At 39.5% G+C, this 144179-nt stretch overlaps 1 protein-coding gene across 3 annotated transcripts; it reads right to left on the bottom strand.

The window, feature by feature from the left end:
* Positions 1–33232: 33232 nt before the first annotated feature.
* On the bottom strand, positions 33233–123220 carry LOC136882291 (calcium release-activated calcium channel protein 1). 3 transcript variants are annotated; one of them, XM_067154859.2, is made up of 5 exons: positions 123160–123220; positions 120828–120980; positions 73154–73282; positions 54606–55095; positions 33233–37864 (listed from the first exon to the last, which is right to left on the bottom strand). In XM_067154859.2, the coding sequence occupies exons 2-5, from the start codon at positions 120930–120932 to the stop codon at positions 37806–37808; spliced, it is 783 nt and encodes a 260-aa protein (XP_067010960.1). In that variant the 5' UTR covers positions 120933–120980; positions 123160–123220; the 3' UTR covers positions 33233–37805. The 3 variants fall into 3 exon arrangements, with proteins under 3 accessions (XP_067010960.1, XP_067010961.1, XP_067010962.1); XM_067154860.2 differs by lacking the exon at positions 123160–123220 and adding an exon at positions 122626–122762; XM_067154861.2 differs by lacking the exon at positions 123160–123220 and adding an exon at positions 93316–93370 and having other exon boundaries at positions 120828–120964.
* Between the last annotated feature and the right edge of the window lie 20959 nt (positions 123221–144179).

The following is a 144179-nucleotide window of genomic DNA, read 5'->3' as shown; positions in this document are numbered from 1 at the left end:
CGCGAAACTCAGCGAGATATCGAGGGACCAGTGGCGTATTCTGGTATCAAGACGTGGGCTACCACTAGACTTAGGCTACCCCTTTTTGATTATTGGTTTAGGGAACATCAATCCTTAAGCATTTTGAGCTGCAGCCAACAGCCAACGGAGCTACCCGCTGTGTTGTCAAGGCTGCTTCACAAGCTACCGGTACTGCCCTGATCTCTGCCACCGCCAATACTCAACAGCTGATCAATCGAGTTGGTAGCCTAAGGTTTAGCAAATTGAAGTCCAGCTTTGAGGCTAAATGGATAGAATGCTTGCCTTTGGTCCGACGGCCCCGGTTCAATTTTCAGAATCAACCCCTCATACTGTTAATTCCCCTTGCTTGGGAACTGGGAGTTTATGACTTCTTCGCCATTCATTTTATCCTTATTAGGTCACCACTGAGCCTATGTAGATGCCATGCACCATTATTATTATTATTATTATTATTATTATTATTATTATTATTATTATTATTATTATTATTATTATTATTATTATTATTATTATTATCGTTAAATAACAATTTTGAATTTTACAGCGGTCGTACCCATTGTTCAATGGTTAATTATCTTCCTCGGAAGATCAGTGGTGGTGTCCGACCCATGATCACGGGTTCGATCCCAACCAACAAAAGAGAACATTAAACCTGAAAGATTGCGTTTCATTTTAGCAGATCTACCAATAAACAGAAAACTACCGTATATTACTCCTATAACAGCAGCCCTGCAGTGTCTTCCTACAAGGATGTAGAAGTAAACGGGAGTGAAATACCAGCACTCCGTTAACTATATATTTAAGACAGAAGGATGAGGTGAGGAAGTATACACGATGAGTAACGCATGGTGATAGCAGTGGCGATCTGAAGGACCGAAGCCTAGCACAGCTATCCTCCGCCGGTCCCCGCGCCTATAGACAATGTGTCAGATGCTTACAATATAATGTGCTTTAGATTTCCATCGCTCGCATTCGAGGTTTGGGCTTCACTGATAGCCTTGGCAGCCCTCAGTAAACGCCACTGCGAGGGACAGCTATTAGAGCACTCTCTAGCGGGTAGACCTGAGAACTATTGATTCTGTCATAAGAGCACGTGTATTTGTGTGTGAAGTTTTTGGTGTTATTTATGCGTTTTCAGTGAGTTGACATAATTAAATAGTAGCGCGTGTCATTCCTTGATATCTCCTCTCAAGATGAGAGGAAAGGTATGTGCTGTGTTTGGCTGCAGTAACTATGAAGTAGAGAAGAATGCGCGGTCTTTCTTTCGCTACCCTCGTGACAAGAAAATGTAAGTAATATTGCGTTTGCATATATATTCTTCCAGTGACAAAGAGATTTTTATAGCACTTCATAATCTTCTGACCTGCTCGACCCATATTTCAATTGGCTTATTTGCTTAATTGGCATATCTTATTGTATACGGTAGTGCAGCAGTTAACCTTCAATACCGATGTGTTGTAGGTGTGATCTGTGGGTTTTGAAATGTCACAGAAGTGAGTTGGATAAGGTGTACAAGAAAGAAGGGACGTTACGCTTATATAAGAATTATAAGATCTGTTCAGATCATTTCAAGGCCAGCGACTTTAAAAATCCTCGACTATGCAGCCAATGGTATGTTACATTTTTACTCTAATTGTACGTAAATGTTCCTCAAAGCATCACTATCAACCAGTAGCGGCGATTGGGAAATAGAAGTAGGAGGGCAAAAAATGTAAAGACAACAAAGTACCCGAGTTTGTACGATATAGCGTGGGGGTGTGTGTGTGTGTGTGTGTGTGTGTGTATATACGTTATATATTAAAACTGGAAAAGAAAGCTACTAAATGGAATTTCGACAGAGAGGTATTCTCAGCCTAACAACTTAACTGTGTTGATAATATTTATTTGAGATTTTGATTCAATACTATACGATAAAACTTTCACGAGAGGAACAATACTACACATGTATTACAATTAAATAGACGTACGGCGTAATTATATAATTAAAAATCATTTAGTATTTGACTAAAAACTAAAATAACAGACACTAAAGAGATTGCAAGACTAACGAATGCGCGCATACCCTTCCTCACAGCACATAAAAAGTCTCCACTGGCGCTATACAAATCGGTTAACCGCGTGAACGACTTTGTTGCGTATTTCCGCTAATAATTTCGTTATTAATTAATTAAAGCAAATAATTAGCTGATAAAACAACAGGGCTTGTACAAATTGCTTGTTTTAATAATTCCTTGTTTCATCCAGCTAAAATGGAATACAAATGCAAAGTTTTCTCCACAAAGGATTTTTTTTTTTTTTTTTTTTTTTTGCTAGTTGCTTTACATCGCGCCGACACAGATAGGTCTTATGGCGACGATGGGGCAGGAAAGGCCTAGGAATGGGAAGGAAGCTGCCGTGGCCTTAATTAAGGTACTGCCCCATCATTTGCCTGGTGTGAAAATGGGAAACCACGGAAAACCATCTTCAGGGCTGCCGACAGTGGGGTTCGAACCTACTATCTCCCGAATACTGGATACTGGCCGCACTTAAGCGACTGCAGCTATCGAGCTCGATTCTCCACAAAGTAGGGGGGGTGACTGCCCCCCCCCCTCGCCCCCCTAATCGCCGCTACTGCTATCGACAACATTTTCATACTTTTCTTTCTTTTAACCCTCTTCTCAAATTAAAGCCGGGATTTTATATTCTTTCTGTTAGTAGGCTTCATGTTAAGAGGAAAATTGTCCAGCTTTTAAATGTTAATTCATTGCATCATATGTGTAAGGAATGTGCCGATATTTTTATTGACAAGTGTCTTAATGTGATGATACAATGTTTTTTAAATGAGAAAAAAAGACAAATATAACCGTAAAAGTTCAGGCAGGAATGATAAAGCAAAAAAAAGTAGGTAATGCATAAATGAAAGATCAGCCCATTTCACATCTTGTTTATATGTCTAATTTCAGTCTTTAAATAACAATCTTTTAATAATTCTTCATTCATTAATCCAGAATTGGTTTAGCAACTTCGAAGTTAACAACTCAATAATACTTTCTTTCTCGACGTAATTTATTTATCCATTTTCGTATATGCATTTCCATTGAATTTAGCGCGACTTTTCAGGTCAAGTCACTAGGAGCGCCACCGTCGAATTGCCTCCCATTTTAACAAGGCTAAATCCGTAAGTGTCGCATATTGTCTCTACTGTATTTCATAACACTAATCAGAGAGAAAAACTGAAGGGGTCCGACACTTCGAAAAATGAAGGTATCGGCCAAAGGAAGACAAGGGCCACGAAGGGCGTGAAAATGAAAGACTCCCTAGGCCTCAATACATAATACCGTCGGGGTCGGAAAAGAACAAGAGTTGGCCAAGGGAGGTCGGACAGGATAGATGAAAGTGAGGAGCCTGGCACAAGTAAGTGAAAGCAATGCCAGGACTCAGCTGAGGGCCCCATGGTCGCCAACCCATGCTCCAAAGTTCAGAGCTCCTGAGGCCCGTATTAGTCGCCTCTTACGACAGGCAGGGGATACTGTGGGTGTTATTCTACCGCCCTCACCCACAGGGGAATGACCGGATCAGGAATGGAATGAATGAAGCCCCATCTAGCGGCGAGGATAGGAATTGTGCTGGCTGCCGAAGCCTGTCGCACTCCTCTGGGACAATGATTAATGACTGAGAGATGAAATGAAATGATATTGGAGAGTGTTGCTGGAATGAAAGATGACAGTGAAAACTGGAGTACCCAGAGAAAATCCTGTCCTGCGTCTGCTTTGTCCAACACAAATCTCACTTGGAGTGACTGGGATTTGAACCACGAAACCCAGCGGTGAGAGGCTGGTGCACTGCCGCCTGAGCCACGCAGGCTCTAATTAAAGGAAATAAAGGAAAGAATTAGCTGATAAGACAGGGTTGCTGAACATGAAGAATGTCAACGATATTATCTGACAAAACAAATTTCAAGGCAGAATTGAAAATTTGCCACAGACAGGTCGCCCGAGGGTCCGTACTAGGAGAGATGAGAGGGCAGTAGTAAGAAAAGTGAAAAGAAATCCACGTCTTACTACAACCACTATTGCTGCTGTAGCTGAGAGCGAGTTTGGAAAGGAGATCAGTGCAAGAACAATCCGGAAGGTGTTGTGTAGAGGTTATTATCATGGGCAAACTGCAAGAAGGAAGCCCTATATCAACAAAATAAATAGGATCAAGTGACAACAATTTGTTAAGGAGCTCCTTAGCAAAGACATGAATCGGTGGAAGACTAATTTTCTGTGATGAATTGAAATTCAATGTTTCTGGCTCAGATGGGTACATTGTAGTTTAGGGATAGCCCAATAAAGAGTTTTGAAGAAAGAAATATGAAGGCAGCGTTAAAACATCAAGGAGGACATGTTATGGTTTGGAGCTCAAACAGTACCCTAGGTGAGCTGGTTTTTATAGACGGAAACATGGTCCACTGCCAGTATCTTCAGATTTTAAAAAACAACCTGAAGAAAACTGCATCTTAACTCAACGTTAAAAAAAAAATTATAGTATTTACTAGGAGGAATTAAATAGTTTTGTACAATTTTGCTCGTTATACATTTCATATTAGAGCCCATATTGTCAAAGTATCAAATACAACAACCATAGCCATTACAGACTATGAATCTCATTGTTCAATCCGTATTGACGTTTGAAGTTCTTACAAAATTGTACAACATACATACATACATACATACATTATCATTATAGACCGTTATGCCTTTCAGCGTTCAGTCTGCAAGCCTCTGAGAATTTACTAAACGTCGCCACAATCCTCGATTTGCAACTAGTGTTGTGGCCTCATTTAGTTCTATACCTCTTATCTTTAAATCGTTAGAAACCGAGTCTAACCATCATCGTCTTGGTCTCCCTCTACTTCTCTTACCCTCCATAACAGAGTCCATTATTCTCCTAGGTAACCTATCCTCCTCCATTCGCCTCACATGACCCCACCACCGAAGCCGGTTTATGCGTACAGCTTCATCCATCGAGTTCATTCCTAAATTAGCCTTTATCTCCTCATTCCGAGTACCCTCCTGCCATTGTTCCCACCTGTTTGTACCAACAATCATTCTTGCTACTTTCATGTCTGTTACTTCTAATTTATGAATAAGATATCCTGAGTCCACCCAGCTTTCGCTCCCATAAAGCAAAGTTGGTCTGAAAACAGGCCGATGTAAAGATAGTTTCGTCTGGGAGCTGACTTCCTTCTTACAGAATACTGTTGATCGCAACTGCGAGCTCACTGCATTAGCTTTACTACACCTTCATTCAATCTCACTTACTATATTACCATCCTGGGAGAACACACAACCTAAATACTTGAAATTATCGACCTGTTCTAGCTTTGTATCACCAATCTGACATTCAATTCTATTGAATTTCTTACCTACTGACATCAATTTATTCTTCGAGAGGCTAATTTTCATACCATACTCATTGCACCTATTTTCAAGTTCCAAGATATTAGACTGCAGGCTTTCGGCACAGTCTGCCATTAAGACCAAGTCGTCAGCATAGGCCGAACTGCTTACTACATTTCCACCCAACTGAATCCCTCCCTGCCATTTTATACCTTTCGGCAGCAAGATTAACAGCCAACAAGTGCCATTTGTGACTTTCTCAGTGTAACTAAACTGTCATTGACCTGAAGCATCATTCAGTATGTCCGCGAAAGAAGCTATTCGTCGTGTAGCGTCTATTGAAGATGTTATGAAGGACTTCCAAGGCCGCCTGGAACACGTCGCAAGCTGCACCTGCCGCGCGGATGAGCTGCAGCGGCTAAAGGCTGAGTTCTCCCAGTTCCAAGAAAAGGTGTCTAGTGAGTTGAAAGACATAACAAAAAAACTGGAATTTACTGAACAGCGCCTCGAACAACAGGCCGAGCTGCTTGATGAAGCTGAACAGTACAGCCGGCGGAACTGCTTAGTGCTGCATGGTATTCCAGAGGAGCCGGCAGAGAACGTTTATGATAAAGTTATCAACACGATGAAGGGCAAGTTAAATGTAGATATAACTATGTCTGATATAGATCGTTGCCATCGTTTAGGAGTGCTAAAACGAACCACAGCTCAGGTTGTTGCTACGGGTAAGCGCCCTATAATTATAAAGTTCGTGCGTTACCATGACCGGGACAGAGTTTGGAGGGCCAAGCGGCTGTTAAAAGGAACTGGCCTTCTACTGACTGAATCCCTGACAGGTATCAGAAAAACTATTCTAAACAGGGCACGTGATCACTTCGGACTCCGACGGGTGTGGACACAGGACGGCCGCATTGTTGTTTTGAAAGACAATGGACAGAAAATGTTTGTTAGCAGCATGGCACAATTAATAAGCCTTATGTGAGCGACGAGATTGACTAGGAAAAACAATGAGTGATATAATAGCGTATAATGTTTGTGTATGTGAATGTGATAGTGTGTGTGAGAGTGATTGTGTAAATATTTCTGGAGGTGCTTATGAAACAACTAGGGTGAGTAGTTTGAATTTTTCTGTTGACAATGGCTAACGTAAATGAGTCAATTATTTATACCGAACAGCATGTCCGTGATGTCATTGACACTATCCCTCTTCATTGTCGTCCGCCTTCACCCTTACCTTCCCCTTCACCAGCTGTGGCAGGAGACATTCTTAAGGAAATGTTAGCTCCCCACCAACAATATTTTCAGTGTTGTCATATCAATGCACAATCGCTTCTTTGTCACTTTGACGAAATACAGGCTCTATTTAGTAACAGTAACTTGCATTGTATTTGTGTAACAGAGACATGGTTACAGCAGTCACTCAAATCTGATCTCGTAAAGCTGAATAACATGACGTTACATCGCCTAGATCGTTTAAATCGTGTAGGGGGCGGTTGCGCTATATATTGCCGTAGCGACTTAAAAAGTAAAATAATTATGACCTCAGATCCTAAGACTCCATTTCGACCTGAATTCATGTTTGTTGAACTCTTGGTTAATAATCAAAAACTACTGATCGGAGTGGTATACAAGGCGCCGGACATACAACATATATCTGACCTAGAAGTGGCATTATCGAAGTTAACTCCGCTGTACGAAAACATAATCATTCTTGGTGACTTCAATACTAATCTCCTAGTTACAAGTAACGAATCAACATACTTACAAAACTTATTCCATGGCATGGATTACAATATACTGACACTAGACGCGACTAACCATGTTCACAGAATAAACCACACGTCTCACACACTGATTGACCTTATTATAACAAACAATCCGCAGAAAGTGGTAAAACATGGACAGCTTGCTGTACCAGGTATTTCGACCCACGATCTCATATACTTATGTTACTCTCTCAAGGCACCAAAGTACAAAACCAGGTACATAATGCGAAGAGACTTCAAGCATTTTAATACTGAGATAATACGAAATGAAGCATATCAATTGCCGTGGAATGACATTCTACTGACTAATGACATTGATGATAAGGTTGACAGACTGAACTCTTTAATATTAGGACTGTATGACAAACACGCTCCGAAGAAGCAAATTCGAGTTTCTCACCCTTCGTCTCCTTGGCTAACAAATGAAATTAAGTCGGTCATGGCAAATCGTGATGCTTGGTATAGGCGATTTAGGCGAACTGAAAGCACTAGTGATTTCGAAAATTACCGTATTCTCCGAAATCAAGTTAAGAAATTAATTCGTAACAGCAAGTATAAATATATTCAAGAGATAACAAACAGACGAAATTCAGCACTAATATGGAAACATTTGCATCAGATGGGTATAGGTCGCAGCCTGACCATGCAGACACCCAGTATACCACTTGATGATCTAAATTCTCATTTTACGAAAGCAGCATACACTAATAATGATATTACTGACAATAATGACTATGATGCTAACTATCCTAATAATGATAATAATAATAATAATAATAATAATAATCAACCAGTTGATGACCTAACTAATGATGATATTAACGCCATAAATGCTCATTCCCGAGTAAATCAAGTAAAATTCACTTTCAAAAAAGTTGGGGCGAACGATGTGAAGCGTGTAATTTACTCCCTCAAGTCTGATGCTCCCGGTAATGACGACATACCATTATCTTTCATAAAAAATATTATTGGTGCCATATTACCTATTCTGACGCATATATTTAATCATTGCCTTGTACAGGGAGTATTCCCAACTGTGTGGAAGCACGGTATCGTCATTCCTATTCCTAAGAAGAATTCTCCTAGTTTACCATCAGATTATCGCCCTATATCCATTCTCCCACCCCTTTCCAAAGTACTAGAACGCTTGGTACACGAACAAGTCCTCACTTACTTGACTAACTTCTCACTGCTTGACCCTTACCAATCTGGTTTCAAGAAAGGACACAGCACAACGACTGCCCTACTGAAAGTAACTGATGATATCCGACAGGCAATGGACACTCGACAAGTGACTGTACTGGTTCTACTTGATTTTTCTAGTGCTTTTGATACTGTTGTTCCTCAACTGCTACTTTCAAAATTGGATTCATTAAATTTCAGCAAGACGGCAATAAACTTTTTCAGTTCGTACCTCAAAAATCGCCGTCAGTGTGTCAAAGTAAATAATAGCAGATCTGAGTGGCTTAACAAACCCCTCGGTGTCCCCCAAGGGTCTGTACTTGGACCATTGCTGTTTGCAATTTACTTACACGATGTTGCCAAATCGATTACACATTGCAAGTATCATCTTTATGCTGATGATCTGCAGATCTACTACCACTCAAGAACTGATAAAATTCAGAGTGCTGTAGAAAAAGTTAATGCTGATTTAAGTCTCATAAGTAATTTTGCATTGAGTAACAATCTCAAAATTAATCCTCTTAAAACGCAAGCAATAATCATTGGTACTTCAAAAAACTTACACGTCTTAAAACAATACGAAATTCCTCCTGTAGCACTAAACAATACCATTATTCCATTTTGTGAAACAGTTATGAATCTTGGTGTGGCTATAAGCGAAACATTGAACTGGTCGCAACATGTGATGAAAGTGTGCCAAAAGGTATATCAAAGCCTGCATCCTCTGAAGCGGTTTAAAAATATATTTCCTCGGTCCTTGAAAATAAAGCTCATTCAATCACTCTTGTTTCCAATTCTCGAATACTGTGATACAGTTTTTATTGATATCAATAACGAGCAAAGCATGAGACTGCAACGTGCCCAAAATGCATGCATCAGGTATGCATTCGACATACAACCATATGCCCATGTATCCCCATTCTATACACAATTATCTTGGTTACGACTGAATGACAGACGTAGACTCCACGCAACTACTTTGGTGTATCAAGTGCTTTCTGAAAACACTCCTCCTTACCTATCCACCAGATTTCGCTACCTTAGTTCCCTGCACCTGTTCAATACCCGGTCAGGCTGTACGCTAGAAATTCCTGTGCATCGAACCGCAACCTACAATAGATCGTTCACTATCACCGCCACGAGCTGGTGGAATGAACTCCCCAATGACATCAGGGAAGCTAAATCTAAGACAAAATTTAAAATCCTTTGCCAGCGTCATCTTTTAAGCACTTCCAGTCTTTCTTGAGTGTGAATGGGATGCATGAATGAGAGTGAATATGGTTGTTTATTGCAATGTGTTCCTGTATATAATTTAGTTATACTTTACTCACCTTAGTTTAGTTAGTGATACTTAAGTTGCTTTAGTTATACTTTAGGTTGCAAAGATTTCATATGTTTAAATTTTATGTAAAATATACATTGTATATACATGAAGTGGTTAAGTGTAAGAAAGGGCCGGGAGCCCTAACTTCGCCACAATAAAGACGCTTTAATAATAATAATAATAATAATAATAATAATGATCCATGTAAATTACGAACAGCCTTGTCTAACTCCTGTAAGTACCCTGAACCAAGAACTCATTCTACCATCAATTCTCACTGAAGCCCAATTGTCATCATAAATGGCTTTGATTGATTTTAACAATCTACCTTTAATTCCATAGTCCCCCAGTATAGCGAACATCTTTTCCCTCGGTACCCTGTCATATGCTTTCTCTAGATCTACGAAACATAAACACAACTGCCTATTCCTCTCGTAGCATTTTTCAATTACCTGGCGCATACTGAAAATCTGATCCTGACAGCCCCTCTGTGGTCCAAAACCACACTGGTTTTCATCCAACTTCCTCTCAACGACTGATCGTACCCTCCCTTCCAAGATGCTAGCGAATACTTTGCCTGGTATACTAATCAATGAGATACCTCGATAGTTGTTGCAATCCTTCCTGTTCCCTTGCTTATAGATAGGTGCAATTACTGCTTTTGTCCAATCTGAAGGTACCTTACCAACACTCCATGCTAAATTTACTACTCTATGAAGCCATTTCATCCCTGCCTTCCCACTATACTTCACCATTTCAGGTCTAATTTCATCTATTCCTGCTGCCTTATGACAATGGAGTTTATTTACTAACCTTTCCACTTCCTCAAGCATAATTTCACCAACATCATTTTCCTCCTCCCCATGAGCTTGGCTGTTTGCAATACCACCCTGATGATTTCCTTTTACATTGAGAAGATATTCAAAATATTCCCTCCACCTCTCCAGTGATTCCCTGGGATCTATTATGAGTTCACCTGAATTACTCAAAACACTGTTCATTTCCTTTTTCCCTCCCTTCCTAAGATTCTTTATTACTGTCCAGAAAAGTTTCCCTGCTGCTTGACCTGGCCTTTCCAGTTTTTTTTTTTCAAAATGGCGCCCGGTAATGACGACGTAGTGTTTTATTCTCCGAGTAAATTAACCGTAAAATGTGACGAAAAGTGCGGAAAATGTCGAAAATTAGTGAAAAATGGTATGTTGTGTGATTCATGTGATCGATGGTGGCATTATAAGTGCGGAAATTGCCCTAGAGACGTAAAAACTAATGAAAATGTTGACTGGATTTGTGAGCAGTGTGTTCGGAATGTTGTTGTTGGGGACGGCGTTGACGAAGCACCGAAAACAGTCGATGAGGAATATAAAAGTGCATTAGAAATTATAAACATTCTAAAAAAGGACAATGAGACTCTTAAAGTTGAAAATCAAGAATTAAAAGAAAGACTGCGATCGCTAGAATTTGGGACTGACCATTCTTCGAGTGATATACCGGTACAAGTAACAAACTCGAGCACGTGGTATCAAGTAGTTCGTGGATGGCCGGCTAAGAAGAAATCTACAACTGAATTTCCGGAAATAAACATTAGAAATAGGTTTTCTGCCCTAAATAATTTAATCCTGGAAGAAAGTGATCGCGCGCGTGAAACCAAATCATCGCGATCCGTTGCCGTGCCGAGTTTAAAATTTAGGCCTAGAATTCAGATTCAAGACCCAGTTAGGCCTAAATCAGCGAAGGTAGCTGTGTTTGGTGATAGCCAAGGAAGGGGAATTGCGGGAGTGATTAACGACGAGAATATAGCAGCAACCGGAGAAATATATCCAGGAGCTTCTATCAGCAGTGTTGTGGAAAACGTAGAAGCAGCAACTAGGAACTTCGGGAGCGGCGATGCAGTGCTTATCATCGGTGGGACGAACGACGTAGCTCGCGACGACGCCAAGAATGTAAGATCACAACTTAAACATACACCAGGGAAGCTGACCCACACTAACGTTTTTGTAGTGAACGTGCCCCACAGGCATGATTTGAGTAGAGACTCGTGTGTGAATATTGAAGTGGACAAGGTCAATACAGATATTGTTAAAATTTGTAAACATTTTCGGAATACTCAGGTTATTGAATGCAGCAGTTTTGAGAGATACTGTTATACAAAACATGGCCTCCATCTAAACAATTCAGGTAAACGAAAGATAGCAAATATTGTTCTAGATTTTATTAATCTTAAGATATGTACTGTAAAACAGGCAACTCCCTTGAGTTATAATACTGACCAGGAAAACTAGTAGAAAGAGCCAGCTGTACTTCAAGCTGGCTCAGTCAACTAGAAAAAGAAACTCAGGATAGTAAGGAATTTCAAGTTACCCAATTGCAACAGTCAAGTTTTAGGGAGGAAGGGGGTCTGAGACTGCTCTTGGTAAACTGTCAAAGTGTAGTAAATAAACAATTAAAATTCGGTACATTGATGGAATCTTATGAGACTGATGTGGTGATAGGAGTGGAATCATGGTTGAAAGAAGGGGTGGGTAATAGAGAAGTATTTCCAGAAGGGTACACAGTCTATCGTAGAGACCGAGGAGATAAAAAGGGAGGGGGGGTGTTTATTCTGGTGAAGGAAACTTACTGTTCACATGAATGGTTTACCGATGAAAGGGATGAAATATTAGGAATAAAATTAGTTTGTGATAATATGAAGGAGGTGGGAATTATAGGAACATACAGACCTGGAAGAGAGGAAAGAGACATGGAAATCTTTGAAAAAATAATAGATTATACTCATAAAAACAATAATAATGATATGGTAATAATTCGGGGAGATCTAAATTTGCCTGAAGTTGAATGGAAAGGAGCTGCAAGTGAAGCCCATGAACAGAAACTGGCAAATAAGTTAATTTGGGAGGGAGGATTTACACAAGTAGTACAAGAACCGACTCGTCTCAATAACTTACTAGATGTATTCTTGGTTAAACCATGGGAAATTGTTGATAAAACTGAGGTAATTGAAGGAATAGGAGACCATAAGGCTGTAATAATGGATGTAGGACTCGTACCAAAAAGGCTTAATAAGAGGGTTACACAAGACAAGAAATTGTACAGAAAAACTAAAGTTGATGAATTTGGGACTTACCTTAAATCACAATTCAGTTGTTGGATAAGTGAAGGGAGTAACGTGGATACACTTTGGGCTAAATTTAAAGGAATTATTTGGGAAGGAGAGAAGAGATTTGTACCTGTTAAGAAGGGTAAAATGACCTCAGACCCTGTTTATTATACAAGGGAAATAAGAAAATTAAAAAGAAAATGTAGAATAGTAAACAGGAAAATCAAAGAGGGTAGGGAGAGTAGGGAAACTAGAAAACAGCTAATGAGGGAACTGAATAGAGTGAAAAAGGAAGCAAAAGAGAATTATATGAATGGCATACTTCAAGAGGGTAATGACCACAAAGGGAAATGGAAAAAGCTGTATTCATATATCAGGAATCAAAAAGGAAAAGGAGTCCAAATTCCTACGATGGTGGGAGAAGGGGGTGAACACTATTTAACAGATACTGAGAAAGCAAACCTATTTAGTAGGGAATTTAGAGATTCAGTAGATGATTGTCAAGAGTTGGAAACCGAAACAGAAGATAGAGAGGGAGAGAGACAGAGGGAAACAAGAAGCTTCTCGTTCACAAACGAAGATATTTTCAGAGAAATCCAACTGCTTCAGCAAGGAAAAGCTGCAGGAAGTGATCAAATTACTGGGGAGGTATTAAAGACAATGGGGTGGTACATAGTGCCTTATTTAAAATTTCTCTTTGACTATGTCATAAATAATAGTGTAATACCAAAGGAATGGAAGGAATCTATAATAATACCAATTTATAAAGGAAAGGGTGATAAAAGGAAACCAGAGAACTACAGACCAATCAGCCTGACCAGTATAGTTTGTAAAATTCTGGAGAGTTTAATATCGAAGTACATCAGAGGGATATGTGATGATAAAAATTGGTTCATGAGGAGCCAGTATGGATTTAGAAATAAATTTTCTTGTGAGGCACAACTGGTGGGATTTCAGCAGGACATATCAGATCAGTTAGATTCAGGAGGCCAGTTAGATTGCATAGCCATAGATCTTTCCAAAGCCTTTGATAGAGTGGAACATGGAATATTATTAAAGAAATTGGAGGGAATAGGATTGGACGTAAGGGTTACACGTTGGATAAAAGCATTTCTAAATTCAAGGGTTCAGAAAGTCAAAGTAGGAAATAATGTATCACAGGAAGAGAAAGTTTGGAAGGGAATTGCACAGGGTAGTATAATCGGTCCGTTACTTTTCTTAATATACGCAAATGATTTAGGGAACAATATAACATCAAAAATAAGATTGTATGCAGATGACATAATTGTTTATAGAGAAATAAACAACATTGAGGATTGTTCAGAATTACAAAGGGACCTTGAAAGTATCCAACAATGGGTTGAAGAAAATAATATGAAGGTTAATGGAGGCAAATCAACTGTTACAACTTTTACAAACAGGAGCTTTAAAACTGAATTTGAATATACTTTGGATGAGGTAGTTATCCCAAAAGAAGGCAAGTGCAAATACTTAGGTGTGAGATTTGAAAGTAATTTGCACTGGAAGGGTCATATTGATGACATTGTTGGGAAAGCATACAGATCATTACATGTCATAATGAGGCTACTTAAAGGATGCAACAAAGAATTAAAAGAAAAAAGTTACTTGAGTATGGTTCGTCCATTATTGGAATATGCAAACAGTGTTTGGGATCCTCATCAAGAATACCTAATAAAAGAAATAGATAGTGTGCAGAGGAAAGCAGCAAGATTTGTAACAGGGGATTTCAGGAGAAAGAGTAGTGTATCAGAAATGTTAAAGGAACTTGGGTGGGAAACTTTAAGTAAGAGAAGGGAGAAAACTAGACTTACAGGATTATATAGAGCCTATACAGGAGAAGAAGCATGGGGAGATATCCGTGAGAGGCTTCAGTTGGAAAATAATTATATCGGCAGGACTGACCACAAATATAAAATTAGAAGGAATTTTAGCAGAAGCGATTGGGGTAAATTTTCATTCATTGGGAAGGGTGTGAAGGAGTGGAACAGTTTACCAGCGGTAGTGTTTGATCCTTTTCCAAAATCTGTACAGATATTCAAGAAGAGAATAAACAGCAACAGAGAAAATAAATGAAGTGTTAGAGGGCATTCGACCGGTGCAGGTTATTGTAAATAAAAAAAAAATGTGTGTGAATAAATTAATTCCATTCCCTGATCTAAGGAGTTTGGACAGCCAAAGTAGGAGACTGCCTGTAGGGGTGAAGTACAGTGGGGACTTCGAGGGCCCTGGGACCGCTACGGTAGCTGTGAAGGCCCTTCAGGAACTCTGAAAAGTGGTGGCAAAAGGGGCTCTGGTTAAGACACAGCAGGTCGTTATGCTACTTAGGATCCAGAACGGGTAAAAAAAAAAAAAAAAATAGTAAATAAATAAATGCAATGTAAATATTAATGTTATACCAGTTTTATAGTATCATTTGAAGCAATTCCACATACTGTATATCAGTTGACTATATTTGTAAGTAGTACAGGAGATATTATAATTAGAATTTTGTAAACAATATAAATTTATTAAGGATGAGCTGTGTGTTAATAGAAAACATTGTTAGCGTAAATTGTATAATATTGTATTATAGGAAAAATTTTCTTCTCTTGTTAATTTAATATTTAGTGCTTGACAATAATGTATTTTAGTGTACCATTTGCCACCGAGGTAGACACCTCATTTGCAAATAAAGAGATTTTGATTTGATTTGATTTTGATATTACCAAAATCCTCCCATGACTTCTTTTTGGATTCAACAACTATTTGTTTCGCTCTGTTTCTTTCATCTACGTACCAATCCCTGTCTGCCTCGGGTCTTGTTTGGAGCCATTTCTGATAAGCCTTCTTTTTACGTTTACAGGCTGCTCTCACTTCATCATTCCACCAAGATGTTCGCCTTTTCCCATCTTTACACACAGTTGTTCCTAGGTATTCCCTTGCTGTTTCTACTACAGCATCCCTGTATGCCATCCATTCACTTTCTATATCCTGAACCTGCTTACTGTCTACTGTTCGAAACTTCTCACTAATCATATCCATGTACTTCTGTCTAATTTCCTTGTCCTGGAGATTTTCTGCCCTTATTCGTTTGCAGACAGATTTCACTTTCTCTACCCTAGGCCTAGAGATACTTAGTTCACTACAGATCAGATAGTGGTCTGTATCATCGAAAAATCCGCGAAAAACTCGTACATTCCTAACAGATTTCCTGAATTCAAAGTCTGTTAAGATATAGTCTATTATGGATCTGGTACCCCTAGCCTCCCATGTGTAGCGGTGAATAGCCTTATGCTTGAAGAATGTATTCGTAACAGCTAAACCCATACTAACACAGAAGTCCAGCAAACGCTTCCCATTCCCATTAGCTTCCATATCTTTCCCACATTTACCAATCACCCTTTCGTATCCTTCAGTTCTATTCCCAATCCTCACATTGAAATCGCCCATTAGCACTATTCTATCCTTGCTGTTAACCCTGACCACGATGTCACTCAATGCTTCATAAAACTTGTCAACTTCATCCTCATCTGCACCCTCACATGGTGAATACATGGACACAATTCTTGTCCTAATTCCTCCCACTGACGAATCTACCCACATCATTCGCTCATTTACGTGCCTAACAGAAACTATGTTGCGTGCAATGGTATTCCTGATAAAGAGCCCTACCCCAGACTCTGCCCTTCCCTTTCTAACACCCGTCAAGTACACTTTATAATCCCCTATCTCTTCCTCATTATCTCCCCTTACCCGAATATCACTTACTCCTAGCACATCCAGATGCATCCTCTTTGCTGACTCAGCCAGTTCTACCTTCTTTCTTCCATAAGCCCCATTAATATTGATAGCTCCCTATCGAATTCCATTTCGTTCGCCAAGTTGTTTCTAAGGAGTCTCTCGCCTGTCAAATGGGAGTGGGACTCCATTACTCCCATAGGTCTGAGGCTTGCTTAAAGTATTCTGAGCTCGGTAAATTCATGAAGCAGAATGCTGCCCTACTTGCTCATAGTCCAAGTGAGGATCTCTCCTCTAACGGGTTATGGACCACCGGTGAATTGTATAGTCCTAGCCGCCTGTGCACAAGGAGGGCCATGACTCAGAATATGTCCGAGATGCCCGCTCCCATTCCATAGCAACTGGTATCCTGACTCTCAGGACCACTTACTAGGCCACTCAGCCGTTGCCCATGGTTCACGAACTAGGACGTGACTACAGTAACCCACAAACATGATAATTCCACCTAGGAGTGGGAATGAAGCGGTTGTAGCCTTAATTAAGGTACAGCCCCAGCATGTGCCTGGTGTGAAAATGGGAAACCATGGGAAAAACATCTTCAGGACTGCCGACAGTGGGGTTCGAACCTATTATTTCCCAGATGTATAATCCATAAAGCCAGCATCCCCATTAGACCGATAGTGGTTTTCCGGTCTTGTAGGCCGTGGTCCAGGAGCATGTGATGGTCCTGACTTTAACCTTGAGATTGAGATATCTTCTCATTTTTATACTAGCCTGGTTGGCTGTCACTTACAAGTAAAAGTTAGTAAGATTTCAAAGACAAATAATTTATAAAGATTAAAGTCAGGATCCTGAACTAACCTTGAGACATTATTATGGCTGATGTAGCCTGGTAGACGGGCGAAACATGTACCAAATATAGAATTTATAAGGATGATATCCTAATTACAAATAAACACTTGTATTTTAACATTTATTATCAAGGGTTCCAACTGATTTGAATAGCAGCGTAGCTCATAGTAGAATGGAGTGGTGTTGTAATTCCACCTCATTATATAGTGCAGGCCACAGTGCACTGCTCACCTATTAGTCTGCAATGCTGGAGGGGCAGTCGCTGATTAGTTGTTCTTCGGACAATGATTGAAGCATTAAGGAGCCCGATGTACATCGACCTGCCTTGGCGGAGACAGGCAACTGATCACTAGGGCCCGGATATTTTAAAAATGCAAGTGCAAGTATTTTGAACGTTAGTGCATATTTTGGACGTGTGATCGATTATTTAAAATTTCTGAATGAAATTAAAAGTCTAATGAACTGTATATGTTTTACATCCCTTGGCAACATGAAAAGCTTTCCCCTGATTAAGGAAAGGACTTTCAATGTCTCAATACAAGCAGGTAGATGTATAATGACCCGTTTCATGACATCTATTTCCTTCTTTCTGACATTCCTTTCTCCTTACAGTAGTCCAAGGTTTGCTTAAACAAGTGCGTTCATCTGATAACTTGTTGGTCGTCTATTGCAGTGTTTTACCAGATTAAACTGTAAAAATGCCTAAAGATGAAAGCTCTAGCTCTTTTTTAATTAAATAGTGGATATCAGGCAATAGCGACGGTGATGTAGTATACTGTCAAGTGTGCAACAAGAGAGTACAGTGTGATTAAAAATTTCAAATTGAACAGCATTCGAAAACAGCTTCTCATCTCGGATCAAAGAGCTGAGTAAGAATACGCAACAGCTACTTTTAACCGACATGAAAACCTGGACGTGCAGATGTGAATGATAACGAATGTGTGAATTGGTCTTGATGACTCGTTTGAAGGGTCTGATGACACTGTCAGCACTTTTAACAATGAGTACGTGGAGCAAGAAAAAGAAATCTCCAGCGCAGAAGTGGAAAAAATGGTTGTGTTCTCATCCACTCAAATGCAGGTATCTGGGCTGATTAAAGCAGCATACAATTGAGTATTGCCAAATGACTGAAGGAGCACAACAGACGTAGCAGGCTGGGACAAGCAGAAAGATCATCAGTCACTGAACACTCGCTGCTAGCCGGCCACGACATACAGTATAGGTTACCAAGTACCGTCAACCACTGTATCTTATCACGCCCGGCTACAGAGGGAAACCATTGAAATCCTGAAGCACACCAACAGCTTCAACGTAATTCTTCTGTGACCTAGTGAACCTGAGAGTGACTGTTACAAAGTGTGCCGTTTAGTCACATATGCGGGTAGTCTGTAATGATGTGCTTCACAGTCAACACACTACTGCATGTTGTACACATGGGAGACAGTTTCTTCTCAACGAGGTAGCTGTGACTTACCTTGGAGTGGCCGATCCGTATTCTAAGATATTAGGACTTGATCTTGCCTGTGAAGGCTGTGAAGATAGTGTTATACTGTAGATTCTGCTGTTACTTCATGGAGTTTGCTGTTTGAAGCCATTTCATCTTCCACTGTTGGTATAATTTTGTTTTAGCATAGGCAATAATGTCATTGTGAAGGGTAGCTATTGTTGGAGTGCATTGCAGGACGTGTGTAGTGTCTTTAGCTACCTGATCGGCAGATTCATTGCCTTGAATACCTCTGTGAGAGGGTACCCACACAAGGATGACTTGTTTGCCTTTCTTCATGATGTTGTTAAACAAAAGTTATATTTCTTGTACAAGGATGTGTTTTGATGATGGACTTTCTATTGCGTTTAATGCACTTTTTGAATCAGAAAAAATCACAAAGGAGTTATTGCAGGTGCTGGTTTTCAAAATATGCAGCATAGCCTGCTTTATTGTGTACAGCTCATTAGAGAAGACTGTATAGTAGTCAGGTAATCGGTATATCATGGTACGTTCAGGATATATAATCCCACGTCTAATTCTTTCCTCATATTTTGATCCGTCAGTATGAATTGCAGTGTGCCTTGGGTATTTATTAGAAATGTCAAGAAATAATTGATGGTAGTGCGATCTGTCAATTTCATCTTTGACACTGTAATATATTTCAAAGTTAATTGTTGGAAGGGTAATAGTCCATGGTGGGACATTAAGAGAGTGCTCTGAGAGGAGTATTCAAGGGATATTTCAATTTAATTCTTCAAGGAACTTAGCTATTCTGACATTGAATGGCTGTGGTTGTGATCCTGATTTAGGTGCTTGTTAGGAAAAGCATATAACTTGATTCTTGATTCACTCATAGTTGCTATCTTGAGCGAGTAAGTCAAACTTAGTTGTCTACATCTCATTGCGAGTGGTGGTCCATTTGTTTCTATTTGAATACTGGCTACTGGACTAGTGCAAAAGGCTCCTACAGCAATTCGAAGAGCTGTGGACTGGATGGAATCAAGGATTTTTGGTGAATTGTATACAATGCTGCCATAGTCTAATTTAGCCCTAATAATGGCTTTGTACGAGCTCAATAGCACTTGGTAGTCTGCCCCCCAGTTCTTCATTGCCAGGATCTTCATTATGTTCAGCCTTCGCAAGCAGTCATCTTTAAGGTTTTTCAGCTGAGGTATCCAACTTAACATAGTGTCGAATAAAACTCCTAAGATTTTCATAGTTGTTACTGTTTCAATTTTGAGATTGTCCATGTACAGCTCAGGGTCTTGTACAGTATGTTTACATTTGGAGAAGAGCATGCATTTGATTTTAGTTCTGGAAAACTTGAACCTTGTAACTTTAGCCCATTTTTGGATATTATCAATTGATTCTTGAAGTAACTGTTGAGTAGTCAATTTATTTCTTCCTGCACTTCATATAGTCAAATCATCAGCAAAAAGGCAAGCCTTTACCCATAGGTGAATTCTGGAGACAATGCCATTTACTGCGATGAGGAATAATGTGACACTGATGACTGATCCTTGGGGAACTCCATTATCAATTGTTACTTCACGTGAAAGAATTCCATTTGTCCTGACTTGAATTCGGCGATCTTTAAGGAAATTATAAATGAAGTACAGCATGTTTCCTGAAATATTATGTTTCATCAATGTTTCAATTAGATAGTCTTTCCCCACCATGTCATATGCCTTCTCAATGTCTAAAATAACAACTATGAGGTGCTGGTTATTCAGGAAAGTCCTCGGATTTCTGATTCTAAACATATCAGAGTATCTGATATTGAATATGCTTTACGAAAACCATTTTGGGCATCACTAAAAAAGTGTATATGTTCCAAATACGAGCGTAATCTCTTTTTAATAATTTTCTCCATTAGCTTACATATTGTTATTTGTCAAGGCAATGGGACGATATCTCGGATCAAAATGTCCTTTCCTGGTTTGAGTATGGTCACTACAATAGCACAACACCATTGATCTGGAAATAGTTTGGAACTCCGAATATAGTTGAAAATAGCAAGTAGATAATTGAGTGCACTACGTGGAAGCTGTTTTAAAAATTCATATGGAATGGTGTCTGGGCTGAGACTAGATCTGCCGGATTTGTTGAGTTCTGTAACAATTTCTTGTAACTGTAAAGTATCATTATAAGCATAGTTCGGTGTAGGTACAGTTTCACTTAAGTCTATTGGATCTAGAGTTGTTTTCCTGTGAAGAAATTCAGGTTCATAATTGTTATCGCTAGAGATTTCTGAAAATGATTTAACCAGTTGATCAGCTATTTTTTGAGGTTCATTTATGATTGATACAGCAACTGGATCTCTTAGAGAAGTAACACAGAATTTATTGTATTTACCACTTATCGTTTGGATTTTATTCCACATAATTTTTTGTGAGGTTTGGGAGGTTAAGGAGGAGACAAATTTTAACCAGGAGGTTTTCTTACTTTATTTTATTTTATTTCGTGCTATTGCTCAATATTTCTGAAAATTGATTTTGTTTTCAGGCATCGGATTCCTTTTGTACAGGTAGTAAGCACGGTTTTTATTTTTGATAGCCTCTTTACAGGAGTCATTCCACCAGAGAACCGTTTTCTTGAAGGGCATAGGAGTTGTTTTTTGGATACTCTGGTCAGCAGATTTAATTATTACTTCAGTGAAGTCTTGAACAATATCATTGATGTGCTTAGAAAGAAATTTATTTGTTGGAGTTATATCATTTAATAGTTATTCACAGTCTTTCTAAATGATTCCCAATTTGCTTTAAATTCCATTTACAGTATTGGTGTTTTGATGTGTTGTCTGGAGAACTTTGATCATCGTTAATTCAATCAATCAATCAATCAATCAATCAATCAATCAATCAATCAATCAATCAATACTGATCTGCATTTAGGGCAGTCGCCCAGGTGGCTTTCCTAGCCTTTTCCTAAATGATTTCAAAGAAATTGGAAATTTATTGAACATCACCCTTGGTAAGTTATTCCAATCCCTAACTCCCCTTCCTATAAATGAATATTTGCCCCAGTTTGTCCTCTTGAATTCCAACTTTATCTTCATATTGTGATCTTTCCTACTCTTATAAACGCCATTCAAACTTATTCGTCTACTAACGTCATTCCACGCCATCTCTCCGCTGACAGCTCGGAACATAACACTTAGTCGAGCAGCTCTTCTTCTTTCTCTCAATTCTTCCCAACCCAAACACTGCAACATTTTTGTAACGCTACTCTTTTGTCGGAAATCACCCAGAACAAATCGAGCTGCTTTTCTTTGGATTTTTTCCAGTTCTTGAATCAGGTAATCCTGGTGAGGGTCCCATACACTGGAACCATACTCTAGTTGGGGTCTTACCAGAGACTTATATGCCCTCTCCTTTACATCCTTACTACAACCCCTAAACACCCTCATAACCATGTGCAGAGATCTGTACCCTTTATTTACAATCTCATTTATGTGATTACCCCAATGAAGATCTTTCCTTATATTAACACCTAGATACTTACAATGATCCCCAAAAGGAACTTTCACCCCATCAATGCAGTAATTAAAACTGAGAAGACTTTTCCTATTTGTGAAACTCACAACCTGACTTTTAAGCCCGTTTATCATCATACCATTGCCTGCTGTCCATCTCACAACATTTTCGAGGTCACGTTGCAGTTGCTCACAATCTTGTAACTTATTTATCACTCTATAGAGAATAACATCATCCGCAAAAAGCCTTACCTCCGATTCCACTCCTTTACTCATATCATTTATATATATAAGAAAACATAAAGGTCCAATAATACTGCCTTGAGGAATTCCCCTCTTAATTATTACAGGGTCAGATAAAGCTTTGCCTACTCTAATTCTCTGAGATCTATTTTCTAGAAATATAGCAACCCATTCAGTCACTCTTTTGTCTAGTCCAATTGCACTCATTTTTGCCAGTAGTCTCCCATGATCCACCCTATCAAATGCTTTAGACAGGTCAATCGCGATACAGTCCATTTGACCTCCAGAATCCAAGATATCTGCTATATCTTGCTGGAATCCTACAAGTTGAGCTTCAGTGGAATAACCCTTCCTAAAACCGAATTGCCTTCTATCGAACCAGTTATTAGTTTCACATACATGTCTAATATAATCAGAAAGAATGCCTTCCCAAAGCTTACATACAATGCATGTCAAACTTACTGGCCTGTAATTTTCAGCTTTATGTCTATCACCCTTTCCTTTATACACTGGGGCTACAATAGCAACTCTCCATTCATCTGGTATAGCTCCTCCGAGCAAACAATAATCAAATAAGTACTTCAGATATGGTACTATATCCCAACCCATTGTCTTTAGTATATCCCCAGAAATCTGATCAATTCCAGCCGCTTTTCTAGTTTTCAACTTTTGTATCTTATTGTAAATGTCATTGTTATCATACATAAATTTTATTACTTCTTTGGCCTTAGTCTCCTCCTCTATCTCGACATCATTCTTATAACCAACAATCTTTACATACTGCTGACTGAAGATCATCACATACATACTCCCCTTGTTCATTAATTATTCCTGGAATGTCCTTCTTGGAACCTGTTTTTGCCTTAAAATACCTATACATACCCTTCCATATTTCACTAAAATTCGTATGACTGCCAATTATGCTTGCCATCATGTTATCCTTAGCTGCCTTCTTTGCTAGATTCAATTTGCTAGTATGTTCCTTCAATTTCTCCTTACTTCCACAGCCATTTCTAACTCTATTTCTTTCCAGTCTGCACCTCCTTCTTAGTCTCTTTATTTCTCTATTATAATAAGGTGGGTCTTTAACATTCCTTGCTACCCTTAATGGTACAAACCTGTTTTCGCATTCCTCAACAATTTCTTTAAACCCATCCCAGAGTCTGTTTACATTTTTATTTACCGTTTTCCACCGATCATAGCTACTTTTTAGAAACTGCCTCATGCCTGCTTTATCAGCCATATGGTACTGCCTAACAGTCCTACTTTTAAGACCTTCCTTTCTATCACATTTAATTTGAACTACCACAAAAACAGCTTCATGATCACTAATACCATCTATTACTTCAGTTTTCCTATAGAGCTCATCTGGTTTTATCAGCACCACATCCAGGATATTTTTCCCTCTGCTTGGTTCCATCACTTTCTGAATCAGCTGTCCTTCCCATATTAACTTATTTGCCATTTGTTGGTCATGGTTCCTGTCGTTAGCATTTCCTTCCCAATTGACATCTGGCAAATTCAGATCTCCCGCTACAATCACATTTCTTTCCATGTCGTTTCCCACATAGCTGACTATCCTATCAAATAATTCCGAATCCGCGTCAATGCTACCCTTTCCCGATCTGTACACTCCAAATATATCAAGTTGCCTATTATCTTTAGAAATGAGCCTTACACCTAGAATTTCATGTGTCTCATCTTTAACTTTTTCGTAGCTTACAAATTCTTCTTTCACCAGAATGAACACTCCCCCTCCCACCCTTCCTATCCTATCTCTACGATACACACTCCAGTGCCGTGAGAAAATTTCTGCATCCATTATATCATTTCTCAGCCATGATTCAACTCCTATTACAATATCTGGTAAATATATATCTATTAAATTACTTAATTCTATTCCTTTCCTTACAATACTTCTACAGTTCAACACTAACAATTTTATGTCATCCCTACTTGATTTCCAGTTCCCTGTTCCCTTATCACCGCTCCCTAGGCCATCCCGTTTCCCTGAATGTACCTCCCTCTTACCCTTCCAAACAAATTTCCTAACTTATACGTACCACTGCGGTTTAAATGAAGGCCATCTGAGCGCAGATCCCTATCTCCTACCCACCCATTAGGATCTAGAAATTTCACTCCCAGTTTCCCACATACCCACTCCATAGTCTCATTTAAATCCCCAATCACCCTCCAGTCAGTATCCCTTCTACACAGTATTCCACTAATAACAATCTCCGCTTTCTTAAACTTCACCCGTGCTGCATTTACCAGATCCCACACATCTCCAACTATGTTGGTACTTATATCAGCTTGCCTTACATTGTTGGTACCAACGTGAAACACTACCACCTTCTCCTTCCCCTCCTCCCTCTCTTCTACTTTCCTCAACATCTGCCTCAACCTAATTTCTGGATAACACTCTACCCTGGTACCCTTTCCTCCACACACTTTCCCCACGTGTCTAATGATGGAATCCCCCATGACCAGAGCCTCAACCCTACCCACCTCATTTGATCCCCTCCCCTCCTGGTCAGCCCTATCTTTCCTGATAGCTGCAGAAGCTACTTCCTCCTCCCTTTTCTCCTTCCCATGACCCTGTTCCACCTGTCTTTTCCTATCCTACCGGGCGAGTTGGCCGTGCGCGTAGAGGCGTGCGGCTGTGAGCTTGCATCCGGGAGATAGTAGGTTCGAATCCCACTATCGGCAGCCCTGAAAATGGTTTTCCGTGGTTTCCCATTTTCACACCAGGCAAATGCTGGGGCTGTACCTTAATTAAGGCCACGGCCGATTCCTTCCAACTCCTAGGCCTTTCCTATCCCACCGTCGCCATAAGACCTATCTGTGTCGGTGCGACGTAAAGCCCCTAGCAAAAAAAAAAAATTTTCCTATCCTCTACTCTACATTTTCCTTTCCTACCTTTTCCCTTCCTCCTACTTCCACACATCTCAGCAACAGTTCCCTGTCCCTCATCTTCCCTCTGTTGTTCTACCTGGAGTGACTCGTACCGATTTTGCACAGACACCTGTCCTGAATTCTGATCCTGAATAGAGCCCTTAGCCTACAATCTCCTTCCCCTTAGAACATTAGACCACCTGTCTTCTACAACTCCTCCCTTTCCTTCCCCTCCCTCTTGTACACCTACTGTAACCTGTACATTGTTTGAGGGAGTCCTATCTTCCTTCCTGTCTTCTGTGAGAATCCTAATTATCTCCCTCAAACTTTCCAACTCCTCCCTCGTACCCCTCAATGCCTCGCCACATCCACAGTAAGTACACTCGCGCTCCTTAGCCATTCTTTACGGGGAAAAAAATGAAATTAAAAATAAAATAACTAATTTGCAAAAAATAAATGAACGGAGGGATATATTGTCTGGGATAGTACACAACAATAAGGTAATTAATATACGACTACACTACAATACTACTTAGTCGTGCTCTATTTTTTTTTTTATCCTACAACCCCTGACAGGATAAAAACTGCTGTTAATTACTGAATATCGAAAGTAATAGCCTACACAAGAACTACACAATTCCAAACTGTAATTAAGCCTATTCTAATTACAACAATAGTATTTTAGTAAGAGTTTCTACGGATACCTCTACTACACCAGTACTACACAAATATTTTACAATAATAAAATAATCACACTAAATTCTAATAGGATATTACTCGTATACTACTGTACAGTACACTACAGTAATTTTAAACTACTTTCAGACGTATCCTAATTACGATACCGGTACCGTACCGTATGTCACTAAACTAAGCACAACAGAAATGAAATTTGCAAGAACTACTGTACTCAAAGATTACCAATGAAGCTAAATGCTTAGACAAATTATTATTAGTATTACGGTCTAATAGATACACACGAATATAGCAGGCAAGATACGGCACTATCAAAATGTACTGTATCTATACTACAATGTATCTACACTACACTACGCTGCGTTTGGTTAAATGCTTAAGTATCGAAAGGATTGCCGTACACGAAGAAAAACACAAATATAACTGGCAAGATACTATCTAATATATTATAATATATTATACCTTATCTTCACTACAATTCTACTGAAATGTGGTTATGTGATTAGTACAGCTGGTGGATTACTATTATTTTCCCTACTCCACGGGACGGAGAATGAAAGTGTCCTTAATTAGGCCTACTGAAAAATACGAGGTTGTCTACAGTAATTTCTCAAATATTTCTATCAAAACTACTACTACTACTCCAGGGACTTGAACTGCAATTTCTGGGATATTTGTATTATTATTAGCTAACCGCTCATAAATACTGAAAGATCGAGGGAGCGAAATATAGATTACGGATACTTTAACTACCTACTCAGAAGTACAAATGAATGGAATACAAGGTCAGCTGATTTTTATTTACTTGACTACACTACACCCTTTGTTCACGACTGTTATGATGGGAAAGTGGTTACTTCGTTGTAGAGTTGAATAAATGGACCAGTTAAATAGTGCAGTTATGTCTGGCGTACATATAGTTAAATCTATGATACTGTACGTTCCGTGTGCTATATCAAAACGGGTTGGGCCAGTTGAGTTCAATAATACTTTAGTAAATTCATCTAGTAACTTCCCTATTTCTTTCCCCCTTGCATCAGTATTGCGACTACCCCATAAACTGTTGTGGCTATTAAAATCACCCATCAAAATGAAGGGTTTGGGGAGTTGGTGTATTAGTTTCTTAAATCATCAGCATAAGATGTACTATTCGTAGGAAAATAAACATTACATACGCATATAGCTCGTGGTGCCGGCCCCGTGGTGTAGGGGTAGCGTGCCTGCCTCTTAGGGTTTGATTCCCGGCCAGGTCAGGGATTTTTACCTGGACCTGAGGGCTGGTTCGAGGTCCACTCAGCCTACGTGATTACAATTGAGGTGCCTTTCAAGGGCTGTAGTGCCATGGATTTTTTAATAGCTTACGGCAGGTATAATAAAACTGTGACTGCTTCTAAATCAGTAGTTAAAGGAACCTCTTGATTGTGTAAATTACTTTTAACATAGGTAGCTACGCCTCCAGTTGCATGATTTGGGTTAATTCGGATTTTATAATGTACGTTGAATTGTCTTAAATGGGAAACAAAGTTGTCCTGAAAGTTAGTTTCTTGTAGACTGACAACTGAAGGCTGATGTTTATTTAGTAGAAGTTGTAAATACTCTCGCTGTGATCAAAAACTGTTGAGGTTCCATTGAAGTAATGTTACAGTCATAAGAATGACAAACAGGTGTAGAGGGAATGTCATCATCATTATGTGAGGGAAGTAGAGTCATCGCTGGAGTAATCTGGACCTAAACTGTTAATTGCTTCATCTCGGTTTTCACTGCTAGCCTTAAGCAGTTTCTTGACTATTCGAGTACTCCTGTTCTTAATGGATTCTTCAGTGTAGTATGGATATACTGTAGTTTTTGAAGGGCTTGGGCTAAACCCTATTAGATCTTGGGCATAATTGGAAGCTATTGTTGTTATGTCATTAACTCCAATACTGTTTTCAAAAAAGGATTGGAGTTGTAACTGAGGGGAAAGGACTGAGGGTTGGCTTCTAGAACTTGATTAATTGGCTTAAGCATATCACTAATAGTTGTGCTTTCTTTTTCTGTCTTTGATTTCTTATAAATTTGATTTGTCTTGTGTTTCCCCTCCTGTTCACTTGTTGTAGGTTCAGTTGTTAGGGGAGGTTTCTTAAAATCAAGGTCTTTTCTGTCTGTAGTTTCACTGCGAGATAGTGATATTAGCCTCTCTTATCCAGCAAGATGAACACATGAGGAGTTTTGAGGACATTCCAAATGAGAGGTTAGAGTCACTTTGACTGAAGGTAAAGGACCACAGTTTTGGTTTTGGGAACACTGAAGAGTTGTAGATGTAGCAGTTGTCTGAAGAGTACTTTACGAGGGAGTACATGTAATATTTTCTTGAGAGTTTGTTTTCATTTTTTGTGTATCTTCTACTAGTTGGGGAAATTACATTAGATTGATCTTACCACGAGAATTACTGTTTTGATTTAATCAGGAATCTTCATTTATTATTTCATCATTATCAGGACAGTTTCTAGCTAAGTGCCCCTCAGTTTTACAAAGGAAGCAGGTGGGTGTGTCGGAGGATAAATAAATCCAGTAATTGGTACCCTCATATTCGACTTGGAGTGAGTCTGGAAGTTTGTTAAAGTCTTAATTTTGAACATAAATCTGTCTCCGAAAACTGAGAATGTGAGAAAATCCAGGGATTGTTAGACCTGGTTTAATGCCGAGTTTGAGAAATTCTTCTTCAGTAACAATATTAGGAATCACAGGGCAAACATTAGACAGAATAACTTGTTTGTCTATAGTCAAGAGAGGTCTTATTTCCAAGGAAACATTATTTATGAGAATCTTGGGGTGTTTTGAAATTTATTCTTCAACACACTACTTACTTGCATGGAAGATTCATATTCTTCCATTAGATATCCATGAGACAAATCGGATGTTACTAGGGCTAGTCACTTTTCCAATTGCTAGTATATAAACTCAGATACTAATACCATCACAAGATTCAATAACAATAGCTTGATCTTTGGTAGGATAGGATTGCATTGCTGCAGAGTAACTTAACCTTGGGTTGTTAGGAGATTGGTTAAGTGTTTTAGGAACAGAGGTTGTCATCAGGTTACCTGGTTCATCGGTACGGGTGAGAATTGTGCTTTCTTTATCCTGTTGATTCATGAGGTTACTTGAGACTTGCTGATTTTCATTATTTAGATTCAGTGAGTTAGAAAAATCTTGTCGACCTCCATCAACAGAGGCAGCCATTATCGGTGAGCTAACAGGATGAGGTTAGTTATGAAAATGATACTTTAATAAACACTAATCTCCACAGTACAGATTTAAAACCACTTACAAAAGTACTTAGCAGCTTCACTCTGGTGTTTCAGATGGTAAAATATACCTTAGAATTACCGATTATTTAATAGTTCTAAGCGACAATATTACACGTGAACATCATGTAAGTCGCTGCCATAATGATCTCCATGGCCTTGTACAATTTGTTAATTGTACTGTACAGTGAATGTAAATATCATCATTGGCAATCATTTGCGAGCAAGTGATGCATCTTCAGATGACTGATCAGTGATGACAGACATGTTGCGGAGCCTGCTGGTAGGTTGACATCCCCACGTTTTCTTCAACTGCACTGTTCCGTTGCAATACCACGCCTCTGTTCTTAAAAAACCGCTACACCTTGATGGACAGTGTCTCTCCAGACCGAACTTCCAGAGCGTGACTTCCCAATTGTCAGTACTGATGTTATACACTCAATGGCCAAAAGTCACGGGAAGGGGTGTCCGAAATTTCTATAAAACACTTTCCCGCCTTGTTTTATAGAAATCTGAATATAAGTCAATATGGACAGGAATAACCAACATGGTGAAAATAATCAAAGGGTGTCCCATTCGAAAATGTGCCGTGGATGACCACTGTGCGTTGCAGCTAGCTGCGCAATCTGACACAGAAACCAGTGTCGTGAAAATGGCAGCAGGTCGCAAGTTAACTGACTCTGAACGAGGGAAGTGAAGCCCTTCGGGAGAGGCACAGCAGACAAATTTAATCATAGTGAAAAGTGAGGTTCTAAGTTTCAAACAAGTTGCTAAGTTAATGTCCTCTCATCTTTGATTACTGAGTTGGAGTGAAAGTACCTGATGGGGATCACTGCAAGAACCTAGGGTCCGATTGTAAAAATAGTATTTAGACTATGTTTACGGTTAAACAATGTCTAAGTATGGCTGCCGCATTGCAAATATGTTATTTATCGCTTAGACACTGTCTAAAACCCATGTTCAACCGGCCATGTTTAAACACTCCTGAGAACTCCATTTAACCTCAAATTTTAGAAGTAAATCACAATCAGAGGATATGTACTGTACCATGAAAGATATGACAACGGACAGCCCGGTAACTGTTAACTTGACTACAATTCTTGGCAGCCGATATATTTTATTATATCTGGGATAATATGCCCGGCATTATAGGTTACTTTCACTACATCCACATCAGAATAACTTGTCCCAATCGTCAGAGGGCTATCACATACATCAACTGGCAGGGATCAAGTTATTACATTTACTGCCACGTAAGCACACATAATAATGGCGCTAAAGAGGAGGTTGTGTGTGTATGATTTTTTTTTTTTTGCAATTTATCCTCACGCTAATTCAGGTAAGTCAACGATGAGAAAGGAAAAGGCAAGGACTGGAAAAGAAGACCTGTGGCCATAATAACAGCCCCAGTATTAGCCTGATGTAACAACTTGGAAACTATGGAAAACAGTCTTCAGGGCTGCTGATGTGCATTTTGAACATACACTATGATCTCTAGAATGCAAGCTGCATCTATGTGGCTTGTACAACTCATTCGGTTATGCAATACTATTGTAGCATCTTCCCTTCACCGAAGCTATTTAGATTACACTCACTGTAACACTATAATCAAAGCTACACTTCCTCGTACAGTGACGTGACGCTTTAATGTCTTGAGGAGGACTTTTAAAAGCTGGAAAGATTAGAGTATGAAGATGAAGTTGGAATTCAAGAGGACAAATTACAGCAAATATTCATTTATAGGAAGAGGAGTTAGGGATTTACTGAAGGAGGTGTTAGATACATTTCCAACTTCTTTGAAATCTAAGATAAGACTGTAGATATGACAAATAAGCTTTTCGGCTTCGCTGTGTCAAGGAAAAAAAAATGAAATTCTGTACATTTTGCAGAGAAATTTGCTTTGCATCTTCAGGAGGAAAATCTCATCTGTTCACGAGGAAGACTCCTCTAATAATGAAAGTTTGAATTTAAGAATGCTCTTCTATCCTTTGTTGTTTTATTTCTTCTACCACATTCATACCTGTTTTGTTCTTTACTTTGCAACGCACATACGATGGAACAACAAACATCTTAATTTGAGCTAGGATTTGAGTTCCTACTCAGAACGCTAGCGCGCTGCGAACCATCTGGTGATGAACAAGAGTACCACACAATAGACGACGATAAAGCATCCTTAACCCAATGAGTGCTATGTCCGCTTATAGACGGTGCACAAGAACTTTAATTTTCTTTTAGTTTCTCGATTCACTCTCGAGTTACAAGTAACTATTCTCATTTTGGTTCCATATTGAAGTTGACGTATGTCTCAAATATTATTACACTATTTATAAGTCCACCTGTTCAATACAATACATTGGTGGACTTATAAATATTGTAATAATATTTGAGACATCACTGTCGAGTGCCGATTCAAACTCTGGCATGTTCTGCCATCTGTTGGGCATTATGTAGAATTAATTGAAGACTTGAAATAAAAACGGCTCTAAGAGCCAAAATCACAGTTGAGGAAAATGAGTTTAAAGTATAGAAAGCACTGGTGTGGAGCATAGAGCATGCTGTCTGTTGATAGATATTGTTATTACACCATCATTCGTGGCAGCTCAAGCTTTTTATACATGGTTAGGCTTGGCGTGTAGATTCTATTTCACACAATATCTGCAAATTTTTAACTTTGGCTCCTAGAGTCTTATTTATTTCAGGTCTTCAATTGATCATGGCTTATGGCTTTGGGAAGTAACTTACAGAGCTTTTTGTAGACGTCTGTGGAGCTCATCTGTGATGTAAACAAACATGGTGGAACAACAGGCTAGTTGCTCTCGCAGCCATGTTATTTCGGATATCAAAGAATCTTTCAGTTATTAAGCACAGTGCAAAGTGTTGAAGATGATGATTTTAATAAATTGTTAAGCGATTTTCAAAGTGAGAGTGATACAGAGAGTGCTGAAAATATTGTGAGAGAGAAACAGAGTCTCCTAAATGAAGGAAAAAAACCACGGTGAGTTCAAAAGCTATTTCACCACTATTTTCATGGCGGACAGATGACTTTCCTCTGCCAGACTTTCAAGTAACTGTGACAGACTCTGGGAGCCAAGTAGTGTTTGATGACAACCCCAAAATCATTGATTCTTTTTAAAACTATCCTGCCAGTGAAGTTGGTGCAGTTGGTTGTTGATGAAACAAATCAGTATCACAAACAACTGGTGGAAAACATTGAGCTGTCACCACATTCCAGGTTTAGAAAGTATTTTAAAATATCAACTTACGTACTTGTAACGAGTTACAAGTATTAGCTGCCAAAAGATTTGCTCTTTACTTTCTATAAAGATGATGTACGCATGGGCGCAACAAATGTAATTTTGTTTTATCTCAAAATAATATTGAACCTAAGTGTAGGATTTTCCATTTGCATTTAGATTTATAAAGAACCAACATTTCTAAACATTTTAAGCTAATCACCCCACTCATAAGTTAACAATTGAGGCTTCTACAAAAAAAAATTACATAGGAATGATAAAACTCAGCATTGAGGTACCAAACAGTCCACTGGAAACTCAGCAATTAAAAGGTTGAATTCAAAGTTTTATTGCTGGAGAAGTCTTCCTTGTGAACAGACAAGATTTTCTTCTGAAGTCGAGGAGCAAAGTTCTTTGTGAAACGTAAAGAATTTCACCTTTATTTTTCTTGGCATGGCAAAAGTTCATTATCAAGTGTACAATTACAGGCTGTGAAGGCATCAATCTACATATTAGGTAAACAAGTGATGGGGAATGTGCCACCTGGGCGACACTGATATTACAATAAGTTACAGACTATAGATTTATTTACTATTTTTATTGCAAGTAAATCATGTATTTCAAAAAAAGGTATTTCATGGCAAGACATCTTCACAAACAGATCTTCTGTTTATAAAAATAAGTTTTTGACAAAATTCACCTGTTTCTTTACAGTTAAGTATTTTTTAATACTATATTTTACTAAAAGCACCTTGGTGTCCTTAGACTTATTCAAAGTCCATTACAAACACTATCCAAAATAATCTTTTAGCTCACCGGGACAACATGATTTAATACACTCAAAGAATCACTTCCTTTAAACAGTAGAAAGTGTCAGGTGTTTAGTAATAGACCATGTTCCAGCAGAGTTGGTATTGCAATGCTCATAACAGCACATATGGCCATTTGCGGAGTTCAGTACAGACAGTGGGTACCAATCATATACACACGTACGAATAAAGGCTAACCAAGACCGAACAGATATGTTTCGATTGAAAACAGTTCATGGGAGACATACAATCACGAATCTAAAGACACTGATCATTCTTATAAACAAGGCAATGTATGCTTGAATCACTCTGAAGGATGTGGGTTCCATTCCCTGCAAGGCAGATTCTTCACCTGCTTTCAAACAGATTAAGCCCAGTTTTACAGTCAGATGCCCTCCACATGTGAAGGAAAGTATTGTACGTAAATGACGGGAACATCCAGTCCTTGAGCCAGACAGAGCTGTCACCATTCCCATTCCGGCAGACTTTGACCTGAAAGATTGCTTCACTCGACAAACTGGGTCGAAACTAAAGAGATGGTTTCAGATATCACGAAATACACTGAGTGGCCAAAGGTCACAGGAAGAGGTGTCCCAGTAGAAAACGTGCCATTTATGACCCCTGAGTGTTTCGGCGTAGCTTAACAGACTGTGTCACACACACACACACACCAGTGTTGTGAAGATAGCAACAAGTCGCGAGGTAACCAGCTTTGAACGTCGGATGATCCATGGTGCATGGGTCATAGCATTGCAGAGATTACACACGAATTCAGATTTCCGAGGTCAATAGTGTCGAGGGTGGATCTTTAATATCGCAGAGAGAATGTTAGTACCCACGTAAACCGCCGCACGGAAAGACCACGTGTGCTTAATGAACGGACACCATGTCACCTCTGCAGAACCGTACTGGGCTACTGAGAGTCATTTAAGGAGACAACCAGCTGACGACCAACTCGAGTCCCTTTGCTGACACTTCAGCGCAGAGCTCAATGACATGCATGGGCCTGTGAACATCGGCAATGGACCATGGATCAGTGGCGGCGTGGTACGGTCCGATGAATCGCGGTTCCAGTTGTATCGAGGTGATGGGCGTGTGAGAGTGTGGTGTATGCCCCATAAAGCTATGGATCCTGCGTGTCAACAAGGTTGTATCCAGGCAAGAGGTGGCTTAGTTCTGGTCTGGGCGGCGTTCTCATAGCCCCATTGTCCAGCTGCAGAGAGCGCCGACAGGTGCACGTTATGTGGACATTCTTTCAGACCATCTGCATCCCTTTCTGGGCCTGGAGTACGCTGATCGAGATGTCCTGTTTCAACAGAACAATGCGCCATGTCACCACTCTGTGGTGGCATGCAGGTGGTTGGAGAACTCCAGTGAAGTTACGACCCTGGACTGGCCCTCCAGATCCCTGATCTTCATCCAATCAAGAACTTATAGGATGCTGCTGATGCTGGTGTACGCTCCATGAACTACCAATACACAAGATAAATTGTGGATAGCTGTGCAAGATGCGTCGGTCCAGATTCCGCCACGACGTACCTTATAGAGTTGATGCCTCGCCATATTGGTGCCGTTTTCAGGGCTCGTGGAGGAGCAAATTGTTATTAACATCACATTCAGTGTCTTCCCAAGACTCTTGGCCACTCAGTGTATTGCGAATATACTGAAAGCAGGTCAATAATCAGAGATCCCGTAGAAATTCACTGCCATAGTATTGTCTTATGCTCGGGGTACATAGACTGCAACATAGCAACAGAAGAGGCCTATTTTTTGCTATTTGTTTTACGTCGCACCGACATGGATAGGTCTTCTGGCGACGATGGGATAGGGAAGGCCTAGGAAAGGGAAGGAAGCAGCTGTGGCCTTTAGTAAGGTACAGCCCCAGCATTTGCCTGGTGTGAAAATGGGAAACCACGGAAAACCATCTTCAGGGCTGCTAACAGTTGGGTTCGAACCCACTATCTCCCAGATGCAAGCTCACAGCTGTGCGGCCCTAACCACGTGGCCAACTCGCCTGGTCAACAGAAGAGCAAGATCCAGGCTGTGGTAATGAAGTCCCCAATGACTAGGTTGATTAAAACCAGGAGAGATAAAGTACAAAGTGAAGAAGTCAGGAAAGTATAGTAGAAAGAATTGAAAACAAATAGATGGTTTGGTTATTGATGAGGATGGTCCCCAAAAAAAAGATGTTGAATGAGAGGTTGATGGGTAGAAACCTAAGAGGCAGGCTGAAAAAACATCAGTAATAGAGATTCTTGCAGAGAGAAATAATCATGCGGACAGTAATATATCAGCCAACCCAGCATAGAACTCAAAATGTAGTAGTAATCACCTTGATGATATGGCACCCACTGTCTGAGAGGTTCCAACAACCTGAAAACTATTCTGAAATTAAAATACAATTCCAAGTATTGTACATGCAAACATTTAGAAAAGCAAACGTGATGCTTTTAACAAGAAGTATGACATTCAACAAATACATCAATACATTACTCGATGAATATTGAATTTCCAAGACTGCATTATAATCAAAATCGACTTTCATCCTATTAGGTGTGTCCATTTTGTTCTGTACTTAAAATCTTTTTAACACGTACTAAAATGTACGTAACATAACCTAAGAGGTTGAAAGTCAATTTTTATTATAAATTACTCACTTAACAGTTTCTACATGTTAAATTACTTGTTTACACAACTGAAGAAAGACAAATACAACATTTACTAATTAACATGTACGAATGTTTATCATCAACAAAAGTGTGAACATTTTATTCATTTTTGACGGTTTGTGAAATGTTTGCAAATCTGTTCTGTCATTTCATACTGCTGACAATGGTCTTTGATAAATCACGTAACTCACATGCATCCTGCATGCTTGTCACTGGACCGCTCAGCAAAGCAACCAATGTCCAATCACCTTTCATTTTCTACTGCCTTTCTTTGAGAGTTTGTGCAAAATGTTCATGTCATTTTTTTTGTTGTTGTTGAGGTTTTGTACTTTTAAAAACTACAATTTCTATGGCTAACTAAATATTTCTGTACCCAGGAGGTAGCTAATGCTCTGCAGGAGGAAACGTCCAGACTCTGAAAGGAGATTGCATTGAACAGTCCAGGTGAATAAATTCATTCAGATGTGACTTGTTTTGAGCTGTAGTTTCCCTCCCTGGCAGACAAACTCTGTCAGATACTCAGACCTTACCAATCAGTTTTATTTACATATACTTTTTTTTTTTGCTATTGGCTTTACGTCGCACCGACACAGATATGTCTTATGGCGACGATGGAACAGGAAAGGGCTAGGACTGGGAAGGAAGCGGCCGTGGCCTTAAGGTACAGCCCCAGCATTTGCCTGGTGTGAAAATGGGAAACCACGGAAAACCATCTTCAGGGCTGCCGACAGTGGGGTTCGAACCTACTATCTCCGCAATACTGGATACTGGCCGCACTTAAGCGACTGCAGCTATCGAGCTCGGTACACATACCCCTTATACTGTTTTTCTTAAAAACATTTTTTTCTTATATGTCCTGAAGTAGGACAATTTTGATACAGCAACTCTGCGTTTAGGTGCCTGTCATCTGAATGGCAAAACTAGTCATCAATAAATCAAGCAGACAAATTGTTCCACCTAATGGGCACTTTTTATTTTGCCTTTGGCAAATTTAATTTACAAGTAGTATGTTTCATTTAGATTCACTAAACGCTTTTCGGTTTAGGTAGAAATTCATAAAAGTACAGAGACATATTATTCCATATGAATCTTAAAACAATCTCTAACATATAGAAACTTTTTTTAGGTTAGATCTTTTTTCTTTGCTAACGGCTTTATGTCGCACCGACACAGATCAGTCTTATGGCGACGATGGGATAGGAAATGACTAGGAGTTGGAAGGAAGCGACTGTGGCCTTAATTAAGGTACATTTGCCTGGTGTGAAAATGGGAAACCACGGAAAACCATCTTCAGGGCTGCCGACAGTGGGATTCGAACCCACTATCTGCCGGATGCAAGCTCATAGCTGCGCGCCCCTAACTGCATGGCCAACTCGCCTGGTGGTTAGGTCTTTAAAACATGCAAACAGGCGAGGGTGTGTGGGGGGTGGGGGAAGGTTAAGAACTTGGCTAAGTTTATTTTGGTCAAAACTTATGGCTAGTAAATATTTCTAAAAACATGTTATAACTAATGACTAGAAAATGTCTGTTCTTTTTTGTGTTCCCATAACTTGGAACGTATAATGTGAACCGTCTTCTTATAGCACCGTGCTTGAACTGGAAATTCCTAGTTGCGTCTTGTATGTTGAGGCTGAAGATATTTGTGATGGAATTTTAATGTTACTCCAAGAATTCATAAGTTTGTGCAACAGCTGTTTGTGCACTGAATGGTTAGTTGGTTTGCGATACGACCTGGAACAAAGAGAGAGAAGATGGGATTGAGGGTATTATGTTTAAACTTCTTTGTTTGGTTAACTTGTATTAGAATTTGCAGATCATGTCGCAAACCAACTAACCATTCAATGCACATACAGCTGTTGCACAAACTTAAAGAATTCTAGGAGTAACATTAAATTCTACCACAAACATCATCGGCCTCAACATACAAGATGGAACTAAGAATTTTTAGTTCAAACCCAGTGCTTTAAGAAAACAGTTTACATTTCTATGTTCCATGTTATAGGAACATAAAAATAACAAAGACATTTCTAGTCATCAATTACAACAGGTTTTTAGAAATATTTACTAGCCATAAGTTTTGACCCCCAACCCCTCGCCCCTTCCCAAGTTTTAAAGATCTAACCTAAAAAAAAGTTTTTAATATGTTAGAGATTATTTTAAGATTCATATGGAATAATGCATTTGTGTACTAAACCGAAAAGTATAGTTGATGATATTCAGTCAATCTAAACAAAACGTACTATTTGTGAATTTAAATTATCCCAATGCATAAACAGTCAAACCTCCCTTCTGCGGACATTGTCGGTTCCGAGGAAAAATGTCCGTTACGAGAGGTGTCCGCTAAAACAAGTTTGTAAAAATCAGACATTTTAACGGCAAAGAACATCCACCTTAAATATAAGCATACATATCTTTTTTTTTTATTATTCTAAGCCATTTCTGTGTTGGTATTTTATAGAGTGTTATTGTAAGTGATTTTACATCATTTACAAACATTAGCTTCGTGAAGTAATCCATTGTTACTCATGTTTAACAGACAACTGAAATGCTACGGTATATCTGTCTCACTAATTAGCGCCTGTACTGTCTTTTCCTTCTCAAATTGACTACCTGAGCCCGACCTTATCAGCAACAATTCGAGTTATGAATAGAATGATGCAAGAAGGGAAGAAAATCCCCAGGTAATTTGTGAGTCAACAGTCTCTGGCAGCATTTCTGGGCAATTAGAATTCTCGGAATAGGTCTGTACACCACTAGGTAGAACTGCATTCCGATATACCTCCTCTCCTCTTGCTCGCGAAATAGTACAAACATTCAAAAGGTATTTCCTTATGTCTGAAGAATGGTTTTAAAAGAAAGGATGACATGTGGTTCGGCGTAATAAAATGTCCGGCAACGTGTGAAGTGTCCGCTTAAGTCAAGTAGACGGGACAAATTGTGATGTCTGCTGTCCGGAGTTCGAGGTGCCTGCTAAAATGAGGCCAATTTAACACTTATCTTATGTAAAATAAAATCGGTTCCAAGGAAAATTGTCTGTATAGGGAGGTGTGCGCTGAATAAGGGTGTCTGTTAGGGCAGGTTTGACTGTACAAAGCATCGATTAGAAGGAACAATTTCTCTCCTGATTTATTGATTAATTTATCAATATGGACCATAAAGTGGATGGTTTGCAAAACTAGACATGATGAAAAAATATTTAAAAATGTAAAGTACAAAAGTAATATCTTATAGTGGCGGCCTTCTCTTTCACGTTTCGACTCAGTTAATTTATAACTGTTAGGTTCCTTAGTCTGCCAAAACTAAAAAAAGGATAAATAAAATTTAGAAACTACTTCAAAAAACATATAACAACAGAATATACCTGAAACATAGACAACTTAATTAAAATAGTTTAGTTCTTGAAGAACATCATCAGATTCTGTCATATCACATATTTTTAATTTATATAACTTATGAACTGATTTTGATTATCGCAACCAAATGATAAACAGTTTTCCCATTTCAGCATCTTAATTTCTCTATCCAACACCTGAAATATACGTTTCCCATACATTCTGCCAAAGCAAGCAATAGAGTAATAACCTGTTCTTTTTTCTCACAGAAATAAGTAAATACTCTAAGGTCGTCAGCATTGGGACTGGTATACTCTACAGCCAAGTTTTGTTCTTCTATTTGGCTGAATAGCCCTTGTGTTAAAAATATTGACGTTGTTCTGAATCAGACGATGTGCACTGTCAGCGGCGCAGTCAGATCTACTCCTCTTTTTTGGTTGCCAGTCTTGAGCCATATAACATCACCAAGAATATGCAGACAAAACAACTTAATACACAAGTTCAGGAAGATAACAATGAACCCAAGTCTTCCCATTCATGAAGACATGCTTGTTAGGTACGGACGTCTGAAATCAAGATCTCCGGCCATTCAGACTGCAAGGGAACTCATCAACAGGAACTTTAACGGTTCTGATGAATGGCAATTGGAGTGGACCAACACAGCTCCAGATGAATGGTAGACCCTCTTTAGTCTTCAACATCCACCACCTGGTTTTAATCTCCGCAGAAGAACTTGGATTCTTCTCAACAGAGTCCGTACCAATCATGGACGATGTGGGTCATTGTTGCAGAAGTGGGGTATGCGCTCCTCCCCTGATGCGACTGTGGTGAGAAGAAACAGACCATCCGTCATATTTTCATTGAATGTCCAAGGAGGTCATACTTCGGTCAGCTGAAGAAGTTTGTGTGTGCTTCTGACAGGGTTGTACAATGGTTGGACAGTTTAGATTTGAGTTTACCAACTGATTTTGAGATTGTTTGAAGTGTTATATTATTTGTTATATTTTGGAATGTTTGTATGTAGAGTTATGTACTAGCCATAAGCTAAATAAATAAATACCGATGGATAGAATTTGTAGTCATTACTGCCATCGGTAAACAATGAGTAAGACTTGAGTATTTCAGATCCTGTTGGACTAGGGCAGCGTTTCCCAAAGTTTTTGTCTTTGAGACCCCCTGAGCCTATCGCATGCATGTCCCTTAGCCACAGAACATAATACTGCATTCAGTAGACAAAAACAGAATTTTGTAATGATACCATGTTTGATTTTATTGGTAAAATATTGAGGACTAATATTTACTTTATACATCCACAGAAATTATAAAACAATGTGACACTTGGCTAATTATCACAACAGTCTGGATCTGGAAACTTGAAAAAATTCACTTGTTGTGGTTGTTGGATTAATGGGACGGATGGTGCTCTTTTCCAAAGACAAACCATTTTACAAGTGTAGTCACTCGGACCGAAGATCAGCCTCTACAGTTGCTCTGGTTCTGTGCTTCATTTTCATTTGTATGAGACCAGAAAAGGTACACTCACACAGGTATGTTGTCATCAAAGACATTAAACTCAGTATTTCCTATCTGGAAAATGTAGGGTGTAGAGGATGTCATGGACCGAAGCGTCAATCAAAGACGTGGAGTTGTGATACATCTGTAAGTGAATCTCCACACATATCATACTTCAATTTATTTTTCATTTTCTCTCTGCCAAGATACTTCGGCTAGCTGATGTTCCTCAGTGGAGGGCAATTCATGTTCACTTTTAAAGAAGGGATTTCTGATCCACGAGATTTTCTCAACCAGAGGCGGAAAATATAATCTGACAGTGGATACTAGCAATTCCAACTGTCTCACAATTACATCACTTGTAGTATTTCTTCTTTTTCCACTAATAACTTGTACCATTTATTGGCCAAGTTAACAGTTACATAAACTGTGTGTAATTTATACAACAGTGAAGTAATTTTACTGAATTTAGTATAATGGTCTGAGAGTTGTGTGTGTACAATATAAATACAAATTGCATTATTATTGCGGACCCTTTGGATTATTGTCGCAGCCCTTCAGGGGTCCACAGACCACAGTTTGGAAATGGCTGGACTAGGACATGCTTCTCATTATTGCAGTTGTCTTGGTTCTACCACTTCCATACTTTTCAGCAATTTCTGACTCTGGAAAAAGTGTTGAATAATAGCACGGTCTGCTGCAGGTAAGGGAACGTTATGTTCAACAACAAAACAAATCAGTAACATTTAGCCCGTTTAATACTATTATCACCACTTTCTGTAGGAAAGAAGACGAGACCATCTTGCATTGCTCGTATTCTTCATGTCTGTTTCTTTTCATGGTGTCGGCAGTTATCGCATCCTCCATGTTTAACTGAAAAAAACATACATGTAAACTACTCCATATACTGCTTTTGGTAATGTTGATTTGCCACTCGGCTCTTCGTTGTTTTTAACGTTAAACACGCTGTCTGACCAGTCCAAACCGCTGTGGTAATAGAGTAGACTGAACAACCAGCCACTATGCATCAAGTGTCAGGTGGCAAGAAATAACCCGATCCCCTTAAAAACTACGGAAAATGCATCTCTGCTGCCCCATCCACTAAAAGGTCGCGTGTTTCACGCTAGAATTGGCTTGTTCAATCATCCAAAATAGAAGCACAAACAGCACTGGATTGTAAACGAGTAGCCACCGCTGAACATTTCGACAAACATAAATAATATTGTCTGTCTGTTAGGTCATCAGCCCAGAGGCTGGTTGGATCCTCAAATAGCATCACCAAAGGCTATGCAGTTATAGGGAAACCACAAAAACCAATGGCAGTACCCAAATGAGGCGTACTAGGCAAGATGAGGAGTGAAGTAGTTTGCCATTGCTTTCCTCACTGGGTCAGACAGTGCTATTGTAGCACAACTAACCCTATGAGCAACACCTTTCATGACATTCACACACCGGTTGTGCTCTGAATGTCATTAATCAGCACCAACCATACCGTAGCAGCTTCCATATTGTCACAGCCATGGATGAGACTGGGACTTCAGTGGAAGCTACACTTTGCTCTGGCCTGTGCCAAGAGATGGATACAAAAGTACAAATAATATTAATCAATTCATAAGTCTGTCCATTTTTACGTGTTTTCTTTAACCCAACCCAGCTCCTAGACGCATTGACACAAAAAAATGCCAGGTTACAAGAAATTTTCCTCCAAATGTTACAAACTATTTGTCAACATTAAACCAAAACTTCAAATTTTGAAATATTCATCTTTTTAAATTTCCAGCAACTTGAAAATTTGACAGAATTGTCAAAGTGGCCAACTGAACATATCATATTTTACCTCCTAGATACAGATAAACTTCACGGTTTGAATATACAAAGTTGATACGAATTATGATATTTATGTGACAACTGTACACAATTTTAGAGCAATGGTACAAACACAACTGGTAAAAGATTACAAAATACAGAAGTACATGGATTAGTCACAAGCTGTTATATAGCACCAAATTGTCAACATCTACATTGTTCAAATAAGGGAGAAATTGATGTTCAGCCCAGCTGATTAGTATTAATGATCCAAATGGAGATTCATGACATTATATTTGCACTTGTGTATGAAGTACTAGGGCTGATGACGGGACCCAGATATCCTGGTACCTCTTACGGCAAAAGAGTCTGGGTAAGTGTTAAATATAACCCACCAGCGCTTGCATGCATTTTCGGTGATGCATGCAATTCCCTTTCTGACTGTGAGATTGCTTCTCTGCTTCACCAGCTTTCTCTTGCTAAGCGTAGTTCTCTGTACCCACAGAGCGTAAAATCACTTTTTCTTAAAACACAGAAACTAAACTTCATTAAAAACCTGAACTCTGGGTGGCATTTTAAAAATTTGTTGTTACTAAAATGTATACAGTCGTATCCGTGATGATGTTACAACTTTCAGGGATGATGGATCAATTTGAGATAAGAAACCATAGTCTGGAAACGTTTGAGTCATAAGTTATTAATAATCATAGTTGCTGAACGTCCGCCCTTTCTTAACAGATGCCGGAGTATTGGAATTTCGTCCCACACTAGTACTTTGACGTGCCGGAAGCCAACGGCATGCGGTTGTCACCTTCAAACACCCTTAAAAGCCACCGATCTCAGTCGGGTTTGAACCAGTTAACTTGGAATTGGTAGACCAACACCATATCCACTACAGCACTGCGGCCGGCAGTCAAAGGTTAAAGCAAAAATTGCCATTTCAAAGATTTCTTGTAAATGGAGCAGCTTGTGAAACTTATGCAGGTAAACGGACTTAAATGAGTAGAATTTTGCTCAACTTTCGACTTGATCGTTTCCGGAATATGGTTCCTCATCTCAAATTGATCGATTTGCCGTCCTCCATCATCCGTGAAAGTTTGTAACATCATCATGGATACACCCTGTATACATACCATATATTTTCTGAAAAAGTAATTAGCATTTTCAAGACTAAAGTGATGTCAGATGGGATAAGGAGATCACAGACATATTTATGAGCATGGTAGTATAGCGAGTTAGATTGAACGAAGGTGCAGCAAAGCTCATGCAGTGAGCTTGCAGTATTATGTAAGAAAGAAGTCAGCTCCTGGATGAAACTATCTTTACATTGGTCTGTTTCCAGACCAATTTTGCTGTACGGGAGTGAAAGTTGGGTGGATTCAGGATATCTTATTCATACATTAGAAGTAAGAGCTAAACCTCATTTTTTTCAACAAGAATGCTCTTTAAAAAATACTGGGATAAGAATAAAACGGTTATAGTTGTATTCTTGTATATTGAGAAGGCGTGTGATCACGTAAGCACATAAGGGAATGTGAGATTGTAGCTTGAGTAAAACAACTATATCGAGAGACAAAGAGCTGTGTGAAAATTCAAGGAGGCAGGTCAAACTGTTTTGAAACCAAGAGCACAGTCCAACAAGGAAGTTGTCTATCACCACTTCTCTTCATTACTTAATGGATGAGGTTATGAAAATCAGTGAAAACGAAGGATCAGACAACGAATGCACTTGTATTTGCTGATGATGTTATGCTATGGGGTGAGACAGAAGCAGAAGTTCAAGCTAAACTAGATCTTTAACAAGAAGAATTTGAAAGAATGAGAATGACCATCAGCCAAACTAAAACCGTCGGTTCAGTGATGATTCGAAATCCTGAAGCAGTCCACCTGCGAGTGCAAAATGAAGAAGTAGACATTATCAGTAACTTCAAATACTTAGGGAGCTTTGTTTCTTCTGACAATACCATAAACCAAGGAATAGGCAATAGAACACGAGCTGCAAAATTCTATTTTGTTGCAGAAAGCGAGCTAAGGAATTTTTTTTCTAAACTGAAAACTCTTGGTATCAATGAACAATTTGTGTTTAGGACAATAGCATGGTTTGAAGAAACAGGTGCAACTGTTATTCATATCAGATTGGGCTATCCTAGGTGTGTTCGCAGAAAAGAAGTTGTGAATACTGTTCATGCAAGGATTCGATGCAATTCTTTGCGTAAACAGATAATTTTGTCAAGTGAAATGAATATATCTCTACGACCTATGTCACATATTTTAAAGGATGATTTACACGCTGGTGCATATAAAAGATAGACACGGCATTTAGTAACTGAAAAATTAAAGAAAATACGCCGGGTTCAATCCCTGGCAGTAGCAAAAACAATACAGCAGCAGTTGGCGGTTCATTGCTGCTGCTAACTGGCCTAGTGGAAGTCACCTCAAGCTCGAGGTGGTAGCATGTCCACTGGACACGATTCGTGCAGCTATTAATGAGTGCCGCTGTGTTGCCGCGTATGGTGATCATTTCGAATAAGAGAATATTCATTCTGTAGCATTTTTTGTGGGTTTTTCAGAATACATGTATATAGTTTTATTTAGTAGTTATATGCATTGGAAGTATTGACAGAACTGTGTAATATGTTATGATAAAAGAACATATCCTGAAGACTAAAGTATTCAACTCATTTAGGGATGGGCACATACCTATTCCCCATACAGAAACTCCTCCCTTTCAAATTAGTGGTTATGTGCTAGAAAAATGCAACCAAACTCATATACGTTTTATATCGCAGCCATTACATAAGATGCAATTTATTCAGTTAGTTTTTGTGTTAGTCTGATCTCTGCTCATTAACATAAGATTACAAAATCGTAATGAATGGGCACCTGGGTATCACCAGCCCTGAAAGAGCACCTCTCAACACTCCACTACTTGAATAACGTAGATATAAGAACTTCTAGGACCTACAGATTATTAAGAAATGCAAATAAACAGTAAACTCAAGAGTACAGAATGGAATAAGAGAATCCATACAATTTATTTTGATGAGAAATTCACCTGTGCTTTCTAAGTACTTAAAAAAAAAAAAAAGAGAGAGAACAGTCTTGTGTGGGAAGCAGGAACAGTCACTAGGAGGTAAGGTTGGCAAGAAAAACAAAGCACAACTTGGCAGAACTTCGGTCATTTTTGTGCTACTCCACAAGACCACAGAAAGACCAGAAGTGCATTATAAATGCTCAAAAACAAACAAACAAAAAACCAAACCCCATGGCTCTGATCCAAGACCCAGACCTCAGCACACATTACAAGGTGACGGATAGTCAGCACAACAATCCTCTTGGCTTTCTAGATCAGGGCTGCTACGCACGAAATGAGTCACCATTTGTTTCTTGCATAATTTACCAGTCACACTAGATATTCCCTTGAGCATCTCTACAGCAGCAGCAGTAGAGCATAGAGAAACAAATGAGTTACGAATTCACGATACTGTCGCTAGGAAGCTAGTATTTACAACAAGGGAAGACTAATGATGCAGCAGCGATCAGCAGTTGTGTTACTCTTTCGTTAACTGAAAACTTTTTTTTTTTTTGTTTCCGACAACAGTTTAACACAGAGATAACCATTTACAGGCTGTATGAGAAATTTGTACAGAGAGGAACAATATTGCAACCAACCTTATTGGGCCATTTTTCTTTAAAGGAACTGTGAACAGTGAGAGTTATTTCAGCATGCTCCACAATTTTGTTCGACAGCTTCTTGCTACTGCATTGCCTTTCAACACCCAATAGTTCATGCGAGATGGAGCAAGGCACGGATTTCTTACACAAGTGTTTCGACATGCAGCTCATTTCACTCAGGTTCCCAGGTCGTTTCAATGACGGACAGTTTTGGCCCCTCAATAGCCCAGATCTCAACCCATGTGACTTTTTTCTTTGTGGGTACCTAAAGAAAAGATTTTTCGGAAACATCCACATAACTTATTCTTCAAGCTTGCAGTGAAATCACGTAGGGTAATCGCTAACATCAGTGTGTGTTTGAAGGAAGTTACAAATCAAAATGGAGCCTATACTGAGCATGTGGTTAATTACAACAGTTCTCCATAGTGTGTTTTTCATTATAGTATATCTTTCTTTGAGTCTGTACTGAAAATTAAATTTTTATTCAACAACAAAATGGTGATTCATTTCGCACACATCCTGTAAATGCAGGCAGAGGATGTCAAAGTGGCCCTAAACTCGTGACTTGGTTGGAATTGAATTCGGGGCCTCCAGGTAAGAGGCGCACTCACTACGCCACACTGCAGGGCTGACCAACCATTAAACAGGAAGTAACAGCAGTGAATTGGAGCTCTTTGGGACCGACGACACAAATCCAGCTCTTCTCTTCTTCTGGGGCAAGTTGAAATAAAATATACACATGATAGAAAATAAAGAATAAGGGATTTGATCCCACCTTACACTTCCGTTACTAAAATAAACAACACTGAAGAATATGTACATCTTAAATTCGTGACTTGGACGGACAACAAATAAAGCTATGTTCAACCTTTGAGCACTAAATCTATCAGCTGGCAACAGGACAAAGTTTTGCAATAAAATATAGTAGAAGAAACATGTTAAAGAAACATGGCAAAAGAATACTCTATCCCACTTTCAGTAAGGCATACACTACTCTTACCACAAATACTTTCACAAACTTTTGACAGAGACCGTACGACCCCCAGTCCCCAGCAGGCCTTGAGTGGTCACAGGCTGCTAAGAATCTGCAGCCATTCTTACATATTGTGCCTGTTCCTTTAACTTCTTCACTCGTCTTTGGTCAGGAATGGTACAGAGCGCCCCATATAAACCTGAACTCCTTTGATAGGTCATAATTTCCCTCTGAAAGCCCGTAGAAACTGAAAATTCGTTTTAATGATCTCAGAGGCTGTGGGAGAATCGGTACTGCTTCCCGTTGTTGACAATTTTGCTGACTGTCGTGACAATAATGGGCACTGTTGGCAAATTAATAATCCATTTGCAGTCTTCAGCTGGCAGTTGTAATGGGAACACACAGTACACACTTCGAGAGCAAGTTTTTATTGTGAAAACAGAATTGTTGGTTACAACACAACGGGCATTTCAAAGAGAATTCAACGTGCGCGATGTTCCAACAAAGACAACAATTTTATCAATTGTGAGGAAGCTGGAGACAACTGATGTACTGAACATAGACCATCACTTAGTGCGGAGACTATTCATAATGTTGGAAGGCGCTTCGAGAACTCTCACAAGAAATCGTTGTGTCAACTGAGCCAGAAGACAGGCATTTCATATGGCACACGTCGGAGAGCTGCGAAGAAATTGGGGTTGCGACCATACAGAGTGCATTGAAAGAAAGAAGCAGATCATGAGAAACGAATGCACTATTGTGAATGGTTTCAGGGGATTATTATTTAATGTCTAGACATTCTGTCCTTAACTATGTAGCAGTATAATTGGAAGGGAATATGTGGAATTACCGCTACACCTGAATTTAGTACATGTGGAATTTAAAAGAAAAGAAAAAAAAAACTATCATTTAACTTGGCACCATGTCATACAAGACAGCAATAGTTAATTGTTATCCATTTAAAGACCTGATTGGAGTAAATTGTGAAATAACAGAGGGCTATCTCCTCACCATTGGATCTTTGGTGGGACTTAGTTGTTTATGAACTTGGTATTAGTTGGCTCGCCAACTGATTTTCAACTTTTCCCAGCATGCTCTGGTGTCAGCCGCTGGAACCGTGGTGGTTGTGTGGCAGTTTTCCTACCGGCAAGATGTCCGTGGTGTGGGCTTCTGGTGCTATGGCCTGCAAGGAGGCTATGAGTATTTTCAAACCACCCTAGCGTGTGCTTTCTGTGAGGTGTTAACTTTTAGTGGCAGGTGGTAAATATTTAACATTGGGTCAAAACTTTTTTTTAAAAGTTATGTACAATGTGACCCCTTCTCTTCTTTCTCGGAGCAAGCCTGTTACCAAGGGATTATTGCTGTCACAATTGTAGGTTTGTGAAGATGAAACAGCCTCATCACTTTGGTAAGTCCAACTATATAGTCTCTCGGCAAGATATTGGTCCTTAAGTGTGAAGGTGAGTTGTTATTGTAGTTGAATTGCTCTATCCTTTGACCTTCTTCCACCCTCTCTTATGGTCCTTGACCTACTGGTATTGCTCAGATTCCACCGCTTCCCAGTCCTATATCTTTAATAAACGATTGAGGCCTGCCCTAAGTGGTTGGCGTGTTTTCGCGCTGGTTTGCCCTCTGATCTCTTAGTGGTTGGGCTAGCAATCGAAGATGTGGGCTGTGGAGTTGTGCCGCCAGTTGTTTGATTGTCCATTTCTCCGGTTGTTAGTACGCCACAACTTGATTCACAGATGAGGCATGGTTTCATCTGTCAGATTACATCAACACACAAAACAGCAGACGTTGGGCTGCTATAAACCCCCATATCATCCACACAAAAAAACACTGCATGATGGAAAGTTTGGAGTGTGGTGCACATTGTCAGCTTCCAGGACTGCCAAATAATCAAAAAAAACCACCTGTGTCTTATATATGCATGTATTTATTCTCCCAAAGTTGCATGTGTCCTATTATTAATTCAAATGTTATGACTCATTAAAGTAGTTCAAGTTTATAAGGATTGCTCTGTATAAGTGAAAGTAATGATTAACAAACATAAGCAGCGATAAAGCTAGTGGATCCTTCATGTACAGATGTGTAGTTTCAATCGCTTTCTCCCTTCCATACACATTCATTGAGACCTCATACTCTCCATTTGTTTTAGTGCTCAAAGTCTAAAACTCAAATGTGCAGCGCAAAATATATTACGGCTACAGCTTTGGTCATAAATCAACAAACAAATAACAAAAACAAGAAAGAGAACTTTTTAAAACAGAAACAACAAACATGATACAAAAATAAAGCTAAAACAACATTTAATAGAGACTAAAAGACAGGTTATTTCATGAGAAGCAAGACCAACATCGCGAGGACTTCCTCAGAAATAATCTTATTGATTTTATGCGCCATCAACTACTTTACAGTTTCCAGATATGCTGAGGTGTTGGAGTTCTTTTATGTGCCAGAAAATCTGCCAATAAAAGGCTTCAGGCTAAGTCACGACTTCCGTTTGAGCTACTCAGTGCAGTCCTCAGAAAAGAACCATACATACATTATCATTATAGACTGTTATGCCTTTCAGCGTTCTGTTGATCTGACTGTTCTATAAATGCTGAAATGTTTTGGTGAATAAGAATGATGTTAACAAGTTAGGCATCTCGATGAAATTAGTGCCCAGGCCAGGCAGTGAAACATTGCGAGCCTCTAAGCTAATTCTTTGCGACCTACAGACCTGAAAAATAATTTTGTCTATATTCAATAACGATGATGCTGGTTTTATGTCACAACAACTGCTGTATTTTGCAGTTTTTAGAAATTCTGACATGACCCTGTTTACACGATTGTAAATCATCGTACTCATTGTGGACTTTTTTTTTTTACAATTTGCTTTACGTCGCATCGACACACGTGGGTCTTATGGCAACAATGGAATGGGAAAGGGCTGTGTACACTCCAGCATTTGCCTGGCGTGAAAATGGGAAACCACAGAAAACCATCTTCAGGGCTGCCGACAGTGGGGTTCGAACCCAAACCACGCGGCCACTTGCTCAGTCGTTGAGGACCCTCTCCTGTCACCTGGGCGTAGTTCGTGAGTCTCCTCCATCTCTCATCATCTCATCTTCAGCCTATCATATTCCGGTTTTACTTAGTCTTGTGCTCTTACTACGCTCTCACGTGCCTTTAGTCTTGATTCTACATTACGTTTTAAGAGAGCTTCTTTCATCTTTGTATCCTAACAAATTTTATCACGCCTAATCTTGTTCTCTCTTGTCTTTCAAATGGTTGTCCTCAGAAATTTAATTTCTGTCCTTCATAAACTACTTCTGTCTCTCCCTGAAATGGAACAAATCCTTAGTGCATATGAAATTATGCAAGTGATAGTGTGAGACTGGGAGAACTTGACCTAACGTTCACGGCCTGTGATGAAACCACGTCACTGTGGTTGAATAACATACGGTCCTCCCCTACCTGCCTGCCCGCTTACAGTGCTGGGCGCCTGCGGGACAAAATGCCAGCGTGAGCACCTCTGCTGTAGCCCAATTACGCAGCCTTGTGTTGGCAGATTTACTGACAGGCACAATAATTCCTATATGATAACATTCTGGCACCTCGGCATCTTCGAAAAACACAAAAATAGTCACTGCCATATAAAACATTATTATTATTATTATTATTATTATTATTATTATTACTTCAATGGAGCTCCCACCCCACCCAGAGCCCTGTTGCAAGAGCCAGGCTTGTCACCATCTTTCCTATATCACCTTGAAGCCCTACATTCCTCGACGGCTTGGAATTCTTGTTTCTTTCTTTTGGATTAGTGTTAATATAGGATGGTTCCCCAGATGATCAGTAGCGCCCAACTGGCAGCCTGTGACCGCCTTACATACCAACATTACTTTGAAGAATACTTAACAAACATCTTTGCAGTCTCCCAACAAAAAAAAGCTTTGTGCCATAATATAAGATTACCTATAAGAATAGAGGAAGTGAAAACAAAACAATGAATTCAGAGCGAGGCACTGGAAGACAAGAAGAAAGTCTGTTAATACAATATATGTAAAAATCACATATTGACAAGAATTGACCTTTGCTTATTGGGCAGCAAAACGAAACAGTTATCATACAGGTTTACAAAACTTAATATTACTAGTATAATCTATAATTGCGAAGCCCAACTCTACTTTTAGGGACAGCAAGTTTTTGTATATAAATGAACTAATCTGATTATCACTACTCATTTTGACAGGGTGTCTCAGGATCTCAACAATCATTCCAAGCAAAGAAGTGCACACTCACAGGTTGGACAGAGTTTTACAAATATAAATTGCCCAAAACAAATACTGAATATACGAAAGCGGTTCAAATATAAACAGGAATATGAATATACTGGTGCTGTTAGTAATAATTCTGAGGCGGGGCTTTGTCAGGATGTTGGGGGTGATCCATGGTGAAGGGGTTACCGCGTGCGAACGACTGTGGAGAGCTGGGCTGCTTCAGTACCCAAGAAGTGCACATGTCTGTTGCGCAACGCATCATCATCAAATTTCTCGCAAAAAAGGGCACCAAACCTTCCGAAATTTTGAGAAGGCTCTGTGCCCAGTTTTTAAAAATGTTATTTGCTTTACATACCACTAACTACTTCTGTTACGGTTTTCGGAGACGCCGAGGTGCCAGAATTTATTCCTGCAGGAGTTATTTTAAGTGCCAGTAAATCTACCGACACGAGGCTGACATATTTGAGCACCTTCAAATACCGCTGCACTGAGCCAGGATCGAACCTGCTAAGTTGGGGTCAGAAAGCTAGGGCCTCAACCGTCTCAGCCACTCAGCCCGGCCGTGCACAGTTCGGGGAAGAAACAGTTTCGCAGGCTCGAGTGTATGAGTGGGCTAAAAAATTTGTGGCAGAAAGAGTAGCTGTGGAAAATGAACCCCATGAAAGGAAGCCACAGACAAGCATCACTGCAGACAACATTGTTGCCATTCATGACATTATTGGAGAAGGTCGGTGAATAAAAATTTCGCAAACTGTTTTAGCAGTAGGAATAAGTTATGGAACTGTTCAAACCATTATCTGAGATGAATTCCATTTCAGAAAATTGTCTGCCAGGTGGGTTCCTTGTCTCCTCAAATAGGAACAAAAAACTTTGCACCAGGAAGTTTGTCAGAGACTCCTGCGTCGCTACGAGAAGGAAGGAGAGGATTTCTTGCGTTCTATTGTGACTTGTGATGAAACTTGAGTGCATCATTACACCCCAGAGTCAAGCAAGCATGGAGTGATGGTGAAGAGACGAAACAGGTCCGGTCCAGGCCAAAACACGCCCATCTGCTGGAAAGGTCCTTGCAACAGTTTTCTGAGACTCCACGGACATTTTGCTGGTCGATTTTCTTCACGAACAAAGGATAATTAATGCAGCCTATTACTGTCATCTTTTCGATGAATCAGAAGCTATGTACCGCAACAAGCGACGCCAGCAACCGAGCCGAAACTTTATTCTTCTCCACGACAATACAAAGCCACATATTGCCGCTTTAACGCGGGAAAAACTGGAGGAAATTCACTGGGCACCTCTTTAACACCCTCTGTACAGTCCAGATTTATCACCCTGCAACTACCATTTGTTTGGACCACTCAAACAAGACCTAGAAGGACAGAGGTTCGATGACGATGCAAGTGTAGAAGAGTTTGTGAGCAACTGGCTCTGCACACGTCCCTCTTCTTTCTATCAGAACGGCATCAGAAACTCAGCAGGACACTATATAAGAAAAGTGATATCTATGTGTGTATTGCTTTTGGTTGATGCAATAAATTTTTAAAAATTAATTCCCATTTATATTTGATCCGCCCTCATATTTTTCCAATATTTTTAGGTCCACATGTCTCTGATATCTCAGGATCAGCTGTAGGAAGACAGAAAAGGATAAAATTGCAAGGAAGTGCTGATGCAATATTTTGCTCTTCATTTTACAAAAGGAAGAGAAAAGTGAGGAAATGTATATGACGCTCTTGCCACACTTTTTAAAAATGAGGCGTCTAGTATCAAAACCGGCCAAGTCACAAAATTTACGAAAATGAGTTAAGGTTATAAATTTGAAGTAGAAGTATAGCACTATCAGGTAAAACAAGAATATGTTTTAAAATCGTCCATGTCTTCATGTTATAGAGCACTGAATTCTCGGTCTTGCAACAGAATCGGCCAAGTCATGCAGCCAGTGAATTCAAAACCGGCCAAGTCAAGGAACGAGCGACAATATTTATGATACAGCATTATTGTGTGGAATCTTGTGTTGTTACATTAAGCAACAAGGTGATAATATCAGTAGGCAAAATCGTTCCTTGTAATGTATATTCTCTGAAGTCATAATATTTTGTTTTTTGTTCGTTTGCAACACTGATTTACGTATTGGCGGGCTTCTCACCGTCATTGGCGCCAAAGCAGTCCTATTTCCGGTGTGCTCGTATTTTATCATTATTGTGTGAACGTGGATATTGTTCCAAGTAGAGAACTGAAAGATTTACTTTCATACCTTGAGAAATTGTACAAAATTGCAACAAAAACGGCCAAGTCAAAATTTAAAATAACAAAAAAGACGGGTTAATTATGAGTTAGATTTCTCAAAACAGTGGAACTTAAATATTAAACCATTAAGGATATAACTGTGAAAAAAAATCTTTTCTGACCATCATTGCTTTGTCTCTACAGGTTTTTCGTCCATATTGAAAAATATGCCTTGAGTGACTTGGCCGGTTTTGATACTAGACGCCTCAGTATGCTCAAACAGACCTGTCAGAAAATGGCTCGAAAGAAGCCATATGTATATAAACAAACTTTTTTACTAGGAATGATTGATCCCACTTCCTCATTGGATAGTGTAACACCCCGAGTATTTATCAACCTTTACATCTCATAAAATTACCAGGTAACTCGGATTAGGATCAAAAAAGACTAATATCTGCGTCAAAAATTCACACTACAGCAATATCACACTACATAATTATGATTTCTGTCTTCGTGTAAAATTTTTTTTTTTAAACTGTTCATTGCAGATCAATTCCATAAAATATTAATATAAAATATTGTACACAGGAAGGCAAGCTCTCAGGCTAGAACAAGAAGTAAGGAGAAAGCTTTCTCCGCCTGCTGTTATACTATCTGTGTGTTGCCATAAAGGCCCATACCATTCGCCCTGTTCTCAGCATCACCTGCCTCGATCTGCTCCTTCAACAGCTCCAGTTCGCGGATCCCTGACACCGTCACCTCGTACTTGTGTGTAACAAGGGAGCGATAGAAGTGGACGGCGAACGCCAAGAAGATGATGAGGACGGGAATGAGGACTATGCACGCTGACCAGGCAGCCAACTTGGAGAAGTCGTAGAACTTGACCCAACACAAGATGGCTATCTCACAGAGGAAGAGCAGCAGTCCTAGCAGCGTAGAGAATGCCCACGCCGTCTCGATGTACCAGTGGAGACGCTCGTGGGGCGACTCGTGGACCAAGCTGATGGAGTGAAGGTTGCAGACGGCATCGATGTTGGGGAGGATGCACGTGCTTATCATCAGCGCCAGCATGTGGACCGCTACAAGAAGGGTGGTACAGATGGCAAACGCGATCAGCATCTCCTGAGGAACTTTAGAACGGTCGTTCAGTTGCACTTCCACCATGGCCACCTATAAACAGAGACTTGCATTTTTATACCAGACAGCCTATGGCGGGTTCAGTTTAATTTTTGACAGTTTGACTGTTACAGCATCACAGGAAAATACATAGGATTCTTTATGAATAATTAAAACTGTTACCGGTCTTAATATACAACACGTTTCAGAGTCTGGGCTCCATCATCAGAAAGTGACATTTAATTCTACTTGATATACAGTTGTTTTCAAAGAATATTAAACCATTTCACTTACAAGTAGTGGTTAAGTGCATTATGGATTTATAACATCTATGTTGGATCAAGTATGTGTGTGTGTGCATGTGTGGTCTCAGAAATACACTTGGGAAAATGAAGAAAAGAACATCATGAATTCAACAACCCAGCAGAGGGAAATTTTATTGACACTCTTGAGGACGTATACAACATACCGACTGAGCCATACGCATGTGAGTACAGTCGATAGGGCAAGCACAATGTCAGCGCTAGTACCGTGAATCCCCTCCTTTTGCAAAAATGCAGGGAGCAATTCTTCCATGGAGACGATCGTAGAGGTAACGAATTTAGTCTTGTAGAATGGCCTACCTTGCAATTTCCACCTGGTGCCTCAATTGGGCCAGATTTCCTGCCGGTCGTGCAGACCGTGAAAGATGACGTTTCATACAGTCCCAAACATGCTCAATGGGGGACAGATCTGGGAATCCTGCTGGCCAGAGTAGTTGACGTACGCCTTGGAGAGCACGTTGGGTGGTATGGGATACATGCGCTGCCTGTTGGAAAAGTACACCGCCTTGTAGGTGCATGAATGGTACCACAACGGGTTGAATGATGGTTTGGATGTACCGTGCACTGTTCAATGTTCCCTCGACGATCACCAGAGGAGAATGGCCAGTGTACGATATGGCTCCCCACACTGTGATGCCAGGTGTTGGCCCTGTGTGCCTCTGTCGTATACAATCCAGATGTTCGTGCTCACCTGCACGAGACCACACACCCGTACGACCTTCGTTGGCACCAAGGTACAAGCGACTCTCATCACTGAAGACGATATGTCTCCATTTGTCCTTCCATAAGCACCTATCGCAACACCACTGGAGGCGGGCTGCACGATGCTGGAACACGAGCGCAGACTCCCTAACAGCACGCAGGATCGTAACCCTACTTCACGGAGATGGTAGTGAATGGTTCTCGCTGATACCCCCGGAGCAACAGTGTCCCAAATTTGTTGTGGAGTCGCGGTGCAGTCCAATATGGCACTTTGTAAGATGCTACAGTCTTGGCATGCATCTGTGTGTCGCTGCCGTCCGGACACAGGCCAATGGGCATGTGCACCTTTTGCTGACCACTGGCGACAACATCGATGCACTGTAGAGACCTCTCATCCTACGTGTTGCACAATTCTGCGGTATGTCCACCCAGCCTTTCAAAGGCCCACTATATGCCCTCGCTCAAACTCCGCCAACTGCACAAACGGTTCATCTACACGCTGTCATGGCATACTAACAATGTTGCAGACACAGACAGAGCTCCGTGTGTCACGGCAAACTGGCTGCCACTGGCTCTGGAGGTGACCGAATGTTGTTCAGCTTACAACATTCCGTGGCTGATAACGCGGTTCCTGATGTGTCTGCAGCGCTGCGCGTTCGATCATCGCATGCATTGCCCCTTGTAGTATCCCGTGAAAGTATGGCAGGCCTTATTCACTTGCATCATGGTGTTCTTTTTTCCATTTTCCCAGAGTGTATATACAGTAGACTCTTGGACTATCTGACCAACTTTATACTGTAATACAGTACAACAGCAAACACTCGAAAACAAGTAGGTTGCTCTTCCAAGCAGAACTCCTCCTAAATTTTTTTACAGTTGGCTTTATGTCGCACTGACACAGATAGGTCTTATGGCGACGATGGGACAGAAAGAGGCTAAGTGGAAAGGAAGCGTCCGTTGCCTTAATTAAGGTACATTTACCTGGTGTAAAAATGGGAAACCACGGAAAACCACTTTCAGGGCTGCTGACAGTGGGGTTCAAACCCACTATCTCCCAAATACTGGATACTGGCCGCAATTAAGCGACTGCAGCTATCGGTGAACTCCTCTTCATCTCTGAGTCTGTAGGTGACAGTACAGGCCAATACGGGAGGCACACAATTTGCTGCAGAGATGGCAGATAGTCCCAGGTGGAGCAGCCACTGTTCTCCTATTTCACTCTTTTCCTTTTGTACGTTGCCTCTATCGTTCTCTATTCACCTAGGGTTTTCTTCAAAAATCAGTGTGCCATGATAGTCCATCGAAGCTTCTCTACTGGTGGTCTGTGTCTCTTCAAGTACATTGACATTTGTGCGTTTGTCTTGCCAGGTTATATACAGAATTCTCCTTAAACATCGCTGGTGATATTGTCTGTAGCATGTTTCAGATTCAGATCCATATAGTAAGCTGGGAATTATAACTGAATTGTTTACAAGGATATTTGTTGCAACATTGACATCATGAGTGTCAAATACTCGGGATGCTCCGGCATGGACGATTCTAAATTAGATTTCGGAATCTATATTTGCGCTTGATGAGAGGATGATGCCAAGGTAAGGAAAGGTATTTACTACCTGAAGGCTCACTCCGTCAATGGAGACAATGATCTGTCTACATCCTTCTCCAGGGACTGGTTGATAGGGAATCTGTGTCTTACTGGTATTCAGTTTGAGACCAATCTGTCTGTATGCAGTTGAAAAGGCATTCAAGATTAACACTAGTTCTTCTTCAGACTGAGCTACAACTGCATTATCATCAGCGAACCATAACTTGACTAATGCTACAGAAAGTGTACAAGTCCTTGCCCTTAGACAGCTCACGCTGAACAGTTTCCCATCCAGTCTATAATTTATCTGTATTCCTGGCGGAAGAACGTCCTTCACTAGCAGCATCATGGCGGCTATATATAAAGAAAACAAAGTGGGGGCAATCACACAGCCTTGTTTAACATCAGTATTGATATACAAAACAATAATTGTACAAGATCCACCTTTTCAATACAAGATATGTTGTTGATTAAAATTACATCATCATTTATTAAATGGTACCGGTTTTAACATCCATGGACGTCATCATCAGCCAAATGGGGTCATTATACAAAGATACACATTAAAGTTAAAACACATAAAATTGACCCTCATAATTAGAACTATCTACAACATGTTAAAATATAAAGCATATTTATGCTAAATGTCCAGGTTTGAATATGTAATTAGTAGAAGTTTGACAACTTGTTAGTCAAGAATAAAATAAAAATCTGAAGCTGAGAAGCCTCATAGAAATAAGTTCGAAGTCTTTCAAAGTCTTAAAATTTTTAGTTTTGGATGCTTTGTACAGCATTGGCATCAGCGTATGTAGAGAAGTGTATGCTAAGTGCGATGCAGTAATGTTAAATATGTTGAAAGAAGTGGACGATGTTCCTCTGTGAGCATAAAAACAATACTAAGTCAGTATATAATACATATAAAAACTATCTTCGTAAATTCTATGTTATGTCGTATTTTACTGGAGCGAGTGGATCTTGTGACCGGAACTGTATGTTGAAGAAGTTAAAATATTCTCAGTCCAATGCGGGCCTGTAGTATGAAAGATAAAAATGAGTTAACTCAGATAGTGGAAATGGGGCAAGAAAGTAAAGTTTTATGAAGAGACTCACCTTTTGGTTGGCTGGTTGTATGTGCTGCGGAGTTGAGTTGAAGAGAAACTGACAAGGGAGACGTTTTAATTATGAGGGTCAATTTTATGTGTTTTAACTTTAATGTGTATCTTTGTATAATGACCCTATTTGGTTGATGACGACATCCATGGATGTTAAAACCGGTACCATTTAATAAATGATGATGTAATTTTAATCAACAACATATCTTGTATTGAAAAGGTGGATCTTGTACAATTTAAGTTACTGTTTTGTAATCTCTATTCAATACGGACCAAACATGAAATTCTTGACTATAAATCAGTATTGATATGACGTGGCTCTCCAACAGAGTTGGTACCGATAAGAGCTGCCGTCATATCAGTGTAGAATAGTTTAACGACGGAAATAAATTTCTGTGGAAAACCATACAATCCTAAAATCTTCCACAAAGCATCATGGTTTACAGAGTCAAATGCTTTAGTGAGATCAATGAAGGCAATATAAAGAGGTCTATGCTGTTCTCTGCATTTTTCCTGAAGCCGAAGAACTGTGGTTTCTCTCGAAGGCCTGAAGCCACACTGGATCTCTGGTAGTATTTCCTCCACTAAGGGTATGGTAGTATACGATTTGCCAAACTTCAGCAATAAGCTTTCCCAAGGAAGACAGTAATGATACTCCCCGAAAGTTATTATAGTCTGTTTGATCACCTATACTGGAACTATATGACTATCCCTGAAATCAGAAGGCATTTCTTCAGTGTTCCAAATTTTAATAATCCGTTAATATACGTGTCTTACGAGTTCCTCATCACCTTCTATGAGAGTTTCCGCAGGTATATCATCACGACCGGTGGCCTTGTGTTGCCTTGCTTGATTAACAGCACACACTAACTTCATCCATTCTTCTTTGATGGGTGCTTGTTCTATTGAGCCATACAGCTGTTCGTCAACAACTGATTCCTGATTCAGGAGACCTTCAAAATGCTCTTTCCATCTATTCATGATGGAGCACTGATCTTTTAGAAGTGCACTCCTATCACTGGACTGGAGTGGATTTCTACCAAAGATGGTGGGACCTTAAACTGCATCCATGGCTTGGAAGAACTGCCGCGAATATTTGCTAGATACTGCAACTCTTTTGCTTTGCGAATAATAATGTTATTTGCTTTACGTCCCACTAACTACTTTTTGGTCTTCGGAGACTCTTTTGCTTTGGTTGTCCACCATGCATTCTTAAGTGAATGGGTTCTTCTTTGGACATTTGCTTGTTGAAAAAAAAAAAAAAAAAAAAAAAAAAACTCTTGAACAAATGAGACACAGAAGGCCCTCTTCAGCCCTATTGAATACACACAGAGAGCAGCTCTGTTGGCAACTCTGCATTCTTTGTTTTGTCAGTTGATATCGGATGTCCAAAGTGTGAACGTTGGTAAATTGTTTTGTATGCTCCGTTTAGATTCTTCAGTAACAGCCAAAACTATTGCTTTGGACTTAGATGTAGAGAAAAGTACACTTGGAGACTGGAAGAAAAACCGAGCAGAAATTGAAAAGTGGTGTGCTCCCCAAGGCAGTCGAAGTGAAATGAAAGTAAGGAAAACAGTGTTGAAAAGTAAGCATAAAGAAGTTGAGGAAGCATTATTTTTGTGGCATGAACCATTACTCGGCCCATATTGCAGGTAGAAGGAGATGATTCAGAATTCACTGCCAGTGATGGATGGTTCAATTGGTGGAAAAAACAATTCAGTACTCACCACATTACCACTAGCGGAGAGGCTTTAGTTGCTGACAATGAGGCTGAGCTGTTGTTTAAAGACTATCTTTCGAAGTTAATTGACGAGGAGGGAATTTCTGGGGAGGAGTTGTACAACTGCGATGAGAGTGGTTTAATTTATAAGATCCTCCGTATGAAAATGCTTGCTAAAAAAAAAGATACCTGGATACGAGAAAAGTAAGCAATGAGTCACCATCTTGGCTTGTAATGCAACCAGTAACCACAATCTTAGGCTTACATTAATAGGGAAATCACAGAAACCCAGAGCTTTGAAAAAAAAAACAGGAATCACTGCCCTTGTATTAAACACATCAAAAGAAACCATGGATGAATTTAAATATCTTTAAAACCTGGTTCCAAAATGAATTCATACCAGCTGTAGAGAAGTATCTCAAAGACAACAATTTGCCGAGAAAAGCCATGCTGCTTCTTGATAACGCGCCTTTGTATCCTGCCAGTGTCGAACTGACAGATGAAGATATCAAAGCATTATTATTACCACCACCAAATGTGATAGCTCTTTGGCAGTCAATGGACCAGGCCATCAACGAAATGCTAAAGGAAAAGGATTGCTGGCATCTTCTCAGTTTCTAAAAAAATGTTCATTTTATCCCTTTCGGATATGTAAAATGGTGAGGGTTTTTTTTTACAAGTTTGATCCTGCATGTCCCATTCCATATGTGCCGCAGGACACAGTGTGTGGGTCACTTCCTGGCAAGCTGAGATCCACCCTAAACAAACCCACACCAGTGGCTCTTCTTCCGAATGTCACTTATTACTTCCAAAGTCCAATGGCGATGGGATATGGATGGCAGAGGCAGGTCACGGGTAAAACTGTAAGCCCCTAGTTCGGACCTGCCCATTGGCAGTGGATGTGTGATGGTCATCTCCCTGAGACCCTGTGGCTACTCAGGAATTCAGTCCCGCATCTGTTTTGGTCACACCTGTTTAGCATTACAACTGCCCACCCAACATGGGGAAGGTCCTAGAAAAGGTGGGCATCTTATATCCGGCTGGGCAGGCGCACCCAGCGGGTCACCCCTCATGCGGTCAGAAATCAAAAGCAAGAAAGAGACTCTGAAAATTGGAACATGGAATGTCAGAAGTTTATTTGATGTGACAGATAAAGACAGGCCTGAGAGAAGAACAGCTCATTACCCATTGAGCTCTCTAGACTTGACACTGATAATGCTGCTTTGAGTGAAACTAGACTGTCCACTGAAGGCAAAATTACTGAGTTTGGTCCAGGATATACCATCTTCAGAAAGGAAAAGGAGGAGCAAGAATATCGCATCCATGGTGTGGGATTCATTGTGAAGACTAAACCGGTTACTGATCAACTTACTCCCACTGCAATCAGCGAAAGACTTATGACTCTGCGCATTCCACTTTCAGGAGCTACTTTTATGACGCTCATATCCCCCTATGCTCCAACCCTAGATGTTGATGATGTAAAGGATGAGTTCTATAACCAGCTGAGCACAAAAATCACCAAGGTACCATCTGCATTACTCCTTGGCGATTTCAATACCAGAGTTGGAGAGATAATCAGCTATGGTAAAATGTGATGGGTAAACAAGGGAGTTGGCAACTGTAATGCAAATGGACTATTGCTTCTCGGTCTATGTGCAGAACATGAACTCTTCATCACCAACATTCAGTTTCGACTGCCTAACCGCTTCAAGACCACGTGCATGCATCCTCAATCAAAGCATTGGCACATTCTTGATTACATTATTACACGATATCATGATAAGAAGGAGATACTTACCAGAACAGAATATTTATGACTGTTGGACTGAACGCACAAACTCCTTATTTGTCAACTCTCAAGATCTCCATACACACTAAACCACTTAGGTAGTGTAGCTCCAAATCTCATCCAGAAGAAAGTTTAACAAGTTTAAACTTCAGGATGAATCCTCTGACACAGAATTTCAGAGTATGACAGTTAATCCAGTCAGCACAAATGACGTTCCGCAGGAATGGGCCACTTTACGGAAAATAATCATAAAGTCAGCCGAGAAAACCATTGGTTTTGTAAAGCAGAAAAGACAGGACTGGTTTGACTACAAGGAGGAAATTTTGTGTCTCATCAATGCAAAAAGGGAAGCCTATCCATCCTATCTTCAAGACCCATCCTCTAACACGAAGAAAGCACATTTTCTAGAACTCAAAAGAACATGTTGGAAAAAAATAGGAGAAATTAAGAATACCTGGTGGCAACAGAAATCAGGAACTTTTACGCAGGACGTGGTCGTGCTCTTCATCAGGCACACTGAAAAATGCTGACAACTCTCCCATTCTTACTGACAGCCATGAAATATCGGAGCACTGGAAAGAAAATTTGTCCACCCTTCTAAATCGTCCTTCCTCTGATGATGAAGACTTTCTTCATGATGTGCCTCAACAGCCTGAAGAACCATGCATAGCAGTTCCACCAACTTACCAAGAATTCAGTATAACTCTCAATCGACTGAAACCCAGAAAGGCACCTGGCCGAGATAACATCCCTCTTAGTTCAAGCTGGCGGTCAATCCCTCAAAATGAGGGTTTTCACTCTCATCCTCAAAATTTGGGAAGTTAGAAAAGTTCCTGGCGAACTAAAAATGCCACTATCATCAAAATCTTCAAGAAAGGTGATCGCAGTGTTTGCGGGAACTATCGTGGTATATCAATACTATCTACTGTAGATAAAATTCTCGCAAGAATTTTGCTTAATCGCCTCCAGGTTATCTCTGAGAGAGTCCTCCCCGAGTCCTAGTGTGGGTTTCGAACTTCCAGAAAGCACAACTGATTTGATTTTCTGTGCAAGGCAGCTTCAGGAAAATGCAGAGAGCAACAGAATCCTCTCTTCTTAGTCTTTTATGACCTGGAAAAGGCATTTGATTCGATTCCAGGACCTGCTGAGTGCGCAGTGCTGAAACACTTTGGCTGTCTTCAGTATTTTGCTGATCTAGTTCAGGCCCTCCATGATGGCAAGACCACGCAGATTTGTCATCAGAAGAGGATCTCAGATCAATTTCCTATTACTCATGCAATGAAACAAGACTGTGCACTTGCTCCAACACTATTTGCATTATATTTGGCTGCCCTGATATATGAATCATCTACGAACAACCCAGGTGTGGAGGTTAGGTATTGTTTTGAAGGAGTGCTTTTCAACCTCCCGGAGGCTCATCCAGGTTATAAAGGTAACCAAAATGTTGTATGCAGATGATGCTGCATCACCTCCACTCACACCAGAGGAACTGCAACAGTCAGTTCACTGCTACACGAGTGCATGTGATTGTTTTGGTCTCACTGTTAATGTTCAAAGGCCCAAGGTCCTGGCCTAACCCTTCCACATCTCAACGTCTCCACTGGAGCAGGTAGACCACTTTTCATACTTGGGTAGTATCCCATCTCTGCGCTGTAGCTGTGAGGAAGATGCAGAGAAGAGAATTGGTGCTGCCCATGCAGCATTTGGACAACTATCACACTGGATGTTCATGAGTAAAGAACTGACCGTGTACGATGCTGTCGTCATCACAACATTGCCCTTTACCGACATGACTTTGAACGGTTCCACCAAAGAAAACTCTGATCCATCATTAGGATCAAAAGGGAAGACCATGTCACCAACATTGTTGTTCTTGAAAAAGCGCTTGCCAGGAGCATAGAATCGTCCATCATTGGTCATCAGCTTAGACGGATTCGCCATGTCCGTTGGATGAGCGATACTAGATTTCTGGCACCAGACATCGTGGTACCCCATGAAGTGCTACACAGACTAGTTTAAGCACACTATGAAGATGATAGTCTCAATCCACAAACCTGGGACATGCTTGCTCAAGACCGTTCAATTTGGCACCAGACCATCCCTGATGCTGTCAATCTGTTTGAAGGGGAATGACGCAATGTGAAGAGGCCAAGATCCAAGCATGAAAACTCCGTGCAGCACAACCACGCCCTCCAACAATTCTGTGCAATCTGTGTGGACACTTGTTACCAGCTACGATGGGTCTGTTCAATCATCAAATGTACATCCACAGACAGAAGTGAATTACTTGGAAACGAGTTAAGCTGACAACGATACCTATTCCACGGAACTTTTTGGTCCTGCATTATAATTATGCATTATGTAAGACTAAGTATAATTAATGCCACTGTTGTGCGTTCACCTTTTCATGTAAGGTGTGCTGTGGGCTTGCTACTTCGTACATACAAGCACACACTGGATGAGTGGAAGCGCCATGTTTACAGCGTCTGCACGCCAAGTCTTGTGACTCAGACTACGAGGTGTGTTCAAAAAAAGACCAAACTGTGGCTAGAAAAACTTTATTATGTAGCTTACATCATTTCGCAGACTGTCCCCTTCAAAATAGTCCCCTGCACTATCAACAGCGTGTTGCCAACGTTTCTTCCACTTTTGGAATGCACTTTCTTTGATGGCGCGAAGTTGCCCCTCGTCGCATTCTCCTTGATCTCTTCAATGTCTTGGAAACGATGTCCTTTCAAGGTGGTTTTCAATTTGGAGAATAAGAAAAAGTCTGCTGGAGCCAAGTCGGGAGAATAGGGCGGATGGGGCGCAACAGGAATTTGGTGTTTTGCCAGATAACTGCGGACCGAGAGAGAGGCATGTGCTGGCGCATTGTCATGGTGCAACATCCAGGATTTGTTTTCCCACAGTTCAGGCCTCTTCCTGCGCACAGCATCTCTCAAATGCGTTAAAACATTCTGGTACAGTTCTTTGTTCACTGTCTGGCCTCGGGGTACAAACTCGTGATGGACAATGCCTTTCCAATAAAAAAATACAATCAGCATCACCTTGATGTTTGAACGACTCATTCGTGCTTTTTTCGGTCGAGGAGAACCTTTCCCCACCCACTGTGATGATTGCCTTTTGGTTTCGACATCGTAACCGTACACCCACGTCTCATCTCCAGTGATGATGTTCTTCAGGAAGTTGTCATCAGCATCTGCGTTAGCAAGCATTTCCTGACTGATGCTGACTCGGTTCTCTTTTTGATCATCAGTCAGCAAACGAGGGACAGATTTAGCACTGACGCGCCGCATCTGAAGTTTTTCGGTTAAAACTGCATGACATGATCCTACGCTGATGCACACCTGATCAGCAACCTCTCGGACTGTCAAACGACGATTTCCATGAATCACTTCACGAACTCTCTCGACATGGCGGTCGTCTGTTGATGTGGAAGGTCGCCCAGGCCTAGGGTCTTCAGTGACAGACGTTCTACCGTCTTTGAAACGTTTAAACCACTCGTAGCATTGTGTATGACTCATGCATTCCTCCCCGTATGCTAGCTTCAACATTTCAAATGTTTCCACAAACGTTTTCCCAACTTTGAAGCAGAACTTCACGCACACGCGTTGTTCCTCAAGCTGTTTCATTATAGAATTCGATGAACATGTGACACACGCAATCACTTCAGAGGCTCTAACTCAACTGATAATGCAGGCAATGGAATGCGAAAAGCAGCGGTCTGTTGTCAGAAGTTGCCGCTAGGCGCCGCCACAGTCACAACTGTCTCAATGTTGCGGTTTGCACGCAATTTACAAAGTTCGGTCTTTTTTTGAACTCACTTCGTATTAAAACGGAAGCCATGTCGCAGGAAGTTCGATTTTGAGCCACAAACATGTATTGTGGGGCGAAGTTCAGGCTGGATACAAGCTAGATTTTGTAACTCTGACCAGTGTGCTTGGTCTGATATTTGTTTGATTTTTAAATTAATTTCATCTGTATTTACTGCGTGCATCGCATGCTGTTATGCACGCCAACCCAGCAGTGAGTTGTGCTTTGGTGGTACCTCGTTGATTGCAACAGTTTGTTATTTTTACAAACTAAACCAAATCCTAAGTATTTTGCTGCTCAACCTGAAGGCCTCCAGATTACGAGGTGTCATGTTGTCAACATGACGAATCTTCACAGCCATTATTGTTAGGTTTCTAGACCGGGGCAACAATCTCACTGTCCGATAAACTCCTCAATTGTAATTATGCAGCCCTCAGATCCAGGTAAAAATCCCTGACCTGGCCAGAAATCGAACCCAGGCCTCCAGGTAAGAGGCAGGCATGCGGGGCCAGCTGTTATTTTTACAGTCGGATATTATTATATTGTGTGTGAAGTGATTATGAAACTGGATTAACATAATGTATTTCAGGTATGAACTTATATTCTTATTTGATAAGATGGGTTCAGGACTTTACCCAGTTACTTGGTACGCTAGTACGCATTGCTAACTGTTAATGATGTTCAACCTTATCTCGAATGATAGAGCCAGTATGTGGCCAGGATCTGTTTCTTTCTTTTGACCTTTCCCAACACGAGACTGCTCCAAGGGACAAAGTATACAGTAGAACAACACAGATTTTAAAAGTGAGTTGATTATATAATGGTTGTTTTGATGCCATGTTTGTAAATGTTTATTATTATTATTTATTTATTTTCTTTGGGAAGACTTTAACCATTGGTATGTTCTAAGGATTTAAATAGAAGAAAACATAAATGTTTATACATTCATAAAGGCCTTTTACTTTTACAATTTTGCTTTACGTCGCACCGACACAGATAGGTCTTATGGTGACGATGGGAGAGGAAAGAGCTAGGAGCGGGAAAGAAGCAGCCGTGGCCTTAATTAAAGTACACTCCCAGCATTTGCATGGTGTGAAAATGCAAAACCACGAAAAACCATCTTCAAGGCTGTCAACAGTGGAAATCGAAGCAACTATCTCCCGGATGCAAGCTCACAGCTGCACGTCCCTAACAGCGCGGCCAACTCGACCGGTACATTTCTAAGTATATTTGAATGTGATTTGATAGAATATTTTAATTAAGTCTTTTCTTTTTCAGATAGTTTATAAATTTATTTATTCAAAATTAGTTTTGGCAGAAACAGTTATAAACTGAAAAGAGATGGCTTCAGATATCACAAATAAAAAGAATCTCACTATATGCTTAATAATAATTATACATATATAACAAGAGTCTTGTACAGCCTCCATGGCTCAGATGGCAGCATGTCGGCCTCTCACTGCTGGATACCGTGGTTCAAATCCCGGTCACTCCATGTGAGATTTGTGCTGGACAAAACGGAGACGGGACAGGTTTTTCTCCTGGTACTCCGGTTTTCCCTGTCATCATTCATTCCAGCAACACTCTCCATTTTCATTTCATAGCATCCATCAGACATTAAGATATCACTTTGGGAGTGGTGACCCCATCATACTAATAGCCTATATATGGTTCATTCATTACATCCCTGACTCGGTCAAAGACTGGAAAACAGGTTGTAGGTTTTCATTCATTCATTTCAATAAGAGTCTTGTCTATACATTGCTCGGAATTTAAAAAAAGAATTATGTTTTTGTATTGGTCATGTCCACAGTAACAAGGTTTATTGTACTGGCTACGATAACTTAGAAATTCATGAATATCGATTTTTGTCGCTAAGTCCATATCAACGCAGAAATACGAGAAAATGGGTGAACAGAATTTAATGAAAATCGGTATGTAAAGTCGGGGACTAAGGAACTACAGTGTAGGGTACAAATAATTTTATACACGTAGCATAAAATGATAGTTTAGGGAAAGGGACCTAAAATGTAATTCTTAAATACCTACGTCACGATCATATAGAAAAGTTCTACATAAGAAATGTTATAGAAAATACAATTTCATATCATTTATGTCTTAATACTGTTTATCGTACTGACTGTGATAACAGAATTCATTAATTTAGACTTTCGTTCCTTACTCCATATCAATGCCGAGCATTGCTAACATGGAAACATTGTTTAATAGTGTTAACTGGCAATGTTTTTTGCCATGTTTTCCTTAAAGTGTAAACCCGTGTGGTCACTGGTCCATATCTCAAGGAAAATTGTGAAGATGATTATAAAAAGGAAGAAAGAACTGTAAAGGTACAATCCCTTGAACATCATCATCATTATCTAAAGGCTTTGGCTTGTCGCTGCAACCACTGATCTCTTTTCTCTGCAATTCTTTCCATCTCTCCATAACCTTGCCAACCCATCATCTGAACTATCTCTTCAATGATCATCTTCTGTGGTTTCCCTCTGCCTTTCTTTCCCATCACCTTGCCTTCGAACAAGTTCTTTATGAAGTCATTATGCCGGAGAATGTGACCAAAAACTGACGCTTTCCTCCTTTTTATCTTTGTTATGAAATCTGTCTGGGTGTTTATATTTCTGTAAGCACTGCTTCATTAGTTTTCTTCTCAATCCAGCTAGTTCCATGACCACATTTCCACTGCCTCTAGTCATTTCACATCCTCCAAGAGAGTCCATCCTTCACAGCCGTATAGCAGCACACTTCAAATGAATGTTTCGATAAACAATTTCTTTTGTTCAGTATCTAAGGATTTATTAATTAAGAGCTGCTTCTTCTCCTCAAAGGCTTTCTTACACAGGGAAATTCTTCTTTTTATTTCCACACTGCATCTGTTGTCATCGGTAATAACTGATCCTAATTAGCAGAACTTGTGCACCTGTTTCATTAAAATATTTCCAATTCTGAGATGTGCTGCTGGCTTCATTTTAGATTTGCTTACAACCATAACATTACCTTATTTACATTAATGTTAAGTTGGAAATGTTTTAAGCTGAATGTTAATTTGTTGAGCATGATCTGCATGTTCTTCTCATTGTCAGTCAGAAGTGCAATGTCATCGGCAAATCTAATACAGTGTACAGTTCTTCCATTTATTTTAATGCCAGCTGTTTTTGATTTAGAAATTTTCATGGCCTCTTCAATGTACAGATTACATACAAATGGTGATAAGGAACACCCCTGTCTTACTCCCTTCCTAATCCTCACCTTGCATACTATTTCATTACTCTTAGGATTTCGCCACAAATGATCTTTGCTCCAATACGGCTGATGATGACCCCTAGATGTGTCGAAACTAGTACCGTATAATTTTGTAATTTTGTTGAATATATTGTATTGAAAAGGTGGAAACATTTACGTTATTATTATTACTTATATATTATTCTTTGATGTCGAGGTTTAGTATTGCTTTTCGGTCTTTCCAGTCCAAATGAATATCCTTCATAATTCTGAACAGTCTTTTCCACTGAACATTGTCAAAAGCTTTTTCTACGTCTACAAAAGCTATATATGTATTTATGTTAAGCTCTAGTCTTCTCTCCAAGATGTTTTTAAGTGATATAATAGCTTCTCTTGTCCCTACTCCTTTCCTGAACCCAAACTGATCATCATTTAGATTCTGTTTTTTAATATGCATGTAAATATTTTTGCTGCGTGTGAAACAAGGCATAGTATTTTGTAATTGGAACATTCTGTTGAATCTCCTTTTACGTGCAGAAGTACTGCTTTGCTTTCTACAAAATCCTCTGGGATATCTCAGTTTTCATACCAGCACTTTTTTCCAGATTTTTTCCACAGTTCAGCAGGCAGTTTGTCTGGTCCAGGAGCCTTTTTCTTTTTCAGCTGTTTCAAATTCACTTCTCATTATGGGAGGACCTAGTTCATCTTGTGAAACCTGCTCTTGTTTTATGATGTACTCACCTACATTGTCAATTTTTTCTCCATTATACAGATCCTCCTAATACGCTTTCCATCTCTTCATCACCTCCTTATCTTTTATTACACTGGATTTCATTTTAGCCTTGAATTGCAATGTTTTTACTTGATTGTATGCCCTGTTAGCATTTCCGAATTTTCATATCATGTTCTATGCTTTCACAAATGTCATCCATCCATCTTTCTTTCGCCTCTCAGCACTTCTGTGTAACTAGGTTTTTTAGTTTCTTATATGTTATCATACCTTCTGGAGTATTTTTCCGGTGTTCTTTATTTCTTTCCTGGACGAGATTTAGTATTTCTTTAGTCATCCAGTTCTTTCTGGGTTCAAGCGTCTTTTCTCCTAGCACTTCGTCTGCTGCCGTTGTAAGTGAAGCTTTGACAGCATTCCAATCTGCTTCGTTGTTGTTATTGTTCTACATGATCGTGCCCATCTTTTCCTTGAATGCTAATTGTGTTAATGGATCATTTAACTTCCCTAGATTCCATTTCTTGCTTTCTGGTTTCTTTATCTTCTTCAGCAACTTCTTGAACAACATAGAACATAGATTTTAAAAGTAATTGACAGTTGATTATATAATGGTTGTTTTGACGTCATGTTTTGTAAATGTTTATTATTATTATTATTTATTTTCTTTGGGAAGACTTTAACCATTGGTATGTTCTAAGGATTTTAATAGAAAACAAATGTTTATACATTCCTAAAGGCTTTTTACTTTTACAATTTTCCTTTACATCGCACCGATACAGACAGGTCTTATGGTGACAATGGGAGAGGAAAGAGCTAGGAGCAAAAGAAGCAGCCGTGGCCTTAATTAATGTACACTCCCAGCACTTGCATGGTGTGAAACTGGCAATGGTTTTTGTCATGTTTTTCTTAAGGTGTAAACGCGCCTGGTCACTGATTCATATCAACAAGTAAAACTGTGAAGATGATTATAAAAAGCAGGAAAAGAACTGTGAAGAACATAGAACCAAAAAGCAGGAAGCATCCAGAAATTGAAAAGGAAGTTGTTTCTTACATAAATCAATTGAGAAATGATGGCTTTTCAGTTCCCCATGAAATACTCCCGTTAAAGGCTGTAGAAGTAGAAAAAACCTTGAAAATTTCTGATTTTAAAGCAAGCAGAGGGTGGCTTTGTTAGTTCATGAAAAGGAACAATCTTTCTTTTTTTTTTTGTTTTTTTTTTGCTAGTTGTTTTACGTCGCACCGACACAGATACGTCTTATGGCGACGATGGGACAGGAAAGGGCTAGGAGTGGGAAGAAAGTGGCCATGGCCTTAATTAAGGTACAGCCCCAGCATTTGCCTGGTGTGAAAATGGGAAACCACGGAAAACAATTTTCAGGGCTGCCGACAGTGGGGTTCGAACCTACTATCTCCCGAATACTGGATACTGGCCGCAATTAAGCGACTGCAGCTATCGAGCTCGGTAATCTTTCTTTTTGAAGGACATCTCTATGCCAGTGACTTCCAAAGGACCACAGTAAAAAAAAAATCATGCAGTTTTATAGATTTGTAATCAGGAAGCGTCGCGAGTACAATTACCTGCTATTGCAAATAGGAAATGCAGATCAAACTCCAATTTTCTTTCACATGCCGAGAAACACTATCCCAAAAATCATATGGACTGTACCGGTACATGTCTGATCTCCTAAATATGCTAAAAGAAATGTATAGATGTTGCGACTCCAATATACTTCAATTGCTGTCCCATTATTAGCATTATGAGTGAACATGAGTAGGACATCCCATTGGAACTTGAGGACAAGATCGGCCAGTTCATTTCCAAATGTACCATATGTTCTTATACATCAGTGTAAATTGTTGTACAAAATAGTTTTTAAGAATAGTTTTAGTACGTGTTAATCTCTTATATATGCTGAAAGAATGTGTAGATGTTTTGATTTCCAATTAACTTCATTTGCCGTCCCGGTATCGGCATTATGAGAGTTGATATCTTTGTACGAAGGTTGGAACTTAAATAGTGGCAACTAATTATTTACAACAGATACAAAAGAGTTACAGGTTAGCAACCTTTACTGTCCTTCAATGTAGTCACCAGCGTTGTGTATAACCCGTTGCCAGCGATGTGGAAGTCTTAGTATACCTTTAGCAGAGCCTGTTCTGTTGATGGTGTGAATGGAGCGCTCTACTGCCCGTCGAATCTCTGCAACAGTTCTGAAGCGAATGCTTACGAATCGTCTAGTTTCGATCACTGTGCAGTAACGCGGCAAGAGCATGCACTTCTCCTTCACTCGTAGGACGACCTGCCCGAAGAATGTCCGCCACAGTTTGCCGACCATCGTTGAAGGCTTTTACCCGACGTGTCACTATTCTGTAAGGCAATGCAGATTTCCCGCAAGCCTCTTGAAGACCTTGACGACAGTGTCGTGCTGTACAACCTCTGGCACATTCAATATTGATCCAACCCCGTTGTTCCTGTTTGGAAAACGTAGTGACAACGTTACGTTAGACCGCTAGCTCACAAGTGACTGTGTTTCTCTCGCTTGTGCGCACGCAGGTGATGTGGGAAGGGCGAGTCCATTTGCTCTGAGGTAAGGTAGGTATGTAACCAACGTGTGCTATCAGCGACAATATTACATTCCGTTGCATAGCGTCTCCGCAGCAGTGTTGCCACTATTTAAGTTCCAACCCTTGTATTATCTCCAGTTAATGTGATCATGAGTAGGACGTCCCATTAGAACTTTAAGACATGATCAACCAATTCACTCCAAATATGACCATGATGTTCTTGTACATCAGTGCAAATTGTAGTAAAAAAATAATTTTTGGGAATAGTTTTAGTATAGTATCTATTCAGAGCTCTGATTTGGAGTTTAGAATTTATGGCTGATGATGCCTGCAATGACAGGTGAAACATGTACCATATGCTTAAACTTTAAGTCTTAAAGACTTTAAAAGTATTGAATAGGTGGTTTTGAATAAATTAATTGATAATGTGTTATTATTCATATGTCATTTTTAATATAACCGTAAGTCTTACTGAGGGGTATAAAATGACCCCTTTTCTAAGCTCCCTACAATTATTAATGTAGGAACTTCATACTCACCATGGCAAAGCCTGAAAGCAGAGCGGATGTTTTACTGGAGGCCTTGAGCTTGGCCCTGCTAAGTTGTAGCTTCCTCCACGACAAGTATCCTGGACTATGAAGTCCATCTCCTGACTGAGACATCTTCTCCTGTAAGGTTCGTAGAGCACACATTACATTACAGACCCATACGCAGCTGGAGCTGAGTGAGAAGTAAATAACTCTATCAGGTGTCAGATCAGAGCAGCTGTACAACAACAAATACTCTTATTTAACGTCAAAAACTTCATAATATAAACAAATACTCTAGCATTTCTGGTAAATAATAATAAAAATCACTATCGAAGTCGAGGAATAAGTTGCTGTATTCTAGGTCTTAAATAATTTTATTCACGCTGAGTGAAATGGTAGTTTAGGCGAAAGCCTAAAATTTAATTCTCAAATATTTATGTTATTAGTGGTCGTATTGATAAATACTACATAACTAAAGTTATATAGTATTAAATTTCTGATCATTTATGTCATACATTGTTACCGTACCGACTATGATCACAGAGATATTCATGAATTTGTATTTTTGTTACTAAGTCAATATCAACGCCGAGTCATGAGAAAATGGGTAAGCAGAATTTAATGAAAATCGGTACCTAAAGTCGGAGAATAAGGAACAACAGTCTAAGCTATAAATAATTTTATAAGACGCCCTAATATCACAGAGATAAGTTTTAGTAAGGTTCAACCTTTTCAATACAAATTATAAGTTGTATAAGATGTTATCTACAACACTCTGTGATCTCAGTTCACTACAGAAACACAATGAAGTTTATATCATTGACTAACATCACAGAGTCGAAAGAAAACTGTGAAGGCCTACAATATAGAAAGCTCATAAAATTGATCAACAATAACATTACATTGACTATTGTTTGTTGTGATGTGCTTTGTGTCTTCTGTTGCCACTCATCTCTGATAGAAAGGATTACTGCTGCGTACTGAGTATTTTTTAAAAATTGCTTTAGGTCTCACCGACACAGATAAGTCTTGTGGTGATCATAGGATAGGAAAGGGCTAGGAGTGTGAAGGAAGCGTCCTTGGCCTTAAATAAGGTACAGTCCCAGCATTTGCCTGGTGTGAAAATGGGAAACCAAGGAATACCATCTTCAGGGCTGCCGACAGTGGGGTTAGAATCCACTATCTCCCGGATGCCAGCTCACAGCTGCACGCCCCTAACAACACGGCCAACTCACCCAGTCGTACCGAGTGTAACAGCCTGCCTGAATATTGGCGGGAAATAGCTGGGGAGTTAGATAACTTTCTTCTTTAGCATGTCATTTCTCTGGTTCGTAATAGCATTCGAGCCATTCAATCCCTACTCTGAGGCACTGATTGGAATGAGCAGTTTGCATATTTAACGGAGTAATAACACAGAAATGTTCACAGCAATCTGCGGCCTCGTCATTCCAGCTCTAGAACTTTGGACTGTTAGGTTGGCACCATAGCACTGCTTGTTAAAAGTGAGAAAATGGGCTGTTTTTCATTTGATCGAGTATTTTGTATGATAACATTGCTTTTAATCCCTACATTCCTACTGAAGTTTTTGTAATGACCTATGCCGACTTTAGTTAGGAAATCCACAAAGTCAGTCTTTCTGAGAATTCTGTAGCGAAGCACGGGTTCATCAGTAGTCAATAATATGTATGTGTGGAGTAGGATCAACAAAATGCATTTTAATATTAATAAGTGTCTCACAGTAAGCTTTTCAAGGAATAAATCGACAGTACTATTTGAAAATAAAATGGATAACACTGTTTTAGGAAGGTTTAATTTAGTAAAATAATTGGGATTTTTTTTCCTGCTATTTGCTTTACGTCGCACCGACACAGATAGGTCATATGGCGACGATGGGGTAGGAAAGGCCTAGGAATGGGAAGGAAGTGGCCGTGGCCTCAACTGAGGTACAGCCCCAGCATTCGCCTGGTATGAAAATGGGAAACCACGGAAAACCATCTTCAGGGTCGCCGACAGTGGGGTTCAATCCCACTATCTCCCAGATGCAAGCTCACAGCCGCGCGCCCCTAACCGCACAGCCAACTTCCCCGGTATTTGGGAATTTCAATGGATACTACATTGGCCTTGAAAGAGCACAATGAAAAAAATTTAAAATGAAGCCTAGAAATCCTTAGGTTTTACTGGTTTGGAATTCGAAGGAACTAAAAAAAAATGTTGGTACATTAATTACTCTCTTTAATACACTTGTGCATATTAAACTTGAATATGCACGTGTTGTGTGGACACCTCAATATCAGTGCCATATAAATAAGATTAAAAAAGTTCAGAAAAATTTTTTTCGCATTCTGTATTACAAAACACATCATACTTCAGCACTGAAAGAAAAAGTTTCACACAAACTTGCTACGAGGGTAATCCGAAAAATAAGGTCTCCTATTTTCTTTATAAATGCACAGACCTGTTTATTTCTACAATGGTTTACATCGTTTTACAGCTTGAACATTTAGCTATTTTTCTACATAATCAACATTTCAGTCGAAGCATTTTTGTAGACACTGTGACAGTTTTTATATGCCCATGTCAAACCAGCTCGCCGCTATGCTGTTCAGGAAGTTGTGAACCTCATCTTTCACCTCGTCATCGGTGCTGAATCGCATACCAGCCAAATGTTCTTCAACTTAGGGAACAAGTGATAGTCAGTGGGTGCCAAGTCGTGACTATAGAGTGGGTGAGTGGGTGGTGATGTTCCACTGAAACTGTTGCAGGAGAGCAATGGTTTGCCGGGCGACGTGCGGGCGAGCGTAGTCATGGAGAATGCTTATGCCCTTGCTCAACATTCCTCTTCTCAGGTTCTGAATTGCCCGTCTGAGTTTTTTCAGGGTCTCATAGTACCTGTCAGCGTTAATTATGGTTCCAGCGGGCATAAAGTCGACCAACAATACCCTTTTACGGTCCCAAAACATAGTTGTCGTGACTTTACCAGCAGACGGTGTTTGCTTGAATTTCCGCGGCTTTGGCGAAGAGGGATGCCGCCACTGGCGTGATTGTTGCTTGGTGTAAAGTGGAACGCCCAGGTTTCGTCATCCGTGACAATTCAGTCCAAAAGTTGTCCTGTTAGGCTGCAAAGTGTTGAAGAAATGTGACGGAAGAATCAACTTGTTGCCGCATGTGATCTTCAGTCAGCATGCGTGGCCCCCATCTAGCGCACACCTTCCTGTATTTCAACTTTCCTGTTAAAACTGCGCGAGCGGCGCTTCGGGAAAACCTCAAGAACCAAAGTGCAGAGATCATCCATGGTGATCCGCCTATCGTCACGCACGATTTGCTCAACCTTCACGACTGTCTTGACAGAAATTGATGATCTTCCGCCCCTTTGTTCGTTGTGAATTTCAGTCCCACCTGCTGCAAACTCTCTACACCACTTACGAACATTTTTGACATACATGCATGATGTCCATTTCATGACCGTATCGATGTTTAATCAAGAAGTAAGTATAAATAACCACCTAATCGATACTTTATTAATGCCTCAGGCAAAATTGAATAAAATTAAAACTTACAGGACATGTTTCGACCACTTAGTGGTCCTCTTCAGCTGTATAAATAAAGAACTGAAAAGAAAAACATTGACAATAAGCACAAATAAACGTTCTTTGGAGACTCCTTTGATAAAAATGGAGGTCATCAGAATAGGTCATCTTGCCTCTCGTTCTTGTTTGGAAAAGATGTTTATTCTGCGCTCTCTAGAGGGTCTGTCTTTGAGCGCGACCTGGTGAAGTAACGATGTGATACAGTTTGACAATTCATGGAAAGCTCTGGAGAGAAGGGACGTAGAGTTTTATCGCCATCTAAAATAACATGTGAGGGAGGAGGAAGATTGGGCTGTGCTTCTGCGATGTCGTGTTTGATTATATCTCTTGTTCGTCTAGTCTGTTTCATGTCTACCCATTCTAAGTATTTGCTAATATTCTCATATAAGATGTTTTTATGCTCGTTGTTTTCGTTGAGATTCTCTTCACTGTTTTCCAATTTATCAAGAACGATGTGGATGTTTTCCAGGTTGTTCATAAGATTACCTTTATTAATCATACAGATAATTTGAAGGTCCTGTTTTATATTGGTGAATTTGTGGTTGGACTCTTTCATATGGGATCCCATGGCAGAGAATCTTTTGTATCTTTCAGCATTGACGTGTTCTTGATATCTAATTGAGAAGTTCCTTCCAGATTGTCCCACGTAAGTTTTTTTACATTGAGCACAAGTCAGCTTATAAATACCCGATTCCTGAAATTCGTCATCTTTAAGTTTATTAGCTTTATTATGACTAAAGAATCTATGTTTCGTGTTGTTGTTTGTAGAGAAGGCTACCTTGGTATTGTGTTTCTTGAATAAGTTGGTGATTTCGTAAATCTGCGGGTTATTAAAGGTGAATTTTACATATCCTTTTTCTTTTTCTGAATGCTGTTTAAGTTTAATTTGTTGTTGGTATTTGCATTTAGTGATGATTTATTGATGAATTTCAAACTGAAACCATTATGTAGAGCCTGTTGACGAATGAAAGAAAGCTCCTTTTTTCTGTCTGTTTCTGTTAGCGGAATTTCAAAGGCTCTGTTGACGAAACTATAATAAGCTGATTTCTTTTGCGAGATGGGATGTAAAGAATCACTTTTGATTGTAGTCGGGGTAAAAGTGGGTTTCCTGTATATTTTAAATTGGAAATGGTTGTCTTTACGAATTGTTTGGATATCCAGAAAATTGAGTATGCCTTTCTCTTCTTCTTCAGCTGTAAATTTTATGTTTGGGTCTAAATTATTCAAAGTATTAAGGATACTGTGACTATCATTTATTTCCTTGTTAATTATGGCATAGGTATCATCAACATATCGAAGCCAGAGATCGAGTCCTTTAATGTGACCTACTATCTGAGTGTGTTCCAAAAAGTCGAGGTAAATGTTAGCTAAAATTCTTGCTGATATATTTTATTATTAAAAGAGAAGAAATTGTGGTTCAAAACGAATTCCAAGATAGTAATGAAGTTTTCTATTTCAGGTATACTGATACGTTTGTGAATTAATAAATTCGTCTTTATAATCTCAATGGTGTTCTTAATAGGAATGTTCGTGTACATGTCCTTGATGGCGAAGGAACTTGTTACATGAGATGAAGTTAACTTGAAATCTTTAATAGCAATGCAGAACTCTTTGGAGTTTTTTATCGAAGATTTGGTATAAAATACGTAGTTATGAGTTAAGAACCTATGAATAAATTGGGATATTTTGTATGTGGGGCTTCTCCGAAAATTAATTATAGGTCTCATAGGTGCATCCTTTTTATGTAATTTAGGCATAGCTCTTGCTTTAGGAAGTCCTGGATTCATATTAATGAGTTTTTGAATATCTTGGTCGTTAATAAGGAAGGAGCTTTGCTTCAGTATCCCTTTCAAATTCTTTTGAATTTTTAGGGTGGGGTCTTTCTCAATTACCTTAAATTTGTTGTTAGTGAAAAAAGTTTCTGTTTTATTGATGTATTCGGTTTCATTTAATATTACTACTGTTCCACCTTTATCAGCTTTCGTTATCACTACATCACTTTGTCTAATTTTACGCTGAAGATCCTTCTCGATTTTAGTGTTTGTGGAATTGGTTAGTAACCCTCTAATTAATAAAGTATCGATTAGGTGGTTATTTATACTTACTTCTTGATTAAACATCGATACGGTCATGAAATGGACAACTTGTAATACGAATGCTAACCAAGCAGGAAACATTACGAACATCTATCTTAATCTGAAGATGAAACTTGCAAAAGTAAGCACAGATATATATTTCCTAAAAGAATGTCTAAATAATAATCTAATTCCTAAATTCTTAAAAGGGGCACAAAGAAACAACATACGCTCAGTTTTCCAAATTTCCACACAAAGAACAGTTAACCGCATATGGCTTAAACGAGAAATTAAATTTATGTATAGGAAGAAATCCTTCCTCAACCGGGAGCTTTACCTAGCGCACCTTTCTGCTTCTAGTAACTTAGTTCCGCTAGAATGGGATTCTGTACAAAAATACGGCAGAGATAAAGTTAAAATTCTAATAAACAAGAAAAGTACAACTTTGAATAAGAAGTTAGAAAACCTAAAAAACAATCCCTCAACAAATTTATATAAGCATCAACCTAAATCTTCTTTTAATTGTGAAGAATTCCCACCCCCCGTCATGAACTTGTCGAACACGACGTTTACAGAACAAGAATTACAATTATTAAGCAAAGGGCCTAATCACAATTGGCATAGTTTCAATAACAGACAAGTATTAATACAAACTTTAGCAGAAACAGAGACAGCAATACAAACCCTTCCAGTCGACATTCAGAATGACGTACGGTATGAAGCAAAGAAAAAAAATTCCCTCCATAATTAGAGGGTTACTAACCAATTCCACAAACACTAAAATCGAGAAGGATCTTCAGCGTAAAATTAGACAAAGTGATGTAGTGATAACGAAAGCTGATAAAGGTGGAACAGTAGTAATATTAAATGAAACCGAATACATCAATAAAACAGAAACTTTTTTCACTAACAACAAATTTAAGGTAATTGAGAAAGACCCCACCCTAAAAATTCAAAAGAATTTGAAAGGGATACTGAAGCAAAGCTCCTTCCTTTTTAACGACCAAGATATTCAAAAACTCATTAATATGAATCCAGGACTTCCTAAAGCAAGAGCTATGCCTAAATTACATAAAAAGGATGCACATATGAGACCTATAATTAATTTTCGGAGAAGCCCCACATACAAAATATCCCAATTTATTCATAGGTTCTTAACTCATAACTACGTATTTTATACCAAATCTTCGATAAAAAACTCCAAAGAGTTCTGCATTGCTATTAAAGATTTCAAGTTAACTTCATCTCATGTAACAAGTTCCTTCGACATCAAGGACATGTTCACGAACATTCCTATTAAGAACACCATTGAGATTATAAAGACGAATTTATTAATTCACAAACGTATCAGTATACCTGAAATAGAAAACTTCATTACTATCTTGGAATTCGTTTTGAACCACAATTTCTTCTCTTTTAATAATAAAATATATCAGCAAGAATTTTAGCTAACATTTACCTCGACTTTTTGGAACACACTCAGATAGTAGGTCACATTAAAGGACTCGATCTCTGGCTTTGATATGTTGATGATACCTATGCCATAATTAACAAGGAAATAAATGATAGCACAGTATCCTTAATACTTTGAATAATTTAGACCCAACATAAAATTTACAGCTGAAGAAGAAGAGAAAGGCATACTCAATTTTCTGGATATCCAAACAATTCGTAAAGACAACCATTTCCAATTTAAAATATACAGGAAACCCACTTTTACCCCGACTACAATCAAAAGTGATTCTTTACATCCCATCTCGCAAAAGAAATCAGCTTATTATAGTTTCGTCAACAGAGCCTTTGAAATTCCGCTAACAGAAACAGACAGAAAAAAGGAGCTTTCTTTCATTCGTCAACAGGCTCTACATAATGGTTTCAGTTTGAAATTCATCAATAAAATCATCACTAAATGCAAATACCAACAACAAATTAAACTTAAACAGCATTCAGAAAAAGAAAAAGGATATGTAAAATTCACCTTTAATAACATGCAGATTTACGAAATCACCAACTTATTCAAGAAACACAATACCAAGGTAGCCTTCTCTACAAACAACAACACGAAACATAGATTCTTTGGTCATAATAAAGCTAATAAACTTAAAGATGACGAATTCCAGGAATCGGGTATTTATAAGCTGACTTGTGCTCAATGTAAAAAACTTACATGGGACAATCTGGAAGGAACTTCTCAATTAGATATCAAGAACACGTCAATGCTGAAAGATACAAAAGATTCTCTGCCATGGGATCCCATATGAAAGAGTCCAACCACAAATTCACCAATATAAAACAGGACCTTCAAATTATCTGTATGATTAATAAAGGTAATCTTATGAACAACCTGGAAAACATCCACATCGTTCTTGATAAATTGGAAAACAGTGAAGAGAATCTCAACGAAAACAACGAGCATAAAAACATCTTATATGAGAATATTAGCAAATACTTAGAATGGGTAGACATGAAACAGACTAGACGAACAAGAGATATAATCAAACACGACATCGCAGAAGCACAGCCCAATCTGCCTCCTCCCTCACATGTTATTTTAGATGGCGATAAAACTCTACGTCCCTTCTCTCCAGAGCTTTCCATGAATTGTCAAACTGTATCACATCGTTACTTCACCAGGTCGCGCTCAAAGACAGACCCTCTAGAGAGCGCAGAATAAACATCTTTTCCAAACAAGAACGAGAGGCAAGATGACCTATTCTGACGACCTCCATTTTTATCAAAAGAGTCTCCAAAGAACGTTTATTTGTGCTTATTGTCAATGTTTTTCTTTTCAGTTCTTTATTTATACAGCTGAAGAGGACCACTAAGTGGTCAAAACATGTCCTGTAAGTTTTAATTTTATTCAATTTTGCCTGAGGCATTAATAAAGTATCGATTAGGTGGTTATTTATACTTACTTCTTGATTAAACATCGATACGGTCATGAAATGGACAACTTGTAATACGAATGCTAACCAAGCAGGAAACATTACGAACATCTATCTTAATCTGAAGATGAAACTTGCAAAAGTAAGCACAGATATATATTTCCTAAAAGAATGTCTAGATAATAATCTAATTCCTAAATTCTTAAAAGGGGCACAAAGAAACAACATACGCTCAGTTTTCCAAATTTCCACACAAAGAACAGTTAACCGCATATGGCTTAAACGAGAAATTAAATTTATGTATAGGAAGAAATCCTTCCTCAACCGGGAGCTTTACCTAGCGCACCTTTCTGCTTCTAGTAACTTAGTTCCGCTAGAATGGGATTCTGTACAAAAATACGGCAGAGATAAAGTTGAAATTCTAATAAACAAGAAACATACAACTTTGAATAAGAAGTTAGAAAACCTAAAAAACAATCCCCCAACAAATCTAAATAAGCATCAACCTAAATCTTCTTTTAATTGTGAGAATTCCCACCCCCCGTCATGAACTTGTCGAACACGACGTTTACAGAACAAGAATTACAATTATTAAGCAAAGGGCCTAATCACAATTGGCATAGTTTCAATAACAGACAAGTATTAATACAAACTTTAGCAGAAACAGAGACAGCCATACAAACCCTTCCAGTCGACATTCAGAATGACGTACGGTACGAAGCAAAGAAAAAAATTCCCTCCATAATTAGAGGGTTACTAACCAATTCCACAAACACTAAAATCGAGAAGGATCTTCAGCGTAAAATTAGACAAAGTGATGTAGTGATAACGAAAGCTGATAAAGGTGGAACAGTAGTAATATTAAATGAAACCGAATACATCAATAAAACAGAAACTTTTTTCACTAACAACAAATTTAAGGTAATTGAGAAAGACCCCACCCTAAAAATTCAAAAGAATTTGAAAGGGATACTGAAGCAAAGCTCCTTCCTTATTAACGACCAAGATATTCAAAAACTCATTAATATGAATCCAGGACTTCCTAAAGCAAGAGCTATTCCTAAATTACATAAAAAGGATGCACCTATGAGACCTATAATTAATTTTCGGAGAAGCCCCACATACAAAATATCCCAATTTATTCATAGGTTCTTAACTCATAACTACGTATTGTAACAGGAACGCCCGTACTTCAGTTTATCGGAGAGCATGAGGAATGACAAGGCGTGTACGGCCCATGCTAAGAGAGTAAGAGAGAAGGGTAGTGAAAGAAAAATTCATGATTAAGTGGATCCTTCAGTTTATTCAATAAATAGGCAAATAATTATGTCACCTTTTATAGCTGAATTGTAGATTTGTCCCTGAGGGCGTGAAGAGGACGTTGTCCCGCGGCGGCTGCGTCGTCTTGCGGTCGGCGCCGGCGTTGTCTTCCGTCGTTGGTGTTTGTATTAGTGTTGATGACTCGAACCAGAGGCAGGAACGGGGAAATGTGGAGCTTCCACATTTGACGTCATGGGGTACTGGTGTGACACTTCCCTATGGCGAAGCACGCCGAAATAGTTCCCACAGCAGCAAGGATAAAGTTAGAGTCACAGTTCGTATTTGGAATAATACGCAAATGAAACAATCTAGAACCTTCCGAGGTACGGTGATCAAGCACTTCATAAAGAAAATTAAATTTATCGAGTACAGTCTCTGCACTGTACTCCACCAGCATAATACATTTGTTGAAATAAATGACAGTCCAAATTCCCGTGCGTCGTGATTTTCAGATTAACACTGGCACTTAAGATCATAATGCAACACAGTTCAACGGATAGACATAGTCTTTAAATGAAATTGGGGCTGGCTAGAAATACTACCGCTGCTTTCACACAGTCTTTGAACGAAATTAATGCTGGCACAGTTAATGCAAGAACACAGTCTTTAAATGAAATAAAGCTGACACAATTAATGCGAGAACACAGTTTTTAAACGAATTCAAAGCTGGCACCGTTTATGTGAGAACACAGTCTTTAAATGAATTCAAGCTGGCGAGAACACAGTCTTTAAACGAATTCAAAGCTGGCACAATTAATGCAAGAACACAGTCTTTAAACGAATTCAAAGCTGGCACAGTTTATGTGAGAACACAGTCTTTAAATGAATTCAAGCTGGCGAGAACACAGTCTTTAAACGAATTCAAAGCTGGCACAATTAATGCAAGAACACAGTCTTTAAACGAATTCAAAGCTGGCACAATTAATGCAAGAACACAGTCTTTAAACGAATTCAAAGCTGGCACAGTTTATGTGAGAACACAGTCTTTAAATGAATTCAAGCTGGCGAGAACACAGTCTTTAAACGAATTCAAAGCTGACACAATTAATGCAAGAACACAGTCTTTAAACGAATTCAAATATACAGCCGGATCGAGAGACGAATTATGTCGCGACGGCTTACTTGCACGTGCTCGCTGACTCCCGGCTTACTGCCGACTCACTCCACTCTCTGCCTTCAGCACACTGCCGTCGCATACCGCGCACTCCCTCTGCTTTACTGCAGGCTCTCTGCTTACATTCTGCCTTACCCCAGGCTGGCGACTCGCTTATATTTCGTTCATGCAGCAATGGAACACGAAGGAACCTTCTGCGTGACGTCGCTTGTCCTTGGCCGGTGTTCTGGAACGTCGCGAACTTGCTCGCAGTTTCCACTATGCCTGTGCGCTCGGCGCAAGCTTACGGTCGGGTATTAGCGAGCTCCACTTAATAAAAGAATGAAACGTGAATGCTCGTAGGGCGTTACCGTTTCATCTCCCCCCCTGCTCGGGAAAAAGAAAATTGCTGGGCGATTTTCTTTTTTCGCTCATCTCCTAGTAAAGTATTTCAAAAACTCCAACAGTCTTCTCACTATAGCCAGAGGATTAATGTAAAGTGTGACGCATTTTGATATGATTCCATCATTCTCCATCTGTTTAATGATGACCCGTGCTTCTTCCAAGTACTTCATGGGTATCGGATAAGGCCGTTTCTTATAAGGTGATGTGTCAGTAACATCTAAGTGGTGCTTGAAACCCTTAATGACTCCAGGTTTCTCAGAAAATACATCTGGAAACTTCTTAAAAAGCTCTTGGATTGCCTTTATTACTTTATCATCATCGTAATCTGGGCTTTCAGCTACATTGGCGAAAAGCGTGAAGTTGTAGTGGTCCTCGTTAAACTCATCATTGATAATGGACGCCATCTGGTCCTCTACGGGTCCCACTTCCTCGGGTCGCCCCTCTTCGTGGACGCTTTCTTCGACAGGCGGAGCCTCGCTCATCTTGCCTTCTACTATGCCCACCGGGGTCTCACATTCCGGATTCTTCACGTCATTATAAGTAACCAACTGTAGCCCTACAGATTCGACGTGGAAAAATTTAATCACATTAGCGGGATAATCAATGATTCCCCCATGTTGAATGAGAAAGTCTGATCCAAGAATTAAGTCAAATTTCATTTGCGTCAAAATCAAAAATAGATGTTGGAACTTAACACCACCAATTTCTAACTCAAGAAACGCCTGGAATTTGCATTTAATAGTTTTGTCAGGAACTATGCCTTTAACCTTAACTTGAGCAACCGGCAAGATGGAGATGTAGGTCGTCTCCTGCGCCACATCTATTAATTTCTGCGAAATTAGTGAGGCTTGCGATCCCGAGTCTACTAGAGAGTGGACAATCATATTGCCTAACTTAATGATAATGATCGGTAAGCCGCGTTGTATCTGAGGCTGTCGTGGTGTTGAATCCTCATATAGTAAATCTGCATCCTCTAAATACCAATGGTTAATGAGTGCACTACATACTACCTCTCCTCCCTCCGGGTTTTCAGGCAATCTCTTTATTGCTTCGACAAAGTTTTTTTTTTGGTACCCGTAGCTCTTGGATCCATTTCCGTTCTCTCATTTCTTCTCTGCATCTCTGCCTGGTATTCCAAAGAAGCTGCTCCAGGTAAGCCCTCTTCCCTGTTCTTATTCCTTACATATTCCGTAGTCTCTCTCCAACGTTTCTCTAATTCTTCCCGCTGGGAGTTCCTATTATCATTGGGTTGGTTAGCTGCCTGCCTCCATGAAGGTCCAGGTTGAAACTTAGCCCTCCCTTCGTAGGGACGATTCCTAGATCTTCTGTACCGAAACGGAATATCTCGGCGAGTTTCTCTTTCTTCTCGCGGTTCTGAATTTACTTGAACCGGAGTCTTCATTTCCGTAAAGTTGGTTGTAGTTTCTTTGGTTCGACCTGCTTTTGCTGCGCTCTGAGTGTGCGCAGTATCGAGTTTCCTCAGGACATCATCGAGCTGCTCCAAGTCCTGGACATTTGCTGCCACCAATATTTCCTGAACATTTGGTGGAAATTGCAGCGTTATGACCTGAATAAGTTCTTGCTCCGGTAAAGGAGGGTCGAAAAACTGCATCTTTTTAAGCTGAGATATGAGATAATCTGAGTATCGCGAGGAATTGACGGACGTGTTATACTTTCTAGAGTATAATTGAAGTTTTATCAGGTGCTGAGCCTCAGCACTCCAAAATCGTCTAAGTAAGGCTTCCTTAAACTCTTCGTAAGTGTTAATACTGAATTTAAAAGCGGTAAACCACATTAACGCCTTGCCTTCTAACAATCGAGATGCTATTCGTAAACGACGGTCGGTCTTAACGTGATTTTCTTGGAAGAACTCTTCGAGGTTGAGGAGAAACTCCTTAGCAGTATACTCCTCCTTCCCCGAAAATTTGGCTGGTTTTTCCTCAGTTATTTTAAAAACTGTGGAAACATTCATGGATTCTCCACTAGTGTTGTGAAGGCTAGATGATGAAACATCCTGTTCGATTTGCGATACTTTGCTGTTGAGAGCTTCTATACCTCCTTGGAGTTCAAGTTTTAGGGTTTTAATTTTCCCCTGTACAGAATTCTCAATTTCCTTGACCTCCTTTTCTATGTCGGTCTTGACTTCTGCTACGTCGCGACAGATACGAGTAATCTGCGTGTGAGCATTATCTAACTGAGTCTTAACACGTTTATCGGCCTCCTCTTGCTGACTTTTCAGAAGAGTAATTTCGTTTCCCAACTTCATGAAATTATTTTTAACAGATTCATGAAGTTTGTCTTGAATAGACGCGATTTTAGTTTGCGCAAGAGATAATTGAGCATGGGACTCTTGAAATTCTTCCTTTAAGCTTTCTACTTCTTTAAGGACTTCCTGAGAAGAAGACGGGAAAGCAAGTTTTAAGTCCTCCGCCACTTGTGATTTTATGTCTTGCTTAATGGTTTCTAAGTCACGTGTTAATCTTTCATTTATTTCCGTAAACTGAGAATCCATTCTTTTGTTAGATTCTTTAAATCTTTTTTCAATTTCGGCACCTGCACTATTAAGCCTACGTTCCAAATTATTATTAACTTCCGCAAATTTTTGATCAACAGATTCTGTCAATTTTACAATGTTGGCATCATTAGCTTCCCTTAGTTGAGTGATACTACGATTAGTTACTTCATTAGCCTCCCTAAGTTGACCTATACTAGCCTTAGTGGCTTCCATACGACTTTCCAAGGCCGCGTTAGATTCTTTAAGTTGAGCTCCTAAAGTATTATTAGATTCAGCAATCCTACGCCCGAGATTAGTGTTACTTTCCGTAATCCTGTCATTTAGACTGATTTTTAAAGCCTCAATGGCAGCTAGTATGTTTTCCATATTAATGTAGTTATTTTCACAAAATGCAGAAAATACAATCATTCACTTCATACGTAAAATCACCATTATTGTCCAATGGTAAAGTTCAAAATTTCACCAGCACAAAATATCAAACACTTGTGCATAAAATTAAATATCACCATTATTGTCCAATGGTAAAGTTCAATGTTTCACTGACATAAATATCAAAAATTTATATGAGACTGTGCTTAAACATTATGCCTGAAATGTTTTACATAGCAAGAGAAAAAAAAAATAATCACTTGTGCCATAAATTTGATCAGAGTTCTGTGCCAAAAGTTGAAAATTTCGTCAAAGTCATTGAATTGAACTTCGTAAAATTTTAACACATTCACTGAACTGGAATTAACGTACGTACTATGCACTTTTATTTGAATTGGTAAGTTAAGATATCACTGATTTCAAAGTTAATTTTTATCACTTTACTCTCTTTAATTTGGCCCCAACGTCACGGGTGCCACTATTCACTACCTTCTCTCTGTAACAGGAACGCCCGTACTTCAGTTTATCGGAGAGCATGAGGAACGACAAGGCGTGTACGGCCCATGCTAAGAGAGTAAGAGAGAAGGGTAGTGAAAGAAAAATTCATGATTAAGTGGATCCTTCAGTTTATTCAATAAATAGGCAAATAATTATGTCACCTTTTATAGCTGAATTGTAGATTTGTCCCTGAGGGCGTGAAGAGGACGTTGTCCCGCGGCGGCTGCGTCGTCTTGCGGTCGGCGCCGGCGTTGTCTTCCGTCGTTGGTGTTTGTATTAGTGTTGATGACTCGAACCAGAGGCAGGAACGGGGAAATGTGGAGCTTCCACATTTGACGTCATGGGGTACTGGTGTGACACTTCCCTATGGCGAAGCACGCCGAAATAGTTCCCACAGCAGCAAGGATAAAGTTAGAGTCACAGTTCGTATTTGGAATAATACGCAAATGAAACAATCTAGAACCTTCCGAGGTACGGTGATCAAGCACTTCATAAAGAAAATTAAATTTATCGAGTACAGTCTCTGCACTGTACTCCACCAGCATAATACATTTGTTGAAATAAATGACAGTCCAAATTCCCGTGCGTCGTGATTTTCAGATTAACACTGGCACTTAAGATCATAATGCAACACAGTTCAACGGATAGACATAGTCTTTAAATGAAATTGGGGCTGGCTAGAAATACTACCGCTGCTTTCACACAGTCTTTGAACGAAATTAATGCTGGCACAGTTAATGCAAGAACACAGTCTTTAAATGAAATAAAGCTGACACAATTAATGCGAGAACACAGTTTTTAAACGAATTCAAAGCTGGCACCGTTTATGTGAGAACACAGTCTTTAAATGAATTCAAGCTGGCGAGAACACAGTCTTTAAACGAATTCAAAGCTGGCACAATTAATGCAAGAACACAGTCTTTAAACGAATTCAAAGCTGGCACAGTTTATGTGAGAACACAGTCTTTAAATGAATTCAAGCTGGCGAGAACACAGTCTTTAAACGAATTCAAAGCTGGCACAATTAATGCAAGAACACAGTCTTTAAACGAATTCAAAGCTGGCACAATTAATGCAAGAACACAGTCTTTAAACGAATTCAAAACTGGCACAGTTTATGTGAGAACACAGTCTTTAAATGAATTCAAGCTGGCGAGAACACAGTCTTTAAACGAATTCAAAGCTGACACAATTAATGCAAGAACACAGTCTTTAAACGAATTCAAATATACAGCCGGATCGAGAGACGAATTATGTCGCGACGGCTTACTTGCACGCGCTCGCTGACTCACGGCTTACTGCCGACTCACTCCACTCTCTGCCTTCAGCACACTGCCGTCGCATACCGCGCACTCCCTCTGCTTTACTGCAGGCTCTCTGCTTACATTCTGCCTTACCCCAGGCTGGCGACTCGCTTATATTTCGTTCATGCAGCAATGGAACACGAAGGAACCTTCTGCGTGACGTCGCTTGTCCTTGGCCGGTGTTCTGGAACGTCGCGAACTTGCTCGCAGTTTCCACTATGCCTGTGCGCTCGGCGCAAGCTTACGGTCGGGTATTAGCGAGCTCCACTTAATAAAAGAATGAAACGTGAATGCTCGTAGGGCGTTACCGTTTCATCATTTTATACCAAATCTTCGATAAAAAACTCCAAAGAGTTCTGCATTGCTATTAAAGATTTCAAGTTAACTTCATCTCATGTAACAAGTTCCTTCGACATCAAGGACATGTACACGAACATTCCTATTAAGAACACCATTGAGATTATAAAGACGAATTTATTAATTCACAAACGTATCAGTATACCTGAAATAGAAAACTTCATTACTATCTTGGAATTCGTTTTGAACCACAATTTCTTCTCTTTTAATAATAAAATATATCAGCAAGATGGACTTCCAATGGGAGCGCCGGCTTCTGGAATTTTAGCTAACATTTACCTCGACTTTTTGGAACACACTCAGATAGTAGGTCACATTTTTTTTTTTTTTTTTTTTTGCTAGGGGCTTTACGTCGCACCGACACAGATAGGTCTTATGGCGACGATGGGATGGGAAAGGGCTAGGAGTTGGAAGGAAGCGGCCGTGGCCTTAATTAAGGTACAGCCCCAGCATTTGCCTGGTGTGAAAATGGGAAACCACGGAAAACCATCTTCAGGGCTGCCGATAGTGGGATTCGAACCTACTATCTCCCGGATGCAAGCTCACAGCCGCGCGCCTCTACGCGCACGGCCAACTCGCCCGGTAGTAGGTCAGATTAAAGGACTCGATCTCTGGCTTCGATATGTTGATGATACCTATGCCATAATTAACAAGGAAATAAATGATAGTCACAGTATCCTTAATACTTTGAATAATTTAGACCCAAACATAAAATTTACAGCTGAAGAAGAAGAGAAAGGCATACTCAATTTTCTGGATATCCAAACAATTCGTAAAGACAACCATTTCCAATTTAAAATATACAGGAAACCCACTTTTACCCCGACTACAATCAAAAGTGATACTTTACATCAGCTTATTATAGTTTCGTCAACAGAGCCTTTGAAATTCCGCTAACAGAAACAGACAGAAAAAAGGAGCTTTCTTTCATTCGTCAACAGGCTCTACATAATGGTTTCAGTTTGAAATTCATCAATAAAATCATCACTAAATGCAAATACCAACAACAAATTAAACTTAAACAGCATTCAGAAAAGAAAAAGGATATGTAAAATTCACCTTTAATAACCCGCAGATTTACGAAATCACCAACTTATTCAAGAAACACAATACCAAGGTAGCCTTCTCTACAAACAACAACACGAAACATAGATTCTTTAGTCATAATAAAGCTAATAAACTTAAAGATGACGAATTCCAGGAATCGGGTATTTATAAGCTGACTTGTGCTCAATGTAAAAAAACTTACGTGGGACAATCTGGAAGGAACTTCTCAATTAGATATCAAGAACACGTCAATGCTGAAAGATACAAAAGATTCTCTGCCATGGGATCCCATATGAAAGAGTCCAACCACAAATTCACCAATATAAAACAGGACCTTCAAATTATCTGTATGATTAATAAAGGTAATCTTATGAACAACCTGGAAAACATCCACATCGTTCTTGATAAATTGGAAAACGGTGAAGAGAATCTCAACGAAAACAACGAGCATAAAAACATCTTATATGAGAATATTAGCAAATACTTAGAATGGGTAGACATGAAACAGACTAGACGAACAAGAGATATAATCAAACACGACATCGCAGAAGCACAGCCCAATCTCCCTCCTCCCTCACATGTTATTTTAGATGGCAATAAAACTCTACTTCCCTTCTCTCCAGAGCTTTCCATGAATTGTCAAACTGTATCACATCGTTACTTCACCAGGTCGCGCTCAAAGACAGACCCTCTAGAGAGCGCAGAATAAACATCTTTTCCAAACAAGAACGAGAGGCAAGATAACCTATTCTGATTTCCTCCATTTTTATCAAAAGAGTCTCCAAAGAACGTTTATTTGTGCTTATTGTCAATGTTTTTCTTTTCAGTTCTTTATTTATACAGCTGAAGAGGACCACTAAGTGGTCGAAACATGTCCTGTAAGTTTTAATTTTATTCAATTTTGCCTGAGGCATTAATAAAGTATCGATTAGGTGGTTATTTATACTTACTTCTTGATACATGCATGACTCGCCATACACTTTCGTCAATTGGCGATGGATTTCAATTGGTTCAGTACCTTTTGCGTTAAAAAAAATGAATAACTGCGCGCACTTCGCACTTGGCGGTAACATCCAACGGGAGCTCCATTCTCAATGGCTGCCAAGCCAAGACAGAGTGCCTCAGCACGGCGTGCGCACGTTTATATGCAAGTGCAGGAAACACTCCTCACAATATTGTGACCAACAGCCACATGAACAGAGTTCTGTATTTATAAAAAAATAGGAGACCTTATGTTTGGGATTACCCTCGTAAATGAATTTAAACTTTCATCATTTTGTAACAGATGTAAATTCTGCAACAAATATTTTTGTACAAACTCATAAATAATGGGAGTGACGACAGTGAGCTAGAGAACTTAAATGTGAACAGTATGAATTTAGAGACAAGACAAACGTTTTATTGTGAACACTCAAACAGTGAGCCACAAAAATTCTCCAGTAGTTAGAATGTGTAATCTTGCTGCATGTAATCAAAGAATTGATTTTACAATGACTCTTCGAGACTTCATGCATCACGTGGGAGCTGTAGTTTCACACGAGTAACATCAAATATTTTATTATTTACTCGTATATAGCCTGAATATCCCTCAACTTAAACACTAACTTCTGAGCTGTTTGTTTCAGCCATTTTCCTATGATGTCATCATAAACAGACATACGGACAAAAAAATAGAAATGAACATGTTTGTGTCTTTTTTATACCTAATCTCAGAAAACAAAAACAGAAGTCTGAGGCAAAAATGTGAAGTCTACAGACAAAATTACAAAGTTTGCCAGACTGAGGACTATGACTGCAAGATACGAGGCTACAGATACAGGATCTCCGTTATAAACCCAGACTGCTCAGCGACGTTTCTATCCTCCGAGACCTAAGCAGCTGTACGGGTGGTTGCAAGGAGCGTGCACATGTTCGACCTAGCAAGCACGAGTCGCCAGTCTGAATCTCAGCTGTTTTAACATGGTGAGACAGTTGTCACTGTAATATCGTGTTTTCGTATGTAAAGGTTATTTTAAGTACAAATCGGCTCGACGGGTACGCGTTGCATTTGTTCAGCAATTTCCTGGTGAAGTGCCACCTTCAAAACCACAGATTCATGTAATTGTAAATAAACTTGAAACTACTGGTTCAGTGCTCAATAAAAAACATGCGCGCACATGAACAGAGGAATAGCTAGATGACATTGGTGCAAATCTTAAATGGTCACGGAATAAATCACTCACGAAATTAGCACAACAAGTAGGGGTTTTAGTTTCTTCTGCACACAGAGCTACATCAAACCGTAGAGGTTTACACAGGCCCATTGTTTAAAACCTGCTGATCAGCCACAAGAGTGAGATATTGTGAGTGGTATCTTGCATCATTGAATGATTGTTTATTCGACCCACAGCTTGTGTTCTTTCCAGATGAGGCCTGGTTTCATCTTAATGGTCGTGTGAAAAGTCATAACTCTCGCTATTGGAGTGCAGAAAATCCTAATGATATTTATGAAGTATCTCATTATGAAGGATGACACTTCCAGCATCTTTTATAAGGTAAGAGATTTCATATACAGGCTTAAAGCAGGGTGGCCGCACGCGATGTAAGTTGGGATGAGGCAGCTGCTGTACGCCAGAGTACAAACACCGTGCGCTCAGTCTGGGTTTCTAAGAGAGAACTTGTATAGTAGAGCAATAAGACAGCAAAAAACAAATGGAAGAGAGTAGAAAGCACATACCAAGGTTCCCAATATGGCCCCCAGATTGGCGGAGAGTGCAAGAGCTTCCCAAAGTCTGACCAAGGAAACAAAGACAGAAGAAATTAGTTTGTAATAAACAGAATAATAAGACTAAGCATAGTAAGAGTTCTTATCTTAATTTTATTTTATTTTTACAACCTAGGATTATAAAAAAACTGATTACATGGAGAGGGGCACAAAATGTAAAAACCTGACAGAGTACATAAGTACCGTTTACAGAATTCTAGTGCAGTGCTGAAGACATTGACATAGTGTGGCTATCTTGTATAATAATAATAATAATAATAATAATAATAATAATAATAATAATAATAATAATAATAATAATAATAATAATAATACCCGTGTGGGGATTCACCGGTTACCTCCATCGGGCGCGTCCCATTGGAATTGGGGAAGCTCGCTGGCTCTGCCGCCAGCAGAGTCAGAGGGTAGTAGGGAAATAAAATACCACCGTGAAAAAAAAACTGGTCCCTTGTCAGGGTTATGGCGAAGACTGGTAAATGACCAGAAGCCAGAAAACATCTTGAGGCAACCTCTAGGGCTAACTACCCTAGTTGTAAAAGGATGGGTACCCGTCCAAAGCAAAGTCAAGTCAAAAAGCATGATGGCACAACATTTCAAGAAACATACCCCAGGGGGGAAATCTTCGGATAAATCCCTCATCGTGAACACCACGGCACACGAGTCTCGTTCGGATTCTGGGGGAGACTCGACATCATGCAAGAGACGAGTCGGAGCATCTCGGTGTACCCCGAAGAGTCACAAACTCAGGCCAAAATCTAAAACCTTTCTAGCAACTTTCAACATAAATTCACTTACACAAACTGGCAAGCTGAAAACCCTCACCACCGGGCGAGTTGGCCGTGCGCGTAGAGGCGCGCGGCTGTGAGCTTGCATCCGGGAGATAGTAGGTTCGAATCCCACTATCGGCAGCCCTGAAATTGGTTTTCCGTGGTTTCCCATTTTCACACCAGGCAAATGCTGGGGCTGTACCTTAATTAAGGCACGGCCGCTTCCTTCCAACTCCTAGGCCTTTCCTATCCCATCGTCGCCTCGCCATAAGACCTATCTGTGTCGGCGCGACGTAAAGCCCCTAGCAAAAAAAAAAAGCACTTCACGAAAATCAGATATCCATAATGGCCCTACAGGAAACAAGGTACCCAGATGAAGAGATTTTTGAATCCGAAGGCTACCGATTTTTCAAGAGCAAAGCGCAAAGAGGAATCCTCAATGGAGCTGCGATGCTTGGAACCGCGTTTGCTGTTAGAACCAAGATCCTTAATTCGGTTGCAAATTTCGAACCTGTGAATGACAGATTGTCTATACTCACAATTAAATGCGCGAACAAAACCTACACCCTAGTTAACGCATATGCTCCTACAAACGATAAGAACAAGTCTGATCCAGACGAAGTTGATAATTTCTGGGACCTACTGGATGAAAAATTAAACAAAATCCCCAAACATGTCAAGCTTCTTTTGGGTGACTTCAATGCCCAACTAGGTCGTGAACGGAAGTATAAGAAAGTTATAGGAAATTACCCTGCCCACAAAAGAACCAATCCCAACGGCAAAAGACTGGTGTCCATTTGCGAAAATCACAACCTGCAGGTCATGTCGACCCACTTTCGCCGTCTACCCAGAAAGCAAATGACTTGGCGGTCCCCCTGTCCAAGCTCTCGGAGAGTTCCAAATTGATCATGTTGCAATCTCCAGGAGAAACAGCCCTGAGATTATGAATGTCAAGGTAAAGAAAGGCATCAATGTGGCCTCAGATCATTACATGTCTCTTATCAAATTCAAACCAATTCCCGCAAACACAAGGAAGACAACCAAACAGATCACACGCTTCGACAATGATAAACTTCGGCAAAGGGTCGAGGAGTTCCAGGAGAAGGCTAGACCAAATGACTGTGACTTTAACAACGCCAAAAGTCTCCTTGTTGAGGCCGCCAAAGACGTTGCAGAAATCAAGAGAAGCAAAAAGCATGCCTGGTGGAATAGTACCTGCGAATCGGTCCTCCAAGAAAGACTCAATGCGTGGAAACAGTACTACTCTACGAAATCAGAAAATGATTGGGAAACCTACAAAACCCAACGTGCCCAAGCAGCTAGGGTGTTCAGAACTGAGAAACGTAAATACAAAAAATCTCTCATTGAAAAGATAGAACAAAACTTTAGGAAGAATGAAAGCAGAGAGTACTACACAGCCTTCAAACGCAAACTCACTGGCTATAAACCACCACCTCTATGCTTTGAGCGAAAGGACGGCACACTGGCGACGTCAAATGAAGAAAATTGCAGCATTCTGGCAGATTACTTCAAGAATTTACTTAATTGCTCTAAACCGCAAAGCCCCATCGAGACCAAGGAACCCTTACTCAGGTACCCAGATTCCAGACCACCCGACAGAGATGAAATCAAGCGCCACATTGCCCGTCTCAAAAATAACAAAGCGCTGGGGGAAGACTCAGTAGTAGCAGAACTATGGAAATATGCCCCAGAGGAATCACTTGATATCTTGCAAAAGCAAATAGAAGAAATTTGGAACAAGGAGACCCTACCCGAAGATTGGAAAATAGCTTTGATTCATCCATTACACAAAAAAGGCAGCATGAAGAACATCAACAACTACAGAGGAATATCTTTGCTACCCGTGACTTACAAAATTCTACCAGCGGGATACAGGAGAGCGTATCTACACGACGCCACAGAAGATGACTACCGCAGCAGTAGTCGAAACGTCTGGGAGAAGCGAGAGGAGTGGACCACGGCATAACAGCCCGGAAGAATTTTATTGTAATGGAACAATAGTCTATGTTACATCGTTTCCCGCGCGAGCGCTCGACAATGTCACGAATTGAATGCAATGTAATGAACACATTCTAGTACGGAGATTGTTTTGGTGTGTTCAGTCTTATATTACTGAGTTTATTTAGTTTATCATCGACACCATAGTCATGCAACCAGACGATATTAGTGATAGTAATGTACTGTTATCCCCAAGCAGTGTACGCAAGTTGACGAAAAACAGATGCAGGAAAAAGAAAAGTGACCCCAGTGAGTGGAAAGATGTGAAACGTAAACAATTAAGGGACAGTGGGAAAGCTTACATCAGTAAAAGAGGTAAGCATGTAGAAGAACGTAAGAAACCAACAGATAATTTCGATTGTAAATGTAGGAGGTCTGGGTGTAAAGAATTGATATATAAGTAATAATAATAACAACGTAAACGTTTCCACCTTTTCAATACTAAAATATTTTCACAAAATTATAAATTACACGGTACTAGTTTCGACCCATCTAGGGGTCATCATCAGCCGTATTGGAGCAAAGATCACTTTTGGTGAAATCCTAAGAAAATGTTATTTTAAAGAATAACAAGTGAAATGAGATGTTATTATGGTAATAGTTAATAATACAAGGAATATACATACTAAGAGGTTTTTAACAAAGAATAAAGTATAAATGGGGTGTTGTAAAAATTATAATCATGGAAATCAGTAAGTTCTTGTATTGAAATGACATATATAAAATTATATATGGCTTAGGAAGAGGGCTTAAGGTGGGGCTGAAGGGTGCGGGAGAAAGTGTAATTGTCTTGGAAAAGTACCTTTGATTAAATTTAGGATTGAGTTTAGGTTGGCTGCATTATTGTTTCTGAGGAAAGTGATAAATAGATCGAAGAGTATGTTGGGTTTCTCTGAGATTTCATTGAGATTGTGACTGGCATTAAAGTATTGGTCTAGGTGTATGTAGTAATTTTCCATGAGTAAAGGGCCCTTGTTTGCTAATACGAGGATGTCCATGTATTGTTCAATATTGGTGAAATTATGGTTATAATCTTGCATGTATTGACCGATGGCTGAAAACCTGTTGTATTTTATTGCGTTAGTGTGCTCGTGGTATCTGATAATGAAGTTTCTCCCGGTTTGCCCGATGTAGGTTTTTTGACAGGTGGTATATTTGATCCTATAAACTCCTGATTTTAAAAAACTGCTGGTCTTGTTGATGTGTGAAGTATTGTATAAAATGTTCATGTTCTTATTGTTGGTTTTGAAGGCTATTTTAACGCCTTGTTTCTTAAAGATAATGGTTAACTTGTAGATATCATTGTTGAACGTGAAGGTGGAAAATGTTAGAGGTTTGGTTATTTCTTTTTTGAGGGTAGTTTTTGGGCGATGTTTGTGTTTATTGATTATCCTTTCTATAAAATGATTGCTGAAGCCGTTGAATTTTGCGATTCCGCGGATTGTGTTGAGTTCGTTTTTTAGATCTTTATTGGACATAGGTATGCTGAAGGCTCTGTGAACTAGGCTGTTGTATGTGGCTCGTTTGTGGGACTGGGGGTGCACTGAATCTTGGCGAATGGTGGAGGCTGTTTGAGTGGGTTTTCTGAAAATTTTATAACTGAAAGAATCTGAGTTTCTAGTGATGGTTAAATCTAGAAAGTTGATTTATTGATTTGATTCGGATTCTAGTGTGAATTTGATATGAGGATCAATATTGTTGAGTCTTAAGAGGGTGGTGGGTGCGTTAATTGATTTCTCATACATGATTACAAAGACATCGTCGACATATCTGGCCCAAAAGAGAATGTTTTCGAATTAATTAATAAAGAATTGAGTCGTGAATTAAAACTGTCCTATTTCCTGGACTTTTATAAATTATCTTATGATGAACAGACTCTTTATTTAATGAAATGTGTTGACTTAGAGGAACCTAACAGACGAAGAAAAGGTCTAACAGATGCGACTTCTCGAAAAAAAGCTACATTTCGTTACAGATTAGGCTCTCTGCAAGTTTGTAAAAGTACCCTTATGCACACATTTTCAATTTCGCACGGACGTATCCAAACTCTGCAGAGAAATATGAAAGACAGGGCCAGTATTCCTAAAGACCAGAGCGGCAAGCATTTCAATCGTCCTCACTCTATTACAGATGAAATCAAAAACAAAGTTACAGAACATATAAACAGCTTCCCTAGGCACAAAACTGAGAAAGAGTACCTGTCACCTGATTTAACCTTAGCTAAAATGTACAGAGCCTTTAAATCAAAGCACCCTGATGCTGAAGTAAGCCTTACGTACTATCAGTCAACCTTTTATGAAATGAATCTGAAAATAGGCTCTCCACGAAGTGACACTTGTAAATACCGTGACTTATTGTTTAACAAACTTCAAGCTGCTCAAACGGAAGAAGAGCGGAAGAAAATACAGACTGATAATATGCTGCACCATTACAAAGCCGATCAAGCGTACAAAGCCATGCACAACGATGGTGAAATTGCCGAAAGGAATGCAAATGTAACTGTGCTGTGTGTCGATCTGCAACAAGTTCTGTTCTGCCCTACACTCACCCATTCATCCATGTACTACCAACGTCAGCTGTCTTCCTACAATTTTGCTATACATGACATGGGACGAAATAAAGTAACTTTCTATCTCTGGAATGAAACAATTGGGAAGAGGGGATCGACAGAAATAGCATCATGTTTACTAAAACACATCACTGACAACTTTCAGCCAAGCAGTTTGCAGAGCAGAAAACTTATTGTGTGGTCTGATCGATGCGTAGGACAAAATAATAACTGGCTACATCTTGTACTATTCAGGAAATTTGTTACCTCAGGATTTTTTGATGAAGTTCATAAAAAATTTATCTGTTCGGGACACAGCTTCCTACCATGCGACAGAGACTTTTGCATTAATTGAAAAACAGAAAAAGGTTTCTACAGTCCACGTTCCTTCTGAATGGAAGTATGTGATAGGAGAATCTTTTAGTTCAAGAAACTATGAAATAGTAGAGATGGACAGAAATGACTTCAAAAGTTTTGAACCATTGACCAGAGGTATCATGAAGAATAAGGAACTAAAAATCACGGAGGCTATGTGGATAAAATTTACTAAAGATGAGCCTAGTGGTGTATACGTTAGAAAATCGCACAATACAATAATACCATTCCAATATTATTCAGTTGTGACACCAAGAAATGTCATCATTGGTGAGACATTTTCAATTTTTGACCTTCTTCCTTTGTATACAGATGACCTGCCGATTACGAAGGAGAAAAGGAAGGATCTTCAGGATATGGTGAAATACTTGAAAGAGGAGTATCATAGTTTCTATGTAAACCTAAAAGCAGTATAACATCAGAATATAAACTACAAGTGAGTTGAAAAATATAACTTACAGTGTTGCTTTTATTGATTCTTTTCTGTGTATACCAATTTGAATACATGTTTTATACATTTTCAAATTTTGCTGTTAATGTGTAACCAGATGATGTAATAATAACTATTATAAAGATGTGCAAATTATTGTGTTGAAGCACCAGAATGAAGAGCACAGTAGTTACTTTCTAAGAAAATATTAACCACTGTAAAGAAACGTGTTAAATTACATTTTATATTTAATGGAATAGTATTTGTAGGCATCAGATCATTATAATTAGGCTAAAACTTTAAAATAACACTACTCTCCTCTGTATGCGTCCATTATTTGCGAATGAGTGAGCGCGTGCACTTCTAAGCTGTTGGTTTATGGAACAAAAGTCTATGTTACATTCTCTCGCGTAGGCATGTCCCGCGGTCAACAAACATCTTTATTGCCGTTTTTCTCAAAACGTAGGGAAGGTAACATAGACGTTTGTTCGCGCATACGACTCATATGGTCCACTCACACAGTTTCTTCACTCGAGCACACTTGAACCACTCATATACCGCAATGTTCACTTCTGAAAAAACTGACTCCCGCTTTATTTTCGCTCCCAGATTCCTATTTTCCTCCCACTCCTTTAAAATTTCAGTTAAATTCTTCACAATAGTGCTTATTTTAGTTTTCCCGCAGCTGAATTTTCGGCAATCTTTCTCACTGAAAGTCCCTTGTCACTTTCTATAATCACATTTCTTCTTGCCTCGAAATCTAAACATGATCGTCCCTTGTTACTCATGTTTAACAGACAACTGAAATGCTACGGTATTTCTGTCTCACTAATTAGCGCTTGAACTGTCTTTTCCTTCTCAAGTTGACCACCTGAGCTCAACCTTATCAGCGACAATCCGAGTTATGAATACAATGATGCAAGAAGGGAAGAAAACAGTCTCTGGCAGCATTTCTGGGCAATTAGAATTCTCAGAATACGCCTATACACCACTAGGTAGAACTGCATTCTGATGTACCTTCTCTCCCCTTGCACTCAAAATAGTACAAACATTCAAAAGGGATTTCCTTATGTCTGAAGAATGGTTTTAAAAGAAAGGATGACATGTGGTCCAGTGTAATAAATTGTCCTGCAATGTGTAAAGTGTCCGAAGTTGACGGGACAGATGGCGATGTCCGCTGTCCGGAGTTCGAGGTGTCCGCTTAAATGAGGCCCATTTAACACTTGTCTTATGTAAAATAAAATTGGTTCCGAGGAAAATTGTCCGTATAGGTCCGCTAGGGCAGGTTCGACTGTAGTAGTAGTAGTTAAACTAACGTATTATTAAGGTCCACCTTTTCAATACAAAACGTACAGAGTTTAAATTACATAAATGATTAGGAACTAGTTTCGACCTAATAGTAGGTCATCATCAGCCTAAAGCAAAATTAAAACATAAATAGCGAAGAAATCTATATATATATAAAGTAACTTGTCCTGACTGACTGACTGATTCATCATCGCCAAGCCAAAACTACTTGACATAAAGAAATGAAATTTTGAGGATACATTCATAATAAGATGTAGGTGCTCGCTAAGAGAGGATTTTTGGATATTCCGTCTCTAAAAGGGTGAAAAGGGGGGTGAAATTTTAAAATGAGTGTATCTATATCTCAAAACTTTAAAGGTTTACAGATGTAAAAATTGGTATTTAAAATCATCTTTAAAAATAAGGAAACACGTATTTTTTTGTTTTCGGAAAATTCCAATGGGAGGGGTGAAAAAGGGTGAAATAGTGGTTGAATGCCTTTAATGAGGATACCGGTACTTATATCTCAGAAACTGAACATATTACAGACCTGAAAATTGGTACTTTTGATCTCTTTTAAAAATAAAGAAACACGTACTTTTTTTGTTTTTGGAAAATCCAATTAATGGGAGGGTGAAAGGGGGGTGAATTTTTAAAATTAGTGTATCTATATCTCAAAACTTTGAAAGTTTACAGATGTAAAAATTGGTATTTAGAATCTTCATTGAAAATAAAGAAACACATATTTTTTTGTTTTCCGAAAATCCCAATAGGAAGGGTGAAAAGGGGTGCAAAATTGTTTGAGTGCCTTTAATGAGGATACTTATATCTCAGAAAATGAAGATATTACAGACCTAAAAATTGGTGTTTGGGAGCTCCTTTAAAAATAAAGAAACATGTATCTTTTTGTTTTTGGAAAATCCAATTAATGGGGGGTGAAAAGGGGGTGAATTTTTAAAATGAGTATCTATATCTCAAAACTTTTAAAGTTTATAGATGTAAAAATTGGTCTTTAGAATCTCCTTTAAAAATAAGGAAACACGTATTATTTTGTTTTTGGATAATCCCAATAGGAAGGGTGGAAAAGGGTAAAAAAGAGGTTGAATGCCTTAAATGAGGCTACTTATATTTCAGAACATGAAGATATTACAGACCTGAAAATTGGTGTTTGAGATCTCCTTTAAAAATAAAGACACGTATTTTTTGGTTTTTGGAAAATCCAATTAATGGGGGGTGAAAAGGGGGTGAATTTTTAAAATGAGTACATCTATATCTCAAAACTTCTAAAGTTTATAGATGTAATAATTTGTATTTAGAATCTCCTTTAAAAATAAAGAAACATGTATTTTTTGTTTTTGGAAATACCACATGGGTGGAGGGGGTAGTTAATAATGACTGAAAATGGTGTTGAATTCTTTAAATTAGGCTACTGGTATCTCAAAAATGAAGATGTTACAGACGTGAAATGTGATATTTGGAATCTGCTTTAAAAATAAAGAAACACGTATTCTCGGAAAATCTAATGAAGGGGGGGGGGGGTTAAAGAATAGAAAAATTAACTAACTTATTTGTATGAGAATACATAAGCTAATAAAAACTAAAGTTGTTACAGACGTGAAAATTGGTATTTGGATCTCCTTTAAAAACAAAGGAAACGCGTTTTTCGGGGGAAACCATCTTGGTGGTGTGGGGGAGGGGGGGGGAGTGAAAAGGAGTTGAATTACTTTCGTGAGGACACATAAATCTAAAACTGAAGAAGTTAGTCGTGATATTTGGTATTTAGAAGACCCTTTACTATTAAAGAAACAAGTATTTTTTGCCGGAAAATTCACTTAGGGGGGAGGGGGATGAGTTTGAAAGGAAGTGAAAAACGTGAATTATTTTTATGGGTATACTTATATCTCAAAACTGAAGGTAATAGACGTGACCACATTGGTGTTTGGAATCTCCTTTAAACATAAAGAAGCATGCCATCTTTTCATTCTTTTTTGGGGGGTAAATAAACTTAACGGCGGTGGGGTGTAAAAGGAGGGGAGACCAATTGATTTTACTGTTCGCAATGTACTTACAAGGAGCCTCCGTTGCTCAGGCGGCAGCGCGCCGGCCTCTCACAGCTGGGTTCCGTGGTTTAAATCCCGGTCACTCCATGTGACATTCGTGCTGGACAAAAAGGAAGCGGGACAGGTTTTTCTCCGGATACTCCGGTTTTCCCTGTCATAATTCATTCCAGCAACACTGTCCAATATCAATTCATTTCATTTGTCATTTATTAATCATTGCCCCAGAGAAGTGCGACAGGCTTCGGCAGCCGGAACAATTCCTATTGTCGCCGCTAGACGGGGGTTTTATTCATTCCACTCCTGACCCTGTCGAATGACTGGAAACAGGCTGTAGATTTTCGATGTACTTATTCTGATCATAAACCGATCATTTCTAATCTTTCCTGGGTTCGTTTTCAAGAACCATCTTTTCCTCCAGAGAACGTTCTTAGATTACAGTAGATTCTCCTGGCATATAAATAAAAATTTAAACTAATTTGAAATAAACGATAGGAAAGAGACTGACCGTCCGTTCACCTCTATAATAAGGTCAATAATGCACGGAAGTATGTCATTCGTATCGCCAGAAATCCCGCACATTTGCCTACGCGCGACAATGGTGCTGGTCACATTGTCAACAATGACAATGGCAGCAGATGTAAGTTACCGCCAAGTAGCGGTCTTGCATCTTGCTGTGGGGTCCAGAACATCTATAATAATAATAATAATAATAATAATTTTCCTGACCGTCGTCAAATGTGAGGATCCCGCTGGAAACGGGTCCTGGACGGGTAATGACTAAGAATGCAGTCCGGCCGCGGGTTCAGTACCGCCAAGGCACCCAAGAAGACACCACGCCGGATCTCCTGAAGGATTTGATCCATATTAAAAATGCTTATAGGAAAAGATGGCAAAGATTTAGGTACCCAACTGACCGGGTGGAATACCTGGACCTAGCCCAGGAAGTACGAAATCGATTGCTGGAAAGAAAGATTGAAAAATAGGAGGAAACTTGCCGTAATGTATTAGAAAACAAGTCAGATCACGAATTTTGGCGGATTCTTGCAGTAAACGAGTCATGGTGGTGATTATTGTTTTAAGAGGAAGTACAACTAGGCAACCATCCTCTATATAACACTAATCAGAGGGAAAAATGGAAGGGATCCGACACTTCGAAAAATGAAGATATCGGCCAAAGGAAGACAAGGGCCACGAAGGGCGTGAAAATGAAAGACTCCCTAGCCCTCGCAAACCTAATAGCGTCGGGGTCGGAAAAAGAACAAGAGTTGACCAAGTGAGGTCCGATAGGATAGCTGAAAGTGAGGAGCCTGGCACAAGTAAGTGGAAGCAATGCCAGGACTCAGCTGAGGGCCCCGTGGTCGCCAACCCACGCTCCATAGTTCAGAGCCCCTGGGGCGTAAACGAGTCAGATCGCAAATTTCGGCGGATTATATATCTACAACAATAAGCATTCAATTATAAATTTCAGTATAATACCATAGCGAAGCACGGGTATCTTTCTAGTTTAACAATATAAAGACACATAAGGTCTCATAAATGTACATACCATGTGAGATATTGAGAAAAGAATTATAGAGCACATTTAAGGAGCCAGCATATATTGAATTCCTTGACCTACAACTGAAAGATTTCCATCCCTAACAACTTTTTAATGCTGTACGGCGCACTGGACTTTAATCGTAAATAAACGACGTGACTTCGGCTCAGTAGTTCTTCAATTGGATAACAGCATCTTAAAGGAGCCAGCATATACTAATCTCCTTATCCAGCAACTCAAGGATTCCTACCTTTAACATCTTTTTAATGCTCACTGGACTTTTTTATGAATCTCTGTCATAGAGTTTTTTTTGCTAGGGGCTTTACGTCGCACCGACACAGATAGGTCTTATGGCGACGATGGGATAGGAAAGGCCTAGGAGTTGGAAGGAAGCGGCCGTGGCCTTGAATAAGGAACAGCCCCAGCATTTGCCTGGTGTGAAAATGGAAAACCACGGAAAACCATCTTCAGGGCTGCCGATAGTGGGATTCGAACCTACTATCTCCCGGATGCAAGCTCACAGCTGCACGCCTCTACGCGCACGGCCAACTCGCCCGGTAGAGTTATTTTTTTAACATAGTGCTGCATGTCTCTATAATTCATCATTTGTTTATAATTGCTCATATTATCACCTAACTCTTGTATCATTGACAAGTTTACGCAAAACAAACAATACTGTACATATATACGCATGATTTAAGTGATGTGACAGAATCTGAGGTTGTTCTTGTAGAATGAAACATGTCATTCTTTGTGTAATAGTGTGCATTTTTTAAAAGTTTTTTTTTAGTTTACATTGACATTTTTGTGTGTTTGACAGACTGGAAAGTTTTATGTTACATGTTATATGAAAAGCAAGCGTCTACATTCAAGTAACTTTGATATGGTGAACATAGCCATGGGATCTCTGGTTTTAAAGGAATAGGATTTATCTTCTCAAAAATGCCATGGATGGGATTCAAAACGTATCTGCACTGGCAAGAAGCCGGTGACAATGCCACTTAGTTCCATCCAAAGACTATATTTATCAGTCCAAAAAGTCGAAACTGAGTCGTACTTTCGATAATTTTTATATCAGTCTCCCTAATCATCAGCAACACAGATCACTTCAAAGTTCCATGCTTACAGAGGAAGGTAAATAACACATTCTGGTCTGTTTGCAAACAGAAATTAAGTCTCAGAATGCAGAATGGGCCAGCTCTCGTTGACAAGTTTGAGCATGCCTGCTAATGGAGTTTTGTTGAAGCGGTTTGTTTTCTGAGTAGCTGAGGTGTTCATCCTGCTTTACTGAATTAAGAACGGTTAATTTGTAGCTGAAAGGAAAATATGCAGGCTGTATTTACATAACAGTGTTAAATACACCTATTTTTAGCTAACCTGGACAAACTACTACGTTCTTCTCTTATTACTAGGGCTCAGAATTTGAGGAAAAATCCTTTTTTTTTTCTCAAGTGCCAAAAGACGAGGCCCAACATATGTTCATTCTGGATCATTGCAGGCCAGAAAATGGTGGGTTTTATTTGCCTTTTTCTGCCTTTATTTGGTGTTGTTTGGCTTATACATCTTTTTATAACCTTTTTAGGTCTTAATGGCTTTTTTTTGCATCTTTACCTTCTTTTGACTACATTTGTACTGCCCATCCTAAATTTGAATCATCATTAGTTCATCTATCACCTCTTAAATATCTTTTCTGTAGTGAGAGAGAAAATAAAATGAAGATGAAATGAAATATTGAAACCAATACTTGAAAAAACCAGGGGTATCAAATTGTGTGCAAGAGTGAAATAATGAAAGGAGAAAATTTTGATATAAGTGTTTTTTGAAAAGGAAGATCCCACTTGCTTCAAGTATCAACCTTAACATCCATTAATGAGGAGAGAAGTTTCTCAAAGTTTTGCAACACGCTGTCTGAAAACCGACGATCCTTTACATCTAAGAACCTGGAGATGACTACTGTGATGTACTGCAAAGCCAACTGAGGTAAAGTTTCCGAATTACAATTTCTGTAACCCTAGTGTGGTTAGGTCAAATATGATTCCAATTATTTGTCCAGGGGGTTCGCTGAAATCATTCTATGTGGAAGACAACATTTCATTCTAAATTCTAAATTTCTTAAAAAGAGGGAATTAAAATTTTTAAGTTATGATAATCTAAAAAAGATAGCCTATGTCTGAAAGAAGAAGTATTTCACTCATACTTTTACACTGTATGTTGCATACCACCAGAAGTTTTCATTAAATACGGAATTAAAACTAAAATCATGAATGAATCTGGAGCACATTTTTTACATCCTTTTTGCAGTTTATAGATTTTTTGGATATTTTTAGGTCCTTTTACAGATCTTTTCAGGCAATTTATAGCTCGTCAACTTCCAAGCCCAACTTATTATGTTACGACAATGTGAAGTCATTTAGTGTAGGGTCAGTGAATAGATTTAGAGACTGCGATGTTGATTATATTTAATACAATGCCGAAAACAAGAAACTGCATCCATAAGTGAGGGACATAATTTATGAAGTGACGAAGTTCACGGAAAAAGAAGCCACTGCAGTCAGCTCTAGCGAGAATTTCAGATACAATGGGAGAGTGGGAGCTTTGTCAGTAAAATTAAGCGTGAAGCCACTGATGTTGAAAATAAGGGCAGCGTTCTCCCCAGACATTTTCGTCAGCCAGGTGGCAGGAATAAGTAGCCAGGCGGGGAATGCTACCCAAAAAATGAATATGCTAAAATTTCAATTTACTCCCCTCAGAGTAATAATAATATTAGATAGGTAAACATTAACTGCAAAATTGAACTATTTTAGTGTTATAACGAACAAGACAAAGTAGTTTGAACTACTGCTCGTTCATAATCAGGCAACACCAAAGGTTTACTACTCGGTTGCTGTGGAGTGCCATACGGCTTTGCGACACCATGCACAATCGAGAGCTCGTTTGCGACTCCGTGCTAATCCAGATACTGCTTGCTCAAGACACTACGTGATAGTCAAGCTAAACGTTTAAACTCTGATGTAATTATGCTGACATTTATGAAGATTTATCATTTACATAAAAAAATTTACAGTATTTAAATTTTAATTTGGAGCACCCAGTGACTCAAATATGTATTCATATTATATAACTAGCAGATATCTAGGTTATGTTAGCTGGGCGGCCTGTAAAAACAGCAGGGCTCACTAAAAAGGTCCCAGGGAGAACAGTAAAGGGCGCTGATCAAATAACATTTACACTGGCAAACTTACTGTTCCAAACTTTATCTATAAACTTTGAAACACTCGTTACGCTCGGAGTTCCAAATAAATGCACACAATTCTTCTCTTGTGTCTGGTTATTCACATTATGTCCTAGATTTTCTCTATCATGCCATGAGCAATACACTAATGCCAGTCTGTGCTACAATAAGGTCAGTTCTTGACCAGTTTGAATGTAGACTTAATGTTGATTACAACGGCATTTTATTCAGTATTAATGTGTGTACTAAGTAGTGTTTTGTTACAATAATCATTTATTGTTCAAGTTTATTAATTCATTAGTGAATGAAGCAGTAAAGGGTAAAGGAAGCAGTTAAAGAGAAACAAATGGTTTGGAGGAAGTGGATAGGCAGCAACAGTACAGAGAATTGGCAGAAATATAAAGAAGCTAAAAAGGTATGTAAGAAAATAGTACAAGAAGAGCTGGGAAAGTTTCACAGAAACTTTACAGGAGGATATAAAGGGAAGAAAAAAGGTTTTGTATGGTTTGGTGAAGAATAGTTTATGAAATAGGGAAGATACAAAATTTGTAAAAACTGAAACAGGACAGATATCGATGCAAAGAGATGATATACTAAAAAGATTGGAAGAATACTTCTCAGAATTGCTAAACATTAAATACAGTGAACTGGAAGACGAGAAGGAGCAAGAAGAAACAATGGGGAAAGAACAAGAAATGATGATACTTGTTGTTTAAAGGGGCCTAACATCAAAGGTCATTGGCCCAAGAACAAGAAAAGGAAATATTGATGTTAGAAATAGAGGAAGCCATACAAAAGATGAAGAGCGGTAAAGCAGCAGAAGTGGATGAGGTAACTATGGAAATGATAAAAGTGGCAGGACCAATAGGGCTACAGTGGCTGTATAGATTATTTAGAATAATCTGGAGGAAGAAAGATCTCAGAAGAGTGAGGAAAGGGTTTAATTATCCCAATATTTAAAAAAAGTGATAAAAAGGAATGCAATAACTACAGAGGGATCACCTTTATGGCCCATGCAGCTAAGATATTTGAGAGAGTATTGGAAGGAAGAATAGTATGGTTTTAAGAAAGAAAGATCAACATTTGACCTGATCATTACATTAAGACATATAATGGAGAAAAGATGGGAGTTTGGAAAAGACATAGTGATGACATTTATTGACACAGAGAAAGCTTATGACACGTGTCCCCTGACAGTTGGTATGGGACACATTAAGGAAAAGCAACTTAACAGAGTGGAAGTGCAAATGATAAAAGCTATGTACAAAAATTGTGTTAGAGTGTGAAGCCTAGTATAGGAAAAACAAAATGATTTAAAGTTGAAACTGGTCTCCGACAGGCAAATGTACTATCCCCCATACCATTCATCATAGTCATGGATGAAATTCATAAGAACATTAAACAGAGATTGGGAAGACAGGCAATAAAAGCCATGTTGTTTGCAGATTATAAAGTGATATGGAGAAGATGAAATGGAAGTGCAAAAACAAGTAGATATATGGAATCAAGAGACAGAAAAGTTTGGGATGAAAGTAAGCACAGAGAAAAGTAAAACAATACTGACAACAAGGGGAAGGAAGGAAGGAAGGAAGGAAGGAAGAGGAAAGATAAAACTGAATAGTAAAATTCTGGAAGTGGTTAAAAATTTTCAAGTACTTGGGAAGTGTGATCACAAAAGATGGAAAGATAACCGAGGAAATTGGGAAAAGAATACAACAAACAAACAGCTTCTATCAGAGTGTAAGGGGGTATTTTGTGGAGCCAAGATGCCCCGAAGAATTGTAAGAAAGTATTAAATTGAACCTATTATGAACCCTTACTAACCTATGCAGCTGGATCGTGGACTACAACAAAACGAGACGAGAGTAGAATACAGGCAGCGGAGATAAAATTCCTAAGAGGTATTGAGGGCAAGACCAGAAAGGATAGAATTAGAAATGAAGAGATAAGGAAAAGGACAGGAATCTTGAAACTTCAAGATAGGATAGAAACAACAAAGCTAAAGTGGTATGGGCACGTGATGAAAATGGGAGAAGAGAGAGTGCCAAAAAAGCTTTTTCAGAGAAGTTAACAGGAAAGAGACCTCGAGAAAGAACCTGAAAGAGGTGGACAGATTCAGTGTGGGTGTGCAAAGAGAAGAGGGGAGGAAAACCAGAAGAGGTACTTAAAAAAGGAGAACAGTGGTGGAGAGACAGCCAGTGATGGAGGTCCTTGATTACATATAATTTATTCTGATAACATTTTTCCACCTATTCAATACATTCTTTTTGCAATGCATATATTTACATTACATAAAGTTGCTTGGAACTAGTTTCAACAAATCTGTACTTTTTGTACTAAGAGTTAAAATTCTACCAAATGACACATGTCAACTTGTTGAAGCAGTGTATAACTGAGCCACAACATAGATTGTAATACCTACAGAATTTACTAGAGAGTATACTATTTTTACTTTGACATTGTAGCATAATTTATTGTAATTACTTTAGGTACTTTTATCCTAATGTGTCCATTCATTGCTACATAACATTTTAACATCTGTAACATACCTGGAACCATAGTGCTTGGTCCAATTCAACTACTCATCATGGCACATATTATATTTGTTCATACAATTCATATCATTAGTTTTATGCTGTTCATTGATTGAATACGTATTGTTTTAGGATATTTCAACTAAAATGTGCATTTACTTGATTATGGCTGATGATGACCCCGAGTAGGGTCGAAACTGGTTCCAAGCGACTTTATGCAATAAATATATGCACTGCAAAAAGAATGTATTGAATAGGTGGAAAAATTTTACATACATACATTATCATTATAGACTGTTATGCCTTTCAGCGTTCAGTCTGCAAGTCTCTGAGAATTTACTAAATGTCGCCACAATCCTCGATTTGCAACTAGTGTTGTGGCCTCATTTAGTTCTATACCTCTTATCTTTAAATCGTTAGAAACCGAGTCTAACCATCGTCGTCTTGGTCTCCCTCTACTTCTCTTGCCCTCCATAACAGAGTCCATTATAAATTATATGTAATCTCAGTTCAATATGGATCAATCAAAAATGAAATTTATAACCCTTGATGAGGTCCTTGATTCACAAGCCGACCTGGGAAACTGAAAACGGGAGATGAAGATGATGATGAAATCTTCGTTATTAAAATATTCCAAGTTACATCCGACAATTAACTCTCCTTCCGGTAAAATATAATTATAGGCAGTCATATGTGGTGAAGGACAGTGGGAACGGAACATGCGGAGAGGCAAAACAGCAGCCGACTTTGAGCGCTGATGTGCACCGGTTCACTGAATCCAAACGGATGCTTTTGTAGCGGTGGCCTCAGAGGCGTACAGTTACTGTGGCCTGGGTCATGTAAGGGGAATGGAGGAGGATAGGTAAGAGAAGTAAGGGAGAGCAAGGGGTAAGATGTGTAGAACTAAATGAGGCCACACATCTAGTTATAAATACCGGATTGCAGAGGGCCTTTGTTAATATTCCCACAGACTTGCAGACTGAATTCTCAAAAACATAACGGTCTGTAATAACTAGGGCTCGGAAGTTGAAGACCTATAAACTGCCTAAAGAGACCTATAAAAATATGTAAAAATGTGATCCAAATTCATTCATAATTTTAGTTTTAATTATAAATTTCATGGAGGAATATAATGTTTAAAAATGTAACATTCTGGTGGTATGCAACATACAGTGAAAAACTTTCTCTTTCACACATCATATACTGTATTTTTAGATTCACCTAATTTTAAAAAGGCATTCTGAGTTCGTTAAAAGAAAAAGTACTTGCAGAATTTATATCATCATCAATGTCCCGCTCCAGTCTCAGGGGTGTGGTTAACAGGCCTCCTCCCCTCCTTTTTGTCCTTCCACTTTTCCTGCTCCATTACTTCCGCCACATCTAATCCAGCTTCTCTAATGTCCTTCCAAATCTGATCCATCCACCTTCTTCTCGGTCCTCCAACTGGTCTCTTTCCCTTAACTTCTCTTTCCAATTCCCTTCTTGCTACCCGTTCCTTTCCCATTCTTTTTGCATGTCCGAACCATCACAGTCTTGCTTTCTGTATCTTCTGTACTAATGGTCCTATATTTAGCTCCTCTGATTTTAATATTTTGAATTCTATCTCTTCTTGTCTTTTTAACCGATGTTCTTAAAAATTTCATTTCTACTGCTTGGATCTATCTTGTCTCTTATTAGTTACCAGCGTTTCCAGTCCGTATGTCACAATTGGTATGAAATATTGTTTATATAATGTTAATTTCGTTATCTTGGGTACTCTGTCATCCCATAAAAGCTCTCTGACTTGATGATAAAATGTTGTACCTTTACTTACTCTTTTATTAATTTCAGGGTTGATTTAATTACTTCCATTAATAATGCTAACCACATATGTAAACAGTTCTACATTCTCTAACTGTTCTCCGTCTATGTTCACTTGGCTTCTCTTTTTCTCTTTTCCACAGTGCATGACTACAGTTTTCTTTTTATTAATTACCGTTCCAAACTCCTTCAGATTTTCATTCCAAATGTCCAGTCTCCTTTGTACTTCCTTTTCTCCTTTTCCCCAAATCACCACATCATCTGCAACTGTTTGACACGTTTTTTGATTTCATCCATCAATATAATAAACAGCGCACTTCCTTGCTTGAGACCTTTTTTGTATAAAATATTTCAGTCACCACTTCCCACTTGTACACTGCTTTTACTCTAATGATACAACATTTTTATCTTGTTAATTAATGATTTTGGTATATTCCTTTCCGTAGGCATTCCCAAACATGTTTTCTCTTAACTGTATCATAAGTAGGGGCCTTATTTTTTTGTGAAATTAAACTGTTGATTTCGGTGTTAAAACTGACAGTATTTCGGTAGGTATTTTGTGAAATAAATTGTTATACTGATCGATGTGTCCTGCGAAATCTTCCTTGTAGTAGCGTATGGGGTAAATGTAACTAACTTTTTGATAAGGAGTTTTAATGTAAACCCTTGTAATGTATGATTATTATTAAATCTTAGAAAGACCAAATATGCAAATTGTTATAGAAATAAATATATAAATCGCTGATAATTTGAAATGAAGTTAGGTGATCTGCCCTGTGATATACATTTATACATAGCCTACATTTTTAGACGTTGAATTACTTGTCTCCAAAGTACAAACTAAGCATGGTTTCAACATTAACAGCATGCAGAGTTGTGCGACAGTCAGGAAGTGTCTTTGTGCAAGCAGAGAAGCAGCTCTCGCTGACCACATTATATGTCGGAAATCATAATGCTTGCGAACACTTTGATGCAAATTCACTGTGGTCTTTTATAAAACCTCCTAAAACTTTGCTAACACTGTCTTCTTTCACTTCCTCAACCAGATGTGCTTTCATTGCATTTTGCAAAGTCATATAGCTCTGGAAGATGTTCATGGATATGCTCTTTTTCCCCGGTCGGGGATGAGTATCCCAGATGGTTAAAGCGCTGGCTTTCTGACCCCAATTTGGCAGGTTCGATCCTGGCTCAGTCCGGTGGTATTTGAAGGTGTTCAAATATGTCAGCCTCGTGTCAGTAGTTTACTGGCACGTAAAAGAACTCCTGCGGGACAAAATTCCGGTATCTCGGCGTCTCCGGAAAACGTAAAAAGTGGTTAGTGGGACATAAAAACAATAACATTATTACTACTCAAACAGGCGATTTATTTACAATAGGCCTACCAATACCGTCATATTTTACAGTAAAGACAGTATTATTTACCTTTCCTTTTATATTCATTCTCTTCCTAATCCAGGATTATCCTATTTTTCTAGAGGAATGTTGGCTTGCATGAATGCTTTTTTTGTGTCTATTACAAATTGCTCTCTATAATTTTTCAACACCTTTATGATCTGTAAAGTATCGTCGATTGTTATTTGCCGCTTAGAATTATGTTCATTTGCTTCATTCTGATTCTCTGCAGTGTATATTGCACGTTTCCACTTTACGAATATTACCGGTACACTATTGGTACATTAGAATATTTCTTGCAGCATCAAATATAGTACGCAAACCTTTTCTTGAGCCCTGAACTCCATAGTGCTGAATGGGAACTAGGGCTCCAGAAAAAGTTCGCGTACTATACATAGAACCCCTCACTGTTGTATTCCTCGGCTCTCGAAAAACCTGTTGCGACTTCAGTTTTCGGCATTTTTATACTTAATTGTTGGACATTTGCCGGTAAATGTTTGTAAGTAACGAACTCTCATTGCGCACTGCTGTATCTATAGTAGGGCCCATAAGAGTTGAAGTCTGACGTTTAGCGCCACCGGCAAGAAAAAGTTGACTAACGCTGCTCGAAAATGGCCTGTTGCTATGGCAACGATAACAGAGTTGCAACATTTTAGGACGCTATCACCACGTGGGTTGGCTTGCTCTCAGTCACTTTTATCATTCATATTCTGACTGATTTCTTTTCTCGATGAAGTATCGTCTTCCTATTGTGTTTATTATACCGTAGTTTATTCCTGAATTGTACAGGTACCGTTAACAATCGGAGTTAAATAATAAAAAACTATCAATGCGGGTAGTGTTGTTCTATTCTGTGATTAACATGTGCATTTGTTGAGGTTATTGTCAGAAACTGATGGTTTTGTTAGAGATTATGAAATCTTTTATATATATCGATAATGTCGTGTTCTGTCTTAAATGCTGGAATTATTAACACGAGCTTAGGAACCGGTCAAGGGTAAATGAATTGTATTAGGCCTAGGCCTGCATGTTTTATTAAACACTCAGCCTGTCTGAAAGGGTGGTAGGCCGCAAATGAAGGTAACTATGACAACGCAGCGTACTTCGTAGTTACAGCTTTCGCCGCTCACCTGTCAGACTTCAACTCTCGTGGGCCCTACTATACAACCGGTCTTGTATCTTGTTACGACCACAGCGCTATTTGCTGTAATCGATAACAGATATTGATTTTTATAGACTGCTTTAGAGATCACGGAACTAAATACACATACTTTCGATACACAGTGCGTACCGCTTTGTGTGCATTTGTGAGGAGAATATACAGCGCTATCAAGTAAATGAGAAGGAAACTACAATAGTCAAGTTCTCAGAAGCATTTAAACATTTATTGGAGAGATCTTCCGATGCCATTTCGCATTTTTCGCACCAAGTGGTGTATATTTCGTGATTATTTGTGCAATTCACGCAATAAATCAAATTTCGCGAGTTCATTTTGCTAAAATACGGTGTTTTTAGTACCTGGGAAGGCATATATAGACAAGAAAGAAGATATCAAAAAAAACTCGTGCATATCGTTATTACCAAAAAATACGGCCCCTAATCATAAGCTTTTTCCAAATCCAAAAATACAAAGATGATTTCCTTGTTCCTTTCCAGATATTTTTCCATTATCGTTTGCACTGTAAATATCAATTCTATTGTTGATCTAATCAGTCTAATCAGCCATATTGTTCTTCCTCTAACTGTTTTACAATTAAATATTTTTCCACCTAGAAAGAATTCAGTGAACCCGTAATGGACATCTTGGAGAAAGAAATTTAAATTTGTATAACTGGAATCATATTTGGCTTAACAACACTAGGGTTACAGAAATTGGAATTAGGAAACCTTACATCTTGTAGTACATCGCAATAGTCAGCTCCAGGATCTTAGGCGTAAAGGATCACCTGTTTTTAGACAGCACGTTGTGAAACATCGAGGAACTTCACATCACATCAACGGATGTTAAGGGTTCATATTTGGAGCAAGTGAGATCTTCCTATTCAAAAACACTCGCATCAAAATTTTCTCCTTTTAATATTTCACCTATTTTGCACATGATTTGATACCCCTGGTTTTTTCAAGCTTTAGTTTCAGTTTTTCATTTCACTTCATCTTCATTTAATTTTATCCCTTACTACAGAAAAGATGTTGAAGAGGTGATGCATGAACTAATGATTCGAATTGAGGACAGGCAGTACAAATGTAATCGAAAGAAGGTGATAAAAAAGTCGTTGAGACGTAAAAAATGGCTAAAAAAAGTACTATTAACCCAAAACACACCGAAAAATTCAGAAAAGGACAAATAAAACCCACCATTTTCTGGCCTATAATGACCCAAAATGAACATATATTATATTGGGCCTCGTCTTCAGACACTCAAGTAAAAAAAGGATCTTTCCTCAAACTCATTCAGAAAAAATATTTTAGGTTCCCTATGGGAATCTACATCTTTATCATCTGATGGCCAGGCAGGCATCAATTTTTTAAAATGAGACAAAGTCTCTCATAGTGCACTGGCAATGCCGGTGGCTCCAAATAGCCTACACAGTGGCCTCCACGGTATGCACTAGCCATGCGTCTTGGTGGGTGTGCCATTTACCAACTGATGAGCCCGACTTAGCACACTGGGGCGAAACTCTGGCAACCAGGAATGAGTTAGCTGGAAAATTTATAATGTCCAATAACAAATCAACTATATATTGGTATTTGTTTCTCTCTCACTGACTTCTCGCGACGGCCATGACCATGCGGTGCACAAGGCTGCCAACTCTTGATCTTAAGATCTAGTCGTACATTGTTAGGTGCAGTGGCGCTGCTTCTGAACTTACGAAGTAGTGGATTTGTTTGGACTGTGAGGTGGTGGTGGTGGTGATTATTGTTTTAAGAGGAAGTACAGTACAACTAGGCAACCATCCTCTATATAACACTAATCAGAGGGGAAAAATGGAAGGGATCCGACACTTCGAAAAATGAAGATATCGGCCAAAGGAAGACAAGGGCCACGAAGGGCGTGAAAATGAAAGACTCCCTAGCCCTCGCAAACCTAATAGCGTCGGGGTCGGAAAAGAACAAGGGTTGACCAAGAGAGGTCGGATAGGACAGATGAAAGTGAGGAGTCTGGCACAAGCAAGTGGAAGCAATGCCAGGACTCTGCTAAGGGCCCCGTGGTCGCCAACCCACGCTCCAAAGTTCGGAGCCCCTGAGGCCCCTTTTAGTCACCTCTTACGACAGGCAGGGGATACCGTGGGTGTTAATTCTACCGCCCCCACCCACAGGGGGGTTTGGATTGTGATAGAGCCGAGGTTAGGGCCGGGAAGCAGCTGTTAGGGCTCTAGGAGCGCATCCGAAAGGTGAGGTAATTCATTATGCCAGCTAGTGACACAGCTACTGGTCTGGATTAGTTAGGTCCAACTAGTCATCACAAAACCATTGGTCTGGATTGGTTACCTTAGGAGGCACCTCAAGCACAGGTCCTACTCCATTCCCGGCTTCAGGAGAAGGAAAGCTCACTTTGCCGGCTACTTGGCAGAGTTCCTATTTAAGACCAACTTTCCCACTCACACGAGGGTGCATGAATAGTTTAAAGCTGAGGGCGTGCTCTATGCTCCCCTATATTAAGGTAAGTTGAATAGAAAATTATTGTTGTTCTGTATTGTACATTGTTTAGTTACAGACTGCATTTAGTTCTGCTTTTATTATGCGCGGGCTGGTAACTGAATGCATTTTGCTTGATTGCTGGGAATGACGTCATATCCGACTGTGTGTCAGTCAATGGAAATACTACTGCGTACTTAAGCAATTATATTAGGCTATAAAAATAAGTCAGGCATTCCACTGTAACAGGAAAACGACAAATTTGGCAAATGAAATAACAATTGATCAAAATCTCATCAATTGCAAAAGATAGCTCTTACTTTTGTGTGTACTATGGAGTATAGTTTTCTGAAATAAAACTTGTTTCAGTATTTTAATATTTAAAAAAATACTGCAACAGGTGTTACACGAATGCAACCCACTTGTTGAGGTGGATGGTGAAATTTAACTCTGTGAGATGACAGCTAATAGAAACTTGCAAAGTTTATTGCAGACCAAAGAAACTTGTAAAAATCCAAACATACTATCTTAAAAAAGGCACTGTTTTTCTTGTTATTTCACTATTTTGAATGTAACGGGTGTTACACAGTTGACAGAAAACATTATAATTGAGCAAAACTGACAAAATGTTTATCAAATTAAAGGACATAAGAACAAACTGAAGTAAGATTGTTTGTTTAAATGAGTAAATTAAGCATTAGAGCTCGTGAACAAATTTAACGACTTCTAAAAATTCTTCTGAAAAACTGTGTATTTTAATAGAATTGATATATTATTAAACGCACATTACAATCTTATTTATAATTACAGAGAAACTTGAGACAAAATCTAGCACTAATCTTGATACAAATTCTACTTTTTTTTTTTTTCTCATTTTGAAACCACAAAAACTGCATCTAAATTTTAATAAAAATAATGATTTTAAAAATATGTTTATCACTAGATACTGTCATTCTCCCTAGGACATTTTCAATGCGATCATCGCCCTGCCGTTTTTACAGACCACGCGGCTACCATGACCTACATACATGCTAGTCACAAAATACTAATACATATTTGAGTCAATGGGTATTCCAAATTTAAATTTAAATACTATAAAACTGTTTATTTAAATTATAAATCATTATTGACAGCATAATTCCATCAATGACATGGGAGTTTTAAATGTTTAGCTTGACTATTATGTATATAATATCACGCGAGGGGGCAGTATCTGGATTAGCATGAAATTGCATGCGAGCACTCTATTTCCCTTGACGTCACAAGCTCGTATGGCTTTTCACAGCAACCGAGTGGGAAGGCCCTGTGTTGCATGATTATGAAGGAGCAGTAGAACACTAGAAGTTCAAACTACTCTGTTATGTCTTGTTTGCGATTTGTGATGAGTTCAGTTTTGTAGTTAATGTTTACCTGTCTGATATTGTCAACGCCCTGAGGGAAATAAATTGAAATTTTTATCATATTAATTTGTTACATAGTAGAGCCTCCGTGGCTCAGGCGGCAACATGCCGGCCTCTCACCACTAGGTTCCGTAGTTCAAATCCCGGTCACTCCATGTGAGATTTGTGCTGGACAAAGCGGAGGCGGGTACTGCGGTTTTCGCTGCCATATTTAATTTCAGCAACACTCTCCAATATCATTTCATAGTCATTAATCATTGCCCCAGAGGGGTTATGTGAACGAATCGTATCCACAAAATTTCACTGTTATTTTTGTCCCAAATGGAAGATAACTGCTTTTACTCAAATAACGTCTAAAATCTGCAGTAAATTAAGAAATAGTATGAAATATTTTACTTGTAGAGAATAATATGGATACATACTTTACTACCTTACAACTATTTTTTCTGCTACGTCGCAGCGCTTCCGTATGCGTTTTGTTTGTCGAACACTTTCGTGTGCGAAGTCTTTAAAATAGGAACAAAATGATGGGTCCATCTATTCAGTACAAAACAATGCTATAATATTAATTATAACATTTAATGATTAACTGGGACCGGTTTCAACGCTTATTTTATTTTACTGTAGCTTGTAGTAAAAGTTAGGCAAAAAAAGCACCATATTTTCCCCCAGGGTACCAGGAGATATTCTTAGTTCAAATGGGACATCTGGCGACGTCTGTAGGCATATGTAAGGAAAGACACTGAGTGTCGTAAGTTTTGTCCTGGAGCAAAATATGGTATCCTTTTCGCCTAACTCTTACAAGCAACAGTAAAATTGAAACTCGTACAAGAAGGTTTCATCCAGGCCAACTTCAGCCAAAGTTTCGTCAAAGGGGAGTTTTCAGTTAGAAAAGACATTTTTCTTACCTTCGAAAATTGACATAAGTCATTTCACACTTTACATAAAGTAGAACTTGGAATCTCTAAGTTTGTTTTAGGCTTAAAATGTTGCATTGTGTTCTTAAGAAGGAACATAATATATATTTTTAAAATGGAATATACTCTGTATTTTGAAAATGAACTCTGAAATTGGACTTATATTCCTTACAATTTTTACAACTTTTACTTGGCAATTCAAGACTAGGTGAAATTTCTTTAAGATTATTTTCACTCTGTGTTATATTACGCCTTACTTATTTTAAATTTCAAGGCACCTAACCTTTCAATACGGCCATTTTGGTCTTATATTTTGTTTTCGTATGTTTCGACTATAGAAAACATGTGCTTGTTCTTGAACATTGACAAACTCTTTGAACTTCAGCGACGCAAATGTAAACCCAGATCATCAGGACTAACCAGTGACTTAAAGAATGGTGTTATTTTTGTTAATTTTAAACTGGTGTTGTAAGAAGTGATTTCAGATCACGCTTAATTATTTAAATCTTAACTCAATCATTTACAAGATTTTTATATTTTCATGTGTACTGTACATTGTTTTGTATGTTATTTTAAATATGTGAATGTCTGTTTTCTAAAGTTTTTTTGGCTGAAAATGATGCGGAATAAGTGTTGAAACCAGTAGCAGTTAATAATTAAAAGTTATAATTAATCTTATAGCATTGTTTTGTATTGAATAGACATGGACCCATCATTTTGTTCCTAATTTTTATTCCGGTTCAATATGGATATATCAAGAAGTTTTTAAACTTGAATGTGATGTCTTTGTTCAATGAAGTTGTTTGAATTAATTAGGTGTCGTTTTCTTCATGTTGTTCATTTGTTTTGGCCCTAGCTCATTCATTAAGTGATACATTTATTGGTCCAGGGATCATGCTAATTTGCTGTTTGAACTGCCCGTGCTAGTCATATGGACAAAGATAATGAGAATTCGTCGGTGCTAGTGCTGGACCTCAAGAAAGAAACAAAAGATGGCACGAGCAGCAGAATGCTACATAAGGGAGTCCTGTGTACCGCCCGTAAGTATGTATAGATATTTCTCTAGTAACAACGGTATTTCTTAATTTACCGCAGATTTTACACTTTATTTGAGTAACCCCCTAAGAGGAATGAGAAAGGCTTTGGCAACCGGCACAATTCCTATCCTCGTAGCTAGATGAGGGCTTTATTCATTTCATTCCTGACCCGGTCAAATGACTAGAAACAGGCTGCGGAGTTTTATTTTTCATTTCTTACATAGTAGTCCCCACCCAGCTACTCGTTCCTGCCACCCGGCTGACGAAAATTTCTGGGGAGAACACTACTGTTCATATAGTTAAATATACTCCAAATGTTCATAGTTTATGAAAGCATGCCAAGGTTGCACTTTTAGTGCAATCCATAAAATGTACTTCTGGGAGCTGCTGGGCGAGTCCCTGGCTGTCGCAGTGAGCACATTTCTCCTCTATAAGGTATTCCACATAAGATTTGTAACACTTCTGACAGCCCAATAACTTGCAAAGAACTCACCTCGTAACTCTGTCCCCTGTTCCACACACACTCGTTATTACAGTGCTTGTTGTAACCCGGGGAGACGATCGTTCTTCTGCCTGTGCTGCTCGACCACTCAGACATGGAAACTAGAGTTAGCTGCACTGCGTTCAGATGATTACACAACGGCTACTAAAATAGAAAACACATATGTTGGTTAGAATAGAATAATTTTATTGTCAGTAAAAAAACTCTAAGGATGCAGCAGTTGTTGTTCAATCCCTACACAAGGCAGAGTCAAGACAGGACTACAAATATGATCCGAAAAGACCAAGTACTTCGAGAGTAAGCATGCCGGAAAGCCTCGTTGACGACCATCTATGGAAAGATATGAAAAGTCAATTGATTCCGGTATCTTAACGAATTGGTCCACCCCAATGAAAGATGTGTCCTCTGGAAAATTCATGGGCCAAGAGTGCTCCTGGATGGAACCTACCGACTGAAAGTGATCTCTGAACTGTACCAACGGTTGGAAGCCACTAACATTAGCATGCGACGTAGGTGGCTGAAGTTTTACAGGCACCTTCTGAGAATGGACAACGGCAGGCGTACGAAGAAGATCTTCTAACTTATCAAAAGCTACAAGAAAGTCTGTGGCTCAATGAAGTAAGAAAAGGACTTTTCTTCGCTGGGATTTCTGATACTGATGTCTCAGACCGGCCTAAATTAGTGGTCTCCTCTACCAAAAGTTGTTAAATCTTGCAAACCTCTTTCACAGGAAATAAAGGAAAAACGAATAGCACGACTCAAGAGGTATAGGGAAGGAAAGCGAGCATCCGAAAAGAACTAGTCATAAGCGCTCCCTAGTGGGCTTAAATCACTAATAACAACTTAATAGTAGAATTGCAAATGACAAAATCATCAACCACACAGCAAAATGATTGAATCCTTTATTCACACAAACTCTATAGACCCTACCAATGCCGAAAGTATGGTCTAGCCTGTAAATTATTGAATTGTTCCAAAACGATTCTCTCATGGATATCAAGATCAACACAAAACTGCTTGTTGATAAAACTGTGATTTGGGAAAAGGATAAGAACAACCAGATGCAGTAAATAAGAAGTTGGAATACTGGAGAAGTAGAAACTATGGAGAAAAGAAAAAAAAATTGTATAACGACAAGAAAGAAGAAAGATGAACTGTAGAACTTGGAGATATATTAAATTTGGAGAGATGTGTGTATTTACAAAGTGAATTAAAGGAGAATCCTAAATTAGATATAGGGTTCAAATGGAGAATGGTTAAACAGTGTGAATAAACTGCTATTGACCAAACTAGCATTTCACAATGACAGGACAGTCCCCTTTTCATCTCTCTCTTTTCTCGCGGTTATCAATCCTTCCTCTTATACTAATCTACGCTTTCCACACCAAAAAGTACGAATGGTATCCCTTGACGAGTGTGGATGCCTGCTCTCTCGATGGCACAAACAAGTTCAGTAGAGGTTGATGAGAGGCGTTGGGTTTGTCCTAGTCTTTTTGGCTGCTGAAATTTATTTTGGTCCCTCCCTTCTACTGTCCCTCTTAGGCCCCTAAAAGAATCATCATCTTCTTATCCCATCAGACATATCGCTCTAGTATCCTTTCGACTGCACATATACATCCCCCTCATATTCCAGAGATGAACGACATTTATAGGTTACAATAAATCTGAAATAACTTATCAAGAAATTACTAGTTCCAGCATTACAATCAAGAAAGACAAAATATAGGGTCTACAACAAACAGTCCAAGAAAAACGGTGTTAAATATATGTACACTTCCCAGTAACTCACCAATCCTAAATTATATCAGAATTGTAAAAATACAACGAGCGATTATTTCACCGTCTTTCATATGGCATTCTTTGAATTGTCAAGCAAAGGGCACATTAATGGCATATCAAAGAACGACATGCAAAATCAAATTCCAGAATACTTCACAGTTATATGACAAAACGGCAATATCATTCACACAGGAACGACCTTCTGTTTTACAGCACATAAACGAACGCATATTAAGCAGGTCGCGCAACACCTCTATAGTGTATTTGGTAACACTAACTTCTTCCAGTTTCCAACTATTAAACACTAGTCCTGATATACATTTAAGTCAACATTGCAGTATGAAGCTAGGCCGTCATAAACATTAGTTCTCTAGTGTTAGTTACATTGCTCTAGTCTGATGTCATGTGATTATGAATCAATTAAAATATAATTTTTTGAGTGACAATTCGTTGACATGGTAAATGTATAAACTAAAGCAACAGGCACTGTCTTCGTTACTAAATCAACTCATTTACAACACAATGTTGGTTTTCATTTACTTACAATTCATAATTAGCAACACAATCGTCACAAAAACAATAACCACCTGCCCACTACTCTTGCCACACATCAAGTGCATTCATCAATACCAACCTGTCAATCATCTAACTGAACATCACTCAGGTTAATATTATATTACGAGAACCTCTTAACCTTTTTGCTAAAATATCTTCTTACGATATAGATTAAAAATAATGTTATTAATAGTAAATGTGCAACCGTTTAAAGGTGATAGTTGAATTTCAATAACTGAAAAAAATATCTCGAAATCTTAGAACGAAACATTTACGCATTTCTATTCAACGGCAATGTAAAATAGGCACAAAACGAGCTCAGTTTTCATGGTAAGAAGTGTAGAACTAAGCGAGACCACAGAGCAATGACGGAATATAATAATTTTCTAATAATTTTGCAAAAGAAAACGTAAATCTTCTCTCACATAAATCGCAATACTGTCAATGTGATTACATTAAATGTTGGTATAAGTGGTCACGGTTGTTACGGCAGCAATTATGAATCAGAACTCCAGATTAAAGAAGCCAAATACCGGTATACGTATTACTTGCTGTTATAAAATGCAAGTGGAATAAAATCAACACCAATTATATACTCTATCAGTTGCAATGTGATAACAACTTCTGTAAGTTACATCACTTTCAAGACTGCCACAGACGCAGCAAATCCCTCGCGCTGTAACTAAAATGTCAGGCTACGGTATCGCAGGATTTTACTTTTCTTTTCTTCTGAAGGTGAGAGATGAGCCTTCGAAGGTTATTCTTATTAATACAGTCTGCTTGCGGTTTCCGAGGCGGCCAATAAAATTGCTTACAATCTCTTCCCCCCGACCCCCCCCCCCCCCCACCACTCCCTCATCATTCACCACAGTATGTCCCGAATCACGCGTAAATACTTGTTTGATAATTTGTTGCTATGTTCTGCATTTCGGACTGTACATCTTATGCCTATTTCAGTTGAATTCGTCAGTATTATTGTATTAGACCTAATTTCAAAAGAGACCGAGCTCGATAGTTGCAGTCGCTTAAGTGCGACCAGTATCCAGTATTCGGGAGATAGTAGGTTCGAACCCCACTGTCGGCAGCCCTGAAGATGGTTTTCTGTGGTTTCCCATTTTCACACCAGGCAAATGCTGGGGCTGTACCTTAATTAAGGCCACGGCCGCTTCCCTCCCACTCCTAGCCCTTTCCTGTCCCATCGTCGCCATAAGACCTATCTGTGTCGTTGCGACGTAAAGCAACTAGCAACCAAAAAACATTTCAAAAGAGGAAAACGAAACTCGAAAAAGTACCACTATTACTTCCTTGGCGCCCAAATATTTAGTTTTAAAATTCGTTAGTATCTTACTTTTTAAAAATTTAATACCTACTAAGATATATCCGACGGTGTATTACCGTACCGAAAATTTGTTTTCCAATCCACTCTAGAGCCTAGAGTGATCAACTCTCGGCCAAGAATTAAGGGAGATTTAATCACGAAAAAATTAGGGTCGGTAGATGCAGAGTTGAACGACCTGCATAAACAGAAACGTATCAGGATGATGAAGAAGAGAAGAAGATGCAAAGTGGGTCTCGGTCCACAAGTGGCCACAGCTGGTCCGTGGTCCACTGCTCTGTAATCTGACCGACCAATCGAGCAGAGGGGTGGCCACGGCTCTACCGGGGCTCTACGCCTCTGTATTCGGGAGAGATGAGCCTTCGAAGGTTATTCTTATTAATACAGTCTGCTTGCGGTGTCCGAGGCGGCCAATAAAATTGCTTACAATCTCTTCCCCCCGCCCCCCCCCCCCCCCCGCACCGTCGGCTCTCCTGAGAATGGTTTTCCATTCTCCTGCACTAAGGCGAATGCCGGGACAGTTCCTAGTATAGGCCACGGCCGCCAACCCCCTCACCTTCCACGAGCATCTCCTTCAGCGTACCAAATCTCCCAGCCTTAGAGACGGCGTTACCGTCTAAGGGAGGCCCGCCTTCACTTTCAGGTTTAGTAGTAGACAAATTAACATAATTTTAGTGGTGCAGTGTCACTCCATGGAGCGCAAAACAATAAGCAAAACAGTTACATTACAGTAAAAACAATACATACAACACATCGTAATGCAGAACGGAGAAAACGAAAGAAGCTGCCATGTTATATGCAGCGGGAGTCTCCTGGGCAAACGGCTCATCCTTTTGAGAACAAAAGCATAAGTTAAATTATCAAGGGGGCCTGATCAACCCCGCGGTGTAGGGGTAGCGTGCCTGGTTCTTAGCCGGACGCCCCGGGTTCGATTCCCGGGCAGGTCACGGATTTTTACCTGGATCTGAGCGCTGATTCGAGGTTCACTCAGCCTACGTGATTACAACTGAGGAACTATCTGACGGTGAGATAGCGGCCCCGGTCTAGGAAGCCAAGATAATGGCCAAGAGGATTCGTCGTGCTGACCACACGACACCTCGTAATCTGTAGGCCTTCGAACCGAGCAGCGGTCGCTTGGCAAGGCTTGGCCCTTGGGAGTTGTTGTGCCATGAGGTTTGGTTTCGTTTTTTGCCTAATTAACCTGGTGTCTTTCCACCCGGAAGAATGAAATTCGAGTCTCGGTTGAGATTTTCATCTCAAAAATCACGTGGAATCAGAAAGGGCATCCGGCCAAAACTAAATTGACTTCACATATAACTGGGACAAGCTGAAAAATGTTTTATTTTAAGTTTCTTAGGCAATGGTGCAGGGTGGGTGGGAGGACGCCATTTTCCGGTAGGTTTTGAGCAAAAATACCTAATTTTGTACTTTTAAATTCTAAAGCGTCCGCCTCAGTAGTGTAGTGGTTAGTGTAATTATTTGCCACCCCCGGAGGCCCGGATTCGATTCCCGGCTCTGCCACGAAATTTGAAAGGTGGTACGGGGTCCCCTCAGCCTCGGGACGTCAAGTGAGTAGAGGTGGGTTCGATTCCCACCTCAACCATTCTGGAAGTGGTTTTCCGTGGTTTCCCACTTCTCCTCTAGGCAAATGCCGGGATGGTACCTAACTTAAGGTGGTGGTGGTGGTGATTATTGTTTTAAGAGGAAGTACAACTGGGCAACCATCCTCTATATAACACTAATCAGAGGGAAAATATGGAAGGGGTCCGACACTTCGAAAAATGAAGATATCGGCCTAAGGAAGGCAAGGGCCGCGAAGGGCGTGAAAATGAAAGACTCCCTAGCCCTCGCAAACCTAATAGCGTCGGGGTCGGAAAAGAACAAGAGTTGTCCAAGAGAGGTCAGACAGGATAGATGAAAGTGAGGAGCCTTGCACAAGTAAGTGGAAGTAATGCCAGGACTCAGCTGAGGGCCCCGTGGTCGCCAACCCACGCTCCAAAGTTCAGAGCCCTTGAGGTCCCTTTTAGTCGCCTCTTACGACAGGCAAGGGATACCGTGGGTGTTATTCTACCGCCCCCACCCACAGGGGGAGCTAACTTAAGCCTACGGCCGCTTCCTTCCCCCTTCCTTGCCTCTCCCTTCCAATCTTCCTATCCCTACGAACGCCCATGTTCGGCATAGCAGGTGAGGCCGCCTGCGCGAGACACTGGTCATCCTCCCCAACGTCTCACGCTCCAGGACACTGCCCTTGTGGCGGTAGAGGTGGGGTCCCTCGCTAAGTCCGAGGGAAAAACCGACCCTGAAGGGTAAACAGATTAAGAAAGAAAGAAAGAAAGAAAGAAAGAAAGAACATTCTAAAGCAGGTTAATTCATGCGATTTACTCATGGTGTGTTTATGACATTAACAATCAATCCACTTTGTGGAGAAAAAAAAATTCTTCCGTTTTAGCCACCTAAAACGGGGATTTATGAAAAAAAACAATTTACACAAACATTGTTGTCAATCACCTGTCAATCACCCCGAACTGTGTCGCACTTGTGGATTTGGCTGTTTTACGGCCGGATGCCCTTACTGATGCCAACCCTACATTGCGTGTTTCTGTGGTGGTAGGTAGTGTAGTGTTTTGTGTGAATATGAAGATGAATGTGTTGCGACAAACACTAACACCCAGTCCCCGGGCCAGAAGAATTAATCTGGGGTGATTAAAATCCCCGATCCGGCCGGGAAACGAACCCGGGACCCTCTGAACCGAAGGCCTCAACGCTGATCATTCAGCCAATGAATCGAACTGTCAATCACCTAATTATTTCCTCTAATTTCTTTAAATATTGCCTAGCGTAAATACGTACAACATGTCATGGGACGCAACTAACGGCAAACTGTGAAAACTCGCGCAGCAGCGTGTAGAAGTGCCAATATCGCAAAACCTTAATTGCGAGTCCATATGCTGCAGTCTGAGTAAAGTGTTCACATCGACTCCTGGGAAGGCTTCATTTCGCTCCACTGCCTTCCCCACCCAGCTCGGGGCTTCGCGCAGGTCTTTGCCATCTCATCAGATATTAATCGCACTTTTAGCATTATGCTGTGAGGAAGGGAAACAGGGGTACGGTATATTTTTGCTGAAGTCATGCCGCGCGCATTCGTCAGTCTGGCAGTTTCACTTAATGTGTCTGTGTAGTTCTGTCTAGTGTCTACTAAATGGCTGTTTTGTATAATAATGCCGTACTTCTATTTATTTATAAAGTGATTGTTCTTTTGGTGAAGGTTTTATTGTATACTAATGGATCAGAATCTCAAAAATATATCATTGGTAAACTGTCAACCCTTGCTTGTCTGCCGAAATTCGCTCAGAGAGCATTTAAAAAAATCGATGTCTACCCCTATCCTCCACTGCATTTCGCAGAATCCCGGAATTTTTGTTGTCTATACATTTTTCTGCCCACTTCTAATTCCGAATCGCCGCTATTCTTAACGATGGCAATGAAAAAAATAATGAAATGGCGTATGGTTTTTAATGCCGGGAGTGTCCGAGGACAAGTTCGGCTCGCCAGATACAGGTCTTTTGGTTTGACTTCCGTAGGCGACCTGCACGTCGTGATGAGGATGAAATGATTATGAAGACGACACATACACCGAGCCCCCGTCCCAGCGGAATTAAACAATTATGGTTGAAATTCCCGATCCTGCCGGGAATCGAACCCAGGACCCCTGTGAACAAAGGCCAGCCCACTAACCATTTAGGCAAGAAACCGGACAACGCCAACGTCACACAGTATTTTATAATTGAAAACAAACGCAAAGGGCCTGAAAGCACAGACAGGCAGAGCTCTTATCTCGAAGCATTGGTGCTAGTGAAGCCGGAAGTTGCAGCCGCCGCCATCTTACATCGTTGCAGATTCACCGTAAGCATGTAAGTTACTGTGCTAAGTGAAATTTTGGATCCTCTTGTTTTATGGATATTTCGAATTAATTTTTCAGAAAATTACAGAATCCCAGGATGATGAATACCTCCGTAGTGTTTGAACGTTGTTGTTGTTGTTGTTGTTGTTTGAGTCATCAGTACATAGACTGGTTTCATGCAGCTCTCCATGCTACCCTATCCTGTCCTAACCTTTTAATTTCTACATAACCACCTACTATAACCTACCTCTGCTCTAATCTGCTTCTCATATTCATACCTTTGTCTACCTCTATCGTTCTTACCGCCTACACGTCCCTAAAAGAAACAACTGTATATGTCTTAGGCATCTTAAGATGTGTCCTATCATTCTATCTCTTCGGTGGTGGTGGTGGTGATTATTGTTTTAAGAGGAAGTACAACTAGGCAACCATCCTCTATATAACACTAATCAGAGAGAAAAGATGGAAGGGATCCGACACTTCGAAAAATGAAGATATCGGCCAAAGGAAGACAAGGGCCACGAAGGGCGTGAAAAATGAAAGACTCCCTAGCCCTCGCAAACCTAATAGCGTTGGGGTCGGAAAAGAACGAGAGTTGACCAAGAGAGGTCGGATAGGATAGATGAAAGTGAGGAGGCTGGCACAAGTAAGTGGAAGCAATGCCAGGACTTGAGGGCCCCGTGGTCGCCAACCCACGATCCAAAGTTCAGAGCCCCTGGGGCCTCTTTTAGTCGCCTCTTGCGACAGGCAGGGGATACCGTGGGTGTTATTCTACCGCCCCACCCACAGGGGGAACTCTATCTCTTCTCCTCGTCAAATTTAGCTAAATCATTTTCCTCTCACCAATTCGATACAGTATCTCTTCATTCATGATTCGATCTATCCACCTCACCTTCATCGTTCTTCTGTAACATCACATTCCAAAAGCTTCAATTCTCTTTCTTTCTGAGCTAGTCATCGTCCATGTTTCACTTCCATACAATGCTACACTCCAGACCCCCACTGTCGGCAGCCCTGAAAATGGTTTTCCGTGGTTTCCCATTTTCACACCAGGCAATTAAGGCCAAGGCCGCTTCCTTCCCAATTCGATCCCATTCTTGTCCCATCGTAGCCATAAGACCCATCTGTGTCGGTGCGACGTATAGCAACTTGTAAAAAAAGTTTTGGACTTATTTATTCTCATCTTGCACTCCTCCTCCAAGACTCTGTCCATACCATTCAGCAATTTCTCCAGATCTTCTGCATCATCATCATCATCATCATAATCATAGGTTGTTCTGCCATCCGACAGGCCCAATCATGGCTGTGACTTGCATACCTCTCGATCTTGTGGCATTTTCTTCACTTCTCCATGAGTGTAGCTTGAGCAATCGGTCGATGCGGACGCGTCTTGCTGTGCGTGCCGAGAAATATGGTGGAAGTGGAACAGTACCGGGCCGCGATTGGGAGGTGGCAGTGGAAGCAGAGGAAAGAGTCCAAGAATGCTTTGGTAAAGAAAAAAAGAAGAGATGGCAATGATGGGTGAGACGGTTCTGGTAGCAGCAATGTTAGCTGTGCTTCTGGTAATTGGTGGGGGTGGGGTGGAATTAAACCCCGGCCCGAATACCAGTGCCAACTTCAGCTTGGAAGGTTTGGCAGCACTGAAGCTGTTAGTGAGGGAAGTCATATAGGAAACCTGCCCTTGAGACCAGGTGAAATAAAAGATATGATGAAAGAGCAGACAAAGGAGATAGGGAATATGAAGAAATGGATAGAAGCTAAGACAGAAGAACCGATGAGCAGAATGTGTAGTAATGGGAAAGAAATAGAGCTGTTAAGAGGGAAAGTAAAATATCTAGAAGAGGAGGTGTTGAAGATGAAATCGATATTTGTATATGGTGAGCAAGAAGATGAGAAGGAAAGCAAGGTCGAAATTGTTTGTAAGGTGGTAGAGATCATACAGAATAAGATGAAGATGCATTTTAGTGAAGTAGATATAGACGATGTGGAAAGAGTGGGCAAAGCTAAAGGCCGCAGACCAATTAGAGTAAACTTATTGTATACCCTAATGGCAGAAATAGAGTTAAGAAATGCCAATAACTTACAAGGACAGAGAGTATGGGTGAAGAGAGACATGGGTAAGAAGGAAGTGAAAATATGAAAACTCTGAACAAACATTTTTCGAGAGAGAGCCAACAAGGGCTAAAAGCACACCTAAGGGGGCAGAGGCTAGTAGTGTCAAATGGAAAATGGTTTAGAGAGTTTTCAGTGTCAAAACTGAAATGATGTTTGTTGTTTTAAGGGGCCTAACATCGAAGATCATTGACCCTCAAAATTGAAAGCGGTGGACAATCACGACAGTACAGAGGTGGAAGTGAGGGCAGTGCAAGATGTAAGGAAGGTCGCAGAACCAAATAGGGATAGAGTGGAGGGAAGTGAGGGGAACAACCCAGGAGGAAGCGGGAAGCGCAGTGCGGAACTAGAAGAAGAGAGTCAAGAAGTGGTGTGTGAGGCGGAATCACAAGAATCGTTAAGTGCAGAGTGCAGTGGTCAAGAGAACCATAAAGGAGGTGAGGCGCGTGACGAACACAAAGGAAGAAGTAAGAGTCTAAAAGACTTAAGGAGTGAAATGTATAAAGGTATGGAGGATACGGAGGGAAGAGAACGACAAAAATGTTAAGAAAGGAGAAATGGAAACAGAGAGTGAGAGGGCTGTAGTAACAAAGAGTAAGAATAGGGAGGTAATTTGGAAGGGGGAGGGTAAGCCATAACTAAATTGGAAAATAGGATTTCTGAATACTGAAGGGCTATTGGGCAAACTAGGCAATAAACAGGTTAAAAAGTAGTGGGAAGTTACGACATTGTGGCACTCTTGTTTGTGGTTAAATATAATATAAATATAAATACAAAAGAAAGGAGATAAATAAGACACGCACCCCAGGAGGAATACTTCTTCTAATAAAGGAAGACATTATTGGACTTGTAGAGGATATTGGGGCAGAGATGCAAGAGGTTATCTGGATTAGATTTAATATTGGGAGGGATGATGGAAAGTTTAAGGAGATAAGTTTAGCATTCGCATATTGCCACCCTAGAAGTTCTTTATACACAAATAAGTATTTTTTGGAGAGTTATCGGCGGATATTAGCATGATAAGAGAGAAATTTGTTGAAGAGGATGATATGTTGTTATTTGGAGACTGGAATGCGAGAATAGGGGAACAGAGCCCAGTTTATAGTAGAGAAGAAGGAAAGTTAATAACGAAAGGTAGAAGAAGATAAAGGCACAAACAGTTATGGTGAGAAACTCCTAGAAATGTGTGCAGTGGGGAATTTATATATTACAAATAAATAGATGGAAGGAGGGCGATAGTACTGGGAAAATGACATATGTTTCAGAGTAGGGAGGAAGCGTGATTGACATAGTATTAAGCTGGGAAGATTTGCTAGAGGAAATAGTACGGATGGAAGTAGGATATTGGATTGAATCACAGCACTTTCCAGTGTGGGTATTGTTAAAAAAGAGGGAAGGGAGGCACAAAAATAAAGATGGTAAGAAGGGTATGTTAAATATAAATGGACAGAGAAAGCGGAACAGGAATGGGATAAGATAGTAAAAAAAGAGTTACAATTACTAAGGTATGGATGGGAGGTCGCGTTGGAGGAAAATAACATAGATAGAGTTTTCGAATTATTTCTTCATCCAACCAAGAGGATAGCCCAGATTGAAAAAGGTAGGAGGGGAAAAACAGAGGGAGAAGGATGGTTTAGTAAAGAATGTGAGGTAATGCGAAAGAGGGTTTTAGGCGCGAGAGTATAGAAAAAAGGTGGGAGCCCAGAAAGAGAAGTTTTCTGTAACTTGAGGATAGAATGAAAGAAGATGAAAGAACAAACGGAAGCGGTAAATAAAGAGTGTAGGATGAATAAAATGAAAACAGTTTGGGAGAGAAGAAACAGAATAGTTAAAGGTTGAAGGAGACTTGAGAAAACAAGTATTGAGGATGAGCAGTGGGTGAACTACTTTAGTGAACTACTCGGTGGAGGGAGGAGGAATGGTTGAGAGAGAACGGGGAAGAAGTGATCTGGAGAGATAGGGGAGTTTCAATATACGAACTGGACAAAGAAATTACAAAAGAAGAAACATTAGGAGTGATAGGAAAAATCAGATGTAGGTCTGCGGGAGGATGCAATGGTATCAATAATAAGTTTTGGAAAGAAATAAGAAAAATTGGGACAATGATAGAGCGCATAGTGAAAGTGTTTAATACGATTTTTGATGGGGGTAAGTACCCTAAAGAGTGAGAAACAGGAATGTTATGCCCAATATACAAGAAGAAAGGTAGCAAAAACAGTATGAGCAATGATAGGGGTATATCTCTTTTAGTTTTCCTAAGTAAAATTTATACAGGGGTCTTAGCTAATAGATTAAGGTGGTGGTGGTGGTGATTATTGTTTTAAGAGGAAGTACAACTAGGCAACCATCCTCTATATAACACTAATCAGAGAGAAAAAATGGAAGGAGTCCGACACTTCGAAAAATGAAGATATCGGCCAAAGGAAGAAAAGGGCCACGAAGGGCATGAAAATTAAAGACTCCCTAGCCCTCGCAAACCTAATAGCGTCGGGGTCGGAAAAGAACAAGAGTTGACCAAGGGAGGTCGGATAGGATAGATGAAAGTGAGGAGCCCGGCACAAGTAAGTGGAAGAAATGCCAGGACTCAGCTGAGGGCCCCGTGGTCGCTAACCCACGCTCCAAAGATCAGAGCCCCTGGGGTCTAATAGATTAAGTGAATGGGCGGAAAGCAACGCAGTTTAGTCAGATTACCAAGGGGGGTTTAGAAAAAGAAAAAGAACGGTAGACAATACCATGATAGTGAAGACGATTTTAGAGAAATACTTGAGTATAAGAGGCAAGGTGTTTGTAGCGGCAATTGACTTTGGGTAGGCTGGGGGTTTCGGAGAAGTTGATACGTGCAGTTGAGGCGCTGTGCTGTTCTGTGTAAAATTGGAGGAAAACAGGTTGAGGAGGCCCATAGAGTCTATGGTCGGTTTAAAACAAGGATGCAAATTATCCCCGTTATTGTTTATTTTATTTATCAATGATATTTGGGATGAACATGGGGGGAACAACTGGGCGCTACCGGTGATTAATGGGTTGGAGATACCGGGATTGAGTTTTGCAGACGATATGATTTTGCTGACATTAACCGCAGGTGGGATGCAGAGAAGCTTAAATACAGCGTCAGAATATGCAAAGAAATGGGACTTGAAAATTAACGGGAGCAAATCTAAAGTGGTAGTAATGCAGAAACATAAAGGAAGAAAAAAAGAAATGACTTGGATGGTGCAGGGAGAGATGTTGGAACAAGTAAACAAGTTGGAATATCTAGGAGTGATGTTTAACAGAAAAGGGACATGGGAGGATCAAATCACAAGAGCGAGGAGTAAGGGGATAGTAGCCTTAGCCTTAGTTAAAAATTTAGTGGCCAAACTTCCAGGAATTAGCTACAATATTCTGAGGTTAGTCTTAAGGGAACATGTACGCGAATTTAAAAAAAAAAAAATGCTCTTATAATATTCCCCATATTTCCTGAATCCAACCACATACAATAAGTACATATTATTAATGTTTTAGGACCTTTCACAGCCTTAATCTTAAATATCTGCAAAACTCTGCGACGCCCCTTTACATGTCAAATGTATTTTAACTTCATAATATTTTCTGAACAAGTCACTTTGGGGCAGCAAAGGTAATTTCTATGCAAAAATAGTAAATTCAACTTTCAAAAGTTAGCTAACGTGCACGATGTTCATCTTTCTCCACATCAGTAATAAGTAAATAATAGTGTTGATCACAATAGTTTTCCTTGAAAGATAAGTACCGGTAGTAAATGTTTCCATAGATATGCCGAGGACTAGGAAATTTGGTGCTGGCAGGCGCAAGTTCTACGGAAGTAGATTTACATCTAAGGAGCAAGAAAAACAAATCAATACCAGTAATGGTTCTGGTGAGAGTGAGGTTAAGGTACAACCAAGTGCTTCAAAAAAGAAACTGAAATATTTGGACGATTCATGCAGCAGTAACTTAAGTGAAGAAAATATTCCAAACATTAATTCTGGATCTGTGATAATTGAACTGAGTGTTGTGTGCAGTTTACTAAATAAATGTTTAAAGTGTAAATATTGTGACAGTGAAAGTAGTATTGAACTGCTTGAAGATGTAAATAGTAGAAAGGGTTTAGCCTCAAAACTTATCATTATGTGCAGTGTCTGTGGTCATGAGGAATCTGTATATACATCAGAGGTAAATAACAAGAGGCTTTATAATGTGAACACAAGACTAGCCTATGGTATGTGCTGTATAGGCAAAGGGTATAAAGCAAAACAAACTTTCTGTGCAATTATGGATCTTCCTCCACCTCCTCAATTTGATCATTACAATAAAGTGTTACTAAGATGCCTTGAAGATGTAAGTAGCATGTCCTTAAAATCTGCTCTAAAAGAATCAGTAAAGAAAAATGATGGAAACTGTGATATAGCAGCTGCATTTGATGGAAGTTGGCAGAAAAGGGGCCATACTTCTCTCAATGGGGATGTTACTGCTACCTCCCTTGAAAGTGGTAAGGTAATAGATGTAGAGTGCTTGACCAAGTATTGCTGTGGTTGTAAATCAGGTGGTAAGGACCATACATGTGCTATCAATTTTGAAGGATACAGTGGAGGCATGGAGCCAGAGGGTGTCTTGAAAATATTCAACAGATCAGAGCATCTATATGGTGTACGCTATACGCAGTACCTTGGTGATGGCGATTCTAAAGGTTTCCAAACAGTATGTGGGGTTAAACCATATAGAACTTCTGTAACCATTGAAAAGATGCTGTGTGTAGGCCACGTGCAGAAGAGGTTAGGCACTAGACTGAGAAAACTGCAAAAAGACCTAAAAGGTCAGAAGCTCTCTGAAGGGAAATACCTGACTGGTAGAGGTCACCTCACTGATGGTGAAATAGATCTACTGCAGAAATATTATGGACTGGCCATTAGAAGGAATGAGGGAAACCTTGTTGATATGAGAAAAGCAGTATGGGCTAGTCTTATACACAAACCATCAACTGATGAACATCCCTGCCACGCACTTTGCCCAACAGGTCCTATTACATGGTGCAAATTCCAGGAAGCAAAGGCAAATGGTACTGAATATCAGCATAAGCACTTCTTACCTTATGCTGTTGTTGAGACAATAAAGCCTATTTACAGGGATCTCAGCAATCCAGAGTTACTGGAGAAGTGCCTTCATATGAGGACTCAAAATCCAAATGAATGTTTCAATCGATGTATCTGGGTCCGTGTTCCTAAAACTGTTTTTGTGGGTCTACAGACACAGAAAATAGGAGTTCTAGATGCAGTGTTATGTTTTAATGAAGATGCATCATCCAGGTGCATGGTTTAAGCAGCTAGGCATGGGAGCAGGATACAACAGGAGGCATGCACTCACTGCTATTGACAGAATAAGAGTTGATATAGATGTTGATTCCCATAGGGAATCTGAAATATTTGTCCTGAATGAGCAAATTTATTGGAGTCCAATAACGGACCATTTATATTGGTATTATAAATTTGCTCATTCAGGACAAATATTTCAGATTCCCTATGGGAATCAACATCTATATCATCTGATGGCCAAGCAGGCATAAATTTTTGGTGATGAGACAAAGTCTCTTAGTGCATTGGCACTGCCGGTGGCTCCAGTTGGCCTACGCAGTGGCCTCCACGGTATGCACTAGCCGGCGTATTGGTGGGTGTGCTGGGTACCAACTGATGAGCCCACCCTAGCACACGAGGGCGAGGCGCTGGCAACCAAGAATGAGCTAGCTGGAAAATTTATAATGTCCAATAACGGACCATTTATATTGGTATTAGAATAAGAGTTGCCGAGGCAGAGACCAAATAGACCAAAAACTACTCAAGCTAGAAGGCTGAAACTTTGTATATAGAATCAGTATGATAATTGAAGTAAAGTAGACTACAATCATGCACCTATCTTAAAAAATAAGGACTTCACTTCAGCTACACCCAACAAAAAATTGTTGTATTGGTACAAATTTTTAATTAATGCTGTTAATTATGTTCTCCATAGTAGTCTACTTTGTGCACACACACACACACACACATTCTCTGTATACAGTTAAAAATTTGGTGGATTTTATTGATAAGTTTCAGAAATATAGGTACCAAAAAACTGTCTACACTCCCAAAAAGTAAATTACATACCAAGGTAAAGTAACGTAATTATTAAAATACTTCACTAACTAATTTTTCTTTGTTGTTTTATGGTTCTAAAAGGTTAGTTCCACTTGTACAGTGAATTCCAGGTGTATATGAAGCATACTACTGGTGATATCTTGTGTCTGATTTGTAGTTAAAATTATGGTCCTTCACAGGCATGTACCATACTCTTAGGTGGTGGTGGTGGTGATTATTGTTTCAAGAGGAAGTACAACTGGGCAACCATCCTCTATATAACACTAATTAGAGGGAAAATGGAAGGGATCCGACACTTCGAAAAATGAAGATATCAGCCAAAGTAAGACAAGGGCCACGAAGGGCGTGAAAATGAAAGACTCCCTAGCCCTCGCAAACCTAATAGCGTCGGGGTCGGAAAAGAACAAGAGTTGACCAAGGGAGGTCGGATAGGATAGATGAAAGTGAGGAGCCTGGCACAAGTAAGTGGAAGCAATGCCAGGACTCAGCTGAGGGCCCCGTGGTCGCCAACCCACGCTCCAAAGTTCAGAGCCCCTGGGGCCTACCGTACTCTTAAGATCGGTTGTATTTGGTAGGGTAATGTATGGGGCGGAAGTATGGGGGATGGAGGAAAAGAGAGTATACTTAAGATAAATTGTTAGTAAAATTGGCAAGGCTGTGATGGGGCTCCCTCAGTGCACAGCATATGCGGGGGTGGAATTATGTGTGGGGAAGATATAGAGGTGGAGTGTGTGATAAGAGTTAAATATTGGATGAATTTGAAAGGAGAGGAAAGCAACAAGCAACAAAAGAAGAGCATGTATAAGGGATGCTGGTTAGAAAATATGATAAGATATCTGGAGGGGGTGGGATTGGGGTACATGCGGGAAGAGATTTGGATAACGAAAGAAACTACAGGGCAGGGGGTGCTTTCGAGGAGGATTAGAGATATACAAAGGCAGGAATTGATAGAAGAGTGTAGGCAAAGAGGACTGCATAGTTTTTAATAAAGTAATGGACGTGACAGGGCTAAATATTAGGAACGTAGATACGTTAAACAGAGGAGGGTTACTATGGGCTAGATGGGGCTAAACAAGAATAATGGATGGTTAAAGGGTAGAGTTAAGACATTATGCGGGACTGTAGGCAATGATCTACATTTAATAGGTAAGGATGTTGTAAAGGTAAGAAGTAAACTGTTGAGTGTCAAAAGCCGAACAGTATTAGAAGAAGGGGATGAGCAGAAAATTGTAAGATGGATAATCAGAGAATGGGAGTACGGAGGGGAGTTAAACAGGTATCTATGTTCGGTAAAGAGAATTTGTGAAATAAAGTTACAAGAGGAATGGAAAAAAAGGATAAAGAGTTAAGGGTGCAAAGTGAAAACGAATTGGAGGAGTGGTGGTGATTATTGTTTTAAGAGGAAGTACAACTAGGCAACCATCCTCTACATAACACTAATCAGAGAGAAAAAATGGAAGGGGTCCGACTTCGAAAAATGAAGGTATCGGCCAAAGGAAGACAAGGGCCACGAAGGGCGTGAAAATGAAGGACTCCCTAGCCCTCGCAAACCTAATAGCGTCGGGGTCGGAAAAGAAGAAGAGTTGACCAAGGGAGGTCGGATAGGATAGATGAAAGTGAGGAGCCTGGCACAAGTAAGTGGAAGCAATGCCAGGACTCAGCTAAGGGTCCCGTGGTCGCCAACCCACGCTCCAAAGTTTAGAGCCCCTGGGGCCGAATTGGAGGAGTGTGTAAGAGTGATAACTAAGCCTTTTAGAGATTAAGATTTATAGGTGTAGAGTTGATTAGTGTGGTTAAGTGTGAAATGTGAGTGCAGGCTGGTTATTTCGGAGTGTTAAATCTGGAGATACAGTGAAAAGGTGGAAGATGAGTGAAGTGTAATTAAGATGGCGAAGTGGGAAGAAAGTGTAATTGTGGAAGTTTTAATTGAGAGAGACAGAGCATGTTATTATTGTTATGGTATAATATGGACGTAAAATTGAACTAATAGTGGTAAGCAAGTTAGAGAATGGGAGTCATGATGTAACTGTTGCCGCACAAGTAAACTGGAATTTACCTAAGAGAGTAGGTCGTACATAAACAATATTAGGAAATGCTAAGTCATTAGGTGATCGGGTTGGCACATTCGCTAGGATGACGAAATGTGAAGTCAGCGGATATGGAAAGCAGTGCTCCGTTGAAATAAGTGTGTGTCTGTATGAGAGAGATTAAGGAGTGTGATTAGAGTTAGGCTTTTTACTGGTAATGTTGGGCATTCGATTATTATTTTATTATAATTATAATATTGTTTTATTAATTCAATGGAGACAATGGAAGTGGCATGCAGGGACTACTGTGATGACATTCAATATGGGGTGTCACGTTTCCGGAGTATCCGATGAACCTCATGGCGTTTCCAAGGAGTCTCATGTTTCCTTTTCGTTTGTGTTTTGTTTTATATAACACAATAGTGTTGTTATTATAGTTATTTTATTTTGGGCGTGTAATCTGGCAGTGGAACATGCATCTGGGCTAAACGCCTGCAAGTTCAATAAATGTTCACTTCTATACAATCTTCCTTTCTTTTTCCAATGCTGTCTAATAACTGATATCGTCTCCTTCCCCTTCCTCGTTTTCCTTTTATCATCCCTTCAACTGCTACTCGTAGTAAAGTGTTATGCCCTATCCAATTGTTCTTCCTATTCTGGATTACGGTCAGCATGCTCCTCACTTCTCGCACTCGCTTCAGAACTTCCTCATTTGATATTTTACCTTCCCACTTTACTCCTTCAATTCTTCGCAGATCCACATTTCAAATGCCTCTATTCTTCTCTGTTCTTCCTTCCTTAATGTCCATGTTTCAGCGCCATATACAGCTATACTCAGTTTTTTCTTCTTGTTGAAGCTTTCCTTGGCTAAGGCGATTCGAGCGTTTATGTCTGTTGTAGAGTGAAGGTCTTCAGACACAATACTTCCAAGATACTTAAACTTATTCACCTGTTCAATAATGTCTCCCCTATCTTGATTGTTGCTTTTTCACCTTTACCTCCAAGTATCATGAATTTGATTTTCCTTTTGTTTATGCTCATTCCATACTCTTGACACTTTTTCTTTAATTCTCTCAGCATTTTGCGGAGGTCCTTCACATTTTCAGCTATTACTGCCATATCATCAGCAAATCTTATACATTCAATTCTCTTACTTCCAACGTTGACATCTCTTTTACCATCCAAACATTCACAAATAATTTCCTCGAAGTAAATATTAAACAAAGTTGGTGAAGCAGCAACCCTGTCTAATACCTTTCCCCAGTCTGATTTCTTCTGTTAATTCTCCTCTTATTCTCACTCTCATTGTTTGGTTGTAATATAATTCCTTGATCAGGCCTTTCTCTCTCCATTCCACTCCATGTTTTTTAAGTATATCTAAGAGCTTATCCCACCTCACTTTGTCAAATGCCTTCTCTAAGTCTACGAAGACTGTATATACTTTTCTATTCTTCTCTATGTACCTTTCTCCCATGACTTTCAGTAAACCAATGGCATTCCTTGTGCCTACTCCATGCCTAAATCCATATTGTTTTTCACCAATATAATTCTCCATTCGTCCGTAAATCCTTCTGTTTACTTCTCTTAATAGTATTTTAGCTGCATGAGAAATTAAACTTAGTGTCCTGTGTTCTTCACATTTCTTACTATTTTTCCTTTTTCTATTGGTATTATTATATTTTCCAGAAAACCTTTTGCCCATTTCCCTCTTAAGTATATTTCTGGACAAAGTTTTACAAAGATATCCTTTGCTTTCCGCTACAGTACTTTGAGTAGTTCAACTGGTATAATATCATCGGCAAGTCCCAGTTTTTGGATTTCCTCTCCTTGGACTGTGATTCCCTTCCCAAGCTCCTCTTTGGTTGCTTTTATCGCCTGTTCTATATGAAAATTGAAAAGAACAAGGGACAAACTGCAGCCTTTCCTCACTCCTTTCTGGATTGCTGCGACTTTTTTAAAGCCCTCGATTCTTATCACTGGAGACTGTTTTCTTTGTACAGATTGTAGATAATTCTCCTTTCTCGTATTTGATCCCGATCGCCTTCAGAATCTCAAATAGCTTAGTCCAACCAGCATAATCGAATGCCTTTTCTAGATCTACGAACGCCATATATGCGGGCTTGTCCTTCTTGATTCGATCTTCAAGAATAGACGTAAAGTCAGGATTGCTTCACATGTTCCTACATTTCTTCTGAAGCCAAATTAATCTTCTCGCAACTCAGTTTAAATTTGTCTTTCCATTTTTCTGTAAATAATACGTGTTAAAAGTTTGGAGGCGTGAGATTCTAAACTAATGTTGCGGTAGTTTTTACACTTGTCAGCACCGACTTTCTTGGGAAGACGTATAACAACATCCTGCCGAAAATCTAATGGCACTTCTCCTGTCTCATACATCTTACACCTCGCCATGCCGGCTTCTCCTAAGCTTGTTAGTAATTCGGAGTGCATGTCTTCAATTCCAGGTATCTTGTCTCTCAAAGTTCTGTCGAATTCTGACCACAAAATTGGATCTGCCATGTCATCAGTTTCAACAGCTTCTTCTTGTTCGAGATCCCTATCATATTCTTTCTTACCTTGATACAACTGTTGGATATTTTCCTGCCATCTTTCTGACTTTCCTTCCCTAGCAGTGGTTTTTCATCTGAGTTTCATCTAGTTTTCCTCTCTCGAAAGGTTTCCTTGACTTTCCTGTATGCAGCACCTTTCCTAAGACCACACAACCTTCAACATCCTTGCGCTTCTATTTCAGCCATTCTCCCTTAGTTTCTTTATTCGCCTGTATTCTTTGCTACCTTCCTCATTTTTTGCATTATTGTACTCTCGCCGTTCATCAATCAGGTCTGCTATCTCCTGTGTTATCCATTGATTTTTAGTCGATCTTTCCTTTTTTCCTAACATTTCTTCAGCAGCCTTACCGGTATCATTTCTTCACGACTGTCCATTCTTCCCCTACTGCATTTCCTTCAGCCTTTTCACTTAGTCCTTGTGCGACATGTTCCTTGAAACAATCCCTCACACTCTTGTCTTTCATCTTTTATATAACCTATCTTTATTCGCCTGTATTCTTTGCTGCCCTACTAATTATTTTTGCATTATTATACTTTCGTCGTTCATCAATCAGGTCTGATATCTGTTGTGTTATCCGTGGATTCTTTGTCGATCTTTCCTTTCTTCCTAACATTTCTTCAGCAGCCTTACTGGCACTGGCGTATCCAAGGGGGGGCCAGTGGGGCCGGGCTCCCCCCTAAAATGTTTCCTGAAACTAGAGCGAGGATCAGCCGTTGTTTTACGTACGATACGAACAACTTAAAACTTAGGCCGAAATGACGAATTAACGTAGCGACAAAGAATCTACTAGCAGGGCTCAATACGGCCATTCATAATTTTCCATATTTGTACTGCTTGAATGAAAGGAAGACACTTAGGATTGTGATGCGCGGGGATATTTCACTGTAGAGGCCTCAGTATTGGGAATGTGTTGACAAATGCCAAAAGATGAGGAAAGATGATACGCGATCAACTACCAGCGCGCCCACGTGAACGTGAAAGTGCCGTAATTAACTTAGACGACAGTCGTGGACCTGGAACTCATTACGTTGCTTATGTAAAACGTAAATCTAAAGTATGGTATTTTGATAGCTATGGAGACTTACCTCCTCCTTTTGAGCTCATACGTTATTTCGGAAGCAGTGCAGACATTGTTTACAATAAAAACCGTGTGCAAAACTTTAATACACGCATGTGCGGACGATTATGTCTTATGTTCTTATATCAAACCCAGACAGTAGAGAAAGTGCATTAGTGTCTACGTGATGACGAACAGTGAAAGAACGTTTGCTGTACGTGGAGAAGGACCTGAAACAACCGTCTATTTTAATCCACCAATCGAACTTGGTTATCAGCTGCATAGTCTTGGACTAGTATCGTTTGAAAGCTACAATAAAATCTATAATATGCGTGATGGTGTAAACAAGTTCTATTACGATGAGTATGTGCTAACACTACCCTCAGGTAGTTATACAGTAGACGATATTCACGACTATATTGAAAGTACGATTGATCAGTTTGGGGAAGATAGTTTTAGTAATCATAATTACAAGTTCTCAATCACTATAAGCAACATTACACATAAATGTGTTATTGAATCATCATTTCAGATTGACTTCAAATCACAACCTGATTCGATTGGACCACTGCTTGGATTTTCATTGAGGGAGCTCCTACCGAACGTACGTTACGAGTCTGATCAACCTATAAAACTCTTCGATGATTATAATGTGAACATTACTTGTAATATTATTACAGACTTGGATAGTAATCTACAAACTTCACACGTCCTGCACGACTTTATTGTTACAGAGGAACGTGGATATACTATTTGTGAGAAACCAGCAGTAGTTCTTTATCATCCTGTGTCTGTAAAACACATTAGCAACATTACTCTTAGACTTGTAAATAAACATAATCAGCTTATTCATTTAGATCAGCACGCGTACGTAGCTTACAAACTACATCTTAAACCAGTATGAAAACCATCTATAAAACACGGTGTACATTCCGAAGACATACTACATGTGTGCAGAGACTCATCGAGTTAACAGATACCCATAAGCAGATACTCCAAGATTTAGGATATACACTACTACAACAGAATGGAAGAAATGCTAGACATTACGAATACAGTAGAAAGTCGTGAAGGTGTAGTACGAAGTGAGCTTCATTCCTATCAACCTTTCACGTTTGGATTAAATAACAATGATGAAATTCATTTTATTATTAATCAACAAGATGTTTACACCTTACCACACGAAAGCTACCTCTATATTGAAGGACGACTGGAAAAGTCTGATGGAAGTGGACCAAGCACTTCACAACTAAACAACCATGCTCTAGCTTTTCTCTTTTCTGAAGCGCGATATGAAGTAAATAATGTTGAAATAGATCGAACGAAGAATGTTGGTATTACAAGTGCAATGAAAGTCTACCCTTCTTTCTGTGATGAAGAAAGTAATCTTTTGCGGATGGCTGGATGGTGTCCCAAAAGCTACTAACAACTAGATGATTAATGAGGATGGAACTTTTACGGGTATGTTATCACTGAAACATATTTTTGGATTCGCAGAAGACTTTACACGTATTATAATCAACGCAAAACAAGAGCTTATTCTAATCCGTGATCGAAGTGATTACAATTCTCTTAAAGCAGTAGAAACACCAGTAGAATCGAAAATAACACTGCATCGTATACTGTGGCGGATTCCAAATGTAACCTTATCTGATCGTGAAAAACTTCGGTTGCTCAAGATTGTAGAAAATGATACACCATTACCTATACGTTTTAGAAGTTGGGAGCTGCATGAATATCCTGTGTTACCACCTACAAACAAGCATAGCTGGGCTGTTAAAACATCACGTTTTACTGAGAAGCCCTTGTACATTATTTTTGGATTTCAAACTAATCGTACGTACATAATTTTTGGGACATCCTTCCTCTACACAGTAAGATGT

Source organism: Anabrus simplex, chromosome 10, assembly GCF_040414725.1.
Source record: "Anabrus simplex isolate iqAnaSimp1 chromosome 10, ASM4041472v1, whole genome shotgun sequence".
Lineage (NCBI taxonomy): Eukaryota > Metazoa > Arthropoda > Insecta > Orthoptera > Tettigoniidae > Anabrus > Anabrus simplex.
The sequence above is the reverse complement of the archived record's forward strand: the minus strand, read 5'-3'. Positions and strand labels throughout refer to the sequence as shown.

What these genes read in the sequence shown, in the direction of transcription:
- LOC136882291 (XM_067154859.2), bottom strand. Translation starts at nt 120,932, where the DNA reads ATGTCTGAGTGGTCGAGCAGCACAGGCAGAAGAACGATCGTCTCCCCG. An exon ending in ACAGGGGACAGAGTTACGAG is followed by an intron (nt 73,283 to 120,827) that starts GTGAGTTCTTTG and finishes CGAACCTTACAG; the next exon opens with GAGAAGATGTCTCAGTCAGG. An exon ending in TGCTTTCAGGCTTTGCCATG is followed by an intron (nt 55,096 to 73,153) that starts GTGAGTATGAAG and finishes CTCTGTTTATAG; the next exon opens with GTGGCCATGGTGGAAGTGCA.